The 113726-nt window shown below is 40.9% G+C and overlaps 4 protein-coding genes across 11 annotated transcripts; 2 read left to right on the forward strand and 2 right to left on the reverse strand.

Moving 5' to 3' along the window:
* The first annotated feature begins 972 nt into the window (after positions 1 to 972).
* LOC131189205 (GTP cyclohydrolase 1-like) lies at positions 973 to 21068 on the forward strand. The gene is made up of 6 exons (XM_058165195.1): positions 973 to 1755; positions 13612 to 13721; positions 14110 to 14165; positions 14895 to 14926; positions 15575 to 15659; positions 16936 to 21068. Exons 1-6 carry the CDS (start codon positions 1440 to 1442, stop codon positions 17060 to 17062), a joined length of 726 nt encoding a protein of 241 aa, XP_058021178.1. The 5' UTR covers positions 973 to 1439; the 3' UTR covers positions 17063 to 21068.
* Positions 21069 to 23229: 2161 nt separating this feature from the next.
* CRIPT (CXXC repeat containing interactor of PDZ3 domain) lies at positions 23230 to 34450 on the reverse strand. Its single transcript, XM_058165205.1, has 5 exons — positions 34293 to 34450; positions 27991 to 28056; positions 25934 to 25988; positions 25168 to 25271; positions 23230 to 25065 (listed from the first exon to the last, which is right to left on the reverse strand). Exons 1-5 carry the CDS (start codon positions 34306 to 34308, stop codon positions 25001 to 25003), a joined length of 306 nt encoding a protein of 101 aa, XP_058021188.1. The 5' UTR covers positions 34309 to 34450; the 3' UTR covers positions 23230 to 25000.
* On the forward strand, positions 34440 to 59326 carry PIGF (phosphatidylinositol glycan anchor biosynthesis class F). 5 transcript variants are annotated; one of them, XM_058165197.1, is made up of 7 exons: positions 34440 to 34543; positions 35535 to 35757; positions 36126 to 36376; positions 38244 to 38335; positions 42756 to 42872; positions 48224 to 48332; positions 58969 to 59326. In XM_058165197.1, exons 3-7 carry the CDS (start codon positions 36149 to 36151, stop codon positions 59080 to 59082), a joined length of 660 nt encoding a protein of 219 aa, XP_058021180.1. In that variant the 5' UTR covers positions 34440 to 34543; positions 35535 to 35757; positions 36126 to 36148; the 3' UTR covers positions 59083 to 59326. The 5 variants fall into 5 exon arrangements, with proteins under 5 accessions (XP_058021180.1, XP_058021183.1, XP_058021181.1 ...); XM_058165196.1 differs by lacking the exon at positions 34440 to 34543 and adding an exon at positions 34560 to 34674; XM_058165199.1 differs by lacking the exon at positions 34440 to 34543 and adding an exon at positions 34568 to 34674 and having other exon boundaries at positions 35557 to 35757.
* On the reverse strand, positions 54283 to 108575 carry RHOQ (ras homolog family member Q). 4 transcript variants are annotated; one of them, XM_058165202.1, is made up of 5 exons: positions 107891 to 108573; positions 106818 to 106937; positions 77862 to 78026; positions 63263 to 63358; positions 54283 to 59663 (listed from the first exon to the last, which is right to left on the reverse strand). In XM_058165202.1, the coding sequence occupies exons 1-5, from the start codon at positions 107945 to 107947 to the stop codon at positions 59508 to 59510; spliced, it is 594 nt and encodes a 197-aa protein (XP_058021185.1). In that variant the 5' UTR covers positions 107948 to 108573; the 3' UTR covers positions 54283 to 59507. The 4 variants fall into 4 exon arrangements, with proteins under 4 accessions (XP_058021185.1, XP_058021184.1, XP_058021186.1 ...); XM_058165201.1 differs by having other exon boundaries at positions 106818 to 106876; positions 107891 to 108567; XM_058165204.1 differs by having other exon boundaries at positions 59489 to 59659; positions 106818 to 106876.
* Between the last annotated feature and the right edge of the window lie 5151 nt (positions 108576 to 113726).

Below are 113726 nucleotides of genomic sequence, written 5' to 3' on the forward strand. Positions count from 1 at the left end.
GGTATGACTAGCACATATGTGTGAGGGAATCTTTACCTTTAAGATATCAAAATAACTCTTCACTTTAGAAATATCTCCTAAGCCCTAACTATTTTCTTATAAACTTTACCAGTTAGCTCTAATCCTTTCCTGTAAAACAATAAACAGGCGTATCTTCTACCTAGTCCTTCAGATATTTGACTTAAGTGTACGAGAAAAAGAAGTTTAATACAGCAAAAGGCTGCCTACTCCCTATGCATTGAACTAAGCCATAATTTCAGCCGTGACAGATCTGAAAAACTACTTCAAAATAAATCTTGTTATCGGTGTTTAATGATGCTCATTAAAGCTTTTGATTAACATTTTAAAAGTTTGCTTTAGCCCATCTATTTTCAGAAAGGGGCCAAAGCAGCCCACTAGCTGCAAGACTAGACATAAAACGCTGCGCTCTGACACTTTATAGTAGCTGACCAGTGGTGGGATTCAAGTCATTTAACAACCGGTTCTCTGCCCTGATGTTTTCTTCCAACAACCAGTTTGCCAAACTGCTCAGGAAGTTAACAACCGGTTCTCCCGAAGTGGTGCGAAGTGGCTGAATCCCACCACTGTAGCTGACTGACATTTGTGGTTCAGAAGTCTTTTGCAGCGGACAGCCGCCGAAGCCCAAAACGGGGGACTGAAATTACCCCCACGAGCTTCTTCCATCCGTAGGTAAGGCATGCTTCGGACCCGGCCTTCATCCCAGCTTCAAGCACCTTCGATGCGAGTGAATTGCTCCTCTGCAGCCAGTGCCATTGCAGGCCGAGCAAGTCAGCACGTTGGAGCTCAGAAATGGAGATAAAAATCTCGAGAGGGGAAGAATGGAAGAGCCGTTGTGGCGACGAAGAGGATGGGGGCGGGGGGAGGAGAGAGAGACTGCTGGCGGTCTGGCTGGCTGGCCGGTAAAAGGCGAAAGCATGCGTGGGTTATCCGCGTGTACGGCGTGACTAATATTCGTGACCTATGCTCGTTTCCTCCGATTAGATCAAGCAGGATATAGGGTGGGGCGGTGGGCGCCCAGGTGACAATGGGCGCCTTAGTCCATCTCGCCCAGCTGACAGTCCCAAGACGACCTCCTCTGACGGAGAAGAGCTGATCAACAAGATCGAGGGGCGCAATAAATAGCAGAAGCTTCGGGCTCACTCACTCCAGCCTGCGAGAAGAGCAGAAAAAGAGACAGACGCACGCAGCCTTAAAAGCTCACTCCAAACCCCAATGCAACCCTTCTGAATCTCTCCCGCCCCTTCCTCCATCCAAGCGCTGAGCAACCGCTTCACCTGTCCTTAGACGCGCGCTCGCCACCTCCCACCGGTGGCAAACCCCGAGCAAGCCCCAAACCCACGGGTCCTGTCGCTGCCTCCGCTATTCTTCCCGCTCTCGCTCCCTGTCCCTGCCGCGCATCCGTCCGCCACCGCCGGGCCATGGAACCACTCCAGCTGAACCTGCAGGGCTACCAAAACGGGGACTTGCATCCCAGCTGCCTCTTCGATGTCCCGAGCGGTGGCCAGACGCAGAGAACGTCTCTGAAGTTCCAGCGTCTGGCGCTGGACAAGAAGAACCGCCGCGCTCTGGAAGAAGAAGAAGAACTGGAGCGACTCCCGGTTCTGGAGACCGCCTACGCCACCATCCTGCAGGGTTTGGGCGAGAACCCGGGGAGGCAAGGGCTGTTGCTGACGCCTCGGAGGGCGGCCAAAGCCATGCAGTTCCTCACCAAGGGTTACTATGAAACCGTCCAAGGTGAGTCGCTTCTTTTCAATCCATCGTAGGAAAGAGGGCTTCCAAGGGATTTCTCACTAGTCCTAATCTCCATTCCATCTCTACCAGGGGTGAAATCCAATTTTTTACTACCGGTTCTGTGGGTGTGGCTTGGTGGGTGTGGCTTGGTGGGTGTGGCAGGGGAAGGATATTGCAAAATCTCCATTCCCACCCCACTCTGGGGCCAGCCAGAGATGGAATTTGCTGGTTCTCTGAACTACTCAAAATTTCCGCTACCGGTTCTCCAGAACCTGTCAGAACCTGCTGGATTTCACCCCTGATCTCTACTCAAAATAGGGTTTGAGAGGGAGTTTTGAAGTGCCTTTTTCAGGCAGGATGAAGGCAAAGTGGTTTTAGCAGGATGGCTTCTAGAAGCACTCTTGGGAAAAGTTCAGGTAGAAATTGAGGCCAGCAGTTCTAGATCCCAGTCTCCCAAATCTTTTGACACAGATGTGAATTGTATGAAGTACAAAATGGAAAACCCACTATGCCGTGATTTGATATGGCATTTAAATAAACAACAGCCTGGTTAAGATTGATGCTTTCCTAATCCCACCCAGCAAAAATAAATGTATATAGTATAAACCAAATGGGTGCATCTCGTTTAGGAGAGTGGGCATAAGGTTCCAGCCAGTTTTTCTACTGAAACACAAAAATTACTTCACATGCCTTGAGGGATAGGTCTCTTCTTATTCAGAAGCCATACTATCATCAAAAGGTTTTAGTTCCTAGAAAAGTGGCTACGTTTGTGCATCCTTCTAAATCGTAATTTGCTTAAGCATGGTTTGCCGAATTGATCATATTTGGCTGGATTCATTCAAGTTTAACTCACAGAATCATCTATTGTAATGTCCTTCCTGTTAAAGACTACTTCAGCTTTAATTGCAATAATACTAGAGCAACCAACAGATTTAAACTTAATGTCAACTGCTTTAATCTAGATTGCAGAAAATATGACTTCTGTAACAGAATCATCAGTGCTTAGAATACTTTACCTGACTCTGTGGTCTCTTCTCATAATCCTAAAAGCTTTAACCAAAAACTTTCTACTATTGACCTCACCCCATTCCTAAGAGGACCATAAGGGGCGTGCATAAGCGCACAAACGTGCCTACCGTTCCTGTCCTATTGTTTTTCTTTTCTTCTTCCTATATATATATATGTGCTTATACCTCCTTATATTTACTCATATATGTGTTTATATACTATATAATCTTTTTTATATGATACCTACATATATTGTTGTGACAAAATAAATAAATAAATAAAATAAAGTAATAGACATACAAGCTGCATTATAACTTTGTGCAATTCTATAATTTTCTTCTATAATTTTCTATAATTTTGTAAACAACAAACTTAAAGACTCAAGATCTATCCCAACCCTAAAAGGACCTACCGGTAAAGAATGCAATGATGAAGGTGTTAAAGCAAATCTCTTTAACATATTCTTTGGCTCATGCTTTGTAAACAGCAATGGTTTATGCCCAACATTCCCTAGTCGTACCACTAATGACTACAACGATCTAACACAAATAGATTTCACAGAAGATAATGTTGAAAAGGCACTACGTAGACCTAAACCATCTCTATTTATGGGACGTGATGGACTATGTGCATACTTCTTAAAAAAGCTTTCCATTGTTATAGCAGAACCCCTAAGCATAATCTTTGAAAAATCTTTCAGGATTAGCTCCCTACCCAACCTATGATCACTAGCCATGGTCATCCCTATCTTCAAAAAGAGAGATCCCAGCCTAGTCGAAAATTAAAGACCAATCTCTTTATGCTACATCACCTGCAAAGTCATGGAATCAATCATCAACCAATCCATTACCCTCCGCCTAGAAACAAACAACCTACTTTCTAATAAACAACCTGGTTTCAGAAAAGAATTATCCTGTAATCAACTTCTACATTGCAAAAACATGTGGGCTACAAATCTTGATCAGGGCAAAGCAATAGATGCAATTTACATAGACTTCTGTAAAGCCTTTGAGTCAGTGGTACATGACAAACTACTTCTAAAACTAAAATCCTATGGCATCTCCAGACCCCTACATAATTGGATAACTGCATTCCTGTCAAACAGACAAGAAGTGGTTCAAAATAGGGAGCGCCCTATCAAATACTGCACCTGTTAATAGCAGTGTCCCCCAAGGAAGCGTTCTAGGACCAACACTCTTCATACTATACATAAATGACCTTTGTGATCATATTATAAGTAACTGCATTCTGTTCACCAATGATGTTAAACTATTTAACACTACCAACAATGCTGCTACCGTTCAAAAAGACCTTGACTTTGTGTTGGAATGGTCAAAAAATTGGCAACTCCAAATCTCAACCAACAAATGGTCTATCTTACACATTGGAAAAATGAATCAGAACACAAAATACAAGCTAAGTGGGCATGACCTTGTAGATGACCCTCACTCTGTCAAGGACCTTGGAGCACTCATATCAAATGATCTAAGTGCCAAAGCCCACTGTAACAACATTGCCAAAAAGGCATTAAGAGTTATAAACCTAATCTTACGTAGCTTCTTTGGTAATATTACACTACTAACTAGAGCATACAAAACATTTGCTAGACCAATTCTTGAATACAGCTCATCTGTCTGGAACCCGCATCTGCCTGGAACCCGGACATTAATACAATTGAGCGCGTCCAGAAATCTTTCACAAGAAGAGTCCTCCACTCCTCTGCTCGCAGCAAAATGCCTTATGCCACCAGACTTGAAATTTAGAAAATTTAGAACTATGCTGCCCTCAGTATGACCTAAGCGTAGCTCATAAAATCATCTGCCACAATGTCCTACCTGTCAATTACTACTTCCGCTTCAACCACAACAATACAGGAGCACACAATAGATGCAAACTTAAAGTGAACCACTCTAAACTTGATTGCAGAAAATATGACTTCAGTAACAAGAGTTGTTAATGCCTGGAATGCACTACCAGACTCTGTGGTCTCATCCCAAACCCCCAAAACTAACCTAAGACTGTCTACCGTTGACCTCACCCCATTCCTAAGAGGTCTGTAAGGGGCATGCATAAGAGCACCAGCGTGCCTACCGTCCCTGTCCTAATGTTCCCTTTAATTGTATTCACTTTATGTATTCAATTCGTGCTTGTACTTATATATATTATCTAATATGTACTCAACAAAATAAATAAATAAAAAATTTGTGAATCCAATTAATGTATTTAAGTGTGCAACATCAGTTTTTCTTGGTAAATGACTGTCTCACCAAAATGCTAGGAAAGTGATTGGAGACTTGAGTTTTAGTTGTACCTGAACTTTATCTGATCATTTATTTGGGTTGATTTGTACTTCCTGTTAACTCTGCATGAAAACTGGTCGTCAGTCTTATGAGAAGGCAGAATGGGCAACATCATCAGCTAACCCGTAGGTTGCTAGAGAAATGATCTCCCCTGAATTATCTTGCTTTCCATCAAAAAATCCCCTTTCTGCTGTTGTTGGAAAGAAACAAATCAGGGGTGGGGCGAAAGACATAGGAAAAAGAAAGACAGTAAAGATTATCTTTAATTACCAGAAAGCAGCAGTTCATATAGCCCAAATGTTCTTTCATGAAGTAGCTAGTTGAGACAATAAACTTTGTTCGGTCCTTGAGAAATAGTGTTACATCTTCTAATCAATTCTAACTCTGCTGTTTGGTGCTGAAATTATGATTCCTTTTCTCATTAATTTTTTTGCCTTGAGGTCAGCAGCAAAGTATCCCCAGAGGGTGAGAATTGCAGCATACACGTTGGTTTTTGAATATTGCCATTCTTGATGACATATTACAGCCATTCTTTTGTGTAGTTGGGTAGTTTGTTTGGTAGTTGTGTAGTTAGAAATTGGGTAGTTTGTCCAGTCAATAGCAGTGAGTTACAGATGATGGCATATATACCAGGTTGAAGGATGGACAGGTAAATGTGCCTCTGATGTTAGGGATACAGTTAATAATTGTAGTAATATTATCAGAGTAAGTAGTAGGCAGAGTTGAGATCTGGATTCACTGCAGCATTTGGTTTCTGCATCTTTAACAGGGTGAAATAGTCTTTTGCTACTGGTTAATAGCTGTTTTAAATCAGTAAGCAAATATATGGACCATAGCACGAATGGCTGAAGATCGTTTATGATGTACTTGAATGATTTTAGTGGGGACTTATAAATGATAGCAAGCTGTGTTCTGTAGTTTTCTGTTCTTGGCTGCCTTTTAGCACACGACTTCTTCAGAATCAGTATGGATCTGGTGATTTGTCATTTAAAGTTAATAAGATAGATATTGTAGCTTACATTATTAATTTTGTTAGATACAACTGAATAGAATTTTCCTGATGATTATATGCATGCGTAGTCTTCTTATAGGTCTTTTTGACAATAATTCAAAAGTCCAGGTTCAGTTTGATGATGGGTAAAAGTCATCAAACTTTGCCAGTGCCTCTTTTCCTTTATTTGTGGAACTTTCTTTATTACTTCATTATTAATCACTTCTAGACAGTTTACAGTCAAACTGCTGGCATACAATATATAATAAAATAATAAAGATAAAGCAGGGGTGAAATGTAAAATTTTTTACTACCGGTTCTGTGGGCACGGCTTGATGGGGGGGGAGTAATGTGACTGGGTGGGCGTGGCCAACTTTTTTTTTTACTTTTAAAAGCATTTTTTCTACAACCTCTTCAGCCGAAGAGCTTGTAGAAAAAATGCTTTGAAAGGATTCTGATGATCCCAGGTGAGTTGCCTGATCACCAGAACCCTTTAAAACAGGGGTAGTCAACCTTTTTATACCTACCGCCCACTTTTGTATCTCTGTTAGTAGTAACATTTTCTAACCGCCCACTGGTTCCACAGTAATGCACTGTGTATCGTCATCTGCGCATGCCTCTCACGCATCGTGGATTGGGTTTGGGGGGGGGCGCCGGCTACCAGTTCTGCTTGTCTGTTACAACTGGGTGGTGTGGGGGGAGATGTGCGAGCTATTCTGGGACGAGGTCTTTTGTTTGCAGTCGCACTATAGCGCCATTTAGTTTTACTTATGTAACGTGAACTAAACTTATGCGCAGGCGATACAAATAGTATATTTTCAGAAATTTAAATTGTCATGGGGAATTTTATGAAAACCTAATGAAAATGTTTTTAAACAATGCTATGAATTTTTTTTAAAAAGTCAATTAAATTAAAAAAAAAAGGAAAGTGCTTCAGTATCGGACAAAACCCCTACCACCCACCATGAAAGCTGGAACACCCACTAGTGGGCGGTAAGGACCAGTTGACTACCACTGCTTTAAAAGCATTTTTTTAACAGCCTTTTCGGCCAAAGAGCTTGTAAAAAAAATACTTTGAAAGGGTTCTGACAATCCCAGCTGAGCCGGGCGATCATCAGAGACTTTTTTTTTAACTTTTAAAAGCATTTTTGTGGATGAAGAAAAAATGCTTTTAAAAGTAAAAAAAAAAAACCTCTGATGATCGCGCGGCTCAGCTGGGCATGGAGGGGGGAAGGGGGGCAGGGATTTTTGCTACCGGTTCTCTGAACCATCCGCCGCCATCGCTACTAGATCAGGCGATCCGGTCTGAACCAGAAGCATTTCACCCCTGGTATAAAGAATAAATAATTCTAGTTATGCTGATCCAATATTAGGGTGCTGCATCTTTCTTACAACAGAATCTGTAACAGACCCCCACAAGAGGGGGTCACCCAAAGAGAATTCCCACTTGCATTCTTTCTTCTACCAAACATGCTAGTAAATGGGTTACCCTCACTTATCTTTTCATGCATATTCAGTTCTACCCAGAATAGCCAGACTCTGTCTTGAATTGCATTTGGAAATTAACTGATAGCCAGTGCATTTCCATAGTAATGTATTATACGATGGTAATGGGTCTGACTTGTAAGAACATAGGCCGTTGCATTTTGCACCATTTGAAGTTTCCAGGAGGCTTTCAAGGACAGTTTGTGTAGAGCAGATTACAGTACACCAGTTGAGAAATAGCATTAGCACCCAGGCCTATCTTTACTGCATTTTTTTCTATGAATGGCTGCATGGTACACCAGGTAGAGCTAGGCATGTTCCTCCTACCTCATGGCTTTTACTGCTCAGATGACTCACAGATTTCCATCTACTCTAGTTTATTTGCGCACTCTGGTTCATAGGTGTCGTGTCCCACACCTCCGCTGACGGCCGGGTCAGGGAAATCCGAATCAGGCGTGCCTCTGCAGCTCTGCCAAAGTCCTAGCAAAGTCCTCAGGGCAGGCAGGAGACCAGAAAGTGACTTCAGCAAGATATGTTTAGACTTTGCCTGACTCAGAGAATGCCAGAAAGCAGGTCCTTTATATAGGCCATGGGGTGTGGCTCCATGACTCAGCACTTATCCAGGCCTGCCCCTCCCTTCCTTCTGTTGCCTCCGCCTATCAAGTCTTCTGACGCGAGGGTCACTCCAGTCGGCAGCTGTTGGTAATAGACCTCCCTCAGGCTCACATGCTGTGGAGGAGGGGGAGGGGTCTAGTTGCTCCGTTTGCCTGGGCATGGAGCCAGAGCTGGGGGCTGGAGATACTTCCTCCTCTTCATCCTGTCTGGGCATGGAGCCAGGGCTGGGGCCGGGAGGCATACTAGAACATTCCTCCGTGTTCGGAAGCAGATAAGAAGACCCCAGCTGAGGTGAGATTGGACGAGACACAACAATAGGCTGCTTTATAGCCATTCTTCCCAGCCCTCATCTCTGTTAGATCTCTGTACAGAAATAAGCATTCTGGCAACAGAATATCTGAGTAGACATCTAGAAAATTGCCTTCTGAATTTGCTGGTGTATGTTTTAGTGGTGGATTTTTCTGATTTGTCAATGTGATAAACACTTTACAGGCTTACATTTCAACAAGAATGTCTTGCATGTAATGACCTAGAAAAACTGAAATATGGCCGATTTGATACATCTTGACTATTATCATATAAAATTATGTAATATCACTACCAAATCATGAATTTATATTTTGTTATTTTTTTCATTTCAAAACAGGAAACAACTTCAGTTATGTGACTTGCTATAAAACATGCCTCCTAACCAGTGGTGGGATTCTACCGGTTCTAGACGGTTCGGCCGAACCGTTTGTTAAATTGCCGGTTCGCCCCACCCCTTGCCCCTCCCCTCCCCACCATTACTTACCGGTGTCTGTCGGCGGCCACGTGGCGCTTGGATCGGGTGGGCTGCGAAGCCGCCGACTGAAGCAGGCCTCCATCCAGGTGTCTCTCAAGCCAGCGATTAAAGCGCCTCGCTGGCCACGTGGCCAGCGAGGCGCTTTAATCGCTGGCTAGAGAGACGCTTGTATGGTGGCCTCGCAGCCCACCCAATCCAAGCGCCACGCGGCCGCCGACAGACACCGGTAAGTAATGGTGGGGAGGGGCATCTTCATCCCAGCTTTTTCCATTCAATTTTCCCCCCACAATTTAGCAGCCACTTCCATTATCCTGACAAGCAGGGAGCTGCTGCAGCTTCTACACTCCACTAGGCTGTGAGCCCTCAGCACGGTAAACCCCCCCCACTCCTCTCTCCCCATAGCTTTCGGCGCCACCGGGCGCATGCACAGCCGCTCACACTCCCTCCTTCCCGCCGCCACCGATTCCCCGCCCCCTTTGCCTGTCAAGATGGGTTCGGCTTCGTCTCCTTACATGGTGGCCCTGGCCTCGGTGTGACGGGGATGAGCTGACTCGGTCATGACCCAGCCCGGAGAGACCCCGGCTTCAGGAAGGGAAGGGAAGGCCGGTGGTGGTGATGGGGGTGGGGGCGGGGGGAGGAGGGGGAGCCGGCACTGGCCTGAGGCGCGGCCTGCTAATTCTGCCTCGACCTGGGTGCAAAAGCGGGGCGTGGGAAGCGGAGAGGAATGCAGGCCGCAGAGGGAGCGAGGGAAGGGAGGGAGGGAGGGAGGGAGGAAGGAGGGGGTGGTGGGCATAGAAGGAGCGAAGCCCCTTGCATTCCTCCACCAGCGCTTCTTCCCTTCTCCGTGCCCATCCTGAACCAAGCCTTCCCTTTTCTTCTATCCTTCGTCGCCCCTCTCCTCGGCCCCCCTCCTTTCGAAGCCCCACTTTCGCTATTTCTCTCGCCCTCCTACCCAGCCCCTCGTCCTCCTGCCTCCCCCCACTTTTCCCATTCTCCCCACACCCCTTCTCCTTTGCCCAGCGGTGTCACTAGCTCCTTAGGCAGCATCCCTTTTTGCAACCACTTCTGGCCTCAGCCACCCATCACTCACTGTGGTCTCGTCTCCGTCCCCATCATAGCCCCCCCCCATCTTCTCCTGCATTTCTTTCCTTCCGTTCTTCCCAAACAGCTGGTGCTTCTGCTCCCTCCGGCAACATGAGTTTTCTTTCTTCTCCCTTCTTATCTTTGTTTCTTTTTAACCCCCCACGGTCTCTTGTCTCCGTCCCCATCGTAGCCTCTTCCCCTCTTCTCCTGCATTTCTTTCCCTCCGTTCTTCCCAAACAGCTGGTGCTTCTGCTCCCTCCGGCAACATGAGTTTTCTTTCTTCTCCCTTCTTATCTTTGTGTTGTGTCTCGTCCGATCTCACCACAGCCACGGCCTTCTTATCTGCTTCCAAACACGGAGGAATGTCCTAGTATGCCTCCCGGTCCCAGCCCTGGCTCCATGCCCAGACAGGATGAAGAGGAGGAAGTATCTCCAGCCCCCAGCTCTGGCTCCATGCCCAGGCAAACGGAGCAACTAGACCCCTTCCCCTCCTCCACAGCATGTGAGCCTGAGGGAAGTCAATTGCCAACAGCTCAGACTGGAGTGACCCTCACGTCAGAAGACTTGATAGACGGAGGCAACAGAAGGAAGGGAGGGGCAGGCCTGGATAAGTGCTGAGTCATGGAGCCACACCCCATGGCCTATATAAAGGACCTGCTTTCTGGTCTCCTGCCTGCCCTGAGGACTTTGCTAGGACTTTGGCAGAGCTGCAGAGGCACGCCTGATTCGGATTTCCCTGACCCGGCCGTCAGCGGAGGAGTGGGACACGACACTTTGTTTCTTCTTAACCTCCCCCCCCAACTATTTGATTCCTTGCTCATATTTCTCTCCCGCTAACACACACACCCTTTAGCTTTCTCCAGCTTGGAGTTGTAACTGGATGCAAGTAGAGTTTTTGGGGGGCTCAGAATGTGGCGTGAACCCAGCCGATTTATTGTTAAGAAACTGAGTTAACTTAGAGGCCAGGTATAAATTCAGCCACAACAATTGTGGAAGAACTGAGATGACTCTCTGGGCAGGTGTAATTGACAATTACTGTGATGCATTTTAAATAAAAAATTGTACATAACTGCTTGATTGGGAAAAAGTGTCATTTTATGAGACTCCACAACAGGATTCATATACAGGAAATTCTCAGGCAAGAAACGTTAGAATACCAGGGCAGGGCCAGCCTACCCTACCCCATTTGGAGAAAGAGTGATGGAGAGAAAGAGGGGGGCAGAAAATGATGAAGGAGAGAAAGAGAGATGAAGGATAGAACGGGGAGAAAGATGAAGGAGAGAAAGGGGGGAGAAAGATGGAGAGAAAGAGAAGGAGGGAGAAGGAGAGATTAAGGAGAGAAAGATTGAGAGAAAGAGGGGGAGAAAGAGGGAGAGAAAGAGGGAGGGAGAATGGATTTGTTCTGGTAATTGGTTTAACAAGCATGGCACTGAAAAAGTGACTTCTGACCGTTTTTCACACTTATGAACATTGCAGCAAACTGTCATTAGGGCAAAGAAGCTATGTTACATGACCACCTGGCCACGCCCAGCCGGTCACATGAAGCACCACAGTTGTGACATGAGTGACATGGCTATTAAAAATGCTGCAACAGGCATAAATCATGACCGGTCATAAGTGTGAGGACGGTTAAAAGTGTGACAACCTGTCAGAAATCACTTTTTTCAGTCCCCTGGGTAGTCCCTATGTGAATAGGGACTACTGAGAGGGCTGAAAAATGTGATTTCTGATAGGTGCTGACACCTTTGAACAGACCTCGCATTTATGACCATCTTCACATTTATGCCTGTTGCAGCATTCTTAACCGTGTCACTCATTTCACAACTGCTTCTCTTCACTACGGTTACAAGATAGGGTGCAAAACGTAAAATGTGAGGACAGTCGTAGGACTGGTCAAAAGTGCAAGGACAGGTCAAAAATAACTTTTTCAGCCCTCTGAGTAGTCCCTTGCACATAGGGACTACCCAGAGGGCTGAAAAAAGTGATTTCTGACAGGTTCTCGCACTTTTGACCAGTCCTCACACTTATGACCGGTCATCATTTAAGCCTGTTTGCAGCATTTTGTGCATAGGGACTTCTCAGAGGGCTGAAAAAGTTATTTTTGACCTGTCCTCACACTTTTGACCGGTCCTCACACCTATGACTGCACATTTTACATTTTGCGCCCTATCTTGTAACCGTGGTGAAGAGAAGCAATTGTGAAATGAGTGACATGGTTGCTAAAAATGCTGCAATGGGCATTAATGTGAGGATGGTCATAAGTGCGAGGACCGGTCAAAAGTGCGAGGACTGGTCAAAAATGACTTTTTTTAGCCCTCTGAGTAGTTTCTATGCCCATAGCCACGCCCACCCAGTCACATGATCAGCCAGCCACGCCCACCCAGTCACATGACCAGCTAGCCACACCCCAAAATAAGCCACACCCACAGAACCGGTTGTTAAAAAAATTGAATCCCACCACTGCTCCTAACTCAATACACAATTTCATTAAAAAAAACCCTACCAATATAGTGTTTTGTACATTTCTGTAATGTTTTTTAATGATAACTTTGCAAAAATGCAATTATTTCAACCTGCCCTCTGGAATGAGGTCCATCATGAGACCTAGATGGCTCCGATTCTGATATAATTCTAGAAAAAGGGTAGACCAAATTTGTCATTTGATTTATTTTCCACATTATAATTTTTAAATTCATCTTATGGCATTTATTTTGGTAGTGTGAACAATCCTGAACTGGAATGGAGTCAGGCAGTACCAAAGTGGAAATAAATAAAACACTTTTTGACTTGTACCACTTGCATACTTTGTCACGATCCTTAAAATTGGCCTTACTTACTGCTAATGCCAGTGCTGCAATAATGGAATTACAACAAATACATTAGAATTGCCTGTTCTGAAAAATGTAAAAAAAAATCTAAAGAATGTTAGTAGTTGTCTATTCATGAATTATTAAAAGCAAATACTCTGTACATTCTGCTTGCAGTAATCATACATATGCAAAACGTAAGAGGGGTAAACCAAGCCCAGTTTATTTGATCTCAAAACTGTAATGGCAAAGAAAAAACAAATTTCATTTAAGAGAACAATATTTCCAGTTTCATTGATAAATCAAATGGAGATTCCAATTAAGAATCCTGAAGAACCAAATAATTTGGCTAAAATAATTTAAAATTTTTAAATAGCCAGCCCTTATAATTACCTTAACTGCCAGGTAACATAACTTCATAGCAGTCCCTCAAATAAATATTAAAATTACTGGTGTCAATAGAAAAAATAAAAATCAGGGAACCAGGCCCAGAAAAGTATGGGAATTGTTTTCAAATTTTGCTGCACGTAGAACCAGATTGTGATGTCAGTTTATACTTTAACCAGACAGGGAATTGGGGGAAAATTGATAAAGCAAATAAGTCAGAAAAAAATAAAATATATATGTGAATTAAGTCCCCAAATAAAGTGTTGATATGGACAAGAAAAAATAGTTTCTAAAGAATCTAGCAAGTTGCTATAGAGCAGTTTATTTGTTTAGTTATTCTGCAGCAAAGGATAAAATTTAGATTGAGAAATCATGTTCTTCCATTTTTTTCTTTTCCAGAGATACTCAATGATGCTGTTTTTGATGAAGACCATGATGAGATGGTTATCGTAAAGGACATTGATATGTTTTCTCTTTGTGAACATCACATGGTTCCTTTTTTTGGCAAGGTAATGACAGTGGAAACATTGACTCATGTTGAATTCTTTGTCCATAATCTTGAACCATATAATCAGTGGAACAAATTTGTTGCTATTTGTATCATGCCTTGCAGAATAATTGAGTAATAATCCATTTTACTAATTTTCTACAGCAATATCAGCAACATTTTTTTTCAGATGAAATTAATAGGCTTCAGTTATATATTCAGTTTCTTCTTTGTTGTAATGCTGAGAAGTTTAATGTAGAGTACAACAGTAAAAGTGTATGGAAAACTGATTTCTAAGTTCAACTGAAAAAATACTCATAGCATGAAATCATGGATTGGCAGTCATGGATTGAATATTAATACATTAATGCATTTATTAATAATTCTTCATCTTCCTTTAATATCTGCAGGTACACATTGGATATTTACCAAGGAAAAAAGTAGTTGGATTAAGTAAACTTGCAAGGTATTTATTACTCTTTTTCTGAGTAATAGAGTAATAAATCATTATTCAATAAGGCAACAGTTAACAGATATTTTAGATTACGGTATGAATGTGTCCGATTTTCTTTATATGGAATAGCTATTAGATATAACAGTTGTTTGAAATATCCATAAAGGTAAATGGCTGTAGACACTGGGAAGGAATACTGTACATCACACAATACTTCATCACACACAATTATTTCATAGTTGAGCTATGAAATGCACTGTTACCGATGATAGATGACAGCCATGAGTTATAGAAAAAGATGTAGCTATCTTGAGGAATAACTGTCAGTTGATATTTGAGCACCCCTGTTCAACGAAGTTCCATTTCTCCTCTGAATTTGAAGAACTTGCACCTTTGAATTTGAAGACCTTGCCCAACTGTGCCCAGCTTTATTCCTTATCCATTTTCAAGCACTCATTCATTCAGGCAAATGCTTGAAGTGAGCTATAGTGCCATTATAGGGAATTTCAGGCATTGAAACTGCAGCTATCAGGTGGCAGGAGAAATATTGATGAGTTTTAACTCTGCACTCAGAAAACATGGTTGGATATATATTTCACACTGAGATATCATCGAGGTAAAAATAATTGTTGGCTATTACCTGAGATCAATTATAAACAAACTTAATCACTTTCTGATTTGCATTTCCATCAATGCCACCTCCCTCTCTCATTAATGCATCTTTTTTTCTCCTTTTTCCAGAATTGTTGAAATGTTTAGCAGAAGGCTCCAAGGTTAGTATTTTTTCTGGCACTGTGCTCTGCTTAATAAATTATTCAATTCATAAAGCAGGATGGGCTAAAGGCAGACCAGGACTCATTGATGGTTCTCTAGAAAAGATCATCAACTTTATCTGACCAGGAGAAAGGCTCCATTCTCCAATTAGCCTGTTTGGAGGGAAATCCAGAAGTTGATCTGTGTGCAAAGAAACTGAAAACTCAAGTTTTCATTCCAAAAACAAATAACTTAAGGCAGGACATAAACTTGTGCTAACCAAGGCAAAGGTTCCAGGGATTTTTAATTTTTGTATTGATTTCATTGCTTGTGTTTTATTATTGTTAGCCACCCAGATATATGTGCCACAGGATGAGAGATCCATATAAGTTTTTTAAATAATTATTTTTATTGAAAAACTCAAAATTTGTAATAGCAACTGAAATAGATGAGTTTTGTTTCCATTGACAGAATGTGCAAGAAGGAACTTCTCTCCCTTCCTTCACAGTTTTCTCTTTTATTGGATTAAAAATTCTTTTTGAAGGAATTTCGACCCAACTCAGTCCAGTGTGAACTATATGCCTTATCCTTAACAAACAATTTTGCTTTTACTTTGTCAATTCATTCTGATTAATATAATTTTTCATAAAGCACTAATTGATTTCTAGTCCAGGAGCGACTTACGAAACAGATTGCTTTAGCAATTACTGAGGTTCTGAAACCTGTTGGAGTGGCTGTGGTGATAGAAGCCTCGTAAGTTCATCATTCCATATTTGGTTTAGTTGAATTTGTAAGTCTTTCCCTCTGCTGTCAATTATTTATTCTCCTTTCCATTTCCTTTTCAGTACTATTGAAAAGTAATGCAATAGCACTTGCATTAGTGCTGTACATAGAAGTACAGGAATAGATATATATTTTCACTGTGTGTATCCAGTTTTGTCCAGTTTTGTGTCAAAGTGTCTAGCATGTTATTACCATGCAATCCAAATGTTCCGGAACTGCAAATCTCAACATTTTCACAATTGATCTTGCTTCATCTGGTGCTCCTTCATTGAAGGAAAACACTTTGAATAGGTTTCTATCATGGAAGCAAGAATATTGGGGCAATTATCCATTCTTTATTATTATATTTGATAATAAGAAAATATGTCACCTGAGAATGACTTCCATTGAACCCTGCCAAACTCAATTTTGTTTTTAAGTAGTCCTACATATGAACTGTAAAAGGATGTGGTGGCTCAGTGGCTAAGATGTTGAGCTTGTTGACTGAAAGGTCGGCAGTTCAGCAATTTGAATCCCTAGTGCTACATAACACGGTGAGCTCCCGTTACTTGTCCCAGCTTCTGCCAACCTAGCAGTTTGAAAGCAGGTAAAAAATGCAAGTAGAAAAATAGGGACCACCTTTGTTGGGAAGGTAACAGCATTCCATGTGCCTTTGGCGTTTAGTCATGCCAGCCACATAACCATGGAGACATCTTCGGACAGCACTGGCTCTTCAGCTTTGAAACGGAGATGAACACTGCCCCCTAGAGTTGGGAATGATTAGCACATATGTGCAAGGAGAACCTTTACCTTACCTATGAACTGTAGTGTCACCAAGATACTAGATTTCCTAGGATACGTGAATTTTTTTTAAATGAGGGATCGTTGATCGTTGATGCTCTCTGAGCTTGCTTGTTTTCTTACAGATGTTTCATTACCAAAGCTTGGTAACATCATCAGTGTTAGTCAGTGCTAGTTTGAATAATGTGCAAGAAAACAAGCAAGCTCGGAGATAATCAAGGACCCTTCATGTCAACCCTGAGCTACAAATATTCTCCTTTACTTTAAAAAAAATTATATTAGGAAGATTATTAAAATAAATGCATGCGTCTACATTCTGGGATAATGTAGTCCTAGAATTTATATTTAATTTTGCTATTGGTTTTATTATTATTTTTTAAATCAGACTTGTATGAAGGGTTTGAGGCTTGAATGCTGTTGGATTCACAGTGTTTGCTAATGTTCTAAAAATGCTTCTTTTTTACAGACACATGTGCATGATCATGAGGGGGGTTCAGAAAATGAACAGCACAACAGTCACTAGCACTATGCTAGGCATCCTCCAGGAAGATTCAAAAGCAAGGGAGGAGTTTCTTGCCTTGATCAAGAATTAAACAGCAGTAGCAGCTTGCGGATATATCAATGGTTTGGAGCATACACAATTGATGATTATAATTCTCTTATGCGAGCCATTGTTTTAGAAGCTGGGTAATTAAAAAAAAAGAGAGAATACAGAATTCATACTTGTATCACAGCTTTGTTCCCATTTTTGCATAACACCCTTAATAGCCTTCTGCAATTGGCTCCCTTGGGAATGGCAGTCCTAGCACTTCTGAGGTGTGTAAGTTTGAGGAAAGACACTCAAGAATTGTGTTGAAATATTACCCAAGCAAGCAGTGCAGATACCAATAAATTGGTTTCGTTCATATGGCAGCATATATAATGTGATCGCAGAGATCTCCTTGCATCTTTTGATATACAGTATGCAAATGAGAATAAAGTACAAGACCTATCCCGCTTCCCAAATGAAAACTATATAAGATCGGCTTTATCAGTCTGAAGCCAATCAGAGATACTAGACTTTAAATCCCATATTGTTTTAGGATTAAGAGAGTTAGTCCAAGCATCTGGAAGATACTAGGTAAAGGAAGGCTGGTTTTGGTACTCTCAGTTTGAAAATTTGGATGGTGAGGTTAGGGGAGACCTATGGTTCCAGTGATGTCATTCTCCCCATGGGGAGAAAAATAAATGATTGCAAAATAGTAAAACTAAAAAACATAAATCTCATGCAGGGCATTTCCCTGTTGTTATAATTCCTTAATTTTCACAGAGCTACCTCTAGCTTGCAATTATTGCTACTCCCTTTTTTAGAGAAAACCACAAGAATGTTGGTGTCCTAACAAGTTCCACTTTCTAAGGGATCAAGGACAAGATGTTTATTCTTGGCAGTTATAATCTAGAAAGAGGTATGGTATACTAAAGGCAAATTATTTTAAAGCCATCTAGTTAAAAAAGAAAATTATTATTTAGCATTTCGTGCAAAGAATGAAACTGATTAGGCAGGACCCAGTATTTCCCTGACTAAACAGAACCATATGTTAATATGGTGCCTTCCAAAACTATTAAAACAAAACAAAAGCAGCCAAATACCTATTAAAATGGGAGGGAAAAGCCTAGAACCTAAAATCTAAAATACTGATTTATTTCATGTGTGCTGCACAATATGTGGTTTGATTTTTTTGAATTAATTATGATTATGCCAAGTCTCAAAAAAAAGGGGGCTGAGTATTTAGATTGCTGAGACATCTATGCTAGGTAAAACGTTATCTATATTAGATGATCAGTCCATTTCCTCAATATGATAGAGCTGATTAAAAAAGGCCTTTGATTTAAGACCTTGATATAATGACTCCAAATATGAAAAAGAGAGTGGGACAAAAACATTTTTGTTGTACGTAAATCATCCCAAATGCAACATGTTCAGTGTAAACATCAGATATTAGGTTAGAAGCATTTTCTCTGTTCGAGACTGGAAAGGTGTTATAGTAGTATTTGCCTAGCTGGATAATAATCTGCCTTGAGTAAGGCAACTTCCTAGATACCAGCCTTCCTTATCTTGGTGACTTCAGGGATGAAATGCTACTGATTTGGGCCGGTTCTCCTGAACTGGTAGTAAAAATGCTACTGGTACACTGAACTGGTAGTAAAAAAATGTAAAAAAAAAGTTCTGATGATCAGCTGAGTGACACGATTGTCGGAGCTTTTTTTTTTAAGCATTTTTTTACTATTGGTTCTCTGGAACCGGTAGTTAAAAATATTTTAAAAAGTAAAAAAATAAATAAATTCTGATGATCATGCATCGCTCAGCTGATTGCTGGAACTTTTTTTAAAAAAACTTTTTAGGCATTTTTTTACTACTGGTTTGGATGAATAGGTAGTAAAAAATGCTTTAAAAAAGTAAAAAAATGCTCCGATGATCACAGCTGTGCTGTGCGATCGTCGGAGTCTTTTTTTTAACTTTTTTAAAGCCTTTTTTACTACCTATTTGTCTGAACCGATAGTAAAAAATGCTTTTAAAAAGTTTTTAAAAAGGTCCCCACAATCGTGCAGCACAGCTGATCACCCCCTCCCCCGCACTGTTCTACTTACCTTTCCAAGCCTCCTTTTGGTGCGCATTGTAAGTGCACGCAGCTCACATTTGGTGCTCACTGGACATGCGCGGCCAGCAAACCAGTAGTAAACCAGTTCAGATTTCACCACTGTACTGATTTCATCTACTATCAGCCTCATTGGTTAATACTGATGGGTGTTAGGGTCCAAGTTGTTATATATGTTCTTCCAATACTAAGCTGTTTCTATACTGATGGACAAGGCAGAACTTCGTTCCAATTCAAGGCAGCTGCATTACACTGTGATTTCTTTTCTTCAGAGTTCCACATATTTTGACCAACCTCTGCAATTAGCTATTATTTATAGTCTCCTCTGCATGAAGATTTTAAGGGTAGGCTTGTTCTGGAACTTCAGACCATGCGTTGGTTCTAGGTTTAATGTTCCAGTTTAGAGGCCTGGCTTGTGGAAAAGGGGTGTATGGGAATCTAAATAAATGTATAATTTGTCAAATGAGAGATTGGTCATTTATAGTGGCATACATATTTCCCTTATTGATGTCAAAAGAATACATCTGCCTTTCATGAAGGTTTTTTTTTTAAATTAGCATCTTAAACTACTGATTTAGGATTAAGAAACCTTGGGAATTACAGGAGGAGAAGGATGTTAAGAATTGTAGAAAGAATGAATGACTTCAGCACATTTAAAAAATTCTTTTGAATCTACCAAGATATATTTTGAGTTACACTGCATTGTCAGTTCAAACCTAGGTCACTCTAAGTCACCCATACATTCAACCAAGTGAAATTCAACTTTTAAAATGTTGTAGAGCTACAGTGTTTATGTTAGGAATGTAAGAATCAGATTGAATCAGATTTAAAAAATTGTCTTGGCTAACTTTTCTTTCCCTTAGTAGCCATCCAAATACCCTGTTTTCTCCAAAATAAGACATCCCCTGATAATAAGCCCAATCGGGCTTTTGAGTGCATGGGAATAAGGCCAAGCGCTTATTTCAGGGTTCAAAAAAATATAAGACAGGGTCTTATTTTCGGGGAAACACGGTATATCTGTAGAGGCCATCAGCGGAACATGAATGCAATAGCATCCTCTCACGTTATTGAACAAGTGTTGGGAAGGATGTTCCTTCATGGTTGAAACTAAGATATCTGCTATGCTGCTGTGCTCAGCCAGAATGACTAATGGTTAGCAGTCCTGGGCATTTTTAATCTAGGGGATAAATTTGGGAAGCAGATTGTGCTAGTTATTATAGTCTTATGCTGAGAACAGGCGGAAGGAAACTTGTCATAGTGTATATCTTAGAAGACACAGAGGTGCTCTAAGACGTATTGGAGAGTGCTGAATATCGATTTTTGGTTTGAAAAGTTTTCAACTGCAGTTACTTTTTGCATAATGGCATTTAAAAAAGTAACAGTAGGAACAAAAAATAGTAAGGATTTTTGCTACCCCCATTTTGACCTTTGGATCTTTGTAGCTATAAAGTACTGTAAACATTACTGTATTATCCTCAGAAAAACTGTTACAACTTGAGATGTGCCTTATAGACTCCAATAACTTGAAGATGCAAAAAAATATTGATATTTCTTAAATGCAAAACTGTGTTGTCTGTAGGAAGTGGAGGGCTCTCAATATATAATTATATTTTTACAATTTACTCACTCGAGGGAAAAAGGGCTACTTGAGTGTCTGCCTGCATAGCCACATACCGGGAACTGCATATGTTAGCAGCAGAAAACTTGTCCTATTCATAAATGTGAGGCCCTCTCTTTTTTCTGTTAGCTACCAAGTTCTTTAAAATAATTTTATTAATATGATTGCGTCAAAGCAGAGCTATAATGCACATAACTAGTTTATTTAGATCATCATATTCTGCATGTATAAAATGTTTGTAATACAAAACTTATTTTACATTTCTGCTTGATTTGTCATCTTTAAAAGTATAGTTTATTAAGCAGTGCCATTGTATTCAAATGATAAAAAAAATCTCGTCACATATTGCTGTGTTTCCCTGACTCTTATTTTTAGCTGTATTATATTATTACTACGTTAAATCAGCATACGATCAAATCAGTTAAGTGCAATTTTATTGCAGGATGTTTCTGTACAATTTGTACAGACTAAACAAATTAGTCTGCAAAGAAGCCTCTGAATCACCAGACCATGGCAGATGGCAGATAGAACCTGGGTATCACCTTGCACCTGTAATATTTCCTTTCTGAATCTTAAATGAATAATTTAATTATTTTATTAAGTGTTTTTAAAATCCAGCAGAATAATGTGCATTATGTCCTTCTCCCTTTCAATCTCAGAACAACCTATAAAGTTATATCTGAATGAGGACATAACTGCCCATTACCAAACCATCTCTCCACTCTGACCATTAGATTGCACTATTGTTATTCCTCTTCCCAATTTATATTAAAATTGCTTCCTCAAGCCAGCAATGCAAATATTAAAAACTTAACATATCCTGTTATTACAGTAAACGTTATTTGCAGTGAATCTAAAATTGTATTACACAAACAGGAATATGGTTTTGAAATATAGCATATCCTGGACGAAGGTTGTTTTGTCTTGGAAAATGAAATGAACGATTGCAAATTATGCATATAAAGTATAGTAATTTGCGTTTCTTCATAGAATGTTTACTAACAATGAGGAAACTGTGATATTTTAAAAATGTAAATGCTGGAAGAAAAATAGTGAGCAGTATGTGATCTCTTGTGAGAAATGTTTGTCTAAAGCAGTGGTTCTCAACCTGTGGACTGCAAACCCCTGGGGCTCTGCGATGTCACAGGTGGTCCTCAAAGGCTGGCTGAAATGTTATGATTTAAGTTTTGGGCCCCCAAAATATTAAGTTGCCCACAAAAGGTATTTAAAGAGGGTGGGGAAGAAAAGGTTGAGAACTACTGGTCTAAAGAAATAAACACAATAGCATTTGGACATGCTTTCATTCCTTTTTATATGGAAGCAAAACCTGGATGTGTCATGTCAATATCAAATAAGCTGAATAGAATGAGAAAGGAATAGGTAAGAGGGATATGTTGTAAAACAAAAAGTGACAGAATGTGAACTGAATATGAAAGATGTATTAGTATGAGATGCTTTCACCATAAGGGGATTTAATAAGGATTAAATTACAAAACAAATTAATAAAACTGCATAGGTCAAGAGGAAAGGGAAAATAAGACAATTTTGGTTGGATGGAGTTGATAAGATCCTGTAAAGGAGGTGAGAAGTTCAAAGGCAATAAGATACGAAATGGAAAAATTAGTATTGTAAAAGCAAGAATTGTTACCAAGAATGGAAGAGCCTGGAGTTTGTAATACAGATACATGTATAAGGCAGGGCTTCAAACTTTTTCAGGCTATAAAACCTGTAATTTAATTTTAAAAATCCCAGAATTCCTGATCAAAGAGCAACACTTTTGTGATAGTATACAACTGAAATTTATTTGGCTCTTAATGTCTCACAGAACCTCAAGATCTTGCAGAATCCCAGAATTCTACAGAACACATTTTCAAAAAACCTGATACCTGGAACTGATGTGAATTAGATCTGACTCATGTTCCTTTAGTTTTTTTAATAGTTACTTCTCACACCTTTTCTATGATTTGCATAATATTGCCTCTGTCAGAGGAATAAAACAATGGATATGTTATATGTGGCTATAATAATAAGCCTGCGTATCATACCCGGAAAAGCAAATTCGTTTCCCAAAATGAATTTTTCCTTCTTGGTTGCTGAATTCTACATTAGAAGATGTTGCTGTTTCTGTTCCGTTCAAAATGAATGCCCAATAGACCCTCTGATTTTAAAATACAAGGAAAATGCATACATGACACGTATGTTCAAAACGAAAGGATGACTACCAACCATACAGGTTTAAGATAGCCATTTTAGCTAAATTAGCTACGCTGAGCAGACCATGTCTTAAATATAACTGTGCTGAACATTATGTTTCACTATAGTTCAAGTTCATGAGGACCCAGATTTCTGGGGCAATATGCTTACTCTGTAAACTGCTTAGAGAGGGTTGTAAAGCACTGTGAAGCAGTATATAAGTCTAAGAGCTATTGCTACGTTAACCCTAATAAATGCATACGTATAGGTGTTGTGGCCAAAACCAGGCTCACTTAAAGTAACCAAATCACGCTTAAGATATAATATAAATTTATTAGCATAAAAACAGTAAAATAACATACAGGGGACTCATGTCCCAGTTGGACAGCCTTGACCAAAAGCTTAGCCAAAAGCAGCTTTTGGCTTCTTAACATTTCAGAGACAAAGAAAATTGAAAAAGGCACAGGAGGATAAATTGGGTAGGTGACTTTGAGCCAGGCATTTTCTCTCAGCCAACAAACCTCACAGGGTGGCTGTTGTGGGGAAAATAGGAGAAGGTGGTGTGTTGGATATATTCTCTACCTTGAGTTATTTCTAAAATGAATAATAAAGGCAGGATACAAATAAATAAATAAAATGATACTGGAATGTTTTTGATGAACCCATCTTTGTAACATTTATCACTTTCTACTAGGTTGGTACACTGGTTATGCTATTTTTGAAATATGGTCTGTAAAAATAAACAATTTGGTTTACTGTCTGATACTTCCCTCTATTGCTATCCAGAGTCAATTGCTGTAAATATTTTCTTACAAGGTATTGGTTGGAGATGAGGGAATCCCATAGGTTTGGTATTGAATCCAGCTCATATGGGTGTGCGGAGGGTATATTTTATCACCACATTATGATTAATTGACAATTATATCCCATGGTTCAGCTATTGGGATCAAAGTTAAATAGAGTATTCATATTTTTAAGATACTCAACTCAAAGTAGCATTTTGTTGGCCTCGGAGCCATTGGTGTTTGTGAAAATTAAAAGCCAATGATATGGGCACTAGGCTAGAGCCTCAAAACAATCAAACTGAATACTATCACAATAACATTTTAAACTTCATAAAAGCTATTAATTAAACATGATTGGAATTATGTTGATTGATCCTTTTTAATCATTTCTTTAAAATTCCGACATTACACCTAAAATTTGGCAGAAAAGAATCAAACCAATACAATACATCTCTATCCAGTTCAGTCATATAATCTACAGGCCAATGTCCCTATCCAATTAAAAACTGTTGCATTTTTTTGCAACACAGATAAAAATGCACAAACAACATATTAACCATCAAATATTGTAGAAATGTGTATAAGAGACTCTAACAAAATAAAACCCAAAATATGAGCACAACAAATTAGGAACTCTGCATTCTTTCTCTTTAACAAGTAATACCTCTATACTAATTGTACGCAGTTAAGCTAGATATTCATTTTAAAAATATTAATGTTATCTTAAATTTAAGCCACTACACGTTTAATATTAAAAATGTCCATTTAAGTAAAAAGAGTTATCAACCAAGGTACAGTATTTATGTGCAACCAATCCAGAAGAATAACATTCAATGCGTGTGTACTGTTATTTGCCAGATGCTTTGAAAGCCCCTGCTGCAAGCAATTCTAAGTTTGTAACACAAATAAATTGAAGAACTGCCTATTGCTATAGTTGGATTGCCAAAATTACATACTATTATGATTAAATATTCAAGTATCCTATAAATCATCATATGCTAATTTTATTGAGCTTGATGATATGTTCAGCAATCCTTATTTTTGATGTAAGGATAGCTTAGTTGTTGGGAAAGTTAAATTATCTCCTACACTTTTAAGTTTTTCTAAAATAATTATGGTGAACAAATATTTCTTACTCCAAATAAATATAGTCATTAATGCAGATTAAAACTTAGATCTAAGATAGCACAATTATCCCATGCAAGTTCTCTAGAAGTCTGTCATCGTATTATCAGTAATGATGATGTTTAGCAATTGCTTCAAAGTTCAAAGTGGGTCAATTTTAAAAAATTACAACAATTAAACTGATGTTTGCTTGTAGTTTTTTGTATCCAAGACTTTCTTTCCACACATTGCACAGATACCTGTTAATAAAAAGCACAGGAATATTGAAATTACTTTTGATCATCCAGTATAACTTATTTCTCTTTAAAGGGAAGAAACTGGGTTTACAGCAAATATCTCACCCTTTTTGTATGCACATCCCTGACAGTAATGCGATCCTGGCTGATGAACTGAACTTTTACAAATCCGGCATATTGCAAATTTGTTTTTGCCGTAAGGATCAAATCTAAGAAGATAAAAACAAGTGGATCAGCTGTTTATCAAAATATTTTTATTTACTTTAATATATTTGCAGCAAATGGGGGCAGAGAAAAGTGGAACCAAATCCCCCAAGAAAGCTAATAAATGACCCAAGAGAGTTTATGTGTTGCAGTTGCCTAAAATGATCAAAATGCAATTTGCCATTTTGAACAATCACTACATATTTTCACATCATTATATAAATTATTCATGTGTCCAGGTTTTTTCTTATACCTTTTCTCTTCTACCTAGACTAAATCAGATCATATGACATATGCATGATAATTTCCCAGTCCTTTATTTACTTGTCCAGTGCTTTACAAAATTACCATGATCTACCCCAGCATTTTTAAACTTGGCAACTGTAAGATGGGCTTCAGGGAATTGAGGGTTGAAGTCCACACATCTGAAAGTTGCCAAATTTGAAAAACACCAATCTAGCCATTGCTCTTCAGGATGCAGTGATAAAGAATTGGTAAAGAGTTACAGATATTAAAAGTACAGTGCAATGGGAAAAAACTTCTATGCCAAAGTGAGGCTAGATATGTGGAAATATGAAAGAGACTAAAATTCAGAAGAATAAATAAGCAAGTTAATAATTTTTCCAGCATTTGACTCATTTGGTAAGTGAATTAAGATTTTAATTACCTTGCCTTTTTTGATGTCAATGCCTTGTTTTCATTTAATTTTCTCCCACCACTTTCTATAAATAAAAAGATATTACATAATTTTGAAACCACTTCAAGTTAAAGTTAAAACCATTAAAAAGAAAAATGAATGCCCAGAGTACCCAACAATAAACATGAAAATGAACGTTTCACAAGACGTTCCGAGAATGCTGAATTTTTTCCCAACCACATCATAATCATGTCCCTTTCATTTTTTACTACCACCTAACTACTTGTGAGACCCATCTAACACTAGATAAGTAGACTTCTACACATACAATGGGATTTTGCCTTTCTTCTGCATCCACATGTCCATAAATCTTCTCTCCTAAGTTTTAAGAATGTTTATGAACAAAGGAATTTGGTTTTGATTCTACTGTGTAACATATCACGGGATACATTTTGCATTCATTTTCCTTCCACAATTTAATAATTTCTGTGATTGATTTTTCCCTGCTAACCCCAATAGTAGATCCTGTTCTCTTTAGCAATTTGAACAGTCAAAACAGAATGTGTACATTGCTAAAGATCAAAACAGAACAGCAGGGGGAGTCACATTCCTTTAAAAACCATTTCAAAACAGGAAAATATTTAACTAAAATCAGGACATTGTTTATCTGTGGGATAGATATTCAACAGGTTTTCCTAATCTAATATGATTAAGAATGTCTGCATCATAGGACATTTAATATTGTTATCAATACTTAAGTGTTTCTACAACCATTTAAGTCAATAGTCTAATGGAGATCTAAATTATGTATGATTATATTGTGGTGGTTATAGGTACCCCATTACACATATAAGCCGCATTTATTGCCAATTGTCTAAGATTCCCCAATATGTATGAACTACTTAAAGTGCCCTTCAAAACATTCCCAATATTCATAGCTGAGTGGTGACAGGTGGAAGAATCAGATAGGAACATGTGACCTAATAAACCAAATTGTTTCTATTCCCCTACTAGGCAGGGATAATAATGAAGTCAAATAGCTGGAATATTGAAATATTCCAACAATTGTATCAGCCTTTTTCTTCTTTCTTTCTTTGACTTGCAATTTGCTGGGCCAAAGATATATAAGCCTTGGTTCTACTTTTTCTCAGGGCAGTTCAGCAAAGTATTAAAGCATTGTTGGAGGTCCAAGATATACTGTATTATGGCTTGTATGCATCCAAATATAATTATGCTCTATCTTCAGAGTGATTTGGTTGCTTTAAAGAAGCAAGATTTTGACCACAATGACCCAGTTAGAAATGCTGAGTCTTTTAAACTAGGTTCAAGCATATAAAGTTCAGTCATGCTGCAATTGTTGAGTTGTAAAGGTTTTTAGCATTAGTACTTATTTTCAAAAAAGATTAATTTACAAAGGTGCCTGTAATGTTCAAATGCTAGAAAGAAAACCAGCATATATATTACATATGGCACTTCCAGGTTTAGATCCCTTAATGCTTAATAATTGGACTATGAAGTTGTTTCAGAATTTTATATTTATGAACAAAGGTAACAAAAAGAAGGACTAGGGGAGACATGATAGCTGTGTTCCAATATCTCAGGGGCTGCCACAAAGAAGAGGGAGTCGGGCTGTTCACCAAAGCACCTGAGGGTAGAACAAGAAGCAATGGGTGGAAACTGATCAAAGAAAGAAGCAACTTAGAACTAAGGAGAAATTTCCTGACAGTTAGAACAATTAATAAGTGGAACGACTTGCCTTCAGAAGTTGTGAATGCTCCAACACTGGAAATTTTTAAGAAAATGTTGGATAACCATCTGACTGAGATGGTGTAGGGTTTCCTGCCTGGGCAGGGGGTTGGACTAGAAGGCCTCCAAGGTCCCTTCCAACTCTGATGTTATGTTATGTTATGTTATGTTATGAAATGAAATGTGATTATTGAGGTGTAGGATTATAGAGACATTAAAGAACATACAGATTGACATGAAGATCTGCAGTTTTTTCTATTGGCATTTCCTACACACTTTCTTGATCAAGAAATGAGAAATAATCAAAAATAGATAGCAGTTTTTGTGATATTTAAGAATACCTGTTGTGTTTCTTGCACCATCTTTCCAGGTATCAGGTGTAATTACTGTACCAAGTTTTCTTTCACCTATGGAGTAGCATTGAAAAGAGAATAAAAATTATGCTAATACAATAGATTACAACAGCACCGTATGTTCAGATCATATCATTTCATAGAACTGACAATAATACAAATATTAATAATACGAAGTACCACATTCCATGTAGCTTATTTTTTTCTATAACAGTGACTCTAGAAAAATTGGAAACCATTGAAGATGCATGGAATCTATAAAATCTATCCTCTGACTCTAGAAATTGCCCTTTGGGATTTAGTGAGTTTTGATGCCAATACATGTTTTTAAAGTTGTGTCATACTGATCCTTCTAAACACAGTAGGGATTACTTATCAGTAACTATGAAAGCTCTCTGACACATGTTATAACTACAAGAAAGTATGATTAAATGAAAACAGAACATAAATATAAAAATAACAAATGTAAATGCAAACAAATAGTAGTTTGCAGATATATGGCAAATTGATTGAGATAGCAGATAAATTCTACAAGTCTAGGAAAGATGAGGATTGTTCTCATGAATGAAACCTTTATCATAATACAGTAGTCCAGTCCTGGATCACTGTAATTTTGGCAATTTACCATTAGATAATTTTGAAAAGTGAACATTAAAAAAAAAGAAGATAACCTTGTTTCTGGTTTCATATGCCCTAGGAATAAGAATATATAGCTATGTTGTCAGTGTAGCACATTTTACACAGAAATCCATGTAAGGCTGCAATCTTATAATCACTGAAATCATTACTGCTTTCTAAATTGACATTCATGTGATTATGCTAATTTTATTTTTAGTACTTTGCTTTACAGAAAGAGTGCACATGATATGTATACCATTGAATAATATCAAATTAACAGTAATTATTTATTTACTACTAAAACTTTCATGTTTGAATTGTAGGATATCAATTTTTGAAGCAAGATACCACAAACCAGTTACAGTAATTTACAGAATGGATCCCAAATCTGGAACCCATGATTTTGGGTTCCAAAATCCAATTTCATGGAATTGAAATTTGGCAAACTTTATAATATAAACATTTTTTATGTGGTCAACTTCTGATGTTTGGCTGTGCTTTATAATTTGACATAGGCTATTTTCAAGGCAAATACATCTCTGAATATCTCCCTGAATTTGTAAGTATTTTTCCTGTGAAGGTAGGACATTAGAAGTTCTGCCATTGTTGGAAGATTTTAGCAAGGCAATATTTCTGAAAAGATGACTCGACAGGTCTTGGCTTATCTAGTGTATATGTAAACAACGTTAGTTTGGGGATCTAGGTTTTTTTAATTCAGATTTTATTATATATTAATAACATTAATTTAAAAATTTTGAGAAATAAATCTTATAGTCACTACAGTATAATTATCTAGTTACCAAAACCTTTGTAAGAATGGTAAAACTGTAAACCCTATAACCCACTACCCAATCCTATGGATTAAGAAAAGTTGTATTGATAATCTTGAATACTGGTTTTTAAATGAGCTCAGATGATATCTTGCAGGTTCAGTTCTCCTCCCCACCATCTACATTATGAATTCTGTAATAATCCCAAAAGCTGAAAAAAAACTATAGCATAACAAACCCCTCCTACTGTTGTACCTGATCAATACATTCTAGGCGTTTTCTTACAAGTGATTTTCAGAACAGTAAACAGCCATCCTTGCTAGGATTTACTGAAAACTTTACAGTATTCACTATTTGGGGGCTCAAAACATCCCAAAAATAGCAACCTCAAGATACTTGCTCCTTTAAATCACTTTTAAGTGCTCTGAATCCTCGTTCATTATTTATTTATTTATTTATTATTTACATTTGTATACCGCCCTTCTCCCGAAGGACTCAGGGCGGTTCACAGCCAAATAAAAATACAATACTATAAATACAGATTAAAAAATACAATTAAAAAACTTATTAAAATTGGCCAGAATTAAAATTTGGAACTAAAAACCCATTAAAACCCATTAAAACACATTAAAACACTACCCCAGTCCAGCGCAGATGAATAAATAGGTTTTAAGCTCGCGGCGAAAGGTTCGGAGGTCCGGAAGTTGACGAAGTCCTGGGGGGAGTTCGTTCCAGAGGGCGGGAGCCCCCACAGAGAAGGCCCTTCCCCTGGGTGTCGCCAGACGACACTGTCGCGCCGATGGCACCCTGAGGAGCCCCTCTCTGTGAGAGCGCACGGGTCGGTGAGAGGTATTCGGTAGCAGCAGGCGGTCCCGTAAGTATCCCGGCCCTATGCCATGGAGCGCTTTAAAGACATTCACCAACACCTTGAAGCGCACCCGGAAGGCCACAGGTAGCCAGTGCAGCCGGCGCAGGATAGGTGTCACTCGGGAGCCACGAGGGGCTCCCTCAATCACCCGCGCCGCTGCATTCTGGACTAACTGTAGCCTCCGGATGCCCCTCAAGAGAGCCCCATGTAGAGAGCATTGCAGTAGTCAGGCGAGGCGTCACAAGGCGTGGTGACTGTGCACAAGGCATCCCGGTCTAGAAAGGGGCGCAATTGGCGCACCAGGCGAACCTGGTGGAAAGCTCTCCTGGAGACGGCCGTCAAATGGTCTTCAAAAGACAGCCGTTCATCCAGGAGAACGCCCAAATTGCGCACCCTCTCCATCGGGGCCAATGACTCGCTCCCGACAGTCAGCCGCGGACTCAGCTGGCTGTACCGGGATGCCGGCATCCACAGCCACTCCGTCTTGGAGGGATTGGGCTTGAGCCTGTTCCTCCCCCTCCCGACCCGTAGGCCTCCAGACACCGGGACAGCACTTCGACGGCTTCATTGGGGTGGCCCGGTGTGGAAAAGTACAGCTGGGTGTCATCAGCGTACAGCTGGTACCTCACACCGAAGCCACTGATGATCTCACCCAGCGGCTTCATATAGATGTTGAACAGAAGGGGCGAGAGAATCGACCCCTGCGGCACCCCACAAGTGAGGCGCGCGGTGACCTCTGCCCCCGTCAACACCGTCTGCGACGGTCGGAGAGATAGGAGGAGAACCACCGATAACCGGTGCCTCCCACTCCCAATCCCCCCAACCGGCGCAGCAGGATACCATGGTCGATGGTATCAAAAGCCGCTGAGAGGTCTAATAGGACCAGGGCAGAGGAATAACCCCTATCCCTGGCCCTCCAGAGATCATCCACCAACGCGACCAAAGCCGTCTCAGTGCTGTAACCGGGCGGAAGCCGGACTGGAGCAGGTCCAGATAGACAGTTTCCTCCAGGTGAAGGGGAACTGATATGCCACCATACTCTCTACAACCTTCGCCGCGAGCGGGTTGGAGACTGGACGATAATTACCTAAAACAGCCGGGTCCAGGAAGGCTTCTTGAGGAGGGCCTCACCACCGCCTCTTTCAAGGCGGCGGAAGACTCCTCCAACAAGGAAGCACTCGTAATCCCTGGAGCCAGCCTCGTGTCACCTCCTGAGTGGCCAGCACCAGCCAGGAGGGGCACGGGTCCAATAAACATGTGGTGGCATTCAATCTACCCAGCAACCTGTCCATGTCCTCGGAGTCACAGGGTCAAACTCATCCCATACAACATCACCAAGACCGCCTCAGGCGTCTCGTCCGAATCGCTGCAATCTTGGTCCAGACCGTCCTTCAGCTGAGCGATTTTATCGTATAGATAACCGTTAAACTCCTCAGCACGTCCCTGCAGCGGGTCATCCCGCTCCCCTGGTGAAGGAGGCGGGTCACTCGAACAGGGCAGCTGGGCGGTTATCTGCCGGCGCAATGAGGGAGGAGGCGTAGCAACGCCTCGCATCCCCTCAGTGCCACTAGGTAGGTCCTAGTATAGGATCTAACTAGTGTCCGATCAACCTCTGAGCGGCTGGACCTCCAGGAACTCTCTAGGCGTCTTCTCCGGCGTTTCATCCCCTCAGCTCCTCGGAGAACCAAGGAGCCGGTTGGGACCTCGCCGGGTCAGAGGCCGCAAAGGCCTGACACGGTCTAAAGCCCGGCCGCAGCCCGTTCCCAGGCTGCAGCCAGTTCCTCTGCCGTGCCGTGAGCCAGATCCTCAGGGAGTGGCCCAAGCTCCGTCCGGAACCTCTCTGGGTCCATCAGGCGCGTGGGGCGGTACCAACGTAATGGTTCCGCCTCCCTGCGGTGGTGGGTAGCGGTCAGAAAGTCCAGGCCAAGGAGGGAGGGATCTGACCCTGAGAAAGGTTCAATGACTATTTCCTTTAAGTCCAGATCTCGACCACTGACCAGAGACAAAAATCAGGTCCAGTGTGCCACCCCCGATGTGAGTGGGGCCATCCACTACTTGAGTCAGGTCCAAGGCCGTCATGGAGGCCAAGAACTCCCGAGCTACCGTCGATGACGAGCCGGCAGATGGCAGGTTAAAGTCCCCCATGGCTAAAAGTCTGGGGTCTCCACCGCCACCCGGCAAGCACCTCTAGGAGCTCGGGCAGGCCGCTGTCACGCAGCAAGGAGCCAGGTGCGACCAGCAAGCCCATCTGACATCTATGACCCCACCTCACAAAGAGGGATTCACACCCGGATATCTGAGGTACAGTGGTCTCCCTCGGCTCTAAACTCTCTTTAATCACAACCGCCACCCCTCCACCCCTACCCTGGGCCCTCGGCTGATGGAATGCACGGAAACCCGTGCATTCCATCCGTTCATAGTATCCTGTTCCCCCCACAAATAAGACATCCCCTGATAATAAGGCCAATCGGGCTTTTGAGCGCATGGCAAAAAGGCCAAGCACTTATTTCAGGGTTCAAAAAAATATAAGAGTCTTTTTTTTCGAGGAAACATGGTATATTCATAATACCAGTACTGTACACCTGATTCAATACCACCAACCACAATAATCTGAGGCAGGGGTCCCCAACCTTGGCAACTTTAAGCCTGGAGGACTTCAACTCCCAGAATTCTGGGAATTGAAGTCCTCAAGGCTTAAACTTGCCAAGGTTGGAGACCCCTGATCTGAGGCACGTGCACTCACAGACCCAAATCCCATTAAGTGCACTCAGGACAGTATCATAAAGCGGCAGTCCCGAAATTTCTGTTTTTAAGTACCTGCACAAAGAAATAAACCCTTGGCTTTTAGAAAAGGCAGCCCTCCAATTTTGCTTGTGGCACTGATTGGGGTCTCTGCGTTAGATAAGCGTCATCAACGCAATGAACCCGAATTTGGGCAAACCCCGGGAGACAAGGGAGGATTGTGTGTGTGTCATGCCCAGAGGTAGGTTTCAGCAAGTTCTGACCAGTTCTGGAGAACCGGTAGCGGAAATTTTGAGTAGTTTGGAGAACCGGTAGTAAAAATTCTGACTGGCCCCACCCCCAACTATTCTCTGCCTCCTGAGTCCCAGCTGATTGGGAGGAAATGGGGATTTTGTAGTATCCTTCTCCTGGATTGAGGAGGGAATGGAGATTTTAAGGTATCCTTAAAATGCCATGCCATGCCCACCAAGCCACACCCACAGAACTGGTAGTAAAAAATGTTGAAACCCACCACTGGTTGTGTCCATAGGATTGCGAAGAGTCCTTTGGGAGAAGGGCGGTATAGAAATCGAAACAATAATAATAATAATATTTGTATAAACAAATATATGAGGAGAAACAAGGAAGTATAAGTGTGTGTGTGTGTGTGTGTATGTATATATATATATATATATATATATATATATATATATATATATATATATATATATATATATATATATATATATATATATATATATATATATATATATATATATATATATATATATATATATATATATAAAAGGAAAAGAAACAATAGGACAGGAACGGGTAGGCACGTTTGTGCTCTTATGCACGCCTCTTAAAGTCCTCTTAGGAATGGGGTGAGGTCAACAATAGATAGTTTTTGGTTAAAGCTTTTGGGGTTATGAGAAGAGACCACAGAGTCAGGTAATGCATTCCAAGCACAGATAACTCTGTTACAGAAGTCATATTTTCTGCAATCCAAATTGGAGCGGTTGACACTAAGTTTAAATCTATTGGTAGCTCTTGTGTTATTGTAGTTGAAACTGAAGTAGTCGTTGGCAGGAAGGACGTTACAAGTCCGCCAGGCTTAAAGTTGCCAAGGTTGGAGACCCCTGCCTTGGAGGACAATCCTGGGACCAAAAAATAGAAGCGTCGGGCAACCCGAATTTTACTCTCTCAGGAAGCGCTCCACCCCACCCAAAAAAACCCTTCACTTCAGGTTAAATGAGCCTTCTCACTTTATACCGCGCGTTGTCCCATCGTCACCCGTCCCTTCAACTCACATTTCTCGCACACCATGGCGAAGGCCTAAAACACCCAACCGAAACCGGTGCGGTGGTGGCGGGGGTGAAGAAAAAAAATAATCCGTCAGCCAGCCGAGAGAGGCTCGAGCCTCCCCACCACCACAAAGTTCCACCGCCGAACCTCCGTGAGCCTCCACATTTCCGCTTCCGGTTTCCTCTTGACGTCCAAGGGCGTGAGAAGCGCCTTCCGCGAACCGGCCGATGGATTGCTGTACGGAAGTAGTCATGACGTAAGAGGCTGCGGGAGGGGGCGGGGTGGGTTGAGTGAGGCCGGTCGCGCCGTAGGAGCGCGGCGGTTGTTTCTAGGTGGGCGTGTGACGTATTTGCGACGCTTCCCCTATTAGCATCTGGGAAACGGCAGGTAAGCTGGATCGGCGCCGTTGCCTCGGAAGCCTATAGGGCAGGGGTCTCCAACCTTGGCCACTTTAAGCCTGGAGGACTTCAACTCCCAGAATCCCCCAGCCAGCAAAGCTGGCTGGGGTATTCTGGGAGTTGAAGTCCTCCAGGTTTAAAGTGGCCAAGGTTGGAGACCCCTGCTATAGGGATCACCCTGCCGCCACCTGCCTTGATATTTTTCCCCATAGCAGCCTCCTAAAAGCCTTCACGCAGGTGAAGGAAGGGAAGCTGGGAAAGATTTATGTCCTTAGTGTGTTTTCTGTTGATTACAAGTCCCTTGCACATTTTCACCCCATTTAAATTGATCGTAGGAAAAATAGCTTATTTAAACTTGGTTTGTTTAAACAAACCTTGCAAAGGCTGGCCTCAAGTACCTTTCGGTGCTCTGTTGTGAATAAAAACCCTGTACAGGTAGTCCTCAGCTTACGACCACAGTGGAGCTCAAAATTTGTGTTGCTGAATGAGAAATTTCTAAAAGTGAGCTTCGCCCCATTTTGCGACTTCCCGTGACGCATTTGTTAAGGGAATCACTGCAGTTGTTAAATTAGTTGTTAAGTGAATCAGGTGTCCCCATGGACTTTGCTCATCAGAATGTCGCAAAAGTGCCTTATGTGTCTACGGGACACTGCAACCATCGTAAATGTGAGTCAATTGTCAAGCATCCAAATGTAAATAATGTGGCAACGGGGATGCTGCAACAGTCGTAAGTGCGAAAAATGGTCATAAGTCACTTTTTTCAGTGCCATTGTAACTTTGAATGGTCACTAAGTGAACTGTTGTTAACTGTTGCTGAAGTCTACCTGTGTCTATGGGTGTATCTGTTAGGCTCCATTCTTGACTGGTGCAGGTCGCTTGGAAGGAGATCAGATCTGAACAATGGTTCAGACAGAGAGATACGTTCTTTTTCTGAGGTCAAAAGAGGATGTATCGCTACTTCCAGTTCTCTTCATTTGGAATGGAGGTGTTTGCAACTAAACCAACCCAGCACATCGGAGAAGTTGGAAAGGCCTGGAGTCATTACTTTGGAGTGGCATCTTCTTAAATGGAAGTATGTTGAAGGTCTTAAAAGCCACTTTTATCAACTATTTTAAATATTTTTATTTTCTTTCATACAACACATTATAATTTTGGAGCTTGCTCATGTCCCTAAAAGTTACTGTAGGAAAATTTTCTATGCTATAAACAAGGGGTGTCAAACTCACGTCATCATGGCGATGTCATGTGACGTATTGGGACTTTTTTTCCCTTTCGCTAAACTGGTAGGGGCGGGGCCAGCACATGACGCATCCAGCCCATGGGCCACAAGTTTGACACCTCTGCTATTTCATTTATGTAGGAATGCATTATCTTTTGTACAAAGGAGAACTGCCTTCACCACCAATATTAATATAAATGCCTTAATTCGCTTCTCCACAGGTGGAAATTAAAAATAAGACAACATGAAAGATACAGAAATAAAGAGACTGCTGACTGCTAATGTCATCTGTATATTTTCTGTTATTGTATCTACTATTGTTCCTTCTTTGTTCTGGACGAATTTCTCAATCCTGGACACACACTTGACGTGGCTATGCATCTGTTCAGCAAGCGTTGGTATTATAAATATAATTGTACATATGGTTTTTAAACCATATTTATCTACAAGAAGATATTCTCTTGCCCACAAGGTATGTTATGTTTGATAAAATTTAACTGTTGGTATGAGGCATGGATAACTTTTTTATTTGACTTTTTTTTTATTCTCAATAATGTTCTATTTGTTCCAATGCTTCATGGAAGATCATGTGAAAGAGTAAAGTTGAATAAATGATTGCATGCTTTCAGCTATTTAGGAACTTTATGGTTGCAATCACAATAAAATTCAAAGCTCCACGTCTTCAGCATTATTCCATGCCATTTCTCTTTGAACTAAAACTCTAAAATAATCTGTAAGTAATTAAATACTCGCTTAATATTTCTGCTATAAGGAAGCTGATTTCCCGCCTTTTGAATAATGAGGTATACCTTGTTATTATTTAAATATATTTTTCAGTATTTTGACTATAGGACAGTATTTGAGTTGTTGTCATATAATCTTATAAAACTTTAAATTTTATAAAAGTCCATGTTAAAGTTTTTAAAGAATCCTATCAAACAAAATTGCATATCAAATAAAACTCTTTTCTAGTGTTAAAAGGACTCTAGTCATATGTCCCAAAGAATGGCAACAAACCTAAACAGGTTAGGTAATTTTCCTAGCATTTTCTGGGAGCTATGAAAGTGCACTCTTGTGGGAAATTTTCCAAGCCCACATGTAATAACCTTGTCCATTGTATAGCTTGTGCGTAGATTTATCTTGCAACAGTGTAGTAATTAGAATATTGTTGTGGAACTTACAGAAAACCCCAAAATTAAACATAAGAACTTTCTAGAAGTTATGATTTATTATTATGATACAGAAGAACTGTATAAAACTGATTAGGACACTGACTGATTTTGTGAAATTTGTTTGGAAAAGTATGCTTAAGTTTGTAAGTCTGTTTCATTGAATCAGCTGTGAAATTGCAATACAATAGCTCCTATAGGAGCATCTTCCTAACTTTGAGAGTATCACAATATTCAATATGGTATAAAACTAATTCAGATTATAGTATTTAAATTTTACCAGTTTCAACAAGAGATTGAAACACATTATTGAACCTCTGCCATGAAAATAAATGTGAAATATTGAACCTCTGCCATGAAATTAAAAGAATTTCAATCTGGGTATTTTGCTTAAGTTGAACAAGTTTAAACAAGTATTTTACTTTAATATTAAAAGAATTTATAGGCCAGCAATGAGCATTTGCGCTATGCAACTCAACCTTGTTTTAAAAGCCTTGCTAAAAATCAGATTGGACTTCTAGTAAGAGAGATATTTTCCTGCCTAGGAGGCTGCAGGATGGGGATGAGAGAATCAGGCAGAAAGGGAGAAGAGGATACAGTAGTCATTGTCAGTTTTGGTTCTGCTATCAAGAGACTGTAAAAACCCAAATATTAATTCAGCGTTAATTATCTAGAAAAGGTTTAAAGGTAAAGGTAAAGATAAAGGTAAAGGTTCCCCTTGCACATATGTGCTAGTCGTTCCCAACTCTGGTGGGCAGTGCTCATCTCCATTTTAAAGCCGAAGAGGCAGCTTGTCTGAAGACATATCCATGGTCATGTGGCCAGCATGACTAAATGCCAAAGGTGCACGGAATGCTGTTACCTTCCCACCAAAGATGATCCCTATTTTTCTACTTCTATTTTTTACGTGCTTTCGAACTGCTAGGTTGGCAGAAGCTGGGACAAGTAATGGGAGCTCACCCAGTTACACAGCACTAGGGATTTGAACTGCTGAACTGCTGACTTTTTGATCGACAAGCTCAGTGTCTTATCCACTGAGCCACCACATCTCTTAGAAAAGGTTTACAAGGGTTTTAATTTAATTATAAATAATTATGTACTTTATGGTACAAGAGCTTGTCTTCTATAAAAAATTATGCATATTGATGGCATATTCATTCTCTTTAAAAGGCAACAAGATTTGTAAAATGCTCTGTATACTTCTTCATATCTTGTGTCCTCTTCCATGGAATTATTGTTCTTTACGGAGCACCATTACTAGAGTAAGTATGTCTCTTACAATTCCACCTGGTAAATCATAAAGTTAAATTTTAGAAATTTGAACTATGACTCGGTCTGGGTTTACAGTGTCCCACATAAGACCCTTTAGTGGTAAAGATAATGTGGATTTGCTTTTAGATATGTAGTTCTGGGATAATATTAAATATTAATAATGAAGTCAAAAATGATATGACCCATCTGCTTAGTGAACTTAGAATTAATAATAAAAAAACTTCAGTGACAATTTTGTTTTCCTAGCTTCAAGAATAAATAATGATAGTTCACTGCTGAAGTAAAGTGGGCAGTAATTCTATGAAAGAATGTGCAGTCATAGTTAGACAAGATAATGAGAAAGAGGATAAATTATGGATCAGATGACATTTGGTAAGATTACCATAGATCGCAAATAGCAGCAGCCAATCAATTCTGGTCCAAATAGATTGACCATACAGGCATGTGGGACAAGGAACTGATGGGCTAGAAAAAAGAAGTATATTTAGCGAGGTTGAGAGAAATCAGAGAAGTAGAGAACAGATAACCTGGCTAGATGTGAGCAAAAAAAATGTAGCAATGGTGAAATGAAACAAATGACTATAATAGCGGTACTGGAAAAAGACCTGCTCGTTGGTTCTGTGTGTCCAGAGTCACAGGGCCATTGTCTCTCCAAGTAGGGAATCTTTCTGCATTGACCTTTTAAGGACAGCTGAGGGGAAGACATGACATTGTGCCAGGATAAATGCCTTCCAGTGATTAGGTACTTTGAGTAATACATAATTATTATTCATTATATTTTCATCTCAATGGTATACTGAAATTGTAATTCAGTTGTAGGTAGGTCATTCCATCGCAGGTTCTACATTTTACTGCTATAAATCCATCATAATCCATTGTAGCATAAAGTTTAATTGGCAAAATATAAAAAGAACCTAGAAACTTTGGTGGCCTTAACAAATCAAACAGAAGTTTTAGATTTTTTTTTATCCCATCTTTATTATTTTTATAAACAACTCAGGGTTGCAAACATATGCATATATACTTGAAAGATGAGCAAGTGGAAATGATTTAAGCTCATGATGCAACAGAATACATATTAAATTATAAAATATATAAAGTGTACATATGAAGCTGAACGTTTATATGTCATTTTAAGCTCATTTTAGGGAGTGTTTTAATAATAGATGCAAAAAGTAAACAAAAGTGTTATTGAGACTTAATCATAATGAAAACTAGGTAGGTTTAAGGTGAATTTAATCACACCAAATTTCAAATGGAATTTCATTCACACCAAATGAAAGTTGTTCTGTCTCAAAATAAGTAAATACACACTAACATTGCAAGAAAGACTGATACGTCAGGGGAAACACTAGATATGAATTTCCCCCTCCCTTCTCCAAAGCTTCAAGTTGTCTTTGTAGGATATGTATTTATTTATTTGCTTACTTATTTTGTATAGAGGAACATTAAAATTTTCTATCTTTAGCATGCAGTCTGTAAAGTAGAACTAGCCAAACTAGTAGAACTTAGAAACTTGTTTCTGAGTAAATGTGGGGGTGTTTTTAGATTTTTTTTTATCCCACCTTTATTATTTTTATAAATAACTCAAGGTTGTGAACATACCTAATATTTCTTCCTCCTCCTGTTTTCTCCAACAACAGCAATTCTGTGAGGTGAGTTGGGCTGGGAGAGAGTGATTGGTTCAAAGTCACCCAGTTATTTTTCATGTCTAAGGTGAAACTAAACTCAGTTTCCTGATTTCTAGGCTGGTCCTTAATCACTGAAAACTATATACTGTAGTAAAACAACAACAACGATATTGAACTATTTTAAATAAGAAAAAAAAACAGAAGTGGGGTGAATTTTTTCATACATGATCATCCAAATGTCAATGTTACATCAAAGATCTTAGCTTTTGATGTGTTCTGAGGCAAAATATTCCAAAGGTGTTCCTTCTTCAAATCGCTACTGATGATCACATTATTATAGCAAAGTAATAAAATCAGAAAAATGCTTTTGAGATGTGTGGCGATCACCATGTGGAAGTTTTGAGTTTCAGAATTGTGAAAAGTCAGTTTTTATATAAGAGGTATAAACTGCTTCAGAATCAGACGCTCTTTTTGTTTGGATGTCACATTAAACATTAATCACACATGCCCCAGATTATGAATTCAGAAGGAGATCAGACGCATTTTCTCTTATTTTGAATTCATTATAGCCTGCTATGGTATTCAAATTTGGTAAACATGGATAAATCTCTACTGAGATTTGTTTAGATCTTCATTTTGGGTGACAACAATACACAACTTTTTCTAGGCCAAATGCCACAGTTGAATTAAGTGGGATGTTAGGGACTACTTTTTAAAAACTAAAAGATAAGGTAGAATAAATCCCAAGTTTGATTTTAATTAACTTCTTTAATAATTAAACAATTTCCCTATAAAGCTGTTTATGAACATTAAAATGTTATTTCTAAAGCATGTCTTTCATTCACAAAATCAAATTATGAGTCAATAACACCTCATTTTTTTCTGTTGACAATAGAAAAAATATATCAATCTTTTCAAATCCATTCAGTTCAGTAAATGTGAATTAAGTTTTTTTGATGAATCCATTTTAATTTTATATCCACTAAAACAAATTTTACATTTTAAAATATTATTAGATGTTCTAGTTCTTTAATCTGCGAACCACAAATGCCCTTAATGTGAACTTTAAAAATATTCTCTCGTTTTTAGAATAAAAATTGTATTTCAAACATTGAATCCATCAAGTATATTTATACCTTTCATTTCTCAGATATAGCTAAAACATCTGGTCCACATTGACAGGTTAAAATATGCTTGAGTTGATAAGTTATCACTCTTGTGAATTAGAGAGAAGTCAAGAAAAAGTCTTCCCACATCTTCCAACAGAACATTTTGCCTCTAATTGACATTTAATTTTAATTAGAATTTAATTTAGTTAATATACTACCCAGTCATTTTTCATAATTTCCCATCCCCACTTCTCTCATTATGTTTTAAGTTATCATTAGCTACAAATTTTAGAAATGTCTGGAGCAATCCTGCGTCTCAGAACTCTTAGGCTATAAAGGCTTTCATTTATGCAACTGGTTGATTTCAGAAAAGCAGAATGAATGTTAATTACCATTTAAGCATAATAGTATGTTGTGATTAACTGAACTTCAAAAGCAAAGTTAAAGTCATTTGATAACCTTTCCAGGGGAAGCAAATGGGGAATGTGCAAATCCAGAGAAAGGCTAGATTCATTTGTCTATGGAGATACTCAGTCATCCAGGTCATTGTTGTCCCAAAGTTGCTTTTTCAGGAAGCAATTGGACGTTCTTGTTTTTTCTTTTTTCTTTTGAAGACATTTCACTTCTCATCCAAGAAGTTTCTTCAGCTCTGACTGGATAGTGGGGAATGGAAGGATTTATACTCCTTGCAGACAGCTGGTCATTTGCATTATTTTAGAGAGTCATTGACACCACTTGGAGGTTTATCTGTGTCCTCAGGGTCACTTGAATAGTGCAGATGGGTGTGGAGCCTTCTTGGCTGCAGGATGTTTTTTTTGTCCTGTGTCTCTTCACTGTTGAAGACAGGCGCAGGCTGTTGGGGAGGCATCTGTGTTGTCTGCATCTCAGACTGAAGTGCAAATAGTTCCTGTAGTCTGCAATTTTTCTGGAAATCCATTCATACTCCCACACCATTCGAAGAGTGTTCATCCCAACGTACATAGCTAAAAGTCTAGGGAGATTCTCAGTCATCCACGTCATTGTTGTCCCAACAACTTCACACCCATCTGGACTACTCAGGTGTCCCTGAGGACACAGATAAACCTCCAAGTGACCTTAACAACCCTTTAAAACAATGCAAATGACCAACTGTCTGCAAGGAATATAAATCCTTCCATTCCCCACCATCCAGTCAGAGCTGAAGAAGCTTCTTGGATGAGAAGTGAAATGTCATCAAAAGCAAAAGCAAGAAAGTCCAGTTGCCTCCTGAAAAAACATCTTTTTTTTTAAATTTACATTTATATCCCGCCCTTCTCCGAAGACTCAGGGCGGCTTACAGTGTATAAGGCAATAGTCTCATTCTATTTGTATATTTACAAAGTCAACTTATTGCCCCCCCAACAATCTGGGTCCTCATTTTACCTACCTTATAAAGGATGGAAGGCTGAGTCAACCTCGGGCCGGGCTTGAACCTGCAGTAATTGCAGGCTGCTGTGTTCTAATAACAGGCTTCTTACAGCCTGAGCTATCACGACCTTAGGGATGGCTACGTTCATTCCTACTGTTACCACTGTTTACATGGTGTCTGAAGTTTATTGTTTTTACTTTTTCAATGTGTTTGCCACGATGTTATGTTATATGTTATGTTATGTTATGATAGGCCTTTAAAATAGCTTCACTTTTTTTTCCAGATCAGTCTGGGAGACCTTCTTATTTGCAGTTCTTTTATCCGCCTTTACAACTTTGCCTTGCTTATGTTTGCTGGGACCAAACTTTCCAATATGGCTGAGAGTGTTCAGTAAAAATGGGTAAGTTGCATGCGGTTGGAATTTACAATGCCATTAGTGCAGTTGAGATTAGCCATTTCTTTAATAGTTGTGAAATAGTGGCCATATTCTTATCTGAGACAAGGCATAAAAGGTTACTATATTCTGGTTTAGCAGAGCCAAATAGTAATCTAATGCAGAACTGCTCAATGGCTCCGTCTTCTGCCACCAGAAGTAGTTACAATTGTGATCTCTCTTCTCCATCATTTATTTGAAGTAGAATCTGTACCTTTTTTTTTTTTTCTTAGCAAGTCAGAGTTTATTGCTGGGTTCCAGTTCTGAGTGTTTTAAAAAACAAACTAGTGGTTAGGTTCACATGTCATACTATATAGCTACGGTACTTCTCTGATTTGTGTAAATAGTTCTACCAATAGGAGGCACCAAACTGCAGAATTCAGCTTATTGGGGTGTTTGAATTAGGCTTTAGCATTCAAACCCTAAATTGTGATGCAAGAACAAATCTGCATCATAATTTTGGATATGAAGCTGGCTTCTTATTTACTAATTACATGTAAGATTAACTGTGATTAATATGTCCAATCACATGGTCATACTAGATAGCTGGAGTCCAAAAACTGAGGGTTTCTGCACCATTTCTTTATAATGCTAAACATTCAAGACATTGGCTCATAATAAAACAGTCTAAATAGGTTTATATTATGCTAGTTAATTCTAGTATGTACTCATTGTTTATTTAATATGTTTTGCTTTACTTGTAAAAAAAAACATACTAAATGTTTCTTAGGAAACATTTAGAAAAATGTTCCTAAGAATTTGGGTTTGTATTTTGCATCCTTTCGACAACTGTCTTTGGGGATGAAATGATTTTAATGATTTTTTACATATTTTGTAAATATCCTGTTAAATATAAAGATACAAAGCTAGGTATATGCCGAAGTATCTCAAAAGCTGCTCTGTTCTTAACAACTTGACATTCTGTTGAAAAGGTCAGATCTTGATGTAGAAACAATTTGGTTAAATGAGCCTTGAAATTTAGCTTGTTGGATCTTCTCTGATAATGTCTTTCATGTGCTGAACCCATTTATCTTAAGGCAACCCATTGCTCCTCCCAATTCACCTGTTTAAAATTGAAAGATTTCCTTATAAGTTTATACTCTTCCTTGAGTAGATGCCTATGATGGCTATGCCTTCCACACTTACCCAGCTAGATTGGAGGTGCTATGCAGGTAGCTCTTGAGTTATGATGTCATGTGTCTGCATCATTTAGTGACTACAGTCCTTTTGTGTGCCTGCCATTTTCAGGACATATTACTGTATATTGTAAAGTGGCACTGCAGTGATTTTTTAGTGACTTTTCATCCAGAAGGCATTCAGTCATATCAACTGTGCAAGACTTAATTAGTCTCAGTTATTGTGTATGCTTCTCCAGCCAATGCAAAATGATAACTTACCCTATAAAATGCTTCAGTGGGTTTTTCATTTTTGGTTTGAAAAGCTGTAAAAAACACAATTGTTGGCTGAAAAGCTCATCACATCTACTTTTAAACTATCTGATTTCTTTGTCTTTAACTCTGAAAGTTTGGACTGAAATGATACTATTTAACTGGCACTGTAATACTATTAAGAAATATTCTGTTGCAAAACAATGACTTGTTAGCATCTTTACAGCCCAGGGAGCGATAATTTTTATCATATTTTTGTTTCTCATTTGCATTTTCCCCAGTTTCTGTGAAATAGATTGCTTCGTTCCATGAGTCAGAGAACTCTGATATGTCAGTTTCATTTTTTTCAGCATCTTTTAGACATAGATGATGCAGATGTGGGTTGAGAAAGCAAGCTGTATAATCTTTTTGCTTTCAGAAAGTCCATCCTTAAGAATAAGAAAAATATAGATATATTTTATAAAATAATATTAAATTCTAAAACAATATTAACTTGAAATAAAATGTAAATATCTAGATTTTTTTAAAAAAATATTGCAAATAGGACAACAAAGTGTACTTCTCGTATTTCTTAATAGGCACAGGAAAGCTTTGGGATTTCAAAGTAACATTGGATGATAATGATCTTACTAAGATTATAGTAGGTATAACCAAAGACAACTAGTAAAAGCACAATAGAAGTCCTAAAATGAACTGAATTAATTTCTGAAAACACATGTTTTTCTTTAAACCTGTAGCTTAGAAGAATCTAAAAATACAAGATTACATAAGCACACATTCCATTATCACATGATGGCATGACATGTATGAAGCTTCTCGAAAACTCCTCTGTACATTTGTCAGAGAATGATAGTGAAAAAGGCAAATAACAGTTTTATTAGGCAAATAGTTTTGGCTTTTGGATCTTCTGAAAGGTCTTGGGGAGTCCCATGGGTCCGGAGACCACATTTTGAGAACCACTCCTGTAAAACATCAAACAGTTAAGTGTCAAATTTTCTTTATCAACTAAGTACCATCATGATAGTTTTGTTTATCACATATACAAATTGAATTAAAACACCTGCAGAGTTTTTAAGGACAAAATTATTTGTGCCTGACTCAGTCATCTCAAAGGTGCTTTTTCAAGAGGCAACTGGGCTTTCTTGCTTTTCTTCGAAGACATTTCACTTCCCATCCAAGAAGTTTCTTCTGCTCTGAAGTCCTTGTATTTTATATGGATTTGGTTATCTAATTTCTGAAAGTGAGTAAACAAAAGTTCAAAGCAAAACAAAATGAAAAACAATCTAGATCAGGGGTCTCCAACCTTGGAGGTTTTTCTAGCTAATTGAAGAGAAAGAGGATCTTATTCATCATAGGCAGATAGCATTATTTTATATTAATATAGAGAAGAGCATACTTGTACATGTATATTTTGTAATGCCTGTGCTGGCTCTGGAGCTTATATATAGTACAGATTGCTTCTCTTCTTTTATGCTGGAGGCATAGAATTACCAAAGTTTCTTCCTGCCCACCCAATCTGTTTTCCTAACCAGCTATTTTCTCTGGAGGGGGTGGAATGAAATTCAACCAATTTTAATTAAAACCCAACGGCTGCTGTTAAATAAGCAGAAATCCCCTCAGATTTGAGTAGGGAGACATCTGGCTTCACTTGCAGAAAGCAACAGCTCTGTTGCTTTTTCACATAAGTGCTATTCACAGTTTCCATAACCATCTGACAAGAATATAGATTTCACCAGTGTAAAAAGTTAGTGATTTTAATTGAATTATTTCTCAGTTGTGAATTTAAATTCTCAGCTTATGAGCCTTTTGTTCCCAGCTGAACATAATTGCTAACATAATGAAGAAATTGCAGTATATTCCAAGTGCCTCATGACCAAATCTAAAATTAATTAGTGAATCTTGCTATGCATGTGGAATCCCTAAATTGCATCAATGCCTCTGAGGATGGTATTCTCGTCCAGTTGACAGATTCTGTTCCAGTAGTTTTGCTGAACAGAATATGTGTTCCAGTATTTATGATGCAGCATTTTTGCAACGTGATTTTCAACGAAGGTACATTTTTGACTATATTTTTTTCTCAGAATTATAAATGATGAATATAAAATTTGGACTCATCTTGTGATTTATTTTGTGTGCTATCAAGTCAGTGTTGACTTTTAGCAACCACATATATTTTCTCCATTTGTCAATCATTTTATACTTCTTATCTGTGCAGTTTTCTTGGTTAAAATACAAGAATGGCTTTTTATTGCCTTCTCCCGTGCAGTATGAATTGATGTCTTTGTTCTGATGATCCTCCACCTCCAGCATCTTCCTATGTGGTTGACCTGGTAACTTGGTTATGTTTAGTATTGCTGCTTTTATCTCCGCTCATTTTTTTAAAATTTTTTATTGTTTTGCTCTGATGTTTTTAATCTCATTTTTATTCCCTGATAACCAACCAGAGTAATATGTTTGTGTTGAGCAGCCATATGAAATGAATGGATGAACAAATGAAGGAACAAATTAATTAATAAACAAATGAATAACTAATAAATCTTTGCTACCCCAAATAAGTGTCTGTTTGCTTTAGCTCTGCAGTTAGTATGACCTTCACGCCTCGAGTGTCCCTGCTGGCAATATATACTCTTGGCATACATTCCTGACTTCCTTTCCTCATCCCCCACAAGAACACCATCATAATGAGGCAGCAGAGTTGGGGGCAGGGTGTTGTTTGGTTTATGGCTTGGTGGATTGTACAAACTCAAGTAAAAGTTGCTTTTATTCAGTTAACTATGCCATAGTTATTGAGCCGACATAGCCATAAAGCTAACCAAAATTTTACCATTCAAGGCAATTCTGGAAGATTTTCTATAAAGTAGTACAAGCATCACATCAAACCAAGATTTAGTGTACGGCTCATATATTGTCTCTTTTTTCCCAAGTGACAGCTCCTTCCCTTTTTTCCTGCCTGTACACTTGAACAAAATGCCAGACTTGTCTTAGAGCTTGCCTTAAGCCAAGAAGAAAGAAGATGGGAACATGCAGGAGCCACAAAAGGATTATTTTAATAATCAGCAATGTAGAAGTACTTTAGCAATAAAATGATATGCTTCTTAATTGCATCATACAATTTATTTCCTACAGGAGGATCCAATAAAACAGCAGGTGCATGTGGAAATTTTTTATTTAAAAAAATCAAAATCTTTTGACCATTTTATCCTTTCTTAGAAAATAATGAGCTGCATTGGATATATAGAAAATATTATTTAAAGAGTTACATTTTCAGTATGGAAAAAATCATATTTAAATTTCATAACTACCACTTGACTCCCTTGCTAGCACTTTCATTATCTTATTATCAACATAGAATTAAATTGATTCAGAGTAAGTAGGAAAACCAGCATATTGCAGAAATTATCCTAATTGAGGGAGATGCAAAGTTTTCATGCTGCAGGAGGAAAAAACAATTTCCATAATCAGCAGAAATAGAAGAAGTGCTTTATATAGAAACTTTGCCAGGGTGGTAGTTTATATTGTGACAGATAGTTAATGAATTTTATGGGTTCTTAAATATACTATATTTATTATAAGGAACTTTAAAAAGTAAAACTATTTTTTGAAATTATCATCGGCAAAACAAATTATAGTTCAATCTGGAAGCATATAAAAACTTAATGTTTTCCATGAAGTCTGTATTTTGGACTTCATGGAAAACATAACTTATAAATTAATATGACTCGAGAAAAATAAAGGGAGTTTATTATTATTTTTGCCAGAATATCCTGACTGATGAATCCATCTAAAAAGCATCCCATTAGAGACTGGTGGTGATAGAATATTAAAATCTAATTTTGAAGTACAGTAATACAGTCTTGCATATGGTGAGTAAACAAATCAAGCAATAAAGAACACACAGTTTTAAAGATTAACCTTCTTCCACTTTTATAGGGCAATGTCCGTCTGGGATAACAATCTCCAGATTACCACAATATGCAGTGTGGTGGGAGCCTGGCTTGGAGCATTTCCTATTCCATTGGATTGGGACCGTCCATGGCAGGTTGGTTGCTCTATTTTATATAAATTACGTAAAACTGACCAGCTCCATCTAGTCCCATATTTAGTTTATAATTACCTGGCTAACTCCTTATAAAAGCTTGTAAGCAAAGTACTAAGGATCTTTTCTAGTTTGCCTTCCAGCATTTCCTGGTGATCTTTAAGTTTTCCTTTGTAAAGACTGTTGAAAGTAACATGGTAGAATTTTTTTTTCTAACAAGCTGGAAGTAGATGAAGCTACTTCCTCAATGTGAGTTATGTGTTGTCAGAATACTTTCAGATGTACTCGATGCAAGCAAGGCCTTGCTGCTTGCTAATGTATAGCTAATGACATTTCTCAAGTTCAAGCAGTAGCGAGTCAGCATCCAGCCCATTAATGTCATGGAGGCCCTACATCTCTTATGCCATCTGAGAACGTGGCCTGTGGTGTGCTGCTACCTTCCATTAAAAGCACTTAACAAAATGCATTTGAAATGGCTATTGGCTTCAGATTGATCTTTGAAACAGCCTTAGTTGAGCCACCCCTGTGCCGAAAACATGTTTTGTAGTTTTCCAACAAGCCCTTAAGCATTTTGCTGCTTGTAGGAAAAATGAGAAGCTGGCAGGATTGCAGGACAACTGTACATTCATTTGCCAACATTATTGTTGAGAAAGGGAGGAGAGAATAAAGTGATCTGCTAATAATGTAAAGTGGATTAAAATGTTCTCAAAGCAGATATACCCACAACTAGAGGAGAAGGATATTTGGCATTAAGTATTCTGAATCTTGCTAGATTGAACAGAATGCCTGATGTAAATGAATGTATTCCAGTTTTAATTAATTAATTAATTAATAATAATAATAATAATAATAATAATAATAATAATAATAATAATAATAATAATAATAATAATAATTTAATTTGTATACCTCCCTTCTCCCGAAGGACTCAGGGCGGTGAACAACCAAATAAAATACAAAAACAAACACATACAATATTAAGAACAACCCTTAAAAAACTTATTCAATTGGCCAAAAATTTAAAATACATTTACACCCTATAAAATTACAGAAATTTAAAACCCATTAAATCAAATTAAAATTTTAAAAATCAAGCCAGTCCAGCAATACGAAATAAATAGGTTTTAAGTTCACGGCGAAAGGTCCTAAGGTCAGGCAATTGTCGAAGTCCAGGGGGAAGCTCGTTCCACAGGGTAGGAGCCCCCACAGAGAAGGCCCTCCCCCTGGGGGCCGCCAGTCAACATTGTTTGGCTGATGGCACCCTAAGGAGTCCCTCTCTGTGGGAACGCACCGGTCGCTGGGAGATAGAAGACGGCAGTAGATGGTCCCGTAAGTATCCCGGTCCTAAGCCATGGAGTGCTTTGAAGGTGGTAACCAATACCTTGAAGCGCACCCGGAAGACAACAGGTAGCCAGTGCAGTCTGCGCAGGATAGGTGTTACATGGGAGCTCCGAACCGCTCCCTCAATAACCCGCGCAGCCGCATTCTGGACTAGCTGGAGTCTCCGAGTGCTCTTCAAGGGGAGCCCCATGTAGAGAGCATTGCAATAGTCCAAGCGAGAGGTAACGAGAGCATGAGTGACCGTGCATAGGGCATCCCGGTCCAGGAAGGGACGCAACTGGCGGATCAGGCAAACCTGATAGAAAGCTCTGCTGGAAACGGTCGACAAATGCTCTTCAAAGGACAACCGCCCATCCAGGAGCACGCCCAAGTTGCGCACCCTGTCCATCGGGGCCAACGACTCGCCCCCAACAGACAGCCGCATCTGCAGCTGACTGTACCAGGGTGCCGGCATCCACAGCCACTCCGTCTTGGAGGGATTAAGCTTGAGCCTGTTCCTCCCCATCCAGACCCGTACGGCTTCCAAACACCGGGACAGTACTTTGATAGCTTCGCTGGGATGGCCTGGGGTGGAAAAGTACAGCTGCGTGTCATCAGCGTACAGTTGGTATCTCACCCCAAAACCACTGATGATCTCACCCAGCGGCTTCATATAGATGTTGAACAGGAGGGGTGAGAGAATCGATCCCTGTGGCACCCCACACATGAGGCACCTCGGAGTCGATCTCTGCCCCCATCAACACCGTCTGCGTCCGGTCAGAGAGGTAGGAGGAGAACCACCGATAAACGGTGCCTCCCACTCCCAACCCCTCCAACTGGCGCAGCAGGATACCATGGTCGATGGTATCAAAAGCCGCTGAGAGGTCTAATAGGACCAGGGCAGAGGACTAACCCTTATCCCTGGCCCTCCAGAGATCATTCACCAACGCGACCAAAGCCGTCTCCGTAATGTATCCGGGTCGAAAGCCGGACTGGAACAGGTCTAGATAGACAGTTTCATCCAGGTACTGGGGTAGCTGACATGCCACCGCACTCTCTACAACCTTCGCCGTGAAGCGAAGATTGGAGACTGGGCGGTAATTTCCTAAAACAGCTGGGTCCAGGGAAGGCTTCTTGAGGAGAGGTCTCACCACCGCCTCTTTCAAGGCAGCGGGAAAGACCCCCTCCCGCAAAGAAGCATTTGTAATCCCCCGGAGCCAGCCTCGTGTCACTCCTGCATGGCCAGCACCAGCCAGGAGGGGCACGGATCCAGTAAACATGTGGTGGCATTCAGCCTACCCAGCAGCCTGTCCATGTCCTCGGGAGTCACAGGGTCAAAATTATCCCAAACAACCTCAGCAAGACGGGTCTCGGAACTCTTGCCTGGAACTACCCAATTTTGATCTAATCCGTCCCAAAGCTGAACGATTTTATTGTATAGATAACCATTAAACTCCTCGGCACGCCCTTGTAATGGGTCCTCCCGCCCCTCCTGATGAAGGAGAGAGCGGGTTACCCAAAACAGGGCGGCCGGGTGGTTATCTGCCGATGCAATGAGGGAGGAAATGTAGGAACGTTTCGCATCCCTCAATGCCACTAGGTAGCTCCTGCTATAGGACCTAACTAGTGTCCGGTCAGCCTCAGAACGGCTGGATCTCCAGGCACTCTCTAGGCATCTTCTCCGGCGTTTCATCTCCCTCAGCTCCTCGGAGAACCAAGGAGCTGGTTGAGACTGACGCCGGGTCAGAGGCCGCAAAGGCACAACAGGGTCCAAAGCTCCAGCCGCAGCCTGTTCCCAGGCCGTGACTAGTTCTTCAGTCGTGTCGTGATTACTATTCTTGTACCCTTTTCGCCTCATATTAAATACAAATGAACTTTCTATATATTTCAAAAATAATAATGAAAATTTGGGACATTGGTTTCTCCCTCTTTTAAAAAAAGCATGCATCCAATTATATTCTCTCATACTTTTGCACTAGATGGATCTATCATAAATAACATATATCAAAATATAAATTAAATTGAGGACAAACCCTCCCAAATCCAAGATATTAAAGGGACACACTAGTGTCCAATTTCCAAACATGCCATGGCTACAGGAGGGGAGGGGAGAATCCCAAGAAACAGGATGAGGTAGAGTTCCCCTTAAGGGGCAAGACTGCCCCCATCCTCCATTTTCAGAGGAAGACTTTAAAGGCTGCCTTCACCATCTTTGTGTACCCAGAACTCAGTGCTAATCTCCCATCAGCAAAATGCTTGACGGGAAGAGGACTCTGTTGAGCAAGGGGTCTTTGAACAGACTTACTGGGATATATCACTTTTCATGTATTAGAGTTAAATTTGTGGATGAAACAGTTTTTAGTTCATTAAATCTACATTAATGATACCTTAAGATGCTTCTAGGTTCCTGGAAGTTTTAGAAAGCATTCTGTCAGCAATATTTTGTTTTACCATAATTTCTCCTTTCAGAAGCTATTAGAAATGGCTAGGCACATAGCAATAAATGTAATTATAGGTGTGGTACAAATTGGCAGAGCTTTCAAATTCACTACCAGGCTTTATCACCCTCTTAATAAGGGACATTGAATAAAAAGTCTGTGTGTGTGTTCATGCATATATTAATGTACAATATTGGCGAATATCTGTAACTCGGGTGTAGGATGAGGGTGAAGGTTTGTTTTCTGAGCTTGTGGGTTGGTTTCCGACATTTGGTTACCAGGCTAAGTACCATCTTCAGTGGAGTTTAGTTTATCCCCTGAACTCCGCTGAAGATGTTACCTAGCCTGGTAACCAAACGTTTGGAAACCAACCCACAAGCTCAAAGAACAAACCTTCACTCTCATATATTAATGTTGCAAAAACAATTTATAAATGTTCCTTTACCTCAAAACTGTAAATTCTATCAAGATGGATCACCAGGATTGTGCTGGAGAAACAAGGCTCAAGAAATAATCAGCTGGATCATTTATATTGTTTTAAGAACAAATGTTTGGGTAAAAAAAAGAGAGAATTGACTTATAGAAAAAGGAATAATTTTACGAATGAAAGAAAGTCTAGCATTGCAACAGCAAATCCTGTGCAGAAACTTGCAAGACCTATACAGAGTTCACGTACTTCATGCTTCCTCTTGGCATTGGTTATAAACGAAGGCAAAATGATCTTCTTGATAATGCACTTTTGAGAGCTTCTGATGCCTTGAAAGCTGCAGCTCCTGGATTATATAATAATATGTTTATATCCAAGTAACCCTTTTCTAGTTCTTTGGATTTGCCTTAAGCTGGTGCAAAATGAAAATTGTTACATTTTTTTTGTCTCCGCTTATTTCAAGATCATACCTTCAGTCCTCTAAAACTATTTCTGCAATATCCATGAGAGTAGTGTAGTGGATATCTGTAGCTCTTACAATACCTCTAACATGTTTAATAAAGAAAATGTGGGAGAATGGAAAAATGACTGCACAGTATGAGAAGCAGAAGAATGCTTACAGAGGGAGTGAGTTATTTTTGTAGTCTGTCGTGTCCCACTCCTCCGCTGACGGCCGGGTCAGGGAAATCCGAATCAGGCTTGCCTCTGCAGCTCTGCCCAAAGTCCTAGCAAAGTCCTCAGAGCAGGCAGGAGACCAGTAAGTGACTTCAGCAAGGTAAGTTCGACTTTTGCCTGACTCAGAGACTGCCAGAAAGTAGATCCTTTATATAGGCCATGGGGTGTGGCTCCATGACTCAGCACTCATTAAGGCCTGCCCCTCCCTTCCTTCTGTTGCCTCCGCCTATCCAATCTTCTGATGCGAGGATCACTCCAATCAGCAGTTGGTAATAAACCCTCCTCAGGCTCACCTGCTGTGGAGGAGGGGGAGGGGTCTAGCTGCTCCGTTTGCCTGGGCATGGAGTCAGGGCTGGGGCAGGGAAGTGCTCCTTCTTCTGCAGTTTGTCTGGGCATGGAGCCAGGACTGGGGCCGGGAGGCATACATTCCTCCGTGTTCGGGAGCAGATAAGAAGGCCCCGGCTGCTCTGAGGGCGGGCAAGACACAACATAGTCCTAGTTTGGAAAATGATTTTCGTAGCAGAGGGAATTGGCATGATAAGAGTTAAAAAAAAAGAAAGAGTTGGAATAACAACTTTTGGAGTTAACCCAAAATTAATTGCCATGCAGTTTGCCTGTACTGATAGTGCTAACCTCTGTAAATCAGGACGTGTTTAGGTCAGCCTTGTATCTAAGTGATGGAAAAGGATATTGTGCACCCCTCTTCTTCCATGACCATATTCTCTTTCCTGACCTAATTGGAGGGGAAAAAAAATACCCTGAGCCAAAATCGGCTCATTTCAAAATTTAACTAGGCTTTGGTCCCCAAAGAATCCTGGTTATGCAAGGAACAAGAAACAGCCTTTAGCAGTATTAATCTCATTAAATCTGATTGTGTGAAGCTATTTGCCTTGGCTCCTTTCTGAGTTTTATCGGGAAATCTGGTCTGTACCTTTAGGATAGACTTCGGAGAAGGAAGATGTAATCAAGGTGATAGCTAGGAACATAGCAAACCAATTACCTTTTTTAATAGTAGTTGATCAGATTCATATATGTTGAAGATAAGGGGAATTAATGATACAGGTTGTGCATACAAAGACTAATACACCATTGCCCAGATTATTTTTTTTATTATTGTTTAATGTCTGGTTAATTCCTGAAGAGATTGAATTTATTTTGAAAGAAAATGTCCATTAGAAATTCAGCCTTCACCAGACCAAATAGCGCAGTATGTTAGTACTGAAATATACACTGTTTAACATTCTGCAGAAAATATGCAATGCCATGTTACTGAACATGAATAAACAAATCTTTGGTTTGAAAAAGCAGGCATGACAAATTGAAATGGTGACCTTTCTTTTTCAGCTGTAAATACAAGGCTGAAGCAAGGTCAGTAAGAGTCCCTAAGGCACCTTATGAACATATTATTATTATTTTGACTGCTCTTCTGAAGACCTCCAAATAATGCTAGATATATAACACACTAAATGCACATTTAGTGATATGAAGATTAAGCACAAAAGATCAAATCAAAACAGATTACAAACAACAAAGGAGCTGGTTTGATGCATTCCAGGTAGTCCTTGATTTACCACCATTGGTTTAGCAAATGTTTAAAGTTACAAGCGCTGAAAAAAGTGATTTACAACCAGTCCTCACACTTATGACTATTGCAGCATCCCAAAAGTCATATGATTGTGTTTCAGGCATTTGGCAACTGGCATGTATTTACAATGGTTGCAGTGGTCTGGAGTCATGAGATGATAATTTGTGACCTTCCCAATTAGCTTCCAACAAGCAAAGTCAATAGGGAAGTCAGCCGGGCAGGTTACAAATTGCGGTATCTTGCTTAACAACCATGGCAAGAAAAAAAAGTTGCAAAATTAGGTGCAGTCGCTATTTACTTAACCACCATACCACTTAATGAGGAATTTCCTTGTCCCAATTGTGGTCGTAAATTGAGGCCTACCTGCGGAATATGATGGAAAATCTAACAGCTAGGAGAACATATGGAATAAGTTGACTTTTTTTCCTGCCTGCTCTTTTCAAAATTGAAATAGGTTTGAAATAGCCTCCCCAGGTAGAATCAAACGTCTGTCAATTATGTTTCCAAAACAACCGTAAGAAAAGATATTCTATAATTTGTTGGTATGCCTGCATATTGCAAAAGCTGGAGACAGGAGCTAAATGCCACCCACACACAGACTGTTTTGCATTATATTGCCTGGATTACATTTCATTTGTAGTCCAGGAGATGAATAAAAAACAAGATGAAGGACAAAGGATTGTAAATTGTGCCTTTTATAAGGGTTAAGGAAATATAGTGTGTACCTGTACCTTAGCATAGCAAAAGGTAAAGGTAGCCTGGACCTACAGCCTTCTACAAAAGAGGAGAGATAAATTGCAACATACTGTTTTTCTTCATTTAAATTAAAAGATGACCTCTATTGTGCTATTTGGGCAAACAGGTTTTGGAACTAAAGCCAATTCATTAATCAAATAATTTAATCTTTAATTTTCCCTAAATGTTTAAAAGTCTTTTATCAAAATAAACCATCGGTATTAAGAAAGTTAAAGTTCATGGATTTTGATAGCAGTTCTCTGGTTTGTCTAACTGGGCATTGCCTTATACATAAATAAATTCTAGTAAATAGTTGTCTGTATGAACTCCCAAACAGTTAGATCAGTTTTTAAGCTTGGATGCACAATTCTTTGGATGTACTTCATTGCAAGAGCCAAATCCTAATCATAATTGCTGAGAATCATGAGAGTTGTCCTGAGAGATGTAATCATAGGGTATTACATGAAAATAGCTGAAAGACGTCTACAGGTCAGCCCACCAATGTACTAAGGGGTCCCACTGACACCGCAATGATTGTTGAAAATATCTGTGCATACTTTTAATACCATAGAAATGGTATGGATCATTGTATATCATCCATATTAAGAGCACAGAGTAACAACTTTAACATTGGAGCAGATAACTATGATTGCTGCAGTGTTATATTTGCAACTCTAAAAGGGAGAGCAAGACATTCCCAGTTCTTCAGGCCAGATTATTTACACTACGTGCAATGGTCGTGCATGCAGGAGCTGTGTCTTTGCACAAAGTTGGGTTTTGGCCACAAGTTCATCGTTCTAAGAATCATTTTAGAGTAGCTAGCTTAGAGCAGAATGTGATTCATGCCAAGGAAGGCTACTGTGCCAGCAGTTTGCATTCATAGGTTAAGAGACCCTTTTCTAAGAGACTCAGAAAACTCAGCAGAGTGGAAATAAATATAGGCTTGGTTAAGCAAGATGTAGCCTGTTCAACGGCTCTCATGTATGCGTGTGTGTGTGTGTGTGTGTGTGTGTGTAAGGAGATGGGATGAACAAACCCTTCCTTCCCTATTCTCACTACCTTCTATATGTGAAGGGCAGCTGTACAGTAAGACTCCTCCCTGGGTTACAGAATCTTTGAACAATTGATTTCAGTGTGGAGAAGCAAGATGAGCATGAAAGAATAGTAGAACTAGCTAGCCCCCATTCCTCTTTTTTGTCACATGTAGAGCTCAGGCAAAAGAGCTATGAGCGAATGTCTCTTAAGGTGGTTTCATGTTATCTACATTTACGTAAATATTCCCATCTGCAATTAATTTTATCTTTCATAACAAAATGGGGGTAAGTAGCTTGCTCGAAATGAATACTCTTTAAAATATTCACTAAAATGTCTTTATATTTATAGCTTGTAGATTTCAAATCTGAAAACTCATTAATAAACTCTAACCATTTTTTTAAAATTTAAACATTTTCAATATGCTTTAAGAATGAACTTGCAGCTGCAGGACGCATTCATAATTATAAAAATGTAGTCCTGTTGAACCTCAACTCGTCCATTCCCTCTGTGGCAGCAACCCCTTCCTCCTGTCATTGTTAAGCAGCAAAAATGAAAGAGGAAAACGCCTCTGTAGAGTTATATATAAAAATTCTTTTTTTATAATTTCATCTATTGTTAAGCAGCAAATATTTCTTGTCTTGCCCAAATAAATCCAGCTTGGACTGGATTTCACTTCAAGAAAGAAAAATGATCAAAATGATGCCTTGTCTAATTAAGGAACTCAATTGATTGCATATCCATTGGAATTTAAAGCAGCATTCATTTGCAATGCATTCATTTTTATTACACTGTGACATTTCGTGAGTTAATCAGTAAAACCAATCAAAACTGTTTTATTGCTAAAAAGGTACCCTTCATAATTGACCAACTTTTAAATCTTATCTTTTGTGTATGTCTATATGTGTGTATGTGTGTGTGTATGTGTGTGTGTAGACACACACACACACATTAGAAAGCAGGCACTATCTTGGAAGTAGTATTTATTTTTTTAACATTCTGAAGCTTTCTCCTCTAGGATATGCTATGATGTTATTTTTTTTAAAATGACAAGTATGCTTTTTCTGTATAGTTATTTTGTTCCATTCAGACTCCATTTCAGTTGATCAATTAGCTGGCTTTTTTAATTATGTCTTTGACTGATTAATAGCCCGAGTTCTTACATACAAGTAGAATACTATCTTCATTTTATTCTGGGTGGATCTGGATAGCTACTTATGATTTCACCCATCACAAACAGATCTTAGAGTACAGTTTTAAGGCTTAAATTCAGATAGTGCTGCATAAATGGGGGATTCTGCTGCCATGTTTATATCTTCAGCTGTGTAATACTAACTAAGGAATTCCACATAAATATCTGGCACTGCTCCCAGAATTTTCATCCTTACATGTTTCAAATCTTGACTAAACTCAGAGGAATATTGGGATATAAACTGCAGCTCCACATTATCTACCCAACTTGGAATTCCAAGTGCACATATAACACACAGCAGTAAAAAAATTTCAGGAATTCATTAATGCCAATTAATTTCATTTGAGAACAGCACCAAGAGGTAGGAAGAGTTGAAAAAGAGAGATCAACTTCTTTTAAGGATGGCTGGATCTAGTTCCAACCATGGGAGCATTCCCTGAACCAACTTCTGCTCACATTTCTCTTGCTGGTAAAAACGGGGCATTTCGGTATAGAACCCAGTTTCATTCCCCTAATATTGTGGACCATAAGCAGCTTCAGAAAACTGCAGGAAAAGCGGTAAATTGGGAAAGACCAGCAGTTTTTCCATTTTATTACAGGGGTTTTTCTCTTGGATCAGAAGCCACCAATGAGGGAGAACCTTCTATCCACAGAAGATAGATGCTCAGCTCTAATTTCTAGCATGATAGCAGAACTTTGCCTTGCAAATATACATGGCTATTGCAATGAAAAGTCATTGCATGAAGCAGTCATTATGACGTGTACCCCTGCCTTTCTCTTTGATTATGGTCTCCTTTAATATGTTTCATTCCATTGTGCTTCAATGTCAACTCTGTTACCCAGCTACCTAGGATTGAAAGAATGTAGTAGGGAAGGGAGAAGGAGCAGCTTAAAAACAAAACGGCAAATTAACTGGAAAATAAGAATACATCAACTGCTCTGACCACAGATACACCACATATTTCTTACCTGGTTCTGATCAAGCATCATATGCAATAGCCACCAGCTAGTTACACTTTAATGCACTTTAAAAACTGTACAATTGTTCATATTCCTAACACATGTTTGATAGCTATTACGCCCCCCCCCTTTTTTTTTTTCCATTCTGGGTAAAAGCATGTCAAGCTTTGCAAAGGATTCTGTACCCCATTTTGGTGTCTTTCAGTCATACCAAAAACTTGTGCTCATTGAAGTTCATCCTTTTCTTCTTCTAATGCAGCATTTTCCTCTTTCAGGTATGGCCCATTTCCTGTTCACTTGGAGCCACCTTGGGCTACGTGGCCGGTCTCCTTATTGCATCTTCGTGGATATATTGGAATAGAAAGCAGCTTACATACAAAAGCAGATAACTGGCACAAGGAGGAAAGGCGTTTTGATTGTGAGATCCCATGAAGATTGCACAGGGCTATGGTCAAAGCAAAAGGCTTTCCAAATCTTTTCAGAGCGTTGTTGGGCTTTACTCTTCTTGTTTTACAGCATGGTCAACATGTGCCGGCAATGTGATCATACATTTGTTGTATGTCCTAAACTACATTACCCCTGAGAGATTGTACGTTCCTTCCCATATGAATAAAATCTTCACAGTAGATGATGCTTGCTGCTTCGCATATTTGTGATTTTCTCCCTCCCCCTGTAGGTTTCACCAAATGCCAGTTCCTAAAATCGGCTTCCCTGTCAATCAGTGGATTTCGTAATAAGGTGTTGCTGTCTTGAAGTGTATATTTGCACAGTGTCACAATTTTCACAATATGTGTGGCCATTGTCCCAGCAGCTTTCATGTGATCAGGCAACAATTAATGCATCTTGAACCTATTCTCTTTTTCATTGTGTGTTTCTTTGGAGTTAGAATGGCTATAATGGCTTCATCAAAAACAGTCTTCAAGCCTTTCTGTGTTAAAGCTGAGCATTCCACATAGCAATAGGCTCCTATCTGTCAAGAAAACAAATGGATTTAATAGCTATAGAGGCAGTCGGCATCTTCCCCAAACCCTGTTAGTGAACACAGGAGGCTTTCATTTTTATTGAAACATCAATGTTTTTTTTTATTTGTCTTTGCCCTGAGAAAAACATTCCAGCCCTCTACCTTCCAGAAAAAGAAGTTTGTCTTTTGGTGACACATATAGAATTCTTTTCATTACATTAAGGGTTTTGGGGGAAAAAAATATTAAATATACTGATGTTTTCAATTTGTTTTACTTTCGGCAGTATATTTGTATGAGAGTCATTTTAGGAAGGTGTAAAAAGAAATAAAGTGTACCAATATTTAATGCACAAACAGGAATTACCGTATTTCAGAAAAATTTATATGGCTAAATAAATTATCACTCCTGATATTATTATATTATAATATTATACTTTGAGACTCTTAAAATTCAGATGATTGTTTTAATTTTCTCAAACGTATTCTGTGTTCCATTGCCTTATATTATTTATTTATTTATTTATTTGTTTGTTTGTTTGTTTGTTTGTTTGATTGATTGATTGATTGATTTCTATACTGCCCTTCTCCCGAAGGACTGAGGGAGGTTTATAGCCAGGATAAAAACAATATAAACAAAAATTAAAACATTTTAAAAAACTGATTCTAAAATTTGGCCACAATAGTTAAAACTGTCATAAAACCCACATAAAAATCCCCACATTTAAAAATTACGTTAGGCCAGACTCGCACGGTGGAACAAAAAGGTTTTAAGTTCGCGTTTAAAGGTCCGGAGGTCAGGGAGTTGACGTAACCCCAGAGGGAGCTCATTCCAAAGAGCAGGAGCCCCCACAGAGAAGGCCCTCCCCCTGGGGGTTCCAGTCGGCATTGTTTGACTGACGGCACCCTGAGGAGTCCCTCCCTGTGGGAGCGCACAGGTCGGTGGGAGGCTATTGGTGGCAGTAGGCGGTCTCGTAAATAACCCGGTCCTATGCCATGGAGCGCTTTAAAGGTGATAACCAACACCTTGAATTGCACCCAGAAGACCACTGACAGCCAGTGCAGCTTGCGCAGGAAAGGGGTTACATGGGAGCATCGTGTTGCTCCCTCTATTATCCGCGCAGCTGCATTCTGGACCAGTTGGAGCCTCCTGGTGCTCTTCAAGGGGAGCCCCATGTAGAGAGCACTGCAGTAGTCCAGGCGGGAAGTGACAAGGGCATGAGTGATCGTGCATAGAGAATCCCGGTCTAGGAAGGGGCGCAACTGGTGTATCAGGCAGACCTGATAAAAAGCTCCCCTGGTGATGGCCGTCATATGTTCTTCTAAAGACAACCGAACATCCAGGAGAATGCCTAAGTTGCGGACCCTCTCCCTAGGGGCAATGTTTCACCATCAACAGTCAGCGATGGAATCAGCTGGCTGTACCGGGATGCCGGCATCCACAGCCACTCAGTCTTGGAAAGGTTGAGTCAAAGTCTGTTCTTCCCCATCCAGACCCGCATGGCCTCCAGACACTGGGACATCACTTCGACAGCTTCGTTGGGGTGGTTAGGGGTGGAAATGTACAGCTGAGTGTCATCAGCATACAGATGGCACTGCACCCCAAAACCACGGATGATCTCACCCAGCAGCTTCATGTAGATGTTGAACAGGAGAGGTGAGAGAACCGACCCCTGTGGCACCCCACACATGAGGTGCCTTGTGGTCGATCTCTGACCCCCTGCCAACACCGTCTGCGATCAGTCCGAGAGATAGGAGGAGAACCACCGAAAAATGTTGCCCCCCGCTCCTAAATCCCCCAGCCGTCGCAGCAAGTTACCATGGTCGATGGTATCAAAAGCCCCTGAGAGATCTAATAGGACCAGGACAGAGGAACAACCCCTGTCCCGAGACCTCCAGAGATCATCTACCAACGCGACCAAAGTCGTCTCCGTGCAACAACCCAGGCCTGAAGCCGGACTGGAACGGGTCTAGATAGACAGTTTCATCCAGGTACTGGGGGAGCTGTCGTGCCACCACTCTCTCAACAACCTTCACCACAAAATGAAGGTTGGAGACAGGACAATAATTCGCTAAAACAGCTGGGTCCAGGGAAGGCTTCTTGAGGAGGGGTCTCACCATATTGAAGTAGGTTATCTTTCAATTGAAAAATACTAAATGAACTCTTACTTAATAGTATTTAATACTATATATTATTCACAAACAAAACAGCTGTATTAACAGTTAAGATTATGTACTGCTTAATTCTTACACAGCTGCCTTTAAATGTAGTATAAAAATCAGCATTCTTGCTGCTCCTTCTCACTGAAAGAGAAAGAAATATGAAAATACTTGCTCATTGTTTTCAGTGGCACTGGTCCATTTGAAAAACACAGAAATGCTAGAAGTTTATTCCCTGAGATTGTAGGCACAGCTAGAATTTTGGGAGCACATGCTGCCCATGCCAAACAATACTGGCAGCTGGCAATGCAGAAAGTCTGGAAAGAAGTCACATATAGAGCAATGCAGTATTAAATTTTAGGGATAATTTAATGTAAGAAAAGTTAAGGCAGAACCGATGTGCAGAAAGATCTCTATGTTTGTAATTAGTCTAAATGCAAATCTTCCACATCAGCTTCCTTATGGGCCTTGTTGTCCACAATTATCCATGTGATGCATAGCATCAGGAGGGCATTAGGTTAGGGAAGTATTGTGGTTATACAGTTTATCTGGAAATAATTGAACTAAAGGCAATTGTCCCCCTTTTTCTTTGATTTTTTTTTTACTGAAAATGCTATACTAATTTCTGCTGATTTTATATTTTTATTTACTTGTTAAGAGTTATGTCCTCTATGAAGATGAAGGTTTGTTCTCCGACCTTGTGGGTTGGTTTCTGGACGTTTCATTATGTCCTCTATATCCGATATCCAAGGATTCAAAGGGATTTACATGGAGATACACTTTCTTGTTGCCATGAATCAGCAACTTTCAAAGTACAGGTAGTCCTTGAGTTATGACGGCATTCCTTGCAGCCACTGCAACCTCAGGATGTTTGGGTTATTAAGTGGGTGGGAGGGGCGGGACTGCGCCACATAGTGGGCCAGGTGAAGAGTGCTGGGTAGGGGGTGCACAATGTAGTGGCTAGGAGTTATGACATGTGGATATACTACGGAGTACATGTTCCGTAGGATCTTGTACTCTTTAGTGGGCTCCTCAGGAGAAAAAGCAGGAATAACTTCCTGGGGTGACATGCAATCTTCCCTGGCAGCTTCTACATTGACTTTGCTTGTAGAAAGATGACAGGGAAGATTGCAAATGGCAATCACGTGACGTGGCACACTATGACACGGTAATTGTAGCTGGGCACCTGAGCATCTGGATTGCAGTCACATGACCACAGGAATGCTGCAACGGTTGGAACTTCGAGGACTGGTTATAAGCCCATTTCTTCAGCACCACTGTAACTCTTGAGTAGTTACTGAATGAATAGATTTCAGTCAAGGATTACCTGTAAGTTGGGCTGATCTTTTTGTATGAATGCTTTCATACAGAAAGATAAAATAAAGGTAGGGGAAATATAATACATGTACGGTAATACCAAGAAGATTCGAACTCTTATGACTCCAGCTTACCTCTTTTGCTAATTTAACGCCCTGTTCCATACATATTGGTTTTTCTTTCATATCGTTTAGCCGTGCTAATGTTTTAGGATCATCACGAAGATCAATCTGTTAGGAAAGTTACAAAAGATATGTACACTTCCTTCTACATGATACAAATCAAACTTTACATCACAGACTTCATCAAAAAAGAAAATAGAAGTGGCTCCAATACAAGGCAGCAATGCTCATATCTCACAGAACACCTTGGGATTTAAATTAGGCATGATTAATATTGAACTTGGTGAGATTTAATGCCACTAACTCAGACTAATTCAATCTGCTTTAATTTGCTTTAACTGGAATCTCAAGCCTATTTCTGTAAGGTACGTTGTGGTTCTAATGAACCGTGTGCAAATTAAAAGGCCTTATGACATTTCCAGAGAATGCCCTCAAAAGGCATTCTCTTAAAATTTTACCTCAGCATACAAGAAGCCAAGAGCACAGAAGAATCAATAATTTGAATATGAGAGACAGGGATTCTTTTATTTTCCTACTTATTTTCTTTCTTCTGTTTATTCTGAGACCAGAAATCAATTAAGGAAAAAGTTTGGAGGAAATGTGCAGAAGAAAATTGGTAGCTAAAGATTGGAAGAAAGACTAAATGATACCCAGGACATTTGTAGTTACATATTTGTTCATTGATTTATTTCACTTAGGCACCAACAACTACAGAAAACAACAGATGTACAAATTACTTTTTTTTTAAAAAAATAAACAAGATGGCAAATCCAGCCAAAGACACAAAACATATATCATGCACCCAGCAAAGGGCTTCATCCATCTCAGCCAGAACCTGAGAAAAAAGCCAGGTTTTCAAGGCCTCCAAAACATCATCTGAGGGGGAACTTGAAAGTGTCTCTGCATGACTACTGGTAAACTGGTGTTTGTGAAACAAGTTATTCTCCTGCAAGCTCCCAGGAATGGCCAAGAATGGGTTGAATCGTCTGTTTCCTGTTGAGACCGAGCTGTCTGTTTCTTTGAGCCACACCCCCTTCCTCCTCCTTCCTGCCCCAGTTTCGGCACGGTCTTAACCTGAACGAGACGTTTCAAAGCATTCCTGACCACTTTTGGACTTCAGGATCATGAGAAAACATTTTTTCTTTCTTTCTCTTCTAAATTGCCCTTTATATTGCATTTGGAGGCAGTGGCTGGCTGCCGCATGTTTCGCGATAGGCTTGGAGTTGCCAGCAGCCGATCGCTTGGAGCAGGAAACCGGCGGGATCATCAAATTTTCCTCCTTAAGGCTATTAGCGGCCTGACTGAGGCTGAGAGGAGACGGCTTCTTTTGTATTGTCAGCTGAGCCACACGAGCCATTGGAGCCTCCAGCCAGATTGCAGGAGCGTGACCGGAGTCCCTGCCTAGCTTTTGCTAGGCACACTCATTCCCAGACGCTTCAGGGGCCGAATTGAAAGGATAGCTTGCTTTGGACCCGGGGAAATTGGCAGCGGAGCCAATTGTGTTAAGTCCTCGCGGTTACGACCGCCGCGAAGTTGCCTGTTGCTACCTTTCGCTGATTGGATAAGATGCGGCCAGCGAAAGGAGCGGGAACGGAGCGATTGCCTCATTGGTTGTTCCAACCTGACAGCTCGCTATTTAAGCAGCTGTCAGGAGTTAACGAGTTGAGTTGTCTCTGATCGTTGTTAATAAAGAGTTGTTTAACCATGCCTCAGATCTCTCAGCCCCGTTCTTAGAATAGAACACTGGCGACGAGGACGGGATTCCCTGAGGCGCTGGTTCTAGTCAGTGAGGTGACATGAGTAGGAAAGGCAGATTCCTCAGCCGACCAAAATGACAACTGCGCTTCCAGCATTTACCCCTTTTGAGCCAGCCACCGAAGCCTGGGAAGCCTACCTCGAACGTTTCGAGTGCTTCCTTCAGGCAAATGATCTGGCTGAACTGTCTAGCGCTCGGTAACGGGGTTATTTCTTGAGCTCTTATGGCTGCGAGATCTTCGCCACAGCTAGAGCTTTAACTGCCCCCCAGCCGGTTTTTTCTGTGCCCTGGGAAACGCTGCTAGACAAGCTGAAGAGCCACTACTCTCCTACTCCCTCCCGCATAGCGAGGCGACATGCATTCCGGCAGCGTTTCCAGAGAGAGGGTGAATCCATTAATGATTACATGGCATCCCTGCGTGTGGCGGCACTGCAATGTAACTTTTACGACTTTGACGATATGCTACTGGATCAGTTAGTATGTGGGGTCAGGGATCTGCACCTACAAAGACGTTTGTTAGCCCGCACTGAGCTAACCCTTCAAGTAGCCATGGATGAAGCACGGGCGTCCGAGATGTCGGACAAATCGGCTGCTGAGATTCAGCGTTTCCACAATGGACCAAGCTCTGTCTGTAAACCGCTGGCCGTCCATTATGAGGAGTCCGAACAAGACGACCTGTCCGACGATGACCATGAGGTGAGCCGCCTAAAATCATCTCCCAAGGACAGTTGGGGGAAGGCAGCCGCCTTCGCGCAAAATGGATGCCTGGGGTGTGGGGGCAACCATCACCGATCGAACTGCAGGTTCAAATCCGCGATTTGCAGGCGTTGTGGCAGGAGAGGCCACCTCTCGAGAGTTTGCTGGGCTACACTATCAAGCGCTGCCCTGCCTCCTCCTCCGCCAGCCAAGAACAAAAGCCGTGGAGAAAAGAAACCGGCCCGCCGAGATGATTGTCACGCCCTCAGCCGCGAGGTTGAGAGCGCAGCTGTTATCATCAACCATGCTTCCGCAGGGGTCGCTGTCAACAAGATTTACCTTACGGTAAACCTGGAGGGAGTTCCTTGCACGATGGAAGTAGACACGGGCTCCTCTAAGTCCATTATATCGTGGCAAACCCTGAGCAGTTTGTTGCCTTTGCTCAACAAGCATCACCTCAAGCCTTGCCAAATCAAGCTAAAAGATTATCAGGGCAGACCAATCCCTACAATCAGTTGTGCCGATTTTAATGTCTCCTACAATCACTTCTCTGGCCGTCTGCCTATAATCGTGGTGAGGGACAACCTTCCAAGTCTCCTAGGCTTGGATTGGTTTGCCGCACTGCGTCTTGGAGTCTCGGGGGTCCATGCAACCAGTCCACATGTTCCCGCCCAGCTATTCGAGGAGTTCGCTGATGTTTTTTCTGGCCACCTTGGTAAATATACAGGGCGACCCATCTCATTTAATTTGGATCCCCAGGTTGCGCCTATCCGCCTTAAACCTCGAAGAGTGCCTCTAGCTCTCCGCCCCAGAGTAGACCAGGAACTGGACAAGCTTATCGCCCAAGGGACCCTTGAACCAATCGATCATTCTAACTGGGAGACCCCTATAGTTATCCCTTTGAAGCAGGACGGGTCCATAAGAATTTGTGCCGATTACAAATGTACCATTCAATTAGCCAGTACCTCCTGGCACAGCATACGACCCCGTGCCCTGTGACTAAATACAGCCCTGCTGAAATGCTTATGGGCCGACGCCTCCCGACAACCTTAGACCGCCTACATCCTAGTTTCGCTCCGGAAAAGCATCGGGAGCCTGACCCCAATAGCAGAGCTTTCAGGGTGGGAGACCTGATCTATGCACAAAACTACGGAACTGACACAAAGTGGCTACCCGGTCATGTAACACAATTAACTGGGCCCTACTCTTATAGGGTCCAGCTGGACGACGGACGCACCTGGCGCAGGCACATAAACCAACTCCGGAAAAGGATCACAGGGTCGGCCGATCCGCCCCCTGGATCACACACGCCCACCTCGACTGTTGAAAAACCTCCCGGGGGCTCGCCAGCCCAGCCGGGAACCGCCCAGGGCTCTGCTCGTCCCGCTCCTTGTTTGCTCCCACAAGCAGACTTACCTGATAATTCAGACATGCCTTCTTCGCCATCCGGCAGACCGAGTGCGCAGCCACCAGCCGTCTTGGAGGACGTGGGTCCTCCTCCTCCATCTCTGCCGACAGCCGCCCCTGAACTAAGAAGATCGGGGCGGAGCTGACGTAGGCCGGCATATTTGTCGGACTACGCATGTGCCGTCTGAGGGGTGAAGGGTGTTAAGTCTTCGCGGTTACGACCGCCGCGAAGTTGCCTGTTGCTACCTTTCGCTGATTGGATAAGACGCGGCCAGCGAAAGGAGCGGGAACGGAGCGATTGCCTCATTGGATGTTCCAACCTGACAGCTCGCTATTTAAGCAGCTGTCAGGAGTTAACGAGTTGAGTTGTCTCTGATCGTTGTTAATAAAGAGTTGTTTAACCACGCCTCAGGTCTCTCAGCCCCGTTCTTAGAATAGAACAAATTGAGAGCCCAATTCCCTTGCTGGAGCGAGGAGGAGTCCCTGCCTAGTTTCAGCTAGGCATACTCAGTGAGAGGTGCAAAGTCCTTGCCCAGCAGCTGCTGGGCATACCCAGGAGCCACAGCCTCAGTGTAGGTCATTGGAGTCCCTGCCTAGTTTTGGCTAGGCATAATCAGTTTGCCCCTGCTAGCCTACCTATTCTTGGCTAGGCATACTGATTGCAGGAGGCCTTTGGACTACAGGAGTTTGCAAGCAGCTTCTATAATGGTTGCATTTTTTGAAATTGCAAAATGGCGGGAAGAGCTGCTGGGCATAGATCCAAGAAAAAACGTTCCAGTAATTCGACTCTGGATACAAATGTTGCAAACCTTCAGGAGGCCACTCCCCAATCTGGGGCCCAGGGGAAGCAGAAGCATTCTAAAGCTTCTGAAAAAGATGCCAGCAGGAGACATAAAGCTCTGGAGAAACAATTTCAAAGAGCTGAAAAAGAGCAGCCCCAGGAAGCCCCTAATAGCCCGCTCTGGTTCTACTGAGAGGTTGCTGACTCATCAGCCTGTAATTGCCCAACCTTTGTCTCCAGAGGGAGCAAGGGAGCATTCTTTTAACTTGTGTCCTAATACTGATAATGCTTTTGTGTGAGATTCTGTTTTTTGCCCAGCTTCTACTGCTGCTACATTACAGGCTTCCACCTCTAGGAAGGAGGTTTCAGCAACATTTACACTGACTGCAGCTGGCTTGAGGCAAGGTGAGGACTATATTTCTGATTTACCTGCTGATTTTAAATTTCTCATTATGCAAACAGTCTCTCAAGCAATTGAAGATAAACTGCACTGTATCCCTAAGCCTGTAGCCCCTCCAATGGAGGCTTCCACTAGTCTCCCTCAAGGAGAGCATTTAACAAGGGACCAGTCCTATTGGCAGGAGTCCCAATCCCAGGATGGATCTTCTGATGGAGAGGATTCACTAATACAAGAAGGGAGTCAAGATGAAGTAGACTTGTCAGAGGATGAACAGTTAACACCAATGTGTCGGCTTTCTCCGGCCTTTTTCCTCTTGCCATATTTAAATCAATTCTACACAAGGCTCGGGTGACTGCAGGGATGGGGTTAGACCCCTCACTCAGCACACCAAGTCCCAGTGATCATCTTTTCTCCCAACCAGCCTCTGTGCAGGAGGATGTTTCAGCTCCACAATTGTTCATTTATGTGGTGCAACAACAATGACCGCAACCAGGGTCCTTCCCTACTCCAAGCAGCCTTGACTGCCATCTTTACCATCTAGCACCAGCATTGGAGGACCATCTGCAATTGCCCAAGGTCAGTTTGCCAGTGGCATCGCTTATCTCTCCCTCATTAGTATCAGGTGATATAGCAGAGGGACTGAAGCCAGAGGATAAGAAAATGGAGTTGACATTGTGCAAGACGCACCAATTCTCAGCCTGGGCGATTAAGGCCGCATCTGCAGCCTCATTTTTTAATCACACTTTGTTACTGTGGTTACAACAGATGCAACAGAGGGTTCCACCCAGTGAAACCAGGCTCCACCAGAAACTAAATAAATTGATTGCCGCCACACCATTTTCCGTGAATGCAACCTTATCTGCAGCTAAGTATGCTTCTAGAGCACTGGCCTCCTCCGTAACATCGAGGATGCTGCTTTGGCTCCGCAATTGGCAAGCGGAGGGGGGCCGTGGTGGCTCAGGCTGTAAGATAGCCTGTTATTAAAACACAGCAGCCTGCAATTACTGCAGGCTCAAATCCCACCAGGCCCAAGGTTGACTCAGCCTTCCATCCTTTATAAGGTAGGTAAAATGAGGACCCAGATTGTTGGCGGGGGCAATAAGTTGACTTTGTAAATATACAAATATTTATTTATTTATTTATTTATTTATTTATTTATTTATTTATTTATTTATTTATCAAACTTATATACCATACCATCTCCCATAGGACTCAGGGCGGTTACAGGCATATTAAAAACAATATAAAACAATATAATAAATAAACATTAAAACCCAGTTAAAACTAAATATTATCATAGCCTGATTACTAAAAAAGTAAAAACCAGTAAAACCCCCATTAAAATTTAACTAAAACATTTTGTTCTTAGGCTAGTCCCGCACGCTGAAATAATAGAGTCTTCAGTTCACGTCTGAAGGTCCGGAGGTCGGGGAGTTGTCGTAATCCCGGAGGAAGCTCGTTCCACAGGACTGGTGCCGCCACAGAGAAGGCCCTCCCCCTGGGGGTCGCCAACCTACATTGTTTGGTCGACGGCACCCTGAGGAGGGCCACTCTGTGGGAGCGCACAGGTCGTTGGGAGGCAATCGGCGGCAGAAGGTGGTCTCGAAGGTATCCCGGTCCTAAGCCATGGAGCGCTTTAAAGATGGTAACCAAAACCTTGAATTGCACCTGGAAGACTACCGGTAGCCAGTGAAGGCCGCGCAGGATAGGTGTTATATGGGAGCAGCGCGGTGCTCCCTCTATCACCCGCGCGGCCGCATTCTGGACTAACTGGAGCCTCCGGGTGCTCTTCAAGGGGAGCCCCATGTAGAGAGCATTGCAATAGTCCAGGCGGGAAGTGACGAGGGCGTGAGTGACCGTGCGTAAGGCATCCCGGTCAAGGAAGGGGCGCAACTGGCGGATCAGGTGGACCTGATAAAAAGCTCCCCTGGCGACGGCTGTCAAATGATCCTCTAAGGACAGCCGATCGTCCAGGAGAACGCCTAAGTTGCGCACTCCCTCCCTGGGGGTCAGTACTTCCTCCCCCCCAGTCAGCGATGGTGTAAGCTGACTGTACCGGGACGCCGGCACCCACAGCCACTCTGTCTTGGAAGGGTTGAGTCGGAGCCTGTTCCTCCCCATCCAGACCCGTATGACCTCAAGACACCGGCCCATCACCTCAACAGCTTCATTGGGGTGGTTCGGGGTGGAAATGTACAGCTGAGTATCATCAGCATACAGATGATAATCCACCCCGAAACCACAGATAACCTCACCCAGCGGCTTCATATAGATGTTGAACAGGAGAGGCGAGAGGACAGACCCCTGAGGCACCCCACAAGTGAGGCGCTTTGGGGTCGACCTCTGCCCCCCTGCCAACACCGTCTGCGAACGGTCAGAGAGATAGGAGGAGAACCACCGATACACAGTGCCTCCCACTCCCAATCCCCCCAACCGTCGCAGCAGGATACCATGGTCGATGGTATCAAAAGCTGCTGAGAGATCTAATAGAACCAGGACAGAGGAACAACCCCTGTCCCGGGCTCTCCAGAGGTCATCCACCAATGTGACCAAAGCCGTCTCGGTGCTGTAACCGGGTCTGAAGCCGGACTGGAACGAGTCCAGATAGACAGTTTCCTCCAGGTGTTGAGGAAGCTGATTTGCCACCACACTCTCAACAACCTTCGCTAAGAAGCGAAGGTTGGAGACTGGACGATAGTTCGCTAAAACAGCCGGGTCCAGGGAGGGCTTCTTGAGGAGGGGCCTCACCACCGCCTCTTTCAAAGCGGCGGGGAAGACACCCTCCAACAAAGAAGCGTTGGTAACTTCCTGGAGCCAGCCTCGTGTAACCTCCCGAGTGGCCAGCACCATCCAGGAGGGACACGGGTCCAATAAACATGTGGTGGAGTTCAACCTGCCCAACAACCTGTCCATGTCCTCAGGAGTCACAGGATCGAACTCAGCCCAGATAACATTCTCAAGACCTGTCTCCGCCATCCCACCTGAATCTATCCAATCAGTGTCCAAGCCAGCCCGAATCTGAGCGATTTTATCAGACAGATACTGAACAAAATCCTCAGCGCGTCCCTGTAAGGGGTCCTCCTGAGCCCCCTGCATGAGCAGGGAGCGGGTCACCCTAAACAGGGTGGCTGGGCGATTATCTGCCGATGCGATGAGTGCGGAGAAATAGTTATGTTTCGCCGCCCTGATCGCCACTAGGTAGGTCTGAATATATGACCTTACTAGTGTTCGGTCAGGTTCGGAGTGGCTGGACCTCCAGGCGCTCTCTAGGCTTCTTTTCCGGTGCTTCATCTCTCTCAGCGCCTCGTTATACCAAGGAGCTGGTCGAGTTCGTTGCCAGGTCAGAAGCCGCAAAGGCACGATGCGGTCTAAGGCGCCAGCGGCCGCCTCATCCCAGGCGGCCGCCAGCTCCTCAGCCGAGCCGTGGGCTAACTCCCTCGGAAATGGCCCAAGCTCCGTCAGAAACCTCTCGGGGTCCATCAGGCGCCTGGGACGGAACCATAGAATGAGACTATTGCCTTACACATTGTAAGCCGCCCTGAGTCTTCGGAGAAGGGCAGGATATAAATGTAAATAAAAATAAAAAAAATAAATAAATCCAAATGGCGGCTGGCCTTGGCCCCTTATAAGGCAGGCAGCCTTTTTGGGGAGGCCCTGGAACCGGTCCTGATAGAGGGTAAGGACAAACGAAAGGTTCTGCCATCCTCATTTAAAAAGGGGAAGAGGCGCACTACTCCGTATTATTGCAGGCCCTCATATCGATCTGATTCCAGTCCTTCATTTCAGCAAATTCAATGTTTTTTTCCTCAACGAACAGAATACCAACAAGATAGGGCAGGGTACCGCACCCAGCCCAGGCAAAACCTCCAGAGCAAACGGCCCTTTCAAGGGGCAGGAGATCGCGCCTTTCGTAGACCACGATGACTACATGTCCAGAGCCCCCATTGGCAGCCGATTGGCTCTTTTTGTGCCCCAATGGGAGATGATAACGATCAATCTCTGGGTCCTCAATATAGTGAGGCTGAGCCTCGGCTTGGACTTTCTCTCCATTCCCCCGAACCACTTTGTGAGCTGCCCTGTTTCACGAACCAGTGAAAAGGAGAGTATCCTGAAAACTGCCATGCAGCACCTGCTGGAGATTCAGGCAATCGAAGTGGTTCCGGAGTGCCAGAGGGGTTGGGGATTTTACTCCACCCTTTTCATGGTTCCAAAGTCTTCGGGGGTGGTGGTGGCAGAGGGAAATTCTAAATCTAAAAAAAATAAATTTGTATCTGGTCTACAAAAGGTTCAAAATGAACTCCCTCACCACCATCCCGGAGGGGGTTCAGGAAGGCGACTTCCTGGCATCAATAGCTCTTACAGAGGCTTACCTCCATGTGCCAATCCTCCCGGCACATCGCCAGTATCTTCTCTTCTGCTTCACAGATTCACTACCAATACAGGGCCTTGCCCTTCAGACTAGCATTGGTGCCCCAGGCCTTCACCAAGGTTCTGCGGCGCTGGTGGCTTACCTTTGATCAATCCCAATTCGTCTACGATGCTACTTAGATAACATTCTTGTGCAAGCATCCTCCTTTGACGAGGCCAGGGAGGCATCGCAGACAACGATCACCGTTTTACAACAACATGAGTTCTTTGTGAACTTCCCAAAGAGTCAGCTGGTTCCAGCCACGAAACTCTTGCACTTGGGGATGGAAATCGACACCAGGCTGGAACAGGTCTTTCTCTCCCAAGACTGCAAGAACAACCTGACTGCCCTGCTTCAACAGCTAAGCTCAGAATATCGGGTTCCAATTGCCCTACTAGCCAGGCTTTTGGGGATGTTTGTGACATGTATCTCAATAGTGCCATGGGTGAGGCTACATGCCAGGGCTTTTCACTGGTTCCTGCTCCCGTACCAACGGTCAGGCAACAGCAGCTCACGAGCCAAGGTGAGTATTCCCTCAAATGTGTTATACTCCCTCCAATGGTAGCTGCCTTCAGCACTGGACAAGGACTGCCTCTACAAGGAGCCCAGTTGCATCACGATAACATCAGATGCCAGCCTTTTTGGCTGGGGAGCCCACCTTCTGGGCCATATGGCTCAGGCCCGCTGGACTCCAGCAGACCTGACCCACAACATCAGTTGGCTGGAGCTTTGGGTGGCACACCTTGCTCTTCGCCACTTCAAGAATATAGTACAGCACCAACACTTTCTCATCTTCATGGACAACGTAACAGCCAAGGCACACATAAACTGGGAGGCACTCACTCCAGGCGCCTCATGGCGGAGGCAGAGCTCTTGGGGAGGTGGGTGGAAAAGCATTTTACTTTCTCTCAAAGTGGAGCATATCGCGGGGATGGCAAACACAGAGGTTGTTGTGACCCAGGTTCCCGGACTCGGACTCCTGGAGGAGGATGATTCAGAGAGTGAGGAGGAGGAGCTGGCAAGGCCTGCTTCCCCTGGGCCCTCTCCCTCCCTGGCACGCACCCAGGAGGAGGAGGAGGGGCTGGCAAGGCCTGATTCCCCCGGGCCTTCTTCTGATTTGGCAACGCCCCAAGAACAATCTTGGCTTGATGCAAGACTGCGCAGACGTGACCGGTGCGCACAGCAGAGGAGGCGTTGGGACAAGGTCAAAGAATGATGAATCATGAAGTGACACCCACAGGGGCTATAAAGCAGGAGGCGGAGCTTCCTGGCTTTTTGTCTTGGACAAAGCAGTGAATTTGCATGGGCAAACTGTTTTAATGGAGTGAAGAATATATTTGTGAGTGACTCTTGCCTTATCTATAATTTCCTAGTTATCTCCAGAGACTTGGCAGGCGCATGGGTAGACGTGGCCAGAACATCTTTGTGCCAGAAGGAATCTAGCCAAATGTAAATAAACTTTGAAAAGAAGGCCTTTGACTGACTTTTTGTTGGGAGTATTGGGAAAGGGAAACAGAACAGAGGTGGACTGCCTCGGCCATAGTAGACAATGCGGAATGGAGGTTACATCCCAATCTTTTTCAGGAGCTGACAGTCAGATTCGGTCAGCAAGTAGTGGACCTGTTTGCCTCCCAGCAAAATGCTCAGCTTCCTCGATATTTCACCAGGGGGCGGAGGGGACCAACGCAGCCCTTGGCCCAAGGGTCTACTTTATGCTTCTCCACCACTTCCACTCATTCAGGGAGTTATACGGAAGGTAATACCGTTTGGGGAAGCTGGTGGAAGTCCTTTTAGTTGCCCCCCACTGGCCCAGATGCCCGTGGTTTGCGGGCCTAGTGGGCCTCTCAGTGTCTCGACCTTGGAGGATTCCTCAGGAGAGGATGTCCCTCAGACAGGGGGTTTTACAACATCCAAAGCCTTAGTGGTTCAACTTGACCATCTGGCACTTGAAGGGAGATTCCTGAGGAAACATGGGTTTTCCTCCAGGGTCTTTAGAACCATTCAGGCTTCCCACAAGTCATCTACAAATCTTATTTACAATTCAACATGGACAGCATTTGCCAAATGGTGTGGGGTTTGGAACCTTGACCCCACCTCAACTGTAGTACCACATGTTCTAGATTTTTTGCAGGACGGGCTGAACAAAAACCACAACACCCTTCGTTGACAGGTTGCAGCACTGTCCATGGTCTTGCAGTATGGGAAGAGATCATAATTGGCTCATGAACTGGTTATTAGACGGTTTATCAAGAGAGTGGTTAACCTCAGACCACCGGTAGTCCACAGATACCGCCCTTGGGATTTATCTAAAATACTCCAGGCTCTGACATCAGCACCTTTCGAACCTTTATGGACAATGAATTTACAGTTCTTAACATTCAAGTTTACATTTTGGGGGGCTATCACCTCCACCAGGCGCATTTCTGAACTGGCAGCTCTTTCAGTCCGACAGGATTTGTGCATTTTCCATCCCAATAGAATAGTCCTCCGGATGAATCCCTCCTTCATCCCTAAGGTAAACTCCAGGTTTCATATGGCCCAGGAGGTTATCTTGCCTGATTTCTGCCCAGGACCTTCCCATGCCCTGGAGTGCAGATGGCACACGTCACATGTTAGGAGGGCTCTCAAGATTTATATCTAGAGAACATCCCACTCTCTTCAGACGGAAGCACTGTTTGTGTCTTTTCATCCCTCATCTATAGGTGCCAAGGTGGCCCCTTCTACCATAGGCCGTTGACTGCGGGCTTGCATTGCAATGGCCTATCAGGTTCAGGCCTCACCAACCCCTAGGGGGGTAACGGCCCATTCCACCCGCAGTGCTGCCACCTCTGCAGCATGAGCAACGCAGGCCTCTATTGAGGACATCTGCAGAGCCACCACATGGGCTTCCCCCTCAACCTTTATCCATCATTACATGCTTGATGTCTATGCCTCGGCTGAGGTATCATTTGGGTGAAGGGTGTTACAATGTGTACATGGGGAGGCTACAGGTTCTGGCCAAGTGGCTCCCATCCGTGATTGGGGGAGGCTTTGGTAAGTCCCATTCTTGGCCACTCCTGGGAGCTTGCAGGAGAATGGGCATTGGTCCTACCGTGATACACCCCTTCTCTGCATCGTCCCAGGAGTGGCCAAGCCCCACCCTGCTTTTCGCTTGGCCTGTGGTCAGGGAATTAATGCTTGCCTTGTTTGAGTTGTCTTACAGCTATGTCCTCGCCGAAACAGGGCAGGAAGGAGGAGAATGGGGGCGTGGCTCAAAGAAAGAAACAGCTCGGTCTCAACAGGAAACAGACGATTCAACCCATTTTTGGCTACTCCTGGGATTACGCATAGAAGGGGCATATCATGGTAGGACCAACACCCATTTCATAGACACAACTACTCTTTGCAACTTCAGAATAAGTTACGGACCTTTGTGGTTTCAGGGATACAGATATTGAGAACCAATTTATTTCTGGCTCAACTGGCATATTCGAAGCCATAAGTAAAACTTGCCTTTTAGAATTACTGCAGGTCTATCGAGCTAGTTTGTTTCTATATTTGTGAGCTCCCTACTGCTGATTCAAGCAGGTCTTTCAAGGTAAGAGTGAGCTGATGGCTTTGGGGCCAACTCATTCATAGAAATCATTTAGATATATTGCATAGAGATAAACAGATAGGTGGGGGTGGGGAATACAAGCTTTTTTAAAATTTCCTTGGTGCAGAAAAGGAATTTGGGGATTTCCAGCTTTCTAGCACCAGTGGCAGGGCAGTGAATACATGAAAATATTTGCTCACTGTTTTCAGTGCAGGAAGTCTACCTGATTTACAGGAATTAGAGAATAGGATTACCATTGATGTTCCCTCAGCGTGTAGCTCTATCTTGAAATTCAGAATTAATTTCATGGTTAACTTTTCAAGATGAAAAAAGAGGGAAATGGTAAGATGCATAAATTGTGAATAAAAACTGGGAGGGGAAAAAAGCAGGGTCTGTTTTTGCAGTAATATATACCGGAAACCATATATGGGGTGGTTGAAAAGGAGGGTGGTACTTTCTTACCAACAGGGTACCCCCACATTTCTATTTGGAAAGCCAGGGACGGGCACTAAGCCCACAGACTGCCAGTGTCAAATGGGTAAAAATGGGTGAACCAATTCTTCTCACCCAGAGGGTACACAAAGAAGCATATCTATGTATATATTTATCAGCAAAGCAGACCACAAGACTCTTCATTCCATCCAACTGCGGCATGTGATACCCACGCTTGTCTGAATCAGCTGTTTGGATCCCATAATTGCTGCTTTATTGTTTATGAGCAAACACCCTTTTTGTTCATAGGCAGAGCACATCAAAACACAGAGCTTTACTTTCAGTTTAAATGCTGAAAGAAGTTTTAAAAATTCATAAAGAGGACAAAAGAGATGGAGGTGTTCTCAAAGGACTTGGGTTCCCTAACAAGAGCAACAAAAGTAGATTAAGATGAAGTTTTGTTGTCTCTCTTCATTGGGAGAATTTCCCCATTCCATAGTTAATCTTTCAAGGTCTGCTTACAACTAATGGTGTTAATCACAGAAGGACTAGAGCGCTCCAGTTGTCCCTCCTGGCTCTAAAATTAGATTGCTTTGGATGCATTTCTTGTTATTTTAGTTGCAAACTAGAAATGCAAGCCTACATGCTTGGAAAGTTCAAGGGGTGAGGAAACTGTTGCTTGATCTGGAAAGAGGGAGAAGCTACATTTATGTGACAAAGAAAATTATAGGTATTTAAACTTCTTCTGAATTGTAAGTGGTTAAGCCAAAGTTTTCATGGGAAAGGATGGATTTGAAAAGAATGTTCAGGGAAAAATAAAAATGGCACTATACTGTGAAAGGCATTGTGACACAAGAAACAATTAGAATGGGTACAGCCCTTGAAGAACTTAGGAATCTGTTTAACAGCTGATAGTAGTAGAGTTAGAGGGGTAAAAATCACAGGAAGGAACATATCAGTAATCTTTAAAGGTTCTGAGAACATTTCAAAGACAAAAATGCGCAATGTATGTACTTTTGTAAAGGAAGAAGAAAATACCTTGCTACTTTGGATGAATGGATGGATGGATGGACGGACAAATAGGTAGGTAGGTAGGTAGGTAGGTAGATAAAGATAGAGATAGATAGACAGAGAGACAGGTATTTTGAGCCACATACCTGGGTTCCAACCAATAAATAAGGTACATTTGGTGCATATTCTTTAAGTTCTGGTACCCATTCCTCCTTCACATTCTGGAAAGAAGCCGGATTTACCACAGAGAAACAGATGAGGAAAACATCTGTCATGGGGTATGACAGTGGTCTGAGGCGATCATAGTCTTCCTGAAGACAGACAGATATAGATAGATATATATATTACTTTTCACTAAAAATTTGAATTTTGATCACAGTCATTTTTAACAGATACGCATGATGGTGTTTCTAAGCAATCACTATTCTCAGTATTCCATGCTAAATAAACTGAGAGTTAAAAGCCTTTTCCAATGTATTACAAATTATCCTTTCCTCCTACTTTTGGTCCATTTGGGTGGTAATACTATTAATCAGGCAGTTATCTTCCCTGTCGGCTTCTCCAATATAATAATAATAATAATAATAATAATAATAATAATAATAATAATAATAATAATAATAATAATAATAATAATAATAATTTAATTTTTATACCACCCTTGTCCTGAAAGACTCAGGGCGGTTCACAGCCAGATAAAAATCAACAATAACATCCCTTCCTTGACCGGGATGCCTTATGCACGGTCACTCACGCTCTTGTCACTTCCCGTTTGGATTATTGCAATGCTCTCTACATGGGGCTGCCCTTGAAGTGCACCCGGAGGCTGCAGCTAGTCCAGAATGCAGCTGCGCGGGTTATAGTGGGAGCAACTCGTTGCTCCCATGTAACATCAATCCTGCGCGGCTTGCACTGGCTTCCTGTAGTCTTTCGGGTGCGCTTTAAGATCCTGGTCACCACCTTCAAAGCGCTCCATGGCTTAGGGCCCGGGTACTTACGGGACCGCCTGCTGTTACCTTATGCCTCCCACCAACCCATACGCTCACATAGAGAGGGTCTTCTCGGGGTGCCGTCCGCCAAACAATGCCGGCTGGCGGCCCCCAGGGGCAGGGCCTTCTCTATGGGAGCTCCTACGCTCTGGAACGAACTTCCCCCTGGATTACGTCAAGTGCCTGATCTTCGGACCTTTTGCCGTGAGCTGAAAACACACTTATTTATTCAAGCGGGACTGGCCTAATATTTTTAAATTTTAACTGGGGTTTTATCATTTTAGGGTTTGAAATTTTAAATTTTAAATTTGTTAATCCTGGCCATTTTTTTCTAATTTGCTCGGTTTTAAATTGTTGTTTTAATTGTATATTTTTTATATTTCTTATCTTTTGGCTGTACACCGCCCTGAGTCCCTCGGGAGAAGGGCGGTATAAAAATTTAATAAATAAATAAATAAATAAATAGATACAATACAAATAAAAACATTAATAAAAAACTTATTAAATTTGGCCCCTAAATTAAAATACATAAAACCATAAAATCCCATTTAAAATTACAAATAATAAAACTAATTCTATGCCAGTCCTGCACGGAAGAATAAATATGTCTTCAGCTCGTGGCGGAAGGTCCGGAGATCAGGAAGTTGACGAAGTCCTGGGGGAAGCTCGTTCCAGAGGGTAGGGGCCCCCACAGAGAAGGCCCTCCCCCTGGGGGCCGCCAGCTGACATTGTTTGGCTGACGGCACCCTGAGGAGGCCCTCCCTATGGGAGCGCACAGGTCGGTGGGAGGCAAACGGTGGCAGAAGGCAATCCCGTAGATAGCCCGGTCCTAAGCCATGGAGCGCTTTAAAGGTGGTACACCCGGAAGACCACAGGCAGCCAGTGCAGCTTGCGCAGGAGAGGTGTTATATGGGAGCCACGAGTGGCTCCCTCTATCACCCGCGCAGCCGCATTCTGGACCAACTGAAGCCTCCGGGTGCTCTTCAAGGGGAGCCCCATTTAGAGAGCATTGCAATAGTCCAGGCGAGAAGTGACGAGAGCATGAGTGACTGTTCATAGGGAATCCCGGTCTAGAAAGGGGCGCAACTGGCGGATCAGGTGTACCTGATAGAAAGCTCTCCTGGAGACGGTCGTCAGATGTTCTTCAAAGGACAACCGCCCATCCAGGAGAACGCCCACGTTGCGCACCCTCTCCATCGGGGCCAGTGACTCGCCCCCAACAGTCAGCCGCGGCTGCAGCTGGCTGTACCGGGATGCTGGCATCCACAGCCACTCCGTCTTGGAGGGGTTGAGCTTGAGCCTGTTTCTCCCCATCCAGACCCGCACGGCCTCCAGACACCAAGACAGTACTTCGACAGCTTCGTTGGGGTGACCTGGGGTGGAAATGTACAGCTGAGTGTCATCAGCGTACAGTTGGTAACTCACCCCAAAAACCACTGATGATCTCACCCAGCGGCTTCATATAAATGTTGAACAGGAGAGGCGAGAAAACCGAGCCCTGCGGCACCCCACACGAGGCGCCTCGCGGTCGATCTCTGCCCTCCTGCCAACACCGTCTGCGACCGGTCGGAGAGATAGGAGGAAAACCACCGAAAAACGGTGCCTCCCACTCCCAAACTCCCCAGCCGGCGCAGCAGGATACCATGGTCGATGGTATCAAAAGCCGCTGAGAGATCTAAAAGGACCAGGGCAGAGGAATAACCTCTGTCCCGAGCCCTCCAGAGATCATCAACCAACGCGACCAAAGCTGTCTCTGTGCTATACCCAGGCCGAAAGCCGGACTGGAACAGGTCCAGATAGACTGTTTCATCCAGGTACTGGGGTAACTGACGTGCCACCACACTCTCAGCAACCTTCGCCATGAAGCGAAGGTTGGAGACGGGACGGTAGTTTCCCAAAACAGCTGAATCCAGGGAAGGCTTCTTGAGGAGGGGCCTCACCACCGCCTCTTTCAAGGTGGTAGGAACAACACCCTCCATCAAAGAAGCATTAATAATCCCCTGGAGCCAGCCTCGTGTAACCTCCTGTGTGGCCAGCACCAACCAGGAGGGACACGGGTCCAATAAACATGTGGTGGCATTCAGCCTTCCCAGCAGCCTGTCCACGTCCTCAGGAGCCACAGTATCAAACTCATCCCAGATGTTCTCAACAAGACTTGTCTCTGTCATCTCACCTGGATCTACCCAATTTTGGTCCAATCCGTCCCGAAGCTGAGTGATTTTATTGTGCAAATACTTACTAAAATCCTCGGCCCACCCCTGTAGCGGGTCATCCCGAACCTCCTGATGCAGGAGGGAACGGGTCACCTGAAACAAGGCGGCCGGGCGGTTATCTGCTGATGCAATCAGGGAGGAGACGTAAATACGCTTAGCCTCCCTCAATGCCACTAGGTAGGTCTGAATAAATGATCTAACTAGTGTTCGGTCAGCTTCTGAACGGCCAATATATGGAATAATGGATATATTTTAAAGAATTATTTCACACACAACAAACAAAATATCTTATTTTTCAAGACATTAAGCCAAGCTGTGACTGCTGCTTGATTTTAATATTTTTGAGGAGTGTCTAAAAGAACAACAACAATAACAACAACAACAACAACAGAAACCCTGAATTGAACTGCTTTTTTATTTGGTGAGGTCCTCACCAAAATAAATTAAGAGCATTTTTTCTTGATCAAACAAAACATTTAGGAACACATTATCCACAATGGCCAATCAGATGCCAATAGAAAGTCCACCTACAGGGCTCAAGCACAATGGGTGCCTGTCCTGATATTCTTAACAGTTGATACCCAGGACCTGCTGCCTCTGATCCTGGAAATAGCCTAAAACAGCCGTCACAAGCAATAGCTATACTTTATCTAATTCCTCTTTGAAGTAATTCATGTTAGTAGCCACATCTTATGATAATTGTTTGAATTTCTGATCTCATATAACTGTCATATCATATTTATATGATATATATTTCATTACGCAGCTTCCTTGCATGGGATTGGATATTCCTATTATATGGGATAAAAACTAATCCCTATCCACTTTTTCAGCTCCATTCATAAACATTTCGATCACATGTTATCTCAAACACTGTAGCCTTGCCTCATTGGCTTCATTTCTTTTTCATATTGCTTCGATTACGGCCTCTTTGCCGCACCAGACAAATAATACAAATAAGATGTTGTAAGATGTATTACTACTTCCTTCCATAAGGATGGAATTTCCTTTTTACACAGCTGTATGTTAACCTCTCTATTGTGCTATCGGAGATGCAGACATTTCTTTACCCAACTAGGCAACATCATCAGTGTGATGATTAGTTGGGTAAAGAAATGGGCTTTAAGCAAATGGGCTTTAAGCAAACAACCAAGCTCAGAAGCATCAAGAATACCACAAGTCAAACTTGAACTATATATATTCTCTTCTATTGAAACCTCTCAGTCATAACTCTAACTCCTATTTGGTCACTTGCAGTTCTGATTTTAGTAGCATATATGTAAAGTTAACGTTTTTGTCTTAATATGTATCACTCATTCACACCGATATCTGACATTTTAAAGACTAATTTGTAGAGATGCTTTGAAAACTCTTCAGTATCCCTTTTTTGTTAATTGCTCTTAATCCTAGATTATTCTTCATTACATCAAAACTAGTGACTTTCTAACAGACTCTTGGGGAATCTCACTGTTTACAAAACTATATTTAAGAATACCTTTTCTGAGTAGTTCCCAAACGAAGTAGTACTATGGAATGGAAAGCATACTGCCATAACTATGTATTTTACCTTAGTAATTAATAAGGAAGAGAGAAGGTTTCTGCTTCTAGTCTTTGAAATGTGTACTTCTAGAACTAAAATTGCCAATGCATCATATTGAATCTCAATTTTGGATGTCCTAGCCTAAAAGAAATAAAATTAGTAAGAATAATGAAGACCTGTGATTATGTATAGCAAGACTGAAATAGGTTTTTATGTAGTTTTTCATGTTAGTTTTTGTTTTAAAAAAACAAAAAAAGTCACTGAGAATAAAAAGATGTAAAATATATAGCTGATAAGAATATATTCTTCATTTCTCTCAAAATACAGTACTTTCAAGATTATCCAATAAAATAGTTAACTAAAACATATTCAAAACAAAACAAAAATTCATACAACACAATCAACCTATAAAATTTACTGTTACTGGACCTTCTGAAAGCTAGTAGCACTTTACATATCCATTATATCATTTCACGGAGACTACTAGCCACGAACAACCAAAAAACACAACTTTCATGTACAAAAGAGAGTTAACCTCTGTTGTGACATACAAGCCACCTGGGACATTGTAATCTTTATGGTTTTAAGACTAGCTTCATGTTTTGTTGTCATATCCAAGAAATCATGATCTTTTCTGGAGGGAAACCACAGCAAAATCTGAAAGTACCGTATATACTCGAGTATAAGCCGACCCGAATATAAGCCGAGGTACCTAATTTTACCACAAAAAACTGGGAAAAACTATTGACTCGAGTATAAGCCTAGGGTGGGAAATGAGGCAGCTACTGGTCAATGTAAAAAATAAAGATAGAGCCAAGTAAAATAACATGAATATTTATTTGAACGAAAAACAATAAAAGTGCAAAAGGGGGTCCCCAAAAAGAATATGGTATCAAAAATACAGTATCTTTAAAAGTAACAGCAACCAAGCTAACGAGAGCTAAAATCCCTCAAAACTGGAGTTCTCCTCCTCATCATCTGTTTGTCCAAACAGAGCTTCAGCTACTTCAGCTTCTGTGATGTTATCCGCATATACGTTGTCGTCATCACTGAGTTCACAGTCGTCATCATCACTGCTGTCACTCTCATACAATGCGCTGTCTTCACTGCCATCCATAGCATTACTAATGCCACATTTCTTGAAGGCACGTTGCACCATGTCCTCTGGAATATCTTCCCATGCATCACGAACCCACTGTGCTATTAGTTCTATGTCTGGCTTTCTCAGATTTCCAACTTTTGTCAGACGAGCTTGACCAGATGTCATCCATTCATGCCACATCCTTCGCACACGGTCCTTGAAAGGTTTATTTAAACTGACATCTAGGGGCTGCAATACAGATGTAAGCCCACCTGGAATAACGGCCAAAGTGACTTGAGATGACTTTGCCAATTTTTTTATGTCATCAGATGTGTGGGCTCTGAACATATCCCAAACTAACAGTGATCTTCTAGTCCAGTCCCCACTCCTCAAGCAAGAGATCCTATACTGTTTCAGACAAAGGATTGTCCAGTCTGTTCTTTAAAAACCCTCCAGGAATGAAGTGTCCAATAAGGTTCAAATTGCAAGTAGTCCTCAATTTAAGACTGCAATTGAGCCCAAAACGTTGTTTTGTTATTTTTCCCTAACCGTGTATGTATCCCCCTGCCCCCCATTTTACGTCAGGCTGCCATCAAAGCGAAGCACGGCTGAATATTATTATTATTATTATTATCATTATCATCATTATCATCATCATCATCATCATCATCATTATCATTATCATTATTATCATTATCATCATCATCATCATTATTATTATTATTATTATTATCATTATCATTATTATCATCATCATCATCATCATCATCATCATCATCATTATTATTATTATTATTATTATTATTATTATTATTATTATACCGCCCTTCTCCCGAAGGACTCAGTGCGGTGAAGTAAGATTCAACAGCGGCAGGGAGGAGCTGGCTCTGTGTTTGTGTGTGTGTAGTATGCGCGCGTTGGCCGCCCTGTTTCCTGGTGCTCTGCTCCCTGACCCCAGTGGCAGTCCTTACTCTCTCTCTCCCTCTTTCTTTCCTTCTCGTTCCCCAGTTCAGAGCTCAGACTGCTCTTATTTTCACTCCCCCTTTTCTTTTCTTTTCCTTCCTTACACCAGCCGCCCACCTATGCCAAGGTCTCCCTGGCTCTTTCGCTCTCTGTAAGCAGCGGCTTCTCGGCAGCGTCGCCCCCCTCCCCTCCATGGATCGGCTCCTTCCCCAGCACTGAAGGCATCCTTAGGAATACACCTCCACCTCCAGGAAAATAAAAAGAGGCAGAGAAGGTAAATCGCCCGCCCCGTTCGGAAAGGAAGGGGAGAGGATTCCAATGGAAGAAGGGAGAGGAGAATTACCAATAACAAACACAAAGCGCTGGGTTAGAGGTGCCTTGTCATGTACAAGGAGATCAGAGAGGGCAACCACCACGAAACAATAATCAGACTCAAAACGGGCTGCTTATTTGCCATTTGCTCTGGGTAGAACGGGTTTTTTTTAAAAAAAAAAATTGGTTTGGAGAAGGAAAGCTAATTTGCTGATCTGCGCAGGGCGCGGTTTCTTTTGCCTCCCTTCTTCTTCCTCCTCCTTCTTCCGCCCCGAGCTTGCAATGCCCCATCTCTCCTCCTCCTCCTCCTGCCCCTCTCGGATTCGGCGTTCATTTCTTGCCTTTGGAGCGGAGGTGTTGGGGGGGGAGGGTTTGGGAATAGATTTGGCAGAGGAGATTACCGTAATTTTGCTCGCTGTTTACGAGCAAGTCTCGGGTGATCTGGGTTACAATGTTCACTCGGGGGAGTGAAACGCAAAGTATAGTTAGCCTGAAAAAAAACTGAACCGTGTGACTGGCGGGAGAGAAGGACGGCGCCGGGAGGGGCGGGGGGAGAAATCGTTTGTTCTTGCCGTATTTCTCCGCTTTCCAAGAGGCTTTTTCTTTTTCACCTCTTTCTCCCCACCTCCCCAATTTCCATAGGGGGAAAAAAAAACCCTGGGGAAAACTTGGCAAAAAATAAAATAAAATAAAAAGTACTGAGTGCAAATGTTTTTTTTTTATACTGTAGTTGGAGTTTTCCACGTTTCTTTCACATTCAAGGCAGCATTCTCCCCCCATCCCTCGCTGCTTTTCCAAAACATGCTTTGAAACCTTTGCATTTTATTGGGATGTATTCGTGACAAACGCCCCCTCCGCCCCCTCCGAGGGCGAGAGGAGGACGAGTGAGAGGAGGGCGAGAGTGACAAACGCCCCCTCCGCCCCCACCGCGGGCAAGAGGAGGACGAGTGAGAGGGGGGCGAAAATGTCGAACGCCCCCTCCGCCCCCCGCCCCCTCCGCCGACCACCGCCGCCGCCGCCATCAAAAAGCGGCGGAAGAAAACGCCGGAGGCCAGCCGCCGCCCCAAAACGAGCCGGCCGAGCTGGCAAAGCATGCCGGCAGCATTTGGGCTCGTCCTGCCGGCCCAGCTGCAAGGGTAGACTCGAGTATAAGCCGAGGGGGCGCTTTTCAGCACAAAAAACGTGCTGAAAAACTCGGCTTATACTCGAGTATATACGGTAACTCCATAATTGCAAATTAAATCTGTTTTCAAAGAGTACTTCTTCAAACTGTTGTTAGACTGAAGATAAAGTCATGTTCAAGGAACTGAAAGTCTTGTAAAAAGGACCTCATTTCTCAAGATACACACTAAAGCTGCCTTCTCTCATGTATTGATTGGAATTCAATTCCAATAATACACAGAGCACCAATGCTATGCTGGGATTGGTTCAACACACCTGGATAACAGAAGGTTGGGGAAGGCTGATATGTAGACTTTACAATATTTTATCACTTTATCAATTTTCAAAAATCTAATCTCTACACAAATCAAAGGGATACCTTGACGGATAAATGTAAACATGACAAAGGCTGATACCCTTTAAATTTGCATTAATTCTTTGAAAAATATGATTGAATAAATACTTTAAACTAAATCATAATGAGATTTGTTTAAGCTTTGCTTTGGCATGATATGTACATGGGTTTAGTGAATAAACCATTGTTTGTTTTAGGACAGCAAGCCTCAGATTAAAGCTAGTTTATTACTGACTTGTTAAATGCACCATAATTTTAAGTGAGGTCTGAATAAGGATGTAGGGCTTTTTTCTTTTTTCTTTCCTAGTTTCTTAGCTTATTTCTACTTGGCTTTTGTTACTGACAGCACTGCAACCTTTTAAAAATGTTAATGGATTTCAATGTTAAGGGCAAGTCAGTTTGCAGCACATTCTGGAAATATGAATTGGCATCTGTTAAAACTGCAAGGTGTTTCAAATAGGTATCTCCTGTATCTCTAACTAAGAAAAAACAACTCTGGGCTCCTCTTTCAGATGTTCTACTGGAGATCTGGATAGCGTGGAACGCACACATTCTCCTTCCTATCAGCTCACAATCAAAAATATGCAAGAGACAGAACTGGTATAATTACAATTACAATCCAACAACTTTAGCAACATAAGCTACCAAAACTGTAAATACATTACTGAAGTCATTAAAAATAATAATTTATTTTATTAAGAATAAGGTAAAGGTAAAGGTTCCCCTCGCACATATGTGCTAGTTGTTCCCGACTCTAGGGGGTGGTGCTCATCTCCGTTTCAAAGCTGAAGAGCCAGCGCTGTCCAAAGATGGCTCTGTGGTCATATGGCCGGCATGACTAAACGCTGTTACCTTCCCACCAAAGGTGGTCCCTATTTTTCTACTTGCATTTTTTACGTGCTTTCGAACTGCTGGGTTGGCAGAAGCTGGGACAAGTAACGGGAGCTCACCCCGTTACATGACACTAGGGATTCGAACCCCTAAACTGCCTACCTTTCAATCGACAAGCTCAGCATCTTAGCCACCACGTCCCTCCGGACTAAGAATACTATTTAACAAAAAGTGTCCTCCTTAGTTGTCATCCTATGCACCTACTGCAAACAATTTCTTATTGTCTAATTAGGATTAATCATTGTGGCCAGCCCCAAAAGACTGTATAGCATTTGGGCCTTAAACTGAATTGTCAAATACTCCTACAACAGAAAAGAGGATGAAAGCTATCCATCTATTGTTCAGGACATGATGTTTACTGGAACCATCTGGAGATTAGTTCATTTACCAGGGAAAAAAGACAATGCCAGCAGCAGACATATTCCAGTTGAGAATAAGCTAAGCTATCTATGTAACAGGATATGTATTGGAGCCCCTCTATATGTATATTTCATCATTTTGAAAATGGCTCCATTTGTACTAAATTGACTGGTTGTATTGCTTCAGGAAACATGGAAGAATTGGTATATTTCCATGGAGATCATGCAAAATTTTTATGTTGTGCAAAAAATTAATAGCCAGGGAGAGAAAGTGGCTTCTTGTTTGACATGTTAATTTTCAACAAATGCAAAGTATTTTGATATATATGGTATATTCAAACAAAGCAATCTTCACCTCCAAGTGAAGTATATTTCCATATTCAATCTAATTTTCTCCATTTGATAACATGCTTTGAAAAATAGATTGAGTCAGTATAATTTTCACTGTCTTAAAAGGTGTCATTCCAAAAGCAGATGAGAAAAAAAAAAGAATTAAACGAAAAAGGTATCAAAGCCAACAATTGGTTTTCGGTTGGATAGCGGAATGCTTACGGGTATGGCAAGAACACCTGTTTACTCATTTGATACTCACAGGTACATGGCCTCTGCTCAACAGAATTGTGATTTAGCTGTTAATAGCTACTAATATATATATTCCCCTTATATTGACCATCTCCTTTTTAAAAAATGGTCAGTTAGTCATTCAAAATATGGCAACTATATTAGGCAATGCAGTGTCTATACCCGATTTTTCAAAAAATACTGTATTTTTCGGTGTATAAGACGCACCTTTTTAACCCCAAAAAAAGGGTGAAAATCTGGGTGCATCTTATATACCGAATGTAGCCCCTCCCACCTGCCGCCTCCCATCCTTCGGAGGTTGTCGGCCTCTGTGCGTTGCACAGCCACGCGTCCTCATGAAAACGGTCTTGCATCTGCTGCGGCGCTTCAAAGGGCCGCACTACAGCTGATCAGCGCGGTAGGCGGCTAGTAGACTGGTGCCTCTATTTTTAAAGAAGGTAGACCGGTGCACTCCAAAAAAAGGCAAGTAGACCGGTATGGCTCTGCTAGGCAGAATTCTTTTTTTCTTGTTTTCCTCTGCCAAAATTAAGGTGCATTTTATACTCTGGTGCATCTTATACACCGAAAAAATACAGTATGTGTGTACATCTCACTGAATAATAAATTTGTGCATTGTTTTCTATTAAGCAAAAACTTTAGAACCAAAGGAATAAGTTATCACTGACAAAAATGCTTGAGAGTTGGAAATTTTGTACTGGACAATTAAACACAGAGACATGGCAAAGTATCCCTTTTTATGGGAGATGTTAACTACATGGCAGAACGTAAGTTCTGCAAACAGAGAATTCTATTTTCAGTACTCAAAATAGGTCTGGGGGAACTTCTGCAGAGCTGCAGAACTGTTATCAGTCAATGGCTATATTTGCGTAGAACACTATGCTGTTTTTTTTTTTTAAACCAAGGCACAGTGGCCTAATTACACACAAGGCATAATGGATTGATCTGCACATGAGGTTAATCCAAGAGTTTGGGCAAAAAGCTATCATACAATCTTCTGCAAATGGATGGTCGCCTCAAATCCCATGAAACCAGAGATTCTCATAAGTCTCTGCACACACCCGAGATCACAGACAAGCTTTTTACAGTCCACAATAATACAAATTAACGATCTCTATCAAATGTACTAAAGAAGATTATATTAAACTTTCTCCTTTTGCATTATTTATTCTTTCCTGCCTTCCGTCTCTTTCTTAAACCGTTTCATATCATTTATTATGACTTTATTCATGAGAGGGCAGATAGTCAAATCTTTATCGAGACTACTATACTTAGAGAACCGTATGCAACTCCACTTACTGTATCTCTAAAAGGATATTTGAGAACTGGAAAGGATGGTGAAAAAGGGCAACCAAAGTAATTCTGGTGATGGAGACACTCTTCTGCAAGGAAAGGGGATACAGGTAGTCCTCGACAATTACAATTCATTTAGTGATTGTTCAAAGTTACAACAGCACTGAAAAAAATGACTTCTGACCATTTTTCATGTTTCCGACCTTTTGCAGCATCCCCATGCTTGGCAACTGACTCATATTTATGATGGCTGCAATGCTCCCGAGTCATGTGATCACCTTTTTGTGACCTGACAAGCAAAATCAAGGGAGAAGCCAGATTCCCTTTACAACTGTGTCACTAACTTAACAACTGTGGTGATTCATTTAACAACTGTGGCACGAAAGGTCATAAAATGGGGATAACTCATTTAACAACTGATTCACTGAGCAACAGAAATCTTGAGCTCAATTGTGGTCATAAGTCAAGGACTACCTGTACTAAAATAAGAAAAAAGGAAAATAAAAGAGCTGCATGAGAAGTTATTCAAGCTTCTAGTTCAAGAATATACTCAAGTCCAACTGTGAGAAAACCTAGAAGTTGTCTCACCAATCCTGACCACTGATTAAATATTCTGATAAAAGCAGAATATCTACAACATAGGGGGTTCCAGGAGTATGTATATCTTGCCAAATATATACTGTTAGTATATATTGCCAAATTCCTCTGCTGATAAAATACACATACAAGCTGTTGGGGAAGTTTGAACACTGGCTTTCACCTGGATAAACCAGCATCCATTTCTATCACTGCAGCTACACTGTCTTTTAAGTATGATCCCCTAAAAAATTATCCTCAACCAAAAATTCTACAATCGATAACTGAGAGACAAAGAGAGCCTACAGAAAGGATGACAAACCCCTCAGGGAATTTCAATCTATACCCCTGTTCTTTTTCAGAGAAAAATTAAACTGTGCTCTGATATAGGAAAGTTGTTTTAAAAATCAAATTGATTAATCAGTTGTCTCATCAATCACAATTCTGGAAATCACTGTAGAGTCTGATTTGTATTGAATTTTCTCAATGACATTGGATATCTAAAAGAATAATTCTATGGAATGATTTAGTAATTCTGTGGAGGAAGTATGGTAATCCAAAGTATGGCAAAGAACTCTGATAAAGAATGTGCTTTGAAATAGAAAGTTCCATTCCAATCCACAATATTATCAACCTTTTTTTAAAATCACACAATATGAAAAAAACCATCATTGTTTAACTCCCTCTAATCCAATCACTACAACCCAAGTCCAACGTGGGTTGTTTGAAGATGAAGCATTAACAGTTCATTCATCCTGTATCAAACCCAAAATGACGGTGTTTCTCTATTGGAACCCACCCTCCCATTTTCCCCCATACTTAATTCATCTGTTTTTCCAAAATAAATTCATAAGAGAAAGATGATAACTCAATTAATGTTTTTTTAAGTAGAACTAGAAGTATTCTATAGGGAATCATCTGTGGAATATATTAGCTCCAACATATGTCAGCTAAGCCTCCTCCATTCTTTCTGAGGAAAACTACCTAGAATATGTTGGACCATCTTAAATGGTGCAGAAGAAAGAAAAGGCTGAAGAATTGGGGAAAGGGCTGAGGTGGACTGCAGGCCACCCTGGAGATATGTGGGATAGGTATCTTTCACTTTCACTTCATGTGGTCCTGGGATAGTGAAATAAATTCCAGATATTTTTTCTTCTTATTTTGTTCAAAAAAACAAATTGCTTAGAAATAATAAAAATTAAAAGCTACAAAAAGAGGAGTAAAACTGCTCCACTGAAATAGCATGCAATAATCTCTGTGGGCTGTCATCCACTGGAAATTGGGCTACCCATGCTCTATGTTCATCTTGGTAAACAGAAAAGAGGACTGAAGCAATTGTCCCCGCTTTCTTTTTATTGTACCTGTGAAGTCAGATGAAAACATCTCTACAGCAGAATCCACATAGAAAGGAATAGGAAGCATAAAAAGTATTGGAGATAAGGAATTCGAACATAAAGTTTCTTTCATGTTTTAATTCTTATATATCAACATCTAGGGTTCGTATTTAAATGGAAACGGGATAGCTGTTTGGTAACATATAAAGTGTTGCCTATAGTACCCAAATTATTTCTGAATTTTCAGACAACAGGAAATCTGAAAAACTCAGTTTTGTGTCCTTCAAGCTGTATTTCTTCTGGCCACTTTATCGACAGCTCTACATAATTATTTTAACCATAAGGCATAGAAATAATTAGCTATTGCTGGCTTCAGGATGTTTATTTTTACCTACCTTTCCAGACTGATCAACAGCTCTAGTACACTATAGTTAGAATCCCCTCATCCAAATACTCCCCTAGCCGAACCTTGCTTAGCTACCTAGACATAGTCAGCCAGTTGTTGCCACTTGCTGAGAAGTAAGTAAAACAGAACCCAGGAAATTCTTAGGCTGGAACACCTAATTGTAGTTTACCAGTAATCTATATTTGCTTTTGCCTTTAAGTATGTGCTTCAACATGTTTACTTTTAAAGGCTGCCTTGCAAATTCAACTGTTAGCTTGGACAAAAGACACACAGCATCCATAGGGGTTCAAATAAACTTAAAGCTACTAAACACACTACATAAAAACTTTTTTTAAAAAAAAAAGATAGAACTCATTAATTTATCTGTATATATCAGAAAAGGGCAAACATTTTATGCTGAGATTTGGAAGGGTCTGCCAGAATATCATGACCATTTGGCAATTAAAAGAGATCCTTTAACCGATAAAGGAGAATATTTGTAGCTCTGGGCTGAAATGAAGGATCCTTGGTACTCTTTGAGTTTGGTTGTTTTCTTGCAGACATTTCATTATCCAAACTATTTTGCACTAGTTTGGGTAATGAAACATCTGCAAGAAAGCAACCAAGCTCAGAGAGCAGCAAGGACCCCTCAGATCCTTTAATCTCCATGCTCTGATAGCTTCATCATAAGACTGGTTTCTGCACCTAGTTTTAAAAAGACACATTTTCAAAATGATAGGAACAAGTCAGAATAATTCAACAACTGATTATTCTGAAATTCTTCATGGATTTTATAATTCTTAAATTTTATTTCAGGAGTTGAACTGATACATGCCATAGAAATGTCCCTATGTCCTAAATACTGCATGTGTGTGTAGAGTCAGTTTGGTGTAGTGGTTAAGGAACCAGGCCAGTTGGCTGACCTTGGACCAATAACTCCCCTCTTAGCCCTAGGAAGCGGGCAAACCACTTCTGAAAATCTTGCCAAGAAAACTGTAGCTACTAATCCAGGCAATCACCATAAGTCAACACTACCTTGAAGCCCCCCCCCTTCCAAAAAAACCCTGCATGTGTGTGTTTCCCAATAGCTTTCACTGCCTTTGTATCTCTATTTCCATTCTCATTAGACATTTTTCAAAGGGAGACTCTAACATCTAAAGCTATTTGTTCATTTGGGTCACTATAGCAATTAACTTAGCTATGCTTAGATGACTGTGTTATCACTAACTACTACAATGGTAAATAGTTCTTTTATTTTGCAGACATTCAAAACTCTAAATGTATTGTTCCCAATTGAATCTGCTGATTAATGTGAATTCCATTTTCCCCCCATTTTTTTGGGGGGGGGTGTCTTTTATTTTTAATATGGAAGGATGAAGATAAAAAAATAGAAGAAATAATTTCTTAATATTCAAATAGATAGATGCACATATACACATCCTTTTCTTGAAGTCTTTTAAGAATTCTTATGTACACTAAAAATGAATTATGTTGTTTAATGTGGAAAAAAGCTACTAAACTAAAGGATTTTAAAGACACACTTCTTTGTTAGGCACTAATTCTAGAATTCCAATTTCTTTTTTCTTCCTGTTCTTAAGTCTCTGCTTTTATTTTGTATTACAGTATTGTTATACAATTCTTAATAATTAGGGTGATTAGGAAAATGTCTGAATGACATTTCTTACACTACTTTCCCCCAGTTTTGCAAATTCCAGATGGATTGGAATTATAATTTCCAGAAATTCTGCAGTATGACATACAATTCTAAAGGTCCTAAAATATACTATTTCAGGACAGACAGAATATAAGGAACAGCAAACACAGAGATTATGTTATTTCAAGTTCAAATGGAATGGTTTGATAAAATATCTTTCATAAACCTTCTACTTGCCTATTTAGAAGAGACAACAGACAAAATCTGTAAAATGGAAGGCATATATAGCTAGGATAATCTAGGGACTGACAGTGGTTTCCCTGGAAGGTCTTGGCAAATGTCTAATTATTCAAGATTTCTACAGCACAAAGAAGAAACAGCACAAAAGAAAACTTTTTCAATATCCCAGCTTGTACGAGTAAGCTGACAGAATGATCATTCCATGAGTCAGTGTACAGTATGGTTGGTTGGGAATATTCTCTGAAAAGGTTGGGTGGTGATAAAATTAAGTACCTGCCTAAAAGAATGAATGAATGGTTACAATCTTGTTCCTATCTCCTTCTAATCCATACCAAATAATAAAAATCTCTCCTTTCCCCTCCTGTTTCTTTCAACATACTAATTTTATACTATGGTAATGTCTTCAAAAAAATAAAAGGATCAACACATTGGGTTGGGCAAATCTTATCAAATATTACACAAGGCTTCACACTCTTGAGAAACTTCTCTAGATTTTGTAACTGCTGAACTGCCAACCGTCTATTGCTTAGAATTGTAGGAAGCAAAGGATCTCAATCAGAATCATCTGTTTTTAGAAATAGAACCAAAAATAGCAATTGGTCAAAGCTAGTGAAAAAAGCCAGCCAGCCTGTGCTGAAGGGTAGCCATTAGTGCTGCTAAAAGTGGTACATGGAAACACTCCTCTATACTCAAGGTTGCCGGCTTAAGAGAGCTACAGTCCCAGTCCTGGATCCACATTATAATCTCTTTCCACAGCACAACTCACTAATGAGGACCTGCAAAATCCTCCAGAAGATGTTTCATCCAACTCCTCTCTTTTTATCATAGTCTGAAGTTCAGTGTTTTAAAGTTGTTTTTTGATGGTGTTGCAGAAAAGCCAGAGCATGGCTTGGTTTATTATAAAGAGAATAAAGAGTATAATAATGTTCTACAGATAAAACACAATGAATGCAAAAAATTTAAAGCTGCAACTCAAATAAAGACTGAGTTGGAGACTATTGCAAGCCTAAAAAAGAAAATGGACTGTAATAATCTCAACATACACGCCTACAAAAATAACACACACAACACACCAACATTAAACAATTTGGGACAAAGAAAGCTCTGGATTATGCATAAATTCATACTAATTCTTAATTATTGGGTGTAATTTATTTTTCTTTTGACAGCCATGGAGTAAGTATGGCAGAACATGAAGTCTGCAAAGAGCTTGGCCAGCCTGTTGCATTCTCTAAATTCATCAGTGCCAAATGTCACTATTGTCAGGAAGGAATCACTACCCCCAAAAACTCACAGCTGGTCACTTCCAATGTTGATATCACTACCTCCATCTCTGCTGCTGCTCTGCTAGCCACCAAACATCTATTCCTTTGCGAATTGCAATTAGTTTTAATTTATCAATGTCCTTTTCCTTTAGGTGTGTGCACACCTTCTCTCTAATCTTCTAATAAAAAATTAATTCAGGTATCACCTCAAAATCTTGTTAGTACTAGTGGTATTTGATAAATTTTGAGCCATAGTTTGTGCTTCCAAACCACCCTCCTGCATAAGTTAGTCAGCTCAAGAACACTGTGGTCATGTAAGTAATTAATTTCCTAAGCATAGGGGATTCCCTAAACATACTTCTGTGGTCTGTGTATTGAACACACACGCCTGGGCTAGAGCCCTATAGAAGTAGCTTACATACAACCTCCTGTAAGTGGCTTTAGAGACTTAATTATGCAGCCACAGTTATTGCATCTTCACATGCATAATTTCCAGTTTACAAAATGTCCTTCTTGGTCACTTGGTTTTCCTTTACTGAACCCAGAATTTCCTAGAGAAGATTACACAAGTTTATATCTTATTGGTATGTTGTCTTCCCTGTAATGAAAACACACAATTCATACTCTAATCTACTTAGCTGATGTGTGTCTTTAAAAAAAATCCAAGTTTTCCACTGACTTCATGTTGACAACTCTTTTAAGTGTTTCTGACTTTATAGCTTATCAAGAACATGCTTTTCAAATTAATACAAACTAGTTTTTGAGATGCAATTTAAAATCTAGACCTCACAGCCACAACACCTGGCCCAATCCTTGCATATTTTTATTTTCCTGTCTTTTCCTCCCTTCTCTCTATACTTGTTGAGTATTAAGTGGCACAGTGGTTAGAAATGCAGTATTCCAGGCTACTTCTGCTGATTGCCGGCTGCTGCAGTTCAAGTCTCACCGGCTCAAGGCTGACTCAGCCTTCCATAAAATGAGGACCCAGATTGTTGGGGGCAATATGCTGATTCTATAAACCGTCTAGAGGGGTTTATAAAGTGGTATATAAGTCCAAGTGCTATTGCTATCAACTAGTCCAGGGGTCTCCAACTTTGGCAACTTTAAGACTTGTGGACTTCAACTCCCAGAATTGCTCAGAACTCCCAGAATTCTGGGTTGAAGTCCACAAGTCTTAAAGCTGCCAAGGTTGGAGCCCCAAGAACTAGTCTGCTGAAGAATTTTAGAGAACCATTTTGTTCATTAGCTTGTGGCATATTGCTTGGTTCCCAAAAAAGTAACACCCAATATAGTTTTGAAGTGTTTTTTTTCTGTGGATCACTGCAGACTTTTAATTTTTTTCTACCATCTCCAAATATATTACAAGTTTCCTTATACAATCAAGAAAGGTTTTAAAAAATCCTTAATTCTACTCTATTTGTTAATAGAAAGGAAAAACTGCCTCTGCTAGGAATTGATGGTAGAATGCTATGTCCGGTAAAGAGTGGCATTTTCCACCCACTTCCTAGAAATAGGAGCTAGTCAGCTGCAGAATGAAATAAGGATTCCTTGACCGGCAAGTGTATGTGCAAGTGGCTATTTTTTGCTCCACAGAGCCTTGAATATTTGAACCCATAAGGCGGCTGAGCTAGCAACAAAATGAACTTTTGTGCGTACATATGTATGCATACACATATTTATCCACCCACGCAATTTAATTCACTGCCCCAAACTGCTGTATCCAAAACTTTAGACAAAAAGCTGGTTGGTGGTATGGATTTATATTCTTACATCTTTTCATAACATCTTCTGAACAGATGTTACAATAACATTTACAAAGCAAACAAAGCATGAAATACGTGATTTCTCTTGCTTGTTTTAAAAATCTTCTGCAAATCGGTCATAAAGCACTTTACGAAGTTCAGACTAAATAGAACACATTACAGATGGAGAATAGAATAGAGCAAAGTTGGAAGCCACAAACACAATACTTTCAATTTATAATATATAAATTCAGCCAGTTCTCACCAATTCGCCCAAACCGTTAGTAAATTGCTTAAGCAGTTTGGAGAACTGGTTAAAATTAAAGTGCAAGAGAGGTTTCTCTCTCTCTCTCTCTCTCTCTCTCTCTCTCTCTGCCCCTCCCTCTCTCCCTTCCTTCAGTTAATAGCTCCACTTAACAGTTGCAGCTGGAATGCAGGATACACACTGAATCAAGTCAATAAACAACAGAAACTGACAGGATTAAGGAAGGGAAACCGATCAATCACCCATCTAGGGATGGGATTAACCTCTTCCCTTCAGGAAGAAGGACAAGATTACAAACATTTTCATTATAAAGAGTGTTAAGTAACACTTCTGTGATCAGCTGATACTCTCTGGAGTTTCCCAAGACCTTTTATAGCTGCTGCAGTGTTGGCTACTTCTTGTTTCTTCCTGGGGGAAAAGATACAGTGGGGCACATGATGCAGTTTGATTATACAGGCCGAATTTAATGCATGTGTGGTCCAGCCAGTTGTATTGCTTCCGCTGTGAAGCACCCAATTTATAACATAGAGAATATAGAACAATAGAGCTGGAAGGGTTTTAATGGCTTTTGGCAGCATGCCCAGGCTTTCAATTAGCCTGAGCAGCTGCTCTTAGTTTCCCTCTCAGCTGCTGTGTTTGTTTTGGGGTTGACTTTTTTTAAAAAGGGGAATGGCGGTTTTAAGTGTTCTGAATTGTTTCAGTGGTTCCTGGCACTGTCCTTTTGGGGTGTACTTCCCTCACTCTTTTTGAAAGCCTCTAGTGATGGAGCACCCACAACTTCTGAAGGCAAGCTATTCCATTAGTTGATTCGTCTCACCCTTAGGAAATTTCTCCTTAGTCCTAGGTTGCTTCTCTCTTTGGTTAGTTTCCATCCATTGTTTCTTGTTGTGCCTTTTGGTGCATTGGGAAAATAGATTTGACTCCCTCATTTTTGTAAGAGCCCCCCAAATTTCCTGACAGAACAATTAATCAGTGGAACAACTTGCCTCCAGAAGTTGTAAATGCTCCAACACTGGAAGTTTTTAAGAAGAGATTGGTAATCATTTGTCTGAAGTGGTGTAGAGTTTCCTGCCTAAGCAGGGGGTTGGACTAGAAGACCTCCAAGGTCCTTTCCAACTCTGTTATTCTATTCTATTCTAAATATTCGAACAGTGGTATTTTATTGTGCTATTTTATTGTGAATTGGACTAAGGAGAAATTTCCTAAGGATGAGATCAATGAAATTGGCCACGCCCACCCAGTCACATGACCCATTTCCCACAGAAAACACCGAGAGCCCATTTCAACCAGAAGCATTGCGGCAAGATAGTCAGGAACTAGCGGGCTCTGATGAGCCTCACAAAATTCTGGGCTGACAAACTGCTGTTGGGGGTGGCGGTCTTCAGACCAGATCTGTCCTGTAGGGTCGGAGAAGAAGGAGAGGCACCTCAGATGACCAAGAGGAACAGGCAAATTCCTCGAAGATCAGAGGAAACTCTTCAACTCGGCAGCGGGGGCGGCGGCCATAGCGGGCATCATAAAGCTGGGTCAACCGGACTAAGTTTTGAGCAGGAACGGTAATTTGGAGTACTGAGTAATTGGCCAGCTCACAGGTAAAAAAGAAATATTTTTGAATTGTTAAAAGGTGCCCCAGCGAAGAAACAGCAGCTAATGGGCATTGGGGAATGTCAATGAAGAGAGAAGAACAAAGCAGAAGTTTGAAGTGTTAAAGCCCGAAACGGAACTTTATTTTTGGTTTAGAATTTGAGTGGAGATAATTAAATTATTAGAAAAAGAAACCCAAAATAGTTGTGACGAGGACTGGAAATAATTTTAAAACTTTTGACTATTTAAGGAAGAACAAAAGGAAAATTAAAATTAAAAAGTCCTGCAACAGAAATCTTTTAATTGGATTTGGAATTGGATTTTAAATTGGAATTTGGGGACTACAAAATTAAGAAGAAGATGGAAATTGGTAAATATTGGCAATGTGGATTTAATAAATAAATTGGATATTTTCTTAGCTTGTTGATTGGAATTGTGGATTGGAGAGAGACACCTACAGGTGGGAAAAAACATTACAACAGTTAACTTGTATTTGGGGGAAAAAAAATTTAAAGTGGGGTGGGAACTTTTGAGGAGGATTTGTTTTCATTTAAGCTGTTTGATCTCGACAACCAAAGAAGGTGGAATATAATTAAATTTAAATTGGAACAAAGACAAAGAAAACCCAGAAACAACAAAATGGCGAACTAACTGAAACGATTAAAAGGATGCGTATATCACTCAAATTGGAATTAAATGAAATGATTATAATGATGTATGGAAAACCTAAGCCTGATGAACTAGAGACTGTGTTAGAACACAGTGGACAAAGAAACCATGAACGAGAAGCAAGAAATTAGTACTAAAGACAAAGACATTGATTATGAAAAATTAAATGATTATGTTGGAAATAACAATGAAAAAAAGAGAGGAGTTAGGAGAAAATTAACTGAAAAAAGGAAACAAACAAAGGGAAGAAAAGGAAAGGGGAAAAGATTAGAAATGAATGTGAATTCTAAATATTACATTGGGTTTAACAATGACAAAAATAGAGAGGTTGGAAAGAGACGAGGAGAGAATGAAGAGGGGAAGAGACAAAATACAAAAAAACTCAAATGATTACACTGGGATTAACCATGGTAAAATAGGAAAGGTGAAAAAGGGAAAAAAGGCGGAGAGCAGATGGAAATATAGGGCAAATTAGGAGTGTAAGGGACTATAAAATTAGGGGGGGGAAGGGAAAAAGAAGAAAATAAGAGACTGAGATAAAGGGTGAAAGGAGTAATGGATCTATAATTATAAATGATTGGCAGTAAATTTAGTAGATGTGATTGTAATACTTGGAAGGTCTTTAATTGTAATAATGGGAATTCAGCTAAAGCATTTGAAATTATATTGTATTGTGAAGATAAAAATTGACTTTATTGTTTAATATGAAGAGATTAAGACACTTAATCTTGAAATTTTTAAATATCACTGACTATGATGACGGTTTATTATGAAGAAGTGAAGATAATATATGTACTTGAAAAAGGAATGGAAAATTGGGTTTATTTTAAAAAGAACAATTGGAGTTCAGAAATAGAATTGAACGATTTTAATGTTATATACATAAGTGAGTTGTAGTAATAATGGAATTTAGGGAAAATATTTGAAATTATAACATTGGGAAAAAGGAAAACTGGGTTTATTTAAAAAAAATTGGAAGTGAGAAATAGAATTGAATGATTTTAATGTTATATACTTAAGTGAATTGTAGTAATATATTTGATTGTAGTATTTGGAAAGTTGATAAAAAAGAAATGGAAAAAAGAAGGAAATGGGTTATATATGTAAAATTGTATGAATATTAATATCTATAATTGTAATAATGGAATCTAGGGAAAATATTTGAAATTAAGCTGATAAAAAGAAATGGAAAAGAGGGAAATGGGTTATATATGTAAAATTGTAGGAAAAACCCAACACGGGGAGCCACAAAACCTGGGCAGTTGTGGCTGGGGAGGTCACGTGACTAGGTGTGAGTGACATTGAGTTGGCCATGCCCACCCACCCAGTCACATGATCACCAAGCCACGCCCACAGAATCGGTAGGGAAAATTTTTGGATTTTACCATTGATACTAGTCATTATTTGATTTCATTAAACATTAAAGGAAAAAGCCTCAGAAAAATGTTAAGACCTAAGAGAAACCTATTTGGGAGATTACAGGTGTTTTTCTTCCTATCCACCCATTCTTGAATTCCCCCCTTTCAGTTCTATTCCAGTAGAAGATCCCTCTGCTTTCAAAGGTGCTTTTTCAAGAGGCAACTGGACTTTTTCTTTGAAGACATTTCACTTCTCATCTAAGAAGCTTCTTCAGAGCTGAAGAAGCTTCTTGGATGAGAAGTGAAACTTCTTCAAAGAAAAACATGAAAGTCCAGTTGCTTCTTGAAAAAGCACTTTTGGGACAACTATGATTTGGATGACTGAGAATCTCCATAGACATCGCTCTTCTTTCAGAATATGGAATAGTATCCTCAAGACAGTATCCCAAATAATTATGTTAGTAGAAGTTTATTCCTTAAAAAATGTTTTGTAATTATGCAAGAAAGAATTCTACAGAATTAGGAAATCAGAGTCTTATTCAAAACCAACTGTTCTCTCTTCTAGAGAGACATTATTTCTTTTTATGATAGCTAGTTGTTGTTGTTTTTTTTCAAAAAATAAGCTAGGTTCTTATCGAGTCCGCTGTAATCTAGTTCAGGGGTCTCCAACTTTGGCAACTTTAAGTCTGGAGGACTTCAACTCCCAGAATTCCCCAGCCAGCTTTGCTTTGCTGGCTGGGGAATTCTAGGAATTGAAGTCCTCTAGGCTTAAAGTTGCCAAGGTTGGAGACCCCTGAACTAGTTGTCTCTGAACGTTTTTAAATGTTTTCTTCTAGATGTTTCAATATACAAATAAGCAAAGGTACATTTTATTTGCTACAACATTAATAATTTCAGCTTCATATTCTTTACTTTCTAGTTTTCTTCAGTCTACAACATTAGAATATTTGGGGCATTTTAGAGCCAATAGTTTGCTGTTTTTGGATGTGTATATGGGTGTGCTCATACACACAAACCCTATTCTTTCAATGTACCTACTAAATCACCCATAACCTATTTTGTCCCTAAAAAAACAGTGGAAGTAGAGTTTATCTGCAGATGGGAGCATCATCTGACAGTGGAATAGATCTCACCTCTCTTCTTCAGCACCTTCCCTAAATCCACTCTAAGGAATTATGGATTCCTTTAAAGAAATATATGGGATCTAACATCATGGAAAAGAAGGGGCAGCCCTATTGAATCAATATATAAAATCAGAAGCAAACATGACTCAAGACATGAATCTGTTGAATTACAATTTTTAAACAACTGAAACAGTACCTTCCATTCATTGGACAAAGGTATCAATAGCTGGGGGAAACTGGAAAACTCTCAAAAGACATAACAAAGAGAACTTCTACAAATGAGGTTGGAGGGACAGAACATTCCAAAGAGGACTGAACATACTCAATTGCCACATTCCATTTCTCAGCCAGGAAAAAGAAAATGGTGGAAAACTATAAAAATATTTCTCAGTATCAAAAAGAGAATAGAAAGCATTGTTCCAAATTACCACACAAATAACTGAAAGTCTACACTTATTCAAGAAGAGTTACTCTGAATAAATTTGCTCTGAATAATCTGATGGGGTTCATTATATGACCCCCACTCCCATTGGTTAAGCTTTCCATGTGAGCAGTCCAGGAAATAGTATCTTCAGTCTCAATTGGTTGTGTTGACATCTGTGATCAGGAATCACCGTACAGCCGTAAGCAATTAAAACATTACTTCATTGTGAAATTCATGATATCTGCCAACATGAGAAACAGATATTCTTGGGAAAACAATACATAAAAAGCAGGGCAGAAAATGTCAACACTGTGAATTGTTTATACACTAAAGATTTGAAGGGAGAGGGAGAATTTACTCTTTTGAAAGCATTGTTTTTATTTGAGAATTAGGAAGAGCATATTTACTACTGATTCCTAATTTAAACATCAGATAATGAGTTTCGCTTACCGTAGATTAAGGCCAGATACTCATTTCAACTTAAAGCATTGATGAAAGCAACCTGTGGCCATCCAGAGATTGCTAAATTACAATTTCCAACATCCCACATGCCAGTGTGGCCAATAGAGAGAGATACTCTGATTGTAGCTGTAAAACATTTGCAGTATCTTAAACTACACTAAGCCAAAATCAAATAAATTACCTTATGGCACGCTTTGATACATGCATCTTCCTCAGAAACTGTTCTGATTCCCATTTATTATGCACACTCATTCAAAGAAATATTTATTACTGAAAGGCCATATGTCCTCAGTATCTACCTTAAGCATTAACATGTTTCCTGTCTTGGATGTCTCACAGTAAGACAAACAGCATATTCAGCATGTTAGGAATCCTTCTGCTTCCAGCCTTCCTCAATATGTAGTCTATGGCCTCCAATGGTCATCAGACTAAGAAGTCTGGCATCATGTGTCACAACGTAGCTTTAGCAGAAGGTCTAATGAAGTTTGATATTATATCTTAAAACAATTACTTTTCTGAGGTCTGCAATTAAGTGTTTTCCTGCTATGTGAGTTGATACTGAAAAATCCTTACTTTTGTCATGAAAACAGAGTTAGTAAGATATGTCCATTAGGCTATGATAATGTCATCTGGCCTCAGGCCAAAAAAATCTTATGACAAATCAGTAGCTGGGCGCTTCTGAGCTGTAGTCTAGAACTGTAAAGGAAGTCTTGGTCATCAAAAGACTGACTTGTGATTTTGCAGATCATATTGTTTGACCTCAGTGGTTTAAATTTCCTTTCTTTTGGAAGACAGCCAACTTCAATATACTTTCCTTAGCAGAATTGTTCCTGACAAATGTTCTGTTATTTTACATGCAACCCCCTAGAGCGCATAAAAATTTCAACTATAAAAACATTCAGCTTATTTCTTTTACATTTCTCGTATGTTGATAAGGCATACAATTTTGAAATCAGCCCTGGCTTAGTGGTGAAATGTTTCATAATTTTCTAGTTCAACTTTCTGGCCTGGGTTCAGTGGGAGTGCATTTTAAAAGCAATATTTTCTCTGTTCCCATTTGTAAAGTAGAATTAGTCCATCTGGTTTATTTTACAGGTATGCTGTAACTGCTTCAGAATTCAAAGACTTGACTGCAGAGATAAGTACTATATACTATGCTACTACATGGCTACTGGCAACGCTGCCTGAGAATTCTCCCAATACATCAAGCAGGCATGATGTTGAAGTGGGCTGCCCTGTTCGATACCCACTTATATTATTTCACACTCTCCAAATATTACATACTCAAACACTGAACAAAAAAACCCTTTGCAATGTACTTATGAAACAACATAAGATCATTATTAATAACCTAGTAATGCTCTGGCTAGCAGCACCTGTGATTTTTGACCTTCAAAACCCTTTGCAGCTTTGCACTACAATGTCAGAAGGAATGCCTAAGAGAAGTGCCTAATCAACTTCTAGATTCGGGGCTATTGTTCCTCAGGAACAGGCTTCTTCTGTGGCAGCGACAGTAACAGAATTGGAAGGGACCATGGAGGTCATTAGTCCAACCCGGCAGTCTCCCAACTCTGGAATATCTCAACTGTAGAGAGAGCCACCAAGTATCTGTTTTGTAGGACCATTTCATCTTAGATTTTAAAAGTAAAATTAAGAATCAACTATCACCCAGATGGGTTTATTTTTTCAGCCCTCTGGAGATATTTATCACATTTCATGTATAATTTCTGAAACATCAATTAACATCTTAATCATAACAACAAAATGAAACTTGCAGCAACTTTAAGACTAAGAGATTTATTATAGCATTAAATTTCCTCATTACATGCTATAGTAACAAAGGAAAATAGAGATGCCTTCTAGTCAAGCTTAATTCCTTGTCTCTATGTGGATATATAGATGAAATTTCCTTGGCACAAATACAATTATTTTCTTCCAGGACCTTGGTTTTTTTGTTTTTGTTTCCAGTATGCCTATAGGCTTAGGATTCTTTGGGATTCTCCCATTAAAGTATTAACTAGACTCAAACCTGTTTAGTTTCTGAATACAAAGAAGATGAGCCAGTTGCTCTCACCTGCTGAAATCTATCAGAACAAAAGCCTTTGTTTTTAAGAGACTACAGGAATCTTTATTGCTTTTTATGACTGCCAACAAGTATGCCAACTACTTGAACCCTATATGAAATCCTAAATCAATAGCTATTGCGGCTACATGCATTTCAGATAAATATTCCGCTATTGCATTGTACTGCTTCCCTGAGCCACTAGGCCCCTAAGAACACCAAAAACAAACCCAAATCCAGCACTGCAAATCTTTAATTGGCAGTTGGGATGTTTTATGTGGATTCCTAAGACTCTGCAGCCTTTCTTGTAAAAAAGGAGGGAATTCAAAAGGCTTGCTATAAGTCGAATTATAGAATTTACTATATTTAATTCTAGTTAAAGTCTAGGTCCTTGAAATTTTATCAAGGGCCCTGCTATTTTTTAGACATTTAATTAATGCTTTAGCTGTTAAAACAAAGCCTTTGGACTCAGAACGGCTCTAGAGAAAGGTTGATCGTATGATTGCAACATGTGCTAAAGAACTTTAAATAATAGATTTAATTGACATATTAATATAGAGCTACCAGCCAAATGTCCAGTTCTACATATTTCATACCCTGATTCTCTGTGACTGTAAGAATAAAACCTTATTACACAAACCATAAATTGTCACAGTTCATGTATTAGATCTTCACATAAATCTTTGAAGCACAAAAGTTCAGATTTCAGGCCTAATTCTATGTATTCAAACATTCTTAAACTATTTACCGGAAGTACAATGAATCAATTTCCACACAGATTCTGCCAATGGGCCGGGGGACACCCGAGTGATATGGAACCCATCAAGTAGCTGGTCTAATTGTTGTCATCAGGGTGTGAGGATTTATTGTTTGTTTGTTTTTTACTGGGATTGTATCTTCATGATCTTAATGTAAATAAATTTGGTGATCACTTTTCTAAATTAATAAATAAGCCTCCGTTTCAGGAAGAGAGGAGGACCCTGACTTAAATGGCTTTAAAAAGGAGTAAGCTTTTCAATGTTTACTTGACATTAAACCAAAAGCGTCTTGCTTTTTAGAACCAATCTATGGGAAATGTGGGTAGAAGGGGACTAAATGCTTAAATCTTGTTATTGACTGGTCACTGTGAGACAAAAAGTTAAAGGTTAGCTGTAGCCTTTCAGAGCCAGTGTTTTCTAAAACACTGGAGCCTGAACATCTATACAGTTATGCTGCCTAGGGAGCTATGAAAGTTGGGAATTTAATAGACCCACCCAGATTAGAGAAGGCAGAATAAGACAGACTTCGTATATGATGAGGCAGAATTCTTTTTAATGAATTGTATTTGATGCTTCTCAGATGTGCAGTCATTAAGGAAGTGAGTCATGGACTGCATAACCATTTCCCAAGTATACTTTGGCTAAATCTTTTTTGATCTTAGAAGCATCATGACTGTGAATGCCTTCATTTAAAGCATTCTGGCACAATAAATACTAGATTAATTCTCTGCGCAATATCACTTAGGGGCCCATAGCATTACATACAAACTGCAAGAATCAGTGGCAATTCATAGTTCTGGATGCAAAAGCGATGGTTTAGGATTCCCTTCTTATTTTGCTTCCCTTGCCTCCACATAGATGTGTCCCAAGGAGGCGAAAGACACATTCTTCCTAGTCTCCTATGCTCTCAAATTATTCAGTCCTTCCTTGCAAATGTTTCTGTTCAAAGGACTTCTTTCAAGGCAGAAAGCAAGGTCTGCAATAAACAGACAGGATGCCTTCCTACCAAATTAGATGATGCCATTATTCACCAATCAGAGGCAGCAGTTCTGGTTGCCCATTCACCAATGAGAACTAACAGGCAACTCAAAAGTCAGCCCAGGCATCGGGCAGTGCAAACAACTACATTTTTTCCCACTGTAAGGCCAGAGTTGGATGGTCACATTAACAGAGCTGCTTGTAATGTCTTTTAGCTGTGCAGAGAAAACAAGAGGGGAAGCAGGTTTATTCTGAAAGCTCTGTAGCAAGAGAGTAAATGAGGCGATTAGTAGAAGCTGCTGTAGTGAGACTTCTCAACAAACAGAACCTTTGAATAATTGAACATGTGCAAGTGTTCATAAAAACAACTAAAGCTTTAGACTCTAAACTGGAGTTATGTTTAAGTCCACACTCTAAGCTGGACTTATTTTTTTGTTCTTCAACACAGCCCTTGTCTGGTTCTAACTAGATCAGAAAGGTACTTACCTGTCCAGCAGTGTCATAAAGCCCAAGAAGGTATTGCTTGCCCCCAACTGTCACACTGACTGCAAAAAGAAAGAGAGGATGAACTGGGGAAGGGGGATCGGCATATTTGGTCTCTTCTCTCTAGAAGAGGACAAGCAAAGGATCAATTTCAATCACTCACCACAATTCAGTGGAAAAAGTGGGGGGAGGATGGAAAGGGGGAATCAGGCATTGAAAATACTAAAACACACACTCACTGCTAGTTCTTTGATAGTATGAAAGACTACATTTTTCAATGTCACAGCATCATCAGTAAAGATGTCCAGAGTGCATGTTTCTCAGCCTCCATTAACAGGCATGTGCTCAAACAAGATCAAACTACTGCAACTAATCAAAGTGCTTCTAAAGAAATATTTCTCCTAAAGGTTTTTGTCATTATATGTCGGGTCCCACTTGGTATGACTAAAGATCTTTTCTGCTAATAAAATAACTTTTACCACTTTGCTCTCTCTTCAAGGAGAGAGGGGGCATTGGAGAGGGGGCATAACAAACCAGAGTACAGTTGAAAGATCCCATCACTTTTCCCTTTCCCACCTGCCATAATTAACACAGTAATGCAGAGAAAGGAAACCGTCCAAGGGAGATGGGGGTGGGGGACGCTGTAAACAAGCCATTTTGAGGAACTGCCACAAACTGTCCCAGGAGCAAAAGACAATTCAAGCCATTATAAATTCCAGCTTGACGTTCCCTAACTCAGTGCACCCACCAGCTATTCTCAAAACTCGTTTGACACGTCTGGAAGAATCTCCAGTCGGGGAAGGCTGACTCGGGTTTTCGTTGAAGGACGGCAGCTGGGAAGAAATGAGAAGCAAAGGGGGGAGAGAGGAAGACGCGGAGGGGGAGAGCAAAGTTTTTGCTGAAGTTCCTGCTTTGCTGCTTTTCCTGCTAAGGGACGGGAGAGAGGGACCGAGACAGCCGGGGAGAGGCAAGGGGCGGCGGGGCGGCGGGGGTGGGTAGCTAGGTTCGGGAAAAGGTGATAGGGAGACACTTACTCAGCACTTGCAAACAAGATACAATCCGTCCCCCTTTTTTACCTGCGTAATGGTCAAAGACTGTGGGCACGTACTCCTCCGGGAAGGCGTCGTTGGCATAGCTCATGAGCAGGCAAGTTTTGCCCACCGCTCCGTCGCCGATCACCACGCACTTCAGCATGACTGTCGCCGCCGCCCCCGTCCCGTTGGCCATGATGAGGTTTCCGAGCCGATCGTCATTTTAGAGAGCGGGAGAGCCGAGCAGGGAAAAAGCGGGGAGGGGCCGGAGAGGTGGGGGAAAAGAAGAAGAAGAAGAGGAGGAGCAGGAGGAGCGGGAGCCCTTCACGCGCCGAGCCGGGAAAGGCGCCGCTAATTCGGTGGCATTTCCAGCTCAGCCACTCCGGAGTTGGGCAGCCTTAGACTGCGCCTGGCAAGCAGGGCTTTGGCTGGCTCGCCCGTTTCAGCAGGCGCCACCAATCACTGAAGGTGGCATTTCTTCTGTCCCTCGCCGTGGTCGAAGTCCTCCTCCTCCTCCTCCTCCTCCTCTAACCAGTGCCAAATTTGGCTGACAGGGATTTTCCTCCCCTGCTCTCGCCCCAGTTAGGCGCGATGACACAGGCTTTCATAAAACCAGCAGCAGCAGGCTTGGAAGAGGAACTTAGAGCAGCAAAACCCGCACCGAGACGGACACCACTTTCGTCCAGCTCCTCCTCCTCCTCTTTCCCCTCCTCTTAGAATCCAAACTGCTTCGCATGTGCCGGGTAAACCCTCCTCCTCCGCCCGCCCGCCCGCCCTCCGTCGTTTTTCCGAAGGGAGGAGGAAGACGAGAGGAAGGCCCAGACTCCCTTCCAGAGCGAGGGTGGGAGTGGGATCCCGCTTTACTTTCCTTCTGCTCCCTTCCCCCTCCCCTCCTCTCCCTTGGCTTCAGGCACCACTTTTCCAAAGCGCGCAGAGAGCAGGGAAATAGCTAGGCAGCCCCCGCCGCCTCCGCCTTGCTCCGGAGGAGAAAGGAGGAGCGAAGCCAAATACTGTACTGTAGCTACAGGAGAGTTGAGGGCTCCTCTCCAAAGAGCCCGCGGCGCCGACAAACGTTGACGGCTCTTGCAAAGTGCCTGCCTGGTTTGAGCGATGATGTCAATAATCAAGACGTACTAAGAACTGAATGTGATTTAGGGTTCCCTCCCCCCCCCCACAATTCCCACAAGAGAGTATTATTTTTTTTTTTGCACTTTTCTATTGGTAAACGTTTTAGGAATCGTTCTTGCTTGCGAGTGACGAACTGCTCCTAAAATTCTTTCCTCCTATTGGTTAAGTGAGGGAGGGGAGGGGAGGAGGGGTGTCATGTATATTTATATGAATTTGGAAGCCCTTTTTAAAAATTGAACGCTGAGTTATAAACTGTACGATCGGGAAAATATCTATCAATGTCAATTTAATAATCCTTTACCTAGCAACATCAGCAAAATGAAATTGACGTTAGCAAAGTTGTTCTATTTTGGTATACTGTATTAACTTTTCATATTTTATGCCAACTCAAACATATTTATTTTCATAACAGCACTGTGTGATAAAATCAGTCTGTGAGGTAGGTCACTGAGGAATCTTTATGGCTAAGAAAAAAAAATCTAACCCAGCTTTCTTCCAAAGTGATGCCATCTAAGGTAGCAGGCAAGGGTGATAATAGTAACTGAACACATCAATGTATAGGTATAGTATATTAAACTACAGGTAGTCCTCTACTTACAACAGTTCATTTAGTGACTGTTTACAGTTACAATGGCACTGAAAAAAGTGACTTAACCATTTTCCATACTTACGACTTACCATATTCCCATAGTGATTAAAATTTGAGTGCTTGGCAATTGACTCATATTTATGATGCTTGCAGTGTCCCAAGATCATGTGATCACCTTTGGTGACCTTCTTCCAACCAAAGTCAATGGCGAAGCCAGATTCACTTAACAACTGTGTTCCTAACGTAACAGCTTCAGTGATTCATTTAACTTAAAATGGACCATCGTAAAATGGACCAAAATTCACTTAACAAATATTTCACTAAGCAACAAATTTTTTTGGTGCAACTGTGGTTGTAAGTCGACGACTACCTATATACCATGTTTCCCTGAAAATACGACCCTGTCTTATATTTTTTTTGAATCCTGAAATAAGTGCTTGGCCTTATTGCCATGTGCTCAAAAGCCCGATTGGGCTTATTATCAGGGGATGTTATTTGGGGGGAAACAGGGTAGTATAACTAACACAATATATTAATTTTACATTGCCCCACCAGACAACTCTAGGCTATTAATGGAAGAATCCTAGATAGCAAACTCCCAGAGAATAATTCAAAACAGTAATTGAAACAGACTAAAATAAATGCAGAATCACCATTCATATGTACTAGAGATGAAAAGTTGCCAAAAGACTGCTTAAAAAGAAAATATTTTTTAAAAGTTTTCTGAAAGCCAGAAGTAAGAAAGCTGTATCGGGAATCAATGTAAGGGGTCACTATTAAAAAACTGTCTTCCTCACATCTTACCTCATGTGGGATTGAGCTCCTAAACAGGTCCTCTCTAGATAGCCTGACAGAATGGTAGAACCCTTACAGTACACACAAAACAATGGTAACACAAAGTAATACATCTGGGAGTCCTTGGGTTGGGAAAGGCTATTTTAATCAAAATCTCTAATATCCAGTTTCACCATTCAGCCCACCATTTAAAAAAAAAAAAGATAGATCCAACCTTTATATCAGGGATCTTCTAACTACCAGGCTATAAAATGATTGACCCAGCATCAACTTGTCAACTTCACGGCTAAGAAGGAGATGGGTCTTTAGTCTAGTCTTTTCCAAACTTGATAACTTCCAAATAAATTGACTTAACCTCCAAGAATTTCCCCAGACAGCATAGCCATTGCAAAAGGTTCTGGGAGTTATAAGTCCATGCATCTGGACCTTGCTAAAATTAGGAAAAACATTTCAAGACCATATTTAATCCCATTCACATCTACTTTAAATTAACAACATTCACCTTAGCACATTCCAAAACAAAAAGAAAATGATTGTAAACATGTTACCCAATGTAACTCATAGATTGGTTCACCAGTCCCAAATTTTTGGTTAGTATCATGGTAAATTAAGAATGCTGTCTCTAAGTGTACATATAGAAGTAAGAGAGATCTGTGGCCATTTTTTCTGACCGTTGATGACATGAGTGCAGTGACTAAATTTAACATACTGCACTAATATTTCTAACATCGTCTGATGTCCTAGTCCACAAATCCCTCACCTCAACTCCTTGACTTGAAGAAAATTAAAAATAGCGGCATTCATTAAAACATGGGTTCAAGGATGGCATCAGGAATCATGACTGTGAGCGTAGGCTCTTTGCTGTTTTATCAAAAAGAAAGACATTTGGGCTAATTACCGTAGCAGCAGAACTCTTCTTAGAAATGCTAAGCACTCATAGAAGCAAACACACTCCTAAAAAGAAGAAGAAACAACCTACCTTGCTTTAGGTTCCTGAAAAAGGAACTACACACACAAAAAAGGCTTCACTTTTAACTAACTTATCTCAATACTTTCTTTGCTACATTCAGACTTTCTAAAATTATCTCTTTCCTGCCCCTTTACTAACCCAACAGTGTCATTCCCTATCCCAGAGGCATAGAAAAGAGTTTTTAAGCCATTAAGGAACATTAATATTCTTTGTTTAATCCCTGACCATCCATTAGTTGCCTAGCGATAGGTGTTTCACAATAATCAAGATGACCAAACTCATAATAGTGTTATGAGCAAGTTCATGGGATAAAATGGATATAATTTGCATAGTGGAGAACTGAAGTTTGTTGACTAAACTATTATATAGTTTAAATGTTGCAATGTTTAAATTTACAGTAACATTTAAATAATAATGAAGCGGAAGTAGAGGATACAACAACATGCCACTAAAAAATTAACAAGTGTAAAAGAATTAAAAATTTTAAAAGCTAAGGAAAATAAAAGAAGTAACTGGCATTGAAATTGAGTTACTTAAGTTACAACTGATAATTTAGTGACTGTTCCAAATTATAACAGACCCTCTCCCCTCCAAAAGCTACTTATGACTTGATTTTGAAGTTACAGTGGCCATCCCTACCCTTGCGGTCATATGATTGAATTTTGACAACCAAGTCACATTTACGTCTGCCTGCAGTGTCCCACAATCACACGACTATAATTTTTTATGTTTTTTTATGGTTTCTGTCATTTACTTCCAGTTTCGTTGGGTAAAATGAATTAGCTTAACAACCACTGCAAAAAAAGTCATAAAAAAAAGCTCCAGTCACATAACGACTGGTTTAATGACTGCAATGGCAACTGTAATTCCATACTCATTTCCAGTCATAAATCAAGAACTACCTGTAAAACAGAACATTTTGCATGGATACCAAGCTGAAAATTGCTTGCTAAGTGCAATAAAAGCATCATATGATGGAAATGAGGCATGCATGAAAATAAATGGAATGCTTAAATAAGAGAAAGTTTTAGTTGGACAGAATCAATGAGAACCTCAAAAACAAAGAGGGGAGAATTTTAATATCCAAATGCAATGTACAAATCAATGTATGGATGCAGTGGAAGAAAGGATCGTTTACAAGGATAGAAAGGTATGGTGAGATATAGAGCAGGGGTCTCCAACCTTGGTCCCTTTAAGACTTGTGGACTTCAACTCCCAGAGTTCCTCAGCCAGCTTTGCTGGCGGAGGGACTCTGTGAGTTGAAGTCCACAAGTCTTAAAGCAGGGGTGTCCAAACTTGGTCCCTTTAAGACTTTTGGACTTCAACTCACAGAGTCCCTCAGCCAGCAAAGCTGGCTGAGGAACTCTGGGAGTTGAAGTCCAAAAGTCTTAAAGGGACCAAGTTTGGACACCCCTGCCTTAAAGGGACTAAGATTGGAGACCCCTGATATAGAGAATGGTGTTGGGATAAACAATTTTGATGATGTTTCCTTTTCTTTTATTTGTGTCATGCCTTTAATTCCATTGGTAAATGTTTTTTCTCCTTTTTTGCATAATGTTCCTTACCCTGACAAATAAACAGTATGATGATATGCATATATGTATGTATAATTATATATATGCACCAAGCAAGCCTCTTGGGTAGGTAATTCAACTTTTCAGATCAGAGGTGCTTTTGAGCAGAAATATTACTAGGATGCGACAGTTTTATCAGAATGAAGAAAACTAATGTTATTATGCAAACACCTTTTTTTCCATACACAAGTAAAACATTGCAACACATATACAAAAGGTCGGGGGAGGCCTGTATCATGAAAGTCATTTTGCTATTTGCTTTTTATCCTTTGCACGGATAGTGATGCTATTGAGAGGGTTGAGATTTGTTAAACAAATATCTGAGTCTCATACTGTGAAATTTTGGAAAGTAAGCTAACAACCATTTGAACTGAGCTGAATGAAAGTGAGATTTGATAACAGCAAAGCCTTCAAATGCAGCCCTAAAGAGCACTTACTACAATAATCCGCATTACCAAAGCATTGGTAAGGAAGTCTAAAGTTATCTGTCCAGGAAAAATCGTAGCTAGCCCTCATTGTGAAAGGGGGGGGACAAGTCTTCAATCTCTTTAAAATATGTAATATTTTATCTACCTGTGAGGATCACTGAAGTGATCCCTGTGTTGATCTTGAAGGAAACGGGAGTTCCTTTCAGAGAGTGGCTTTAGGATTCATACATCATGGTGTCTGTTATGCTTTGATGAATAGGTTATTGTTGCTTAATAATGGCAATATTAGACTAGTTTTATGAACATCAGCTAAATTCATCATCTTATGAAGGCATAATTAAAGAAACAATGTTATGTTACAGTGCACTTTGGGGAATTGATCCTCAATTAGTGGAAA

The sequence above is a fragment of the Ahaetulla prasina genome, chromosome 1, assembly GCF_028640845.1.
Source record: "Ahaetulla prasina isolate Xishuangbanna chromosome 1, ASM2864084v1, whole genome shotgun sequence".
NCBI lineage: Eukaryota > Metazoa > Chordata > Lepidosauria > Squamata > Colubridae > Ahaetulla > Ahaetulla prasina.

What these genes read in the sequence shown, in the direction of transcription:
- LOC131189205 (XM_058165195.1), top strand. Translation starts at nt 1,440, where the DNA reads ATGGAACCACTCCAGCTGAACCTGCAGGGCTACCAAAACGGGGACTTG. An exon ending in TGGTTCCTTTTTTTGGCAAG is followed by an intron (nt 13,722 to 14,109) that starts GTAATGACAGTG and finishes TAATATCTGCAG; the next exon opens with GTACACATTGGATATTTACC. An exon ending in GTTTAGCAGAAGGCTCCAAG is followed by an intron (nt 14,927 to 15,574) that starts GTTAGTATTTTT and finishes ATTGATTTCTAG; the next exon opens with TCCAGGAGCGACTTACGAAA.
- CRIPT (XM_058165205.1), bottom strand. An exon ending in TTGACATCAAAAAAGGCAAG is followed by an intron (nt 25,272 to 25,933) that starts GTAATTAAAATC and finishes TTATCTTCTTAG; the next exon opens with ATTTGATCCTTACGGCAAAA. An exon ending in GGGATGTGCATACAAAAAGG is followed by an intron (nt 25,066 to 25,167) that starts GTGAGATATTTG and finishes TTTTATTAACAG; the next exon opens with GTATCTGTGCAATGTGTGGA.
- PIGF (XM_058165197.1), top strand. Translation starts at nt 36,149, where the DNA reads ATGAAAGATACAGAAATAAAGAGACTGCTGACTGCTAATGTCATCTGT. An exon ending in GATATTCTCTTGCCCACAAG is followed by an intron (nt 36,377 to 38,243) that starts GTATGTTATGTT and finishes TCTCTTTAAAAG; the next exon opens with GCAACAAGATTTGTAAAATG. An exon ending in AGAGTGTTCAGTAAAAATGG is followed by an intron (nt 42,873 to 48,223) that starts GTAAGTTGCATG and finishes CCACTTTTATAG; the next exon opens with GGCAATGTCCGTCTGGGATA.
- RHOQ (XM_058165201.1), bottom strand. Translation starts at nt 108,041, where the DNA reads ATGGCCAACGGGACGGGGGCGGCGGCGACAGTCATGCTGAAGTGCGTG. An exon ending in AGTCTTTGACCATTACGCAG is followed by an intron (nt 106,877 to 107,890) that starts GTAAAAAAGGGG and finishes TTCTTTTTGCAG; the next exon opens with TCAGTGTGACAGTTGGGGGC. An exon ending in TTTATGACACTGCTGGACAG is followed by an intron (nt 78,027 to 106,817) that starts GTAAGTACCTTT and finishes GTCTGTCTTCAG; the next exon opens with GAAGACTATGATCGCCTCAG.